The sequence below is a fragment of the Lethenteron reissneri genome, unplaced genomic scaffold (assembly GCF_015708825.2).
Source record: "Lethenteron reissneri isolate LAM-NWPU_2019-01 unplaced genomic scaffold, ASM1570882v1 scaffold_121, whole genome shotgun sequence".
Taxonomy (NCBI): domain Eukaryota; kingdom Metazoa; phylum Chordata; class Hyperoartia; order Petromyzontiformes; family Petromyzontidae; genus Lethenteron; species Lethenteron reissneri.
This window is the reverse complement of record NW_026890904.1, coordinates 183,212-310,549: the sequence shown is the minus strand read 5'-3', so window position 1 is coordinate 310,549 and position 127,338 is coordinate 183,212. Positions and strand designations below refer to the sequence as shown.

Here is a 127,338-nt window from a genome sequence, read left to right as displayed (position 1 = left end):
AGGGATCATAGGCCAGCGCGGGGTCATGGGTTATGTGGTGGTGATTGGCTGTATGTTGGTGACGCGCGCTGACAGGGAGTGATCGTGTGGCAGCGCGGCGTGATTGGTTGTGTGGTGGTAACACGTGCTGGGGGGAAACGGATCGTACGGCAGCGCGTCGTGATTGGTCGACTAAGGTGGGTGCTCACATCGCGGTCCGCATAGTCTCCGTCTCCTCGGGAGCGGAGGGCTATATAAGGCGGTGCGCGCGGGCGCTCGGGGAGTTGGTGACCAGTGAAGACGGAAGACGGAGGAGGAGGAGATAGGGCCCTGAGACCCCTAGTCCCGCCAGTCCTTGTAAGGACCGGGACTCTGTGTGGCTCAGAGGCGGGACCTTGGGACCCGGGGCTGGACGTCCGTGTGAGGGCCGGGCCACGGGACCCAGTGGTCGTGACCCATACCCAAGCTGGGGTGGGTCTGTAGGTTCCCCTGGAAGCTACGGGGCTGGAGAGCCCGTGTGTGTGTAGCCGGGTGGAACGGGGGAACAGTGAGCTGTAGTGACCACACGTGTTAGTGTGGCAGGAACAGTGAGCTGTAGTGACTACACGTGTTAGTGTGGCAGGAACAGTGAGCTGTAGTGACCACGTGTTATTGTGGCAGGAACAGTGAGCTGTAGTGACCACACGTGTTATTGTGGAAAGAACAAGTTATAATAAAGTGTGCTACCCGTCAAGTGGTCTCCCGCCGTAGGTTATTATACTACACTGACACCAGAGGTGTCGCCTTGGAGACATGCTGTAAGGAGTGATTGATGGCCTGACAGGTGCCAGCCTGTCGGGCCCTAAAGAGACACAAGGGAGCAGCTGGATAATTGGGAGGAGGGATATAAGGGGGTGTGTGAGGGCGGAGCGGGATTCGGGTTCTGGAACTAAAGTGAAGACATCTCGCCGCTGCCGCTCAAGCTTGGGACAGCCTCAACCCTCACGAATCGACGGGCGGGTGATGGTTGATCCCCCCCGCCCGGATCAGACGAGTGAGTGGGTCTGAGGAAACGTATGCGAGGCCAGCGGCGCAGAGGGAGAATAGCTGCGTCCAAGATCTGAGCGAAGCTTCTGTGAGAGCGATGCCTCTGTGTGAGCTCTGCTGTGTTCAAGGTCTGTGAGCACGACTGTGTGCAAGCTGTGTGAGCTGCTGTGTGTGTGGAGCTGCTGAGAGGAAGAGCTGCTGCTGGCAGGTCAGCGAGGTGTAAAGTAGATAGGGGAAGTTGGTAAACAAAGTGACCGTATAGACAGATAGGAGTGCCTATAACTGGTACGAGAGAGAGTAATATAGTGTAAGCAGGTGACTTGGAACGTGTCCGACTGAGTGATTCTACACGACACTACATTAATTTGGGAAGAGGCATATAAGCATTCATTCCACTGTCATATTAATATTTGCATTTATTTGGTTCTTGCTTAATTGCTTCAGCAACTCGGTTTTGTTTCATATATCATCACAAACACTCGAAGAGCACCCCCAAGTGGCAGCTGCCTATGTGTGGCATAAGGTGACCCTGCTCGAGCCTGCATGTGGGCATGAGTCTGTCATTAGCGGGCGATAATTGATGTGTTATCTCCGTTGTGTAATTTCCGGATAATGTTTGGAATTATCCAAATATTGACCATGACCCCAACATGCAATGACCTATGCGTTTTGAATGACAATAGTATGTTTTACATCCACTGTTAAGCAGACGGTGCATATTTTGTTTAATGTTACTGGAGTAGCCAGGGGTGCCTGTGTGGGGGCCGTCGGCCCCCGGGGTCCCTCCCGCCTGCATCCCCTATTCCGTTTACGTTACCCCACCTCCCTATTACCCGCTACAGTTTCGCCGGCATTCGAACGCGACGCCCCTACTGTTACAGCCTCGCGCCGCGCTCCCACGCTGCGAGCAAACGTGCGCACAGCATCATCAATCGAACGCCACACTCCCCCTCTTTACACCGCTATGTACAGCTCTCGCACACTGCGAGCGTGTGCCCGTCTATAGCCCTGTGCGGCACGTTACCAATGCGCATCCGTATCCAACACGTAACGAACGTATGCGCACTCCCACACACACGCCGCTCCGCGCACTCCAACTCAACTCACGTTATGATCGCGCACCTGTATCACACACGGGGTGAACACACGCGACACCCACTCTCGCGCCGCTCTGCGCAGCGCTCCCCCGAGGCGAGCCGCAGCACTACACTCACCCCTGACTACTCACGTTATGATCGCGCACCTGTATCGCACCCGGGGTGGACGCACGCACACACACGCAGCTCCCCACGCGACACTCTGCACGACAAGATCACGCGAGACCACGCTTCGCTATTAATGATTTATTATCCGCTTCCTGGTAATTAATGTTAAATCAGTGAGTCGACGAGGCTGGCCTATCCCACTAAACCTGTACCTATTCCCTATTCATCGGCTATTATCCTACTTCACCTCCCCACTCACCGTCAAGTGTCCACGGCGGTCCGCTGATCCTTGTGCTAACAGCGTACCTCGGTGCGTCGCACGGACGTCCGGGTCGCTGGCTGGAGCTGCGTCTGGTTCCCTGGCGCTGGAGAGAAGAGCGCCATTTCCCCTCTCCGCCCCTCTATTTATCCTCCCTACCTCAAAAGGGGATGCTGCGCTGAACAATGGGCTCGCGCACCCCGAGCCCGCGCACGGCGGTTCCCGGGTGCTGTTGATATGCTAATCAGTGAGCGACGTTGGCGGCGTACATCCTAATTAACCCCTTACCCTCCCTAACAATGGGGCCTGCGCGCTCAAGCGCAATTATCCCAACCCTCCATGACTATGCGCAACAGCCCCTGTGATCCCGCTATTCATGCTGTCCCGTGCCTCCCCTGCTTGCCCCGTCGACTCGTGGGGGTGTGTGTGGGGGGAAATGCGCCTCAACCGCGGTGGCCGAATGCCCCACGCCGCGACCACACCATATTAAGGCCGGCCGCAGCGCCGCGGTGCCACGTAGCACGGGGGAGGTCATCCAATTCCCTGATCGCCGGAAACCGTGAGAATTAATCCCGATAAGGGTCTCTCGGATAAAAACCGGTCGGCCAGGCGACCTCCCCTCGGAGCTCTATGGGGGGGGGGGGAAATGAGTGCGGGTGTGTTCATGTGAGGTGAGGTGAGGGGGACGCGGGGTCGGCTCCGTTGCTTGGTGGTGGCAAGGTCGGGGATTTGGGCGCCTGCCGAACGGCTTCGTGGCGGCGGCATCACATAGCCCCCCGAGGTGCCAGTCCCCGTCCCGGGTTGACTGGAGCACCTCGCTTGGGCCGCGCCCACGAGGAAACGTTGCGCTGTCCGGGGGATCCGTCCGGACCTGGTGGCTGGCCTCGGGGCGGGTGGTTCCGTCCTCTGTAGCTCCTGCGGCGGTCTCCTCCTCCACTCCAGCGGCTCTCCCCGTCCTCCGGCACCTGTGGGCTGGGGCACAAACTCAGCAGCGGAAGGGTTTAGTGGCCGTCGTCCGCGCCGTCTCCGGACTGGATCGGGGCGTCTCGGGGGTCCGGCGGGGCCCATGTAGTCTGCGAGGCCCCCCAACACGAGGGGTGCGGGTACTCCGGGATTTTGGGGCCTTCGGGTGACGGGGTTCTCTCTCGCCGGGGCCGCTTTCCATGGTTTTAAGCGGCGGACATTGACCACCGTCTCTCGATCCCTCTCCCCGCCATAAATTAGTACCGTCCAGGGGGAGATCTATCGCACCACGGTCCAGGGTCCCCGCCAGTAGGTCGTCAGTTTCCCCACCTGCCCGGCCCCGACGCGAGGGGTGTGTAGCCACACCTTAGCGCCTGTCAGGAATAAGGGGGGTTCCATGCGGGGTCGGGTGCTCTGTTCCTGCCGCCGATGCGCGGCTTCCCCTTGCGGGTATGCTCGGCCTCGGGCTTCTCGCAGGGTCTCCAACAGGTGTTCCACGGGGCGGCTTCCCTCCTCCGGCTGGGGGGAAGGGACGCCGAATAGCAGATCTGCGGGTAAACGAGACTCGCGGCCGAACATCATTAAAAACGGGGTTTGTCCCGTCGACGTGTGTACGGTGGTGGCGTAGGCGAAAAGGGCGTAGGGGAGGTGTTCATCCCAATCCCGTTGATTTGCGGCCGCCATACGTTTGAGTTTCCCCGCTAAGGTCTGATTCATTCGCTCCACCATACCGTTCGCCTGGGGGTGGTACGCTGTGGTTCAGTCCTTCTGGATTCCGAACTCTCGGCACAGTGCCTGGAACAACTCGGCCTCGAACTCGCTACCCTGGTCGGTGAGGACCCGTTCTGGGATCCCGTGCTTAAGTACGTAGTGTTCCACAAATGCCCGGGCCACCACCAAGGCAGTTTTATCAGGGATGGCCACTGCCACGGGGTAGCGGGTGAAATACTCTACTGCGACTAGGATATATCGGTTGCCTCGATGGGATCGCGGGAATGGCCCCTGTAGGTCGATCCCGACCAGCTGATTCGTGCGGCTGACGCAGAACGGCCTTAGGGGTACCTGGTATCGTGCCGGTTTCGGCCCGCACTGCTGACAGGCGCGGCAGCCCTGTACCCAGGCCGCCACGTCTTGTGCCAATTTGGGCCAGAGATACTGGCGACGCAGGGTCTCTCGAGTACGTCGTTCCCCATCGTGGCCCCCGAGTGGGTGGTCATGCACCAGCCGTAGCAGCTGGGGTCGCACCTGGGTAGGAACACAGATGCACCCCGGCTGGCCGGCCTCGGTTAACTCCCGTACCACTCCGTTCTGCACACACAACCGGGCATACAAACCGCTCCAGGGTCCTGGTAGGGCGCTCTTTTCCTCCCGCAGTGCCGCCTCCACTGCCGCCAGCTCCGGATCTCGCTGCTGGGTCTGTCTCAGCTGCTCGTCGTTTAGGCCCGGGAAGGCGCAGCCGACGTCTTCCTGGATCCGTCCGATCGGGTCCCGAGCCGCGGGTCCCGCGCTTGCCGGGCGGTCGACGGGATCCTCAGTGCCACCTGTGAGGGTCTCTGTGGCGCACACTGCACTCTCTCTCGCTGGGGGGGGGGGTCAGTGGCCGCGGCCTCTCGGGGGTCCGTTGCCTGCCGGCAGCGTCCCCCCGTGAAACACGGGCAGGCCTCCTCCGCCCTCGTCTCGGCGTACACTGTGGGTCGCCTCGACAAGGCGTCCGCGTTTGCATGCGTCCGGCCAGCCCGATACTCGATTTGCAGGTTGTACTCCTGCAACTGCGCCAACCACCGGGCCATCTGCCCCCGCGGCTCCTTGAATGTAAGAAGAAACTGCAGAGCATAATGGTCAGTGCGTACGCGACATCTCCTGCCGTACAAATACGGCCGGAACTGTTTGCATGCGAAAATCACGGCGTACAACTCTTGGCGGGTCACGCAATAGTTCAGCTCGGCCCCACTCAAGGTCCGGCTGGCGTACGCGATGACTCGTTCCGTCCCATCCTGTACCTGTGACAACACCGCGCCCAGCCCGCTGCTGCAGGCGTCGGTGTCCAAAATAAAATCGGTGGTAAAATCGGGGAAAGCGAGGGTGGGGGCGTGGGTGAGGTGATCTTTGAGAGTGGTGAAGGCCGTCTGGCAGGCCCCCGTCCACTGGTAGGGGTGCTTAGGGGAGGTGAGTTGGGTGAGAGGGCGTGCAATCTCGCTGAATCCCTTTACAAAGCGACGATAATAGGTGGCGAGCCCCAAAAATGATCTGATCTCCGTCAGATTCCTTGGCTGTGGCCACTCCACTACGGCGCGTACCTTCTCCGGATCGGTGCGCACGCCTGCCTCGCTGACGCGATGCCCGAGGTACCCCACCTCGCGTTGTGCGATGTAATACTTACGTGGCTTGAGCTTGAGATGAGCCGCTCGCAGTCGCTGGAACACCTCTCGTAGCCTGGACCAATGCTCAGACAAAGATCTACTGAACACGATCACATCGTCCAAGTAAATCAGGCACTGTTCCCATTGCAAACCCCGCATCACCAACTCCATCAGCCGCTGGAACGTCGCGGGTGCATTGGTGAGTCCGAACGGGAGTACTCGAAACTCGAATAGTCCCATCGGGGTGGTGAATGCGGTTTTCGGCCGATCCTCCTCCGCCATCTCCACCTGCCAGTACCCGGACGCGAGATCGAGGGTGGAAAAATATCGCGCTCCGGCGAGGCTGTCAAAAGTGTCGTCGATGCGGGGTATGGGGAAGGCGTCGCCGAGCGTGACTGCGTTCAGTTTACGATAATCGACGCAGAACCGGGTTGACCCATCCTTTTTCGTTACTAGTACCACCGGGGCTGACCAGGGGCTCGTCGAGGGCTGAATTATGTTATCGCGTAGCATGTCCCCAACCGCCTCTTTGATCTGGGTGCGTTCGGGTGCGCCCACTCGGTACGCAGGGAGTTTGATGGGTCGGGCTGCACCGGTGTCAATTTGGTGCTTAACAAGGTCGGTCCGACCCACGTCCGAGTCGTGTTCGCTGAACACGTCGGCATACTCCCGCAGTAACTCGCGCAGCCGATCGGCCTCTCCCCTAGGTAAATCCGCCCATGGTACATGTAACGCGTCGAGCAGGGGAACGACCTCGGCTCGGGGAGTCGGGCCGACTCGCCAGGCCAGGTCCTGCTCACCCTCAGGACGACCGGGGTCCTCAGCCCAGAGTGCGAACACCGAGTCGTTAGAGTGGCGTGTGTGCAGGGGGTGTACTGTGGCTATCGGGGTGCGCCGTCGCAGTATCGCTGGGGTATTGTGGGGGTTAAACATCCGTATAAACAATCGGTCCCTATCTGCGTGTACCAACGTGGCGGATCCCACAACCCCATACCGTTTTGCCAACTCCGGGTGAGGAGTTAGCATTACCTCCCCTGATGGTCAGAGCGCGGGGTCGGTGGGGGATGTTGCCACCGGCACCAGCATCTCGGTGAGCGGCCCGATGGTGACTGCCGTCGCCAGGATAGCGGCCACAGGTGCAAAGCGGAGGCGCGTTGGTTCTCGTCCCAGGAACGGTATCCGCTCGCCATTGCTCTCCATGGTGGCGCATCGCTGGCGGGGTTGCACGTTGAGTCCCAGCCGTTCTAGGAGGTCGGTACCTGCGATACACTCGTGACACAGCGCACTCGACACGTAGAACTCCTGGGTGCACACCTGGCTGCCTATGCGGACCTCTAGGGTGGCTCTCCCCAGCAGCCCCATTCCGGCTCCGCTCGCCGTGTGCAGCGCACGGTCCGGGGCCTGCAGGTGACGCACGTCGACCCCGATTGCGCTGCAGTGCGCTGCGCTCACGAGCGAGGCCACCGCCCCCGTGTCCAGCAGGATGCGGGTACGCACTCCGTTTACCTCCCCTTCCACCAGCGACGTGGCCCCCGTGATCCCCGCCACCAGCTCCCGCAGCCAGTCGCCAGGAGTCACCGTTTCTGTGGGCGTTGTTGCTGGAACCTGGGTGGAGATCCCTCGCTCGCCATTATTCTCACAGCTTGTTTGTGTCGGGGCTACGTCGATTTCACCCCCCGGTGTTCCCCTCTCTAGGGGGGCCTTAGTGTTCGACCTTAGCTCTTGTCTAGCTCGGGCGACCTGAGGACAGTCCCTCCTGAGATGCCCTCGCCGATCGCACACATAACACGTCAGGGGAGGGGTGGCGGCTCCGTAGTGGGTCCCCTGCCCGCTCCCTCTCCCTGTACGCAGTTGTTCCAACTCGGACTCTAATTGGGATATTTTCCCGGTCAGCCCCCCTACTGTGGAGTGTAGTTCCCCCATCTCAGACTGTAAGGCTTTCACATTTTTATTCGCTTCCTCGCGTACCTGGGTTACCCTCTCACCTACGTGGGTTACCGTCTCTCCTACTTGGGTTACCTTACCGTCCATTCGGTCTACTCGGCCAGCAATATCTCCCATGCCGGTCTGTAACCCAGCTACCCAACCCGGGGTTGTCTCGCGGGGTTTCTGGGCCTCTCTTGCCCGTCTCCCTATGGGGCTGGCGGGCTCATCCTCATCCTCCTCCTCGTCAGGGATCAGGCTCGCCACGGTGTACTCCTGTCCCGACCCTCGGAGCTGCGCGCGTTCGCTGGAGAGCTCCTCACACTCCAGCGCTTGCTCGACTAGGTTATCGAAAGGGAGGCCTGCGCTACTCTTTTTGGGCTGCCACCACGCGGTGCGAGCTAGGTACCTGAGTAGCTTGTCTGCAGCTAGTGCGTCAATGACCTCCTTCGAGAACTCTGGACGGGCGATCCGGGTTAGTGATCGCACGTCCTCAGCGTAGTCTCGGAAGTCCTCGCCAGTTTGGCGTCGGCGCGCCTCTAAGGCGGTCTTCGCCCGTATCGCGTTGCGCGTGCCGAACCGCAGGTCTAATCTACGCATTAGTTATTTTAGTTGGGTTTGCGCGCTTTCGGGTAGTGCCTCTACAAAGTCGGCTGCCCGCCCATCTAAGTTTAACGTAAGATGTCGCAACGCCTGCGCGTCCGACCAGCCATTAAGCTCTTTAGCCCCTATGATATTACGGGAAAACGCTTTCCATGTAGGGGTCCCCTGGCCGGTGAACACATGCCTTACCTTTGCGTGGAGTAGCGCGCCACCTTCCCGTGAAGATGTGAGGGTTCGTACGACTTCTGACACCAATATGTGGGGGCCGTCGGCCCCCGGGGTCCCTCCCGCCTGCATCCCCTATTCCGTTTACGTTACCCCACCTCCCTATTACCCGCTACAGTTTCGCCGGCATTCGAACGCGACGCCCCTACTGTTACAGCCTCGCGCCGCGCTCCCACGCTGCGAGCAAACGTGCGCACAGCATCATCAATCGAACGCCACACTCCCCCTCTTTACACCGCTATGTACAGCTCTCGCACACTGCGAGCGTGCGCCCGTCTATAGCCCTGTGAGGCACGTTACCAATGCGCATCCGTATCCAACACGTAACGAACGTATGCGCACTCCCACACACACGCCGCTCCGCGCACTCCAACTCAACTCACGTTATGATCGCGCACCTGTATCACACACGGGGTGAACACACGCGACACCCACTCTCGCGCCGCTCTGCGCAGCGCTCCCCCGAGGCGAGCCGCAGCACTACACTCACCCCTGACTACTCACGTTATGATCGCGCACCTGTATCGCACCCGGGGTGGACGCACGCACACACACGCAGCTCCCCACGCGACACTCTGCACGACAAGATCACGCGAGACCACGCTTCGCTATTAATGATTTATTATCTGCTTCCTGGTAATTAATGTTAAATCAGTGAGTCGACGAGGCTGGCCTATCCCACTAAACCTGTACCTATTCCCTATCCATCGGCTATTATCCTACTTCACCTCCCCACTCACCGTCAAGTGTCCACGGCGGTCCGCTGATCCTTGTGCTAACAGCGTACCTCGGTGCGTCGCACGGACGTCCGGGTCGCTGGCTGGAGCTGCGTCTGGTTCCCTGGCGCTGGAGAGAAGAGCGCCATTTCCCCTCTCCGCCCCTCTATTTATCCTCCCTACCTCAAAAGGGGATGCTGCGCTGAACAATGGGCTCGCGCACCCCGAGTCCGCGCACGGCAGTTCCCGGGCGCTGTTGATATGCTAATCAGTGAGCGACGTTGGCGGCGTACATCCTAATTAACCCCTTACCCTCCCTAACAATGGGGCCTGCGCGCTCAAGCGCAATTATCCCAACCCTCCATGACTATGCGCAACAGCCCCTGTGATCCCGCTATTCATGCTGTCCCGTGCCTCCCCTGCTTGCCCCGTCGACTCGTGGGGGTGTGTGTGGGGGGAAATGCGCCTCAACCGCGGTGGCCGAATGCCCCACGCCGCGACCACACCATATTAAGGCCGGCCGCAGCGCCGCGGTGCCACGTAGCACGGGGGAGGTCATCCAATTCCCTGATCGCCGGAAACCGTGAGAATTAATCCCGATAAGGGTCTCTCGGATAAAAACCGGTCGGCCAGGCGACCTTCCCTCGGAGCTCTATGGGGGGGGGAAATGAGTGCGGGTGTGTTCATGTGAGGTGAGGTGAGGGGGACGCGGGGTCGGCTCCGTTGCTTGGTGGTGGCAAGGTCGGGGATTTGGGCGCCTGCCGAACGGCTTCGTGGCGGCGGCATCACACCTGTCGGATTTGAACCTTGAACCTCTGTAATAAATAGAGAATGTGCTACCACGTGGCTTCCCTTAATCTGAGTGTAGGCATGACAGCTTGAATGTTTCGAACCGGAGCAGATGTTCAATTTAGAGGGGTCCACGTTTCACATGCCTACAGAAGGGAGGCCATTACTGTGGCCGAGAAGAACCGAAGCTTCATGCGGAGCGACAGACCAGGTAGCTTCCACACAGCATAGTGCAACCGGTGAAATGATAATGCCGCCCGACTGATCCGGACCACCCACACAGTGTACACACACAGTGTACCCGCACAGTATACAAACAGCCTGTACACACAGTAACAAAAACAACAACCGCCATTCGTCACTAAGTGCTAATGAGCCCGGTACATTATCATAATTTATTCATATTCTTGGTTCTTTCGGTAAAGTCACTTAGAAGGGAAATAATAAAATAATACAAGTAACATTCTCGACGTTTCGGCCACAACACAAGCAGCCGTCCTCAGGTGAAGAAGAGAGCTGTCGGAAATAACAGCGTCTCAATGAACGCTGCTAAGCTTGGCAGCCTCTTTCCAGCTGGGTGAGAGGAGCAGAGCGCCTTGACAAAGCAGTTTTGGTAGTCATATAGTGTAGTGGATACCCAGTTACTTAATGTTAATAGCTCAGCTTATTGGATAGTATATTGAGTACATTGATTATATTGATGTAGTTTATATTTAGTTGTTTTCACGTCGGCTTATTGTATGGTAGTCGGGTAGTTGCAGTTCTTTAGCGTTACTATGCTAAATTCCTCTTGATATGTAAACTCCTTTGTCAAGGCACTCTGCTCCTCCCACCCAGGTGAAAAGACGGTGCCAAGCTTAGCAGCGTTCATTGAGACGCTGTTTTTCCGACAGCTCTCTTCTTCATCTGAGGACGGCTGCTTGTGTTGTGGCCGAAACGTCGAGAATTTAGTATTTATTATTTTATTTTTCCCCTTTTACGTGATTTTACCGAAAGAACCAAGAATATGAATCCCTGCAGTAACGAAAGCTTTAAATCGAAATATAATTTATTCAGTTACACTGCTGCTCGCTCGGGGAGGGGATTGTGTGAACCTCGCAAGTGACGTCATGTCACCTGCTGCCGCATGACGTCACGACATACCAGGAAGCTTCTGCTCCGCGCACGGTCGCGCACGGAGATCCGTTGTGAGAAGTTTACATCGTGGTGGTTGTTGTGGTTGTTTTTGTTGTGAACCCAGGTAGAGCCTGGCTCCTTCTCTCTCTCGTAGGGATATCAATTGAGTAGCAGCGAGTATGGAATCGATGTCCAGGATGAAACATTACAACGCGGGGCCTAGCCATGCGGGGCCTTGCCTCCTGCCCTCGTCTGATTGCATTTACTTTAATTCTCAGCTTAAGTTGAATTTGTCTTCAACTGGCTCACTACTTTGAAACTTTTTTTTACTTTAAATATTTCTATGTTTTTTTTATTTCACCAGGCATAGCCCACTTGAGCTACACCGCTCTTTTTCAGAAGCGACCTGCCCACAACGCAGTGGGCTTTTCAACGTGTGGAAATGTTTATCGGTCAAATACTCTAAACGCGTGGTGATGTTGACTCTAAATGTGCAGGGAAAACCGCAGGATCCGGAGGAAAATCCACGCGACCACGGAGAGAGGACACGCAAACTCCAAATATACAGCCATAATACATCGCATAAATGAATAAATATGCCGTTAACCCCGCCACCACCCGACACAGCCAATTAGTCAGGGTTTATCACGTAAACAGAACGTGGCCAATGCGTCACTAGTACAACACTAGTGTGTAGTGTAGTGTATAGTGGAGTGTATAGTAGTGTGTGTACTAGTACAGCATATCGGTGTGTTGGAGAGCCAAGCCACAACAATTACAATCTGAGTACAACGTTTTGACAGTAATTACAACCAGCTTCATCAGACAGCCAAATGTTGCGGCTTGGCTCTGTGGGAATATAAATCGGCTCACTGGGTTCATAGTGCAGCACGCTAACCGTTGCACTACCGCTCCCCACTCACGCACACACTTTATCGGAAGTATAGTATCTAGTAATAACTAAGTTTCCCGGCTTAGCTCAGGTCTCAGTAATCAAACATTAAGAGTAATGTCTTGCCATGCTGGCTTTATTACAATTATTGAATTCTGCAAATGAAGTCTGTAAATGTGCGTATATTGTCACGGTTTTGTGGTTGTGTTATACATTAGCACGGCTTGTTTGTTTCATAATGAGGACAGCTTTTAAATACGTTACCCTTGGAGAGCTTCAGGATAGACAATGTTGGATGTTTTGCCATCTGGTAGTGTTGGCACAATTTGGTTCCCAAAAAAGTTAACATGCACAAAGTTTGCTTCATATAGATTTTCCCATGTTTTGTCTTGGAAGTGTTTTTGTGTATGGTTTCTCAATGGTAATTTCAATTGTTTAGTTTTTTTTATTTTCCTTTTACCTCATGCCATTATTTAGGTAAGGCTTAAGTATTGAATATCGCACTTTTGGCTTTGCGAGGCACTTTCCCAGATCGTAACCTCTGATATTCAAGGGGCTGAGGAGTGCCGATTTTCAGCAAAAACTAGATCTCTGCTTTATAGATGTAATTAAGGCATATAGTACCATATAGAGGCTTGGGGCTTTGGGTTCTTTGTTTTTTACGTCTCTGCCTCTGTTCACATTCTTTGATGATTTTTATGATTTTGGGAAAGCCCGTCTCGAGTTGTGTGACCAGGAGTCTGAGTCATTTCCTGTTCAACTTGGCTTGTGACAGAAATTCACTTTGGCCCCATGCATTACATTACAGAGCATCTTCATATAATTGTCGTTTGAGAAGCTCTCAATGGCTCTAGAAATAAATAGCATTTGTTACGGTTAAAATTATAAGCGCATCGATGCTTGGTTATAGTTAAGGGATCGTTCCCTGGTCAACCATGTTATATCTGCTGATGATCTGGTAATGGCTGCTCAATGAGATGGGGTTGGAGAATCTTGTTCTGTGGCTGGATAATTCCATCATGAAATGGGGCCTTTCGTATGTTCCACAAAATAAATCACCTGCCTGGGAATTTGATTTCATACAACACTTTTTCCTGCTCAACTCTCCATGAGTAATCAGACAGTTCTACAAGTGGTGGAGGAGCTCCCATACCTGGTTAATGTGTTTTCACGACCAGCTTTGGTTTGGCAGCCAAAGTCTCACTTAAAATTAGTCGAGCAGCATTCTTTCATTAGACTGTACTGTGTAACACTGTGTGGAAGCTGCCTGGACTTTTGCACCATACAAAGCTGTGAGTGTCCATCATCAAGGTCTAGTCTGTCTGAGACCATCCCTCTCCCTGCCATACTGGCATCGCACCTGCCTCTCACTCTTCGTACTGTGGATGGTGGGCGCACAGGACGGTGCCATGTAGCCATTCCAGGCTGGGTCCAAATGGGTTACGTGGGTCACCAAGCCACCAGGCCTCATTCCACGAGTGATATCAATATACAATATATGTAACGAGGCCCCCCAATAGACTGCCCCTGGAACTGTATCGGGCACCTCTCACTGAGGGAAGTCCCCGGGGCCCGGGCCAGGACATTCTGGTGGGATTGTCTCTTGGCTGGCTTTGGAACGCCTGGGAATTCCCCAGGAAGATCCAGAGTCTGTCACCAGGGAAACGAAGGTCTGGAGTGCCCTACTGAATGTGCTGCCGCCACAACGCTCACCAAGACAAGAGGATTTAGAAATAAACGAACGAACAAAGCTGTGAGTCTTCTTGGCCACAGATATTACTCCTTTCTCTGTGGATGCAAAATATTAACTTACTTAAAGGACTGTCTGTTCTGGCTTATAATTAAGACTGGCCAGCCTATGATCCCCTCTTTTGAACCAAAGAAGATTGTATTAGAACCTTACAGATCCCTAAAATATCAGTACAGAACATAATCAGCGAGTTTCTTTGGCAGGCCAAGCTGCATTGGTTGGGTCATGAATCCCGCATAAACAGACAGCATGCTCAAGCATCTTCTGTTAGTCCAGGTGTTACGAGCTAAACACACATGGCATTGGCTTGAAAAGAGATTGGAGGATGTGGAGGTGATCAGACCTGCTGATGACTGGTACCAGGAGTGTCATGATCGGCCTCTGTGGAGGAGGCCCGTGATATATGCTGCAGGGCAGTTGGAGATATTTGCTCTGCAACAACAGTGAGGTCGGAGGAGCAATGCTCACTTGAATGGGTGGAACGCTGGGTGCCTAAAATGCAGCAAGACAGGGGGAAGCACAGCTGGTGCATCTGTCAATCATCTCAGTCATTCATCCCTTGACACCTGGATCATTGCCATTACCTGCTGACAAGTGATCCACACTTACATGGCATTCATGTGAAATGTATGTGTTGTGAGTTCAACTGAGTCGCAGACGCACACTTGGAGGCAACACATTTATTTAACACCAACACACGGTGTTACTGCCCCTTAGCAGAATAACAACCTGTGGTGGTAACCACCAGGCTAACTGCACTAATTACAACGTAACGAGCTACGGACCGGGACCACGGCTCGGGTCCAGTTCCACGTGTTGTAGACTTGGTGGAACTTAGACGAAGGTTTTTTCAGGTTGAACAACAACGCCGGTCCCTCTGGGGGACCCGGCTTATATTCTCTGCGGTGTGGCTGGCTCCGCCCTTGGCCACGACCACCTTCCAGAATCCTCGAGCAGGATCTGGACCCCGACCACGTGACCACCCCGAGCGCCCACTTTGGGCCCCTTTGTGCCCTCTCGGGTCAACCAGAGTGCCATCGCCTGTCGTAACCTCATTCCTACAACCGGCACTCCCACACCCTATCCTGTAGGGCCAGCACTGCATGCCAAGCGTGGTGCCATCCTGCGCTATCAGTCAGCGCTCACCGATCCCCTCTAGGGCCGGTACTACACCCACCATCGTGGTATCCGCGATGTCGTTACACCGCACGCCATATTTCTCTAGGGCCGGCACTACACAGTGACATCCCGCGATGTCACTACATCTGTAAGAGTTTATTTATGTGGGGAGCGGTGGCGCAGTTATTACACTGTGTAACAAAAAAACATTTTGTTCCTGTATTATGAAATCAATAATTAGAGTTTGATTATCTCCGACAACAAACGTAATTGATAAGTTAAAACGTAACTTCTTGTGGGTCTCGGCTATGTTGATTTATCCTCCATTGGTGAAGTGAGTGAAGCATTAATACTGAGCAGATTAAGGTGGCCAGGCATGGTTCTGGACACACCACCATCTTTTTACCATGCCAGTGTGTGACAGTGTAAAGTATATTAACTCTTTTGAACACGGAGGTTAAATCAAAATAATAGTTTATTTTTGTTTTCCCCTGGAACTTTTTATAAGAATGGAAACAGGAAATTAACACGGCACATATGCAGCTGAAATCTGAGCCTGGCTTCACACCTCTAAGTTGCGATTGAACATTAATTTATGCTTTTCTGCATAATTCAAACAGTATTATTTTCAACACTCTTTGCTTTGTTAGCCGAATTTAGCTTTCATAAATATTCATTTTCTAGCCAGACAACCGAAATTGTGTGCTTGGAGTTTTGGGTTAACATTCATTTTGAAGATACTCGGGCTTCCAGGCATATTTATGACCATTTGCCCTCTCAGTGTTTGTCATAACAGCCCGTGTGATGAATTTGCTAATATTTTTCACTATATCATGAACATATGAATAAGTATAGACGTGTCAGTCATGTGTAACTGTGTATATATGTATTCCTCTGTGCCTCGATACTTACGTAGATGGTGTGGATATTCTCTTTTTTCTGTCTGCAGCTGACGCTTCCTCTGCAGAATTGGTCTGATGGAGCAAAGGCGCTCAGCGCAGCGCGGTACAAAAAGGCAACAATGCGACCAGTGTGCATACAGCACGGATCGTCCTGGCTATTTGACACAGCACCAGAGAACTCACACAGGAGAGAAAATCGTTAGGTGCACTGTGTGACAAGTCATTTGCATGGTCAGCAAGTCTTAAAAAACATCAGAGAATACACACAGGAGAGAAACCCTTCAAGTGCAGTGTGTGTGGGAAGGCGTTTTCACAGTCATATAATCTTGTATCACACCAGAGAACACACACGGTAGAGAAACCCTTCAGGTGCACTTTGTGCGGGAAGGCATTTGCAGACTTATCAAATGTTAAACAACACCAGAGAACACACACGGAAGAGAAACCTTTCAAGTGCACTGTCTGTGAGAAGGCATTTTCATGTCCATCAGGTCTTAATTGCCACCAGAGAACACACACGGGAGAGAAACCCTTCAGGTGCACTCTGTGCGGGAAGGCGTTTGCACAGTCATCAAATCTTAAAAGACACCTGAGGACATACAATCATCAGAAGATCCCCAAGGAGTGGAGTCTGAAATCGGCTTGTGAAAGTCAAAGTGCTGCAATCAGCCCATCCCTCATGAAACCAGAACTAAATCCCAGCTTGGACACTTTTAAAGGTATCAAGGTGAAATGTGAAGAAGTGATGAGCAAAGAAATGAAATGTGAAGTGATGGTGAAGAGCGAAAAAGTGATGGTAAACTGTGAAGATGAAGAGTCAACTCCGAAATTGGACCTTCACATCGAGGGTGGCAACGTGAAGCAGGAGGAGATTTCTGACTGTGAGGCAGAGGGAGGCAACTCCCAGCAGTTTGTGGAAGTGGAGGTGTGGGTGGACTTCTTAGACAATACAAAGTCAAATGGAGACCCGGTAGATGTGTAAGCTTGGGACAATGAAGCTCCAATAGATTCACCTTTGTCACAGGCCTTTAATGAAAAGAACGTGAAGTCGAACACTCAATTCCTGGGTTTAACTTGCAGAGTAAGAGCGACCAGTATTTGTGGACCTGTGGGTTGGGTAGATGATTAACCATGAGCAAGAGCCAATAAGCTCCCAAGTGTTGTATATATTAGGTCTTGAAAAATAATGAAAATTTAATGAAAACTGAAAATGCGTAATGTTTCGAAATTATGCTAATTATGTATTTATGCTCTATCTTGGGGTATTACCAATCGTGATAATATTATGAAGGTGTAATTGTGTAATAAACGTCGTGGAAGCGACTTCTGGAATCCGGTCTTTATTTGTCTTTCATTCACAACACTCCTATCTTACTCCTTCACGCTGCTGACAGCGTGAGAGAGAGACACTTGCAGCCACGTGGCAGCCTGGACCCCGCTCCAGCGTGGCCTCACCCTCCGTTCCAGATCTGACCACGTGTTGTCTGTCTCCACCCCTTTTAATACCCGGGTCACGTGGTACCTTTTCACCAATCCTGGTTAACCTCTATGGAATCTTCTCGACTCCATCGTACGTTCCCAGGACCGCGCCCCTGACTTGTCCCCCCATTGGCTGTGGCTAAAGCCAGCAGATCCAATCCTCTTCTTACAGATGTCACCTTCCCATTACGTCAGGGCCACGCCCTTAGACTTCCCCCCATTGGCTATGGGCCAGGACCGGTCGAGCCAATCATCATAACGAGGTGTGATCCATCAGCAACCCGGATATATCCTCACATTACATCACCCCCCCCCCGCCCCCCCCCCCCCCCCGTGTAAAAAGTCAGCCGTCTCGGATGGGAAATGAGTGACAGCCCGAATCCCTTTGAATAACATCTTAGGGCGTCCATGATGCATTAACAAGGTAAGGGGAATAGGCGCCAACGCGCAGAGGAATTAAAACAACCGACATACATTAGGGGGCGCCCCTGTTGCGCAGTAACACCGGGGCGACAGACCGCAAGGACAACAGTATTAGCAAATTGGGAGAGACTTCGACCGCGTACGCGACGCCGGACCCTCTCTTCCCCTCGCGCATGGTTGCCTCGCCGACTGTTCAGCAGGTGGTGGTTGCAGTGGAGAAGAAGAATTTTCGGTTTCTGTTGTGTCTGGGACAGGCCCCGTTGGAGGTGGAACGTCCGAGGTCTCGTCGTCCTTCAAAACCTGTGTGTTTGCGGGGGGTAGAACACAGCCCCGCTGGAGATCAATTGGCGAGACAAGTGGCACATTTGGCACGCCAGACCCCGGCAGGTCCACAAGTAGGGATGAAGGGCCAGCACGCGGGTCAACATAGGGCTTGAGCCGCGACGAATGAACATACCAACGACGTTGGCCGTACTGGATGCGAACACTGGGGATTCCGAATGTCCACCAGCCTCACAGGCCCCCGCCAAGGCCTGTGCAGTTTAGGGGACGTACCCACTGGCACCTGAGGGCAATGGAGCCATGCCATATCGCCCACCGACCAAGGCATGTCAGTTCGCGATTGACACGCACACACATCTCGTTCCTTGCCTGCGTATGGGCCGTCGCACATCTGGCGGCCTCTCGCGCCTCCGTAACCCGTTTAAGCGAGTCCCGCACGTGGTCAGGCAAGGAAGGGGACGGTTGTTTCCCCACTGCACCAAGTTGCACATCAATCGGTGGTACATTCTCACGGCCATACATCAGGAAAAATGGCGAATATCCTGTGGACGTGTGCGGAACCATGCGGTATGCCACCAGGATGCCCGGTATGTGCAAGTCCCAATCGGTTTGTTTTTCACTCACTGTGTGGCAAAACATGGCCGAAAGGGTGCGGTTAAATCGTTCCACCATGCCATCCGTTTGCGGATGGTAAGGGGAAGTGTGGATTTTCTTTGTACCCAAGGCAGAGCACACGCCTTTGAGCAATTCAGATGAGAAGTTACGTCCTTGTTCTGTGAGCAGCCCTTCAGGTGCTCCCTTATCCATGACGTACCCATTCAAGAAAGCCTCGGTGATGGATGAGGCCGTTTGGTCAGGTAGAGGCCAGGCCATAGGCCAGCGAGAAAAGTATTCGACCCCGACAAAAAGGTATTTATTTCCCCTAGTCGATGGAGGGAACGGACCCAGGATATCCAGAGCAACCAGCTCATTAATACGGGACACCTCGATCGATCGTAGGGGCGGGACATAATTTTGACGTGGTGGTTTCCGCTTCGCACAATCATGGCCAAAAGAAATCCTGCTGCATCGCGGCCAATGTTTTCTGCACGCCAAGGTGCATCAGCTTGTCGGCGTGCAGCGCGCGGATCAGATCGTGGCGAAGGGACGTCGGCACAACCAGGAGTGAACGGACCGACAACCCATCCGTACACATTAGTAATCCCGCCTGGCCCCAAAACAACTGCCATTTCCATCCTGCCAAATGAGATCTAGGTTTCCCGACCAATTCCCGCAGTGGAGCCAAAGAGGCGTCAGCCTCTTGCTCGCGTAGCCACACCGAGTGCGGAAAATGCAGCGTATTGTCCGTGCCAAAGGGGTACATCCTGGCCTTCATCCTTTGACATCGCCCCCATGACCGGACAGGGCGGGGTAGGCAGCGCCGAACAGCGGTGCGTACCCATCAGACAGGCGCAGGGAGGAGTCGCGGAAAACCTAGAGAGAGCGTTCGCGTTGCCATGGCAAGTACCCTTGCGGTACGTGATATTGAAGGAAAACTCCTGCAGCGATTCTAACCACCGAGCCAATTGACCGGACGGTTGTTCCAATTTCAAAGAATATTGCAAGGCAGCATGGTCAGTGCGCACGAGGAATTTCCTTCCATACAGGTACGGCCGGTACTGGCGAACAAAATGGGCGATTACCAGCAATTCCCATCGCGTCACGCAATAGCGCGTCTCGGCAGGAGACAACCCTGCTGCCGTATGCCACCACTCGCTCGACCCCGTCTTTCCGTTGCGACAAAACGGCCCCTATGCCGATGTCGTTAGCATCCGTGTCAAGGATGAATGGCTGGGAAAAGTCTGGGTAGTCGAGTGTCGGAGCGGTGGCCAGGCGATCCCGGAGAGATTGAAAAAAGCACTCCTCTCCCGGGCCCCATTAAAATCTATGATTCTTCTTTGGTTCTTTCGGTAAAGTCACGTATAAAGATAAAATAATAAATTAAATTACATACTAGCATACGACGTTTCGATTGCAACACAAGCAATCATCATCAGGTATAAATTAAATAGAAAACACAAATCTAGTATACTTAGAAATGTAATGTAATACAACAGAGAGTCGGATAACATAACAGTCAACACCCTATCTGGTTGATTACGTTCTTCCTGAGAATGCTAAATTTGAGAGATAGATTAAACACAGAACCAGCAACATAGACAGACATATAAGCAGACAGATATCACAGAGATACATAGAGAGAGAGCAAACATAGGCACAAAGAGAAACTAAGCCTCTGTGTCGAGGCCTTAAATAGAGAAATGGGGGGCGGGGGTGGGGAGAGAGGGAGGGGTTAGAGAAATTAGCATGTCCATGAGTGGAAACGGTGAGTGGCAAGGTGTAAAAAGCTTGAGAGTGTGACATCGACCCAGGTGACCCACAATTCCCTTCAGGAGTGCAAACATGGGTGCGAGTGGATGTGTGATGTGTCAAGACCTGCCGGGTGTGCGATATGTACCAACTTGCCCGAGGGTGCCGTGGATCTGTGTCCGGTGGAGGAGATGGAAGTCGGCCCGACGGGAGCTGAGGAGGTTGAAGTCGCAGCGGCAATCCCGGGCGAAATGGCCTCGTCGGCCACACTTAAAACATGTGGCTGCCGCCGCCCGGCGATCGGTCCCCGCTCGTGGACGTCCGGCCCTGTCACGCTGCTCGCGCGGCCAGCGTTTCGGGACCCAGCGAGGAACAGCTGCCATCACCTCGTCGTCGTTGGAGTCGTTGGAGCCGTGGACGACACGACGTGGAGCCCATCCCAACAGTGGCCCGTATATCTCAGGATCTCTCGTCCATGCAGCCATCTGGTCCCAGCGTTTGAGGTTGAACTTGGCGTCCAAACAGCGCGCCGCCCATCGAGACATTAGCGGTTCGTGGCCGCACACCGGTAATGATATGTTAAGTTCCTGGGACAACTCAATCATTCTAGAAAGGATGAGAGGATCCAGGAGATCGGCTGACCATGGCAAGCGCCAACAGCGCCCCTCGGTAGGCCAAGGGCGATTCATCCGCTCCTCGACGCCACTGCATGAATTTCCTGGTAGCCGCCATCGGCGGCTCGTAGAACTCCGCCATTTCCGCGAAGCGTCACGCAGCGTCTTTTTCTTACTCGCCGAGATGGAGCGGAAGACTGCCAAGGAGACGTCGTCCAATAGCGTGGGCAGAGCCTCCAGCGCTTCTGCCTCCGTCCATCGCACCGACCGAAAGGCTGACTCGAACCGCCACGTGAACGCGCATCAGTCGCCCCCGGTGACAAATTCTTTAATTTGAGGAAGGCGATGGCCGCGGTGAATATCCGAGGCCTTGGGCGTGTCAGATCCCGCTCCCCGCGCAGCACGCGGCTCCGTCAAGATGGCGTCCGGTGGCCGCGTGGCAGCAGCCCCGCCCAAAATGGAGGCCTCTCACTCCGCGGCAGGAGTAATGGCGGACGGCGTTTCCCGCTGAAGATCTTGGTCATCGGCCCTTGGGTGAGTTCCACATGGCCGACCGAGGGCCGCTGATGACGCGACCGCCATTGAAAGATTTAGCAGGATCGCACGGAGCGACTCTATCTGCTCCGCCACCCGACGTCACCCCTCGTCCACAGCCAGAGACGTCGCCTCGCCGGCCTGTCGTCGATGCGTGGTGTCGGGGAGAGCGGCAGACGGCGGTAGAGGACTCGTGGCTCCCAGCAGCTCGTCCTCATCCGCCTCGACATCTTCATCCGATGGAGGATCCGGTGGGTTTCTTTTCTTGAGGTGCTTGATCTCAAGAAGCACTTCTGTCACCAATGTAATAAAGGTCGTGGAAGCGACTTCTGGAATCCGGTCTTTATTTGTCTTTTGTTCACAACACTCCTATCTTACTCCTTCACGCTGCTGACAGACAGCGTGAGAGGGAAAGAGAGAGAGAGAGACACGCGCGGCCACGTGGCAGCCTGGACCCCGCTCCAGCGTGGCCTCACCCTCCGTTCCAGATCTGACCACGTGTTGTCCATCTCCACCCCTTTTAATACCCAGGTCACGTGGTACCTTTCCACCAATCCTGGTTAACCTCTATGGAATCTTCTAGACTCCATCGTACGTTCCCAGGACCGCGCCCCTGACTCGTCCCCCCATTGGCTGTGGCTAAAGCCAGCAGATCCAATCCTTTACTTACAGATGTCACCTTCCCATTACGTCAGGGCCACGCCCCTAGACTTCCCCCCATCGGCTATGGGCCAGGACCGGTAGAGCCAATCATCGTAACGAGGTGTGATCCATCAGCAACCCGGATATATCCTCACATTGCAATTGTATGAAGTTATGCAAGTGTATATAATTATGCGAATTAGGCTCTGCTGCGTTGTCTTGGGGTGTATTACCAATCGTGATAATACATTGATTGATTTAAAGCTTTTGTGACTGCAGGAATTCATATTCTTTGGATCTTTCGGTGAAGTCACGTAGATAGGTTTTTGTTATTTTCTTTGAACCTATCAACGTGACTTTACCGAAAGACCTAAAGAATATAATACAGTCTTTCTCGCTTGAACGTTTACCGATTATGTTTTAGTGTGTTTATGTCAGATCTCAAAATTCAGATCTCACCGCAGGATACAGTTCTTATAATTATGATTATTACGCATGAACTTAGGAAGGGACACTCAGACTCTTCTACGTTAAGTAACTTTAATATCTTAAAACAAAACACTCTAATATGCAAACTCTTATGCTAAGAATTGTCATTCCAGTACTCCTGGAAATGTCCTACTCATTGATCCGTACAATCAGAGGCGTAGCTAGGGGGGGTACATGTGTCCCTGGGCGCCAAGGTAAAGGGGCGCCAAAATGAGGCTTACAACATTACATTATACCTTATTGCGGCGGGCGCGGCAGCCTGAAACTACAGCACAAATCAACACCTCAACCTAAAAGTTTATATATCCCGCCACACACAGCCTACATGTCATGTAATTACATTTTGGTACGCGCGCCTATTAAGAACTTACATGGAAGAACGTCCCAAACAACAGACAGGCGCAGTCTTTCAGCCTTAGTCACTGGCCTGTTTTTTGGTGGCGGAAACTACGACGGCCTGAAACACGCTGGAGTGCACGATCACAAGCTGTTAAAGCTATCTATGAAGGACTGGATGAACTAGTAGGGCTGCTAGACAAATTATCGGAGGACGTAACTATGACGCCTGAAACCAGAAGTGATGCAGAACAGTTGCAGGCATGCGTATTCAATTTTTACTTCATAGTTTTATTACATTTCTGGAATGTCATTCTTGGAAAAAAAATTCGTGTTCAGAAGCGCTTACAGGATCCTACTATGAATTTTAAGCAAGCAGCAACTGATCTTGAATCTTTGGAGCATGAATTTGTCAAGCTTCGTGATGATTTGAGCCAAGTTGCTGTAGAAAACGCCAAAACAAGATGCACAGCCTGGGGGATCGATGTGGACAGAAGAATTAGGCGACGTCGGAAGATGCCAGGAGAACTGGCAAGAGATGCAGGACTTTCAGCAGAAGAAGAAATTGTGCGCGTTATGAAGAGCGTATTTTATCGACTTCAACAGGAGATGTCAACACGGTTTTTACGACTAAAAGACCTGCACACAAAATTTGGATTTCTGCTGGACGTCAAAACTCTTCTATCCGACACAGATGTCGATGCAATTCGTCGAAATTGCACAGATTTTGGAAATTTCTATGACACCGACATCAATGGCTACGAACTTTTCACAGAAATTGGAGATTGCAAAATGCTGCTCAGTAACCGGAATGAAGTTCTACCAGTAACTCCTTTGGATCTTCTTGGTTTTATTGTGTTTTATGGAGACGACATATTTCCGAATTTGCAAATTTCACTGCAAATTTTATTAACAATAGCAGTTTCAATTGCAAGCTGTGAGCGGTCGTTCAGCAAATTGAAACTTATTTTGTCGTATTGGCGTGCTTCAATGGGACAAGATCGTCTCAGCGATCTTGCTCTTCTTAGCGTTGAAAGAGAAACATTGGAAAAAACAGATGTTGATTACGTGATTGACCAGTTTGCGACAGTGAAATCAAGAAAAAATAATCTTTTGTAGACTGTCAACCAGTCTACGACAGTGACTGAGTGAGCCATGTAATATAATTTCTATAAATTTGCTTCTTTAAATACAATGTTTCATTAAAATTTAAATTGTTATTCCTTATTCGATGTAATAGGAAAATGTGATTAAATGGGGGGGGGGGGCGCCAATTTTATAGTTCGTCCCCGGGCGCAAAATATCCTAGCTACGCCTCTGCGTACAATTAGCCCTCAATGGTTACGTTTATTAACTGGATAACAGAACAATCGGCTAATTCCTCAGAGTAAAGCGACCATACACGCTGATAGAAAAAAGTCCTTAAGAATCTGTTTCAGTATTCATACGAACAGTAGTAAAGAAACATGTGCCCAAGGCCAAAGTAGTTTTCAATGAATTCATTGGTAAGATGATGCAATTGATCGAAATGCCCTGGAACAATAGTGTGCGGCAGTGTGCCTGTTTGCCTTATATATGCTTATCAATTGGCTAATGGGCTTGAATTGATCCGTGGGCAAGATTCCGTGATCAAAAGAAATAAATCTCAACACAATAGTATTCCTGTGAGTGTGTAGATTCATAACATCGATGCTAATAAATGTTTAGCGTCAATTAATGTATTGCTAAAGCTATGCAATTAACGAACCGATTGACTAAAATACTTCTATACGACCATATTCAAGCAGCTCAATGGACCGAACAATGTTTTCCATGATCAGCTAATAGTTAACGCACCACCTTAGAATGGCCCTTTTCGAAACAAAGATCACTTTTGGAGCAATATTATTAGTCCCGATTTGTGTGTTGTGTGTGTGGGTGTATTGTCTTCGTGCTCAACTCTTTGAGTGAAGCCCGCGCCGAGGTGGGGCTTTCCTTGTGTAATGCGGGCATAAACGACCTCCCGGAAGTGACGTCATGGGGGGAGGAGTTACGTCACGTGGGAGAGGGGGTTCAGGGCTATAAGGGGAGAAACCGGAAGAGGAGGGGGAGTGATCGGAGACTAGGAAAGGGTGAGGCCACGCAAGGCGGAGGTGAGAGAGAGAGTGGCGAGATCGCCACATACCCGGACCACGAGGTTCGGTTCCGTCGGCCAACGGTGACCGACCCCGGAGCAGCAGGAGCAGCGAGGAGGCTGCAGAGAGCAGCGGGTCTGCAAAAGGGGAGTTGAGCAGCGAAGGTCTGCACGAGGAGTTCAGCAGCGGGGCTGCTAGGAGGGAAAGTGGGCTATGTGAGCGACAGCAACCTGGGGCTGCCGAACGAAGAGTATCTAGGGGAGTGCCGTGAGGGAAAAGCATAAGAACCCAAATAAAGGACACGGAGACAGAGAGAGCGTCCGAGTTCTTTATTACACTGGTGTCAAAAGTGTAACGGCATGGCAAAACAACTGAGAAAAAAGAATATTCCGTCTCCAGCATCTGCTTCATCTTCCGACGACGATGGCCTTCCTCCAACGGTGGACCTGACTCCGATGGAGGACGAGATCCGTGCTGGGACGAGTGCGGGTCCGGGGGTCCAAGATGTCGCCGCGTCGGCGGACCCGTCTGCACCGAAGGACGCGGATTTAAGATGGAGTCAGATGGCGGAGCAACTTGAAACACTCAAGAACGTACTTGCACAGTTGTGTGAGCTCGTTACGCCGAGGACGGCGTCGGAAGGAGACGTTGGTGGTCCGCAGGAGCCCGCTTTGCCTTCACTGTCAACGCCATCGGCCACGCGGCACGAAGACGCCATCTTGGGCGTGGCAGGCGAAGAAAGGCGGGAAGCCGCCATCTTGTCTACACCACGTTGCGACGCCATGTTGAACATGCCACCAGATGAGTCATCGGCTGGAGAGAGCGCGCCAAGAAGTCGCAGTCGTCACCTAACAACTGTCAAAGAATTCTCCATCGGGGGCGATTGGAGTGCGTTCGCCTGCAGATTTTTGGCGGCGGTGCGCTTGGCAAGGTGGACTGACGCGGAGGCATTAGAAGTTCTGCCGACTCTTCTCGATGACGCGTCTGTTAGATTCTTTCGCTCTATAAAGGCCGCGAAGAAGAAAACGTTGAGAGGTGTGTTCGACGAAATGGCAGACGCTTACGAGCCACCGGATGATGCTCATCGCCGGTTTGTTCAACGACAACGAGCACCCGAGGAGTCTCCGGTGGCATATAGGGGCGCGGTACTGGAGCTGGCTATGGCCGCATACCCGGAGACGGAGCCTGACCTGCTGGAACCTCTCATCCTGGGGAAGATGCTGGAGCTGTGCATTCCTATGCCGGTATGCGGTCACGAAAAGCTCACATCCCGGGCTGCGGCTAAATGTCTGGATGCCCAGTTTAACCTGCGCTGGTGGAAACAAGTTACGGCGTGGACGGGGGGGCCCATCGTCGAAGGGGGAGCCTTGGGTTGGGACCCCAAGAAGGCAGTTTATGTGCCTGACGAGAGGAGCCCGCAGGAGCTGTCAGCCGCCGCTGCTCCGTGGCCGGGCCGCGGTGGGCCGGGACCGCAGGCTGCGCCGCCGATACGGCCGCGTCAGGACGGGGTGCCCGCCGCGCGGCGCAACGACATCGAATGTTTCCGCTGCGGGCGTAAGGGCCATTACGCCAGGGACTGCTGGGCCCGCGTCCCTGGTTCGCCCCAGCAGGAGGCCTCGGCAGCGGCCGCTCCAAGGAAGGATTCTCCAGCACAGGCAAGTCGGTGCGCACCAGACACCCGGCAAGGCTTGACACCTCACTCATCACCGTTGTCATGCGATCCGGGTGTTGTTAATAACGGGAGGCCATTGACTGCGCCTTGTCGCTCGGTAACGCAGTGGCGCAAGTTGGCCCGGCGGGTCGTCGCGGCCGCTACCGGTTCGTCCACCGTACCTGGGTCGATACAAGGGGTGGACGTACGTATTTTGGTGGATTCCGGAGCGTCCACGACCATTATTTCGGATGTAATATTCCATCTCTTGAACATCCCACCTGAGGCCGTGAGTCCGGCTTATGCTTCCTGCGTCGCTGCGAATGGGGGTAGCATGGGCATTGTGGGCCAGGTGGACGCTAACATAGCTATCGGGGGTGTGTCGGCCTTGGGAATTGTATTAATTTCGAGGTCTCTTGCGGTTCCTTGTTTGTTGGGGACCGATTTTCTGGCCAAAATTCCCATTCTAATTACAATTAATGAAAACTGCATTGAATTACCGGAAGGCCGTAAAATTGCATTTTTGCCGTCGCCTTGGGGGCGACCTGCTCCTGTCGCCCAAGTGCAGGCGTTGTCCGAAGAATCTGTTGATATTCCACCTGGCTCACAGATGCTCATTCCTTTGCGTTATCGGAAGCCTGTACCTGCTCGCCAGGGAGCTATTGGGGTTTTGTTGTCGCCGTCCGCCACCATCACGGGTGGATCGGCGCTAGTTGGGGCACAAACTATTGTCCGGCCAGACCAGCAGCCGTTTTTGCAGGTGCTTAACGCGAGTACCGAAAGCGTGTGTGTGCCGGCCGGTACTGTTGTGGCACATGCCACTACTGCGTTTACAGCTCATGATGATCTGTCCAGCCGGGGTGTTGTTGGGGGTGTTTCAGGGCCCGGAGCTGCAGATAATCGCTGGATCGCTGAATTGTGTGGGGAGAATTCAGCCCTTTCCGGGGAACAACGTTGTGCGATTCGGAAATTATTATTGAGTTATTCTGATGTGTTTAGCTCCGACGATTTGGATTTGGGACGCACCTCGTTGCTTTACCATCATATTGACACAGGGGACGCTGCCCCTATTCGGTTAAACTCGCATCGGATGAGTCCGGCTGAGCGAGAGCATGTTCGAGGGGCAGTGGATGACATGTTGGCTGCGGACATAATATCTCCGTCTAACAGCCCGTGGGGCGCGCCTGTTGTTTTGGTTAAGAAGAAAGATGGCAAATTGCGATTTTGTGTAGATTTTCGCAAGTTAAATAAAGTGTCGGTGGCAGATGCATACCCCCTGCCGCGTATGGACGACTCTCTCGATGCCTTGTCGGGGGCGAAGTTTTTTTCAACGCTAGATCTCTCTTCGGGCTTCTGGCAGCTCCCCCTTGACGAGTCCTCGCGGGAGAAGACTGCTTTCCGTACGCCGCAGGGGTTATTCCAATTTAACTGTCTTCCGATGGGGTTGAATGCGGCCCCTGCCACTTTTCAGAGGTTGATGGAGTTGGTATTAACGGGGTTGCAGTGGGAGACATGTCTGATATATCTAGACGATATTATCGTCTTCAGCCGCACATTTGACGAGCATTTATCGCGGTTGAAGGCTGTGTTCACCAGGATGCGTTCTGCTAATTTGAAATTTAAGCCTAAGAAATGTCACCTACTGCAACACTCCGTGCGTTACTTGGGGCACATCGTTAGTGCGGACGGGGTGGCCACGGATCCGGACAAAACTGCGTGCGTCCGTGACTGGCCAACCCCTGCCACGGTGGGGGATGTGCGTCGGTTTTTGGGGTTCGCCTCATATTATCGGAGGTTTGTTCAAAATTTTGCTACGATCGCGAGGCCTTTGCATCTCCTTACGGGAAAAGGACACAAATTTGCTTGGGGACCGCCAGAGGAGGCGGCGTTTCGAAGCCTGCGCGATCTATTGGCTACGGCGCCGACGTTGGATTATCCTGATTTTGAACATCCCTTCATTCTGGATACGGACGCGAGTGACACGGGCATTGGGGCGGTGTTGTCTCAGTCCAAAGGTGGTGTGGAACGCGTGGTGGCGTATGGTAGCCGGGTTTTGTCTCCCGCTGAAACCCGCTACTGCGTCACTCGCAGGGAACTTTTGGCTATTGTTTTTTTTCTCCGCCAATTTCGACCGTATCTGTACGGTCGTTCATTTATTGTTCGCATGGATCATGCGGCCTTGCAGTATGCTCTTAAGATGGACCAACCATCCGGCCAGCTGGCGCGGTGGTTGGACACGCTGCAAGAATTTTCCTTCCAAATTCACCATCGGAAGGGAGTGCGTCACGCTAATGCGGACGCACTTTCCAGGTTGCCGCAGCGATCCCCTTGCGCGTGTGCGTTGGGGACGCATAGGTGTGGCCCGATTCAGCGCCCCCCTCAGCCTGTCGCGCTGGCAGTCGAAGTGCCTGAAGCTCCGCTTGAGCCGGGGCCGGCTGATGGGGGACCGGCTGATGGGATTTTGCATCTCCTGAGGTCTGTGTGGATTCGGGAACAAATGTTGGATGATTCTTTGGTAACGTTACGTAAGCGGCCTGTGAAGGGGACTGGGGGACTCGGTACGGGGGGTGTGCCGGAAACCGCTCTCCGTGATGGGCTGCTGATGTGGAGGGAAGGGATACAGGAACGCTGGCGTCTTGTTGTACCGGTATCATTGCGGTACGAATTGATTAGAACTCTGCATTGTGACACGCTTTTACATCTGGGGGTGCAGAAGACCCTATTGACGCTGCAGCGAGATTACTATTGGCACGGCATGACGACGGATGTCGTCGGGCACGTCCGCGCGTGTCCCGATTGCGCCCGCCGGAAGCCACCTAAACATCCATACGTGCCGCCGATACAATCTATTCAGGTATCTCGAGTTAATGAATTGGTGGCGGTAGATATTTTGGGACCCTTTCCGCCATCCGCTAGGGGCAATAAATATTTGCTAGTAGGGGTGGAGTACCTCTCCCGCTGGCCGATGGCCTGGCCTTTGCCTGACCAGTCAGCGGCGTCTATCACAGACGCCTTTCTATTTGGGTATGTTATGGACAAGGGGGCGCCGGAGAGGCTCCTTACAGACCAAGGCCGGAATTTTTCGTCTAAATTGTTGGGGGAGGTGTGTGCGGCTCTTGGAACTAAAAAGATACGGACATCTCCCTACCACCCGCAAACGGATGGTATGGTTGAACGGCTAAATCGGACCCTGTCCGCCATGTTGTGTCACACGGTTAGTGAAAAACAATCAGATTGGGATTTGCATATCCCTGGGGTGCTTTCAGCGTACCGGATGACGCCGCATGCGGCTACAGGATATTCGCCGTTTTTTCTTATGTACGGTCGTGAACACGTGCCGCCGATGAATGTGCAGTTGGGAACCGGAGCGAGGGGACCTCCTAAGCCTCTTCCTGATTATATTCAGGACACCGTTCGCCGTGTCACTGTGGCGCGGGAAGGGGCCCGCATGGCTACGGCCAAAGCCCAGGCCCGGAACGAGCGGTGTGCTCGACGTTCAAAGGGGGAATGCCCCTGGAAAACGGGGGACCTGGCCTGGCTCCATTGCCCACAGGTGCGGCCAGGTACCTCTCCTAAGTTACATAAACCATGGCAAGGGCCGGTTCGCCTCATCGAGGTTCCCAACCCACAGTCGGCGCGTGTTCGGTTTGGATCTCGGCGTTGGTTCGTCCACACATCTCGGTTGAAACCATACGTGGCCCCTCGATCTGATGCGTCATCTCCTGAGGTTGCCTTGCCGGGGTCTGTTGCTGCCGACTCACCCTTGCCTGTGCCCGCTGACCTTGCAAGAGCGCCTGTCGTGCCTTTTACAGACAAGCCGGCCGTGACGCCGCAGGAGAAGGGAGACTCGGCTCGGGGTGCGCCTACCATGGCTGCGGAAAGTCTGAGACCCGCAGCCCTTCCAACCCCGCCGCGAACGCGATTGCGGGACACCTCTGACGCTGGGCCTTCGAGAATAGGGGACCGTGACGTTGGCAGGCCTCCAATAGCGACAGACGAACTTCAGCCTGTCGCTCTTAAAACCCTGTCATGTTCCCGCTCGGCGGGAGGGCCGCCGACCATCCGGGACGGCCCGGCGACCCGCACCCGCTCAAAATCCCTCACATTTCGTTAACTGTTGTGTTGTGTTCTTGTTCTTTCGGTATAGTATTGTATGCTTCGTGTCCTTTTTCGTATTCGGTCGTGTTCGCCCGCATTGCTTGTTGAAGTTGTGTTCAGCCGAGGTCGGCTGGATTTTCTCTACGGGGGAGGGTGGTGTAATGCGGGCGTAAACGACCTCCCGGAAGTGACGTCATGGGGGGAGGAGTTACGTCACGTAGGGGAGGAGGTTCAGGGCTATAAGGGGAGAAACCGGAAGAGGAGGGGGAGTGATCGGAGACTAGGAAAGGGTGAGGCCATGCAAGGCGGAGGTGAGAGAGAGAGTGGCGAGATCGCCACATACCCGGACCACGAGGTTCGGCTCCGTCGGCCAACGGTGACCGACCCCGGAGCAGCAGGAGCAGCGAGGAGACTGCAGAGAGCAGCGGGTCTGCAAAAGGGGAGTTGAGCAGCGGGGGTCTGCACGAGGAGTTCAGCAGCGGGGCTGCTAGGAGGGAAAGTGGGCAATGTGAGCGACAGCAGTCTGGGGCTGCCGAACGAAGAGTATCTAGGGGAGTGCCGTGAGGGAAAAGCATAAGAACCCAAATAAAGGACACGGAGACAGAGAGAGCGTCCGAGTTCTTTATTACACTTGTACCGAAAATACCTCGGTTTGCTTGCCTCCTGGGCGATGAGTCGTGTGTGTGTGTGTGGGCGTGTCATACACACGGCGCTCTCTCTTGATAGCAGCTCCAAGCTTCTCCACTGCTGGATGATTGTTGCGGTGCCCGATATCGCTCGCAGCTCGTCCGCTGGTCGCCAGCGCTGACACTTAGGGGTTAATTTTCGAAGGCCGTAAACAAAAAGTTAATGCATTTGGGTGTGCATAAAACATTGGCGACGTTGAAAAAGGACTTTTACAGGCCCGGGATGTAGAGTGATGTCCTCCTGATTAGAGGTTGTGTCGATTGTGCGCGTCGGAAATCTCCTGCCACGCGACCGCAGATTCCGTCACAGTCCATTGTTGTGTCACGGCTGAATGAATTTGTGGCCCTGGACAATTTGGGTCCCTTCCCGGTCTCCCAGAGATGGCACAAGTACCTCCTCGTGGGGGTCGAATATTTGACTTGTTGGCCTATGGCCTGGCCCTTGGTTGACCAGTCAACTGCGTCTATAGCCGACGCCTTTGTGAATGGCTATATCCTGGATAAGGGGGCCCCGGAGCAACTGCTCACGGATCAGGGTATGAATTTCTCCTTCAAATTGCTCCAGGATGTATGTGAGTCTTTGGGCAGGCGGAAAATACGCACCTCACCGTATCATCCGCAGAGTGATGGGATGGTTGAGCGGTTGCATAGAACCCTCACCGCTATACCAGCAAGTGACTGGCGGACAGGGGTCCTTGCTGCATACAGACTTGCTCCCCATGCCTCGACAGGTTTCTCACCGTTTTATTTGATGTATGGGAGGGAACCCGAACCCCTTGTGCAAGTTGAGTTGGGATTGAGCCCCCTGCGGAAAGGTTCAGAAGTGCTTGACCCCATATTGAAAACACTGGAGCAGCTGCGGTTGGGCTGTGAAGCCGCTCGGGTCAACTTGGCCCGCAGACAGGCCTGTAACGAGCGGCTGAAGGGTCATGAAGGGCCCGGAATACCGTGGCAAGTGGGGGACAAGGCTTGGCGTCATTGCCTCCAGGTGCCTGTGGGCACATCCCCGAAACTGTACCGTCCCTGTCATGGGTCGGTCGAGGTCATTGAGGTTTGGCGGTCACAGTGTGTGTGTATACGTTTGGGCCGGCGGCACTGGTTTGTGCATCCTTTACGGTTAAAAACATACGTTCTGTCCGGTCCGGTCGATTCATCCCCACATCTGATCGCACTGCGATCTGTGAACAAAACTGCAGGTGTAATTAACTTTTTAATGGCACCCGCACCAGTGTGAGCTTGGGGTAAAAGCGGAGTTCCCCCAATCAGACTGCATTGATGGACAATGCATTCTGTATGTCTCTGTGTGGGCAAAGTTATTGCTGGTATATTGTTTTTGTAGCGCTGTATATATATATTGGTATTTTACTAATAGCAATTTTGACTCCCTAGGAAACAATGATGTCAAGAAAGAGAAAAATTGACTCGGAGTGTAGGATATTTAAAAAACAGTGGACTTTTTCATGCAGTACAAGGAAAGAGCTGTGTGTCTGATATGCCAGAATATAGTGTCTGTGTTCAAAGAATACAATTTACGTCGACACTATGAAACTCAATATAAAGATAAATATGATTGTTTGGTCGGAGAAGTAAAGAAAAGATAAAATATTAAAACTGAAAAATACATTAACACCTCAGAAAAATACTTTTGTGAAGCAGAAGCAGCTAAATATTTCATCACTGAGAGCAAGTTTTCAAGTTGCCAAGCTAATAGCGTGCACTGGCAGACCATTCGTGGAGAAAGAATTTGTTAAAGAATTCCTTCTTTCTGTTGCCAAAGAGATGTGTCCAGAGAAGGCCGATTTATTTAGTACAGTGAGTCTTTCAGGACCTACAATTACACGGAGGATTGAAGAAATGGGAGACAATTTGCATCAGCATTTGCAAAACTCCACAAAAAAACTTTCCTATTTTTCCTTGGCACTCGACGAAAGCAATGATGTTCGTGATTCTGCACAACTTCTAATTTTTATTCGTGGGACGAATGACTATTTCGAAGTCACAGAAGAGCTTGCTGCACTGCAAAGCATCAAAGGAACAACTACTGGAGAGGACATCTATGAAAAGGTTTGCCAAACTGTGAATGGTTTGGAGCTGAACTGGGCTAAACTAGCCAGTGTGACAACTGATGGTGCTCCTAGCATGGTGGGGTCTAAGAAAGGAGTAATTGCTCGCATTAACCAAGAGATGGACAAACATAACCATTATCATCCAATAGCCATACACTGCCTCATCCACCAACAAGCGCTGTGTAGTAAATAACTGAAGTGGGACTCTGTTATGAAAATTGTGGTATCTTGTGTTAACTTCATTAGAGCTCATGCACTAAACCACAGACAATTTCAGGAATTTCTGTCTGAGCTAAATGTTGACTATGAATATGTTCTGTACCACACAGAAGTCCGTTGGCTGAGTCGAGGGAGAGTTTTGAAACGTTTTTATGACTTACTTCCACAGATTACAGCTTTTCTGCTTTCAAAAAACAAAGAAGTACCAGAGCTCAATGATGCAGAATGGAAATGGCACCTTGCCTTTCTGACAGATGTAACAGAGCTACTCAACAATTTCAATGTGCAACTTCAAGGAAAGGGGAAGCTCATCTGTGATATGCAATCACATGTCAAAGCATTTGAAGTAAAATTAGGCCTCCTCGTCAAACAAGTGAAGGAGGAAAACTTCTGCCATCTCCCCACAACTCAAAATCTGTTAGCGGAAAAACCATTGGTGGCATTCCCAAACAAAACATGTGTGGATTCACTGGAAAAATTGCAAAAGGAGTTCCAATTTAGATTTAAAGAGCTTCATCTTCATGAACAGGACATACAGCTTTTCCGTAACCCATTTTCTATCGACATTGAAAATGTGGATACAATTTACCAAATGGAACTGGCTGAACTGCAGAATTGTGACTCTCTGAAAGACGCATTCAAGTCAAGCAGCCTTCATAATTTTTATGCATCTCTCCCCTCTGAGACATATCCTAATCTCAGGAACCATGCACTCAAAATGGCAACCATCTTTGGCAGCACTTATGTCTGTGAACAGACTTTTTCCACAATGAAACATTTGAAATCTCCAACCAGATCTAGACTAACGGATGCACACTTGCATCACTTGTTACGACTAGCAGTGACAAATATGAAACCGGACATTGACCATCTCATTAGCCAAAAGTAGGCCCATAGTTCCCATTGAAATACTGGCAAGTTTGTTGATTTAACTTTACTTGTTCTTCATTTTAAATATTGTATTTGTTCCCGTTTTGTTTCTTCACTTCAAAATAAGATACATGCAGTGTGCATAGGAATTTGTTCATAGTTTTTTTTTAACTATAGTCCGGCTCTCCAACGGTCTGAGGGACAGTGAACTGGACCACTGTTTAAAAAGTTTGAGGACCCCTGGTATAGACAGAGATAGGAGTGCCTATAACTGGTACGAGAGAGAGTAAAATAGTGTAAGCAGGTGACTTGGAACAACGTGTCCGACTGAGTGATTCTACACGACACTACATTAATTTGTAAAGAGGCATATAAGCATTCATTCCACTGTTATATTAATATTTGCATTTATGTGGTTCTTGCTTAATTGCCTCAGCAACTCAGTTTTGTTTCATATATCATCACAAACACTCGAAGAGCACCCCCAAGTGGCAGCTGCCTATGTGTGGCATAAGGTGACCCTGCTCGAGCCTGCATGTGGGCATGAGTCTGTCATTAGCGGGCGATAATTGATGTGTTATCTCCGTTGTGTAATTTCCGGATAATGTTTAGAATTATCCAAATATTGACCATGACCCCAACATGCAATGACCTATGCGTTTTGAATGACACAATAGTATGTTTTACATCCACTCTTAAGCAGACGGTGCATATTTTGTTTAATGTTACTGGAGTAGCCAGGGGTGCCTGTCGGATTTGAACCTTGAACCTCTGTAATAAATAGAGAATGTGCTACCACTTGGCTTCCCTTAATCTGAGTGTAGACATACTAGCCTGAATGTTTCTACTGGAGCAGATGTTCAATTTAGAGGGGTCCACGTTTCACATGCCTACAGAAGGGAGGCCATTACTGTGGCCGAGAAGAACCGAAGCTTCATGCGGAGTGACAGACCAGGTAGCTTCCACACAGCATAGCGCAGCCGATGAAATGATAATGCCGCCCGACTGATTCGGACCACCCACACAGTGTACACACGCAGTGTAACCCACAAGGTGTACACACACAGTGTACCCGCACAGTATACAAACAGCCTGTACACACACAGTAACAAAAACAACAACCGCCATTCGTCACTAAGTGTTAATGAGCCCGGCACATTATCATAATTTATTCATATTATTGGTTCTTTCGGTGAAGTCACGTAGAAGGGAAATAATAAAATAATACAAGTAACATTCTCGACGTTTCGGCCACAACACGAGCAGCCGCCCTCAGGTGAAGAAGAGAGCTGTCGGAAATAACAGCGTCTCAATGAACGCTGCGAAGCTTGGCAGCCTCTTTCCAGCTGGGTGAAAGGAGCAGAGCACCTTGACAAAGCAGTTTTGGTAGTCATTATATAGTGTAGTGGATACCCAGTTACTTAATGTTAATAGCTCAGCTTATTGGATAGTATATTGAGTACATTGATTATATTGATGTAGTTTATATTTAGTTGTTTTCACGTCGGTTTATTGTATGGTAGTCGGGTAGTTGCAGTTCTTTAGCGTCAATATGCTAAATTCCTCTGTTGATATGTAACGCCTTTGTCAAGGCACTCTGCTCCTCCCACCCAGGTGAAAAGACGGTGCCAAGCTTAGCAGCGTTCATTGAGACGCTGTTTTTCCGACAGCTCTCTTCTTCACCTGAGGACGGCTGCTTGTGTTGTGGCCGAAACGTCGAGAATTAAATATTTATTATTTTATTATTTCCCTTTTACGTGATTTTACCGAAAGAACCAAGAATATGAATCCCTTTAGTCACGATAGCTTTGAATCGAAATATAATTTATTTAGTTACACTGCTGCTCGCTCGGGGAGGGGATTGTGTGAACCCCGCAAGTGACGTCATGTCACCTCCTGCTGGAGCATGACGTCACGACATACCAGGAAGCTTATGCTCTGCGCACGCTCCGCGCACGGAGATCCGTTGTGAGAAGTTTACATCGTGGAGGTTGTTGTGGTTGTTTTTGTTGTGAACCCAGGTAGAGCCTGGCTCATTCTCCCTCTCGTAGTGATATCAATTGAGTAGCAGCGAGTATGGAATCGATGTCCAGGTTGGAACATTACAACGGTTGGCCTAGCCATGCGGGGCTTTGCTTCCTGCCCTCGCCTGATTGCATTTGCTTTTATTCTCTGCTTAAGTTTAATTTGTCTTCACCTGGCTCACTACTTTGAAACTTTGTTTTTTAATTTTACCAGGCATAGACCACTTGAGCTACACCGCTCGTTTTCAGAAGCGACCTGCCCACAACACATGGGGGGACTTTTCAACGTGTGGAAATGTTTATCGGTCAAATACTCTTAACGCGTGGTAATGTTGACTCTAAATGTGCAGGGAAAACCGCAGGATCCGGAGGAAAGTCCACGTGACCACGGAGAGAGAGAGATACGCAAACTCCAAATATACAGCCATAATACAGGTTTGTTTGGGCTACATCGCCTAAATGAATAAATGTGCCGTTAACCCCGCCACCATCCGACACAGCCAATTAGTAAGGGTTTATCACGTAAACAGAACGTGGCCAATGCGTCACTAGTACAGCACTAGTGTGTAGTGTATTGTATAGTAGTGTATAATAGTGTAGTGTACTAGTACAGCATATCGGTGTGTTGAAGAGCCAAGCCACAACATTTACCATCTGAGTACAACGTTTTGACAGTAATTACAACCAGCTTCATCAGACAGCCAAATGTTGTGGCTTGGCTCTGTGGGAATATAAATCGGCTCGTTGGGTTAATAGCGCAGCACGCTAACCGTTGCACTACCGCTCCCCACTCACGCACAAACTTTATCGGAAGTATAGTATCCAGTAATAACTAAGTTTCCCGGCTTAGCTCAGGTCTCAGTAATCAAACATTAAGAGTAATGTCTTGCCATGCTGGCTTTATTATAATTATTTAATTCTGCCAATGAAGTCGGTAAATGTGCGTATATTGTCACGGTTTTGTGGTTGTGTTATACAATAGCAGGGCTTGTTTGTTTCATAATGAGGACAACTTTTAAATATGTTGCCCTTGGAGAGCTTCAGGATAGACAATGTTGGATGTTTTGCCATCTGGTGGTGTTTGTACAATTTGGTTCCCAAAAAAACGTTCACATGCACAAAGTTTGCTTCATATAGATTTTCCCATATTTTGTTTTGCAAGTTTTTTTGTGTATGGTTTCTCAATGTTCATTTCAATTGTTTAGTTTTTTTTTATTTTCCTTTTACCTCATGCCATTATTTAGGTAAGGCTTAAGTATTGAATATCGCACTTTTGGCTTTGCGAGGCACTTTCCCAGATCGTAACCTCTATATTCAAGGGGCTGAGGAGTGCCGATTTTCAGCAGAAACTAGATATCTGCTTTATTGATGTAATTAAGGCATATAGTACCATATAGAGGCTTGGGGCTTTGGGTTCTTTGTTTTTTATGTCTCTGCCTCTGCTCACATTCTTTGATGATTTTTATGATTTTGGGAAAGCTCATCTCAAGCTGCGTGACCAGGAGTCATTTCCTGTTCAACTTGACTTGTGACAGAAATTCACTCCGGCCCCATGCATTACATTACAGAGCATCTTCAATAATTGTCGTTTGAGAAGCTCTCAATGGCCATATAAATAAATAGCATTTGTTACGGTTAAAATTATACGCGCATCGATGCCTGGTTATAGTTAAGGGATCGTTCCCTGGTCAACCATGTTATATCTGCTGATGGTCTGGTAATGGCTACTCAATGAGATGGGGTTAGAGAATCTTGTTCTGTGGCTGGATAATTCCATCATGAAATGGGGCCTTTCGTATGTTCCACAAAAATAAATCATCTGCCTGGGAATTTGATTTCATACAACACTGTACCTGCTCAACTCTTCATGAGTAATCAGGCAGTTCTAAAAGTGGTGGAGGAGTTCCCATACCTGGTTAATGTGTTCACGACCAGCTCTGGTTTGGCAGCCAAAGTCTCACTTAAAATTAGTCGAGCAGCATTCTTTCATTAGACTGTGTAACACTGCGTGGAAGCTGCCTGGACTTTTGCACCAAACAAAGCTGTGAGTGTCCATCACCAAGGACTAGTCTGAGACCATCCTTCTCCCTTGCATACTGGCATCGCACCTGCCTCTCACTCTTCGTACTGTGGATGGTGGGCGCACAGGACGGTGCCACGCAGCCATTCCAGGCTGGGTCCAAATGGGTTACGTGGGTCACCGAGCCACCAGGCCTCATTCCACGAGTGATATCAATATATAATATCTGTAACGAGGCCCCCCAATAGACTGCCCCTGGAACTCTATCGGGCACGTCCCACTGAGGGACGTCCCCGGGGCCCGGGCCAGGACCAGGACATGCTGGTGGGAATATGTTTCTTGGCTTGCTTGGGAATGCCTGGGAATTCCCCAGGAAGATCCAGAGTCTGTCGCCAGGGAAAGGGAGGTCTGGACTGCCCTACTCAATGTGCTGCCGCCACAACCCTCACCAAGACAAAGAGGATTTAGAAATAAACGAACGAACAAAGCTGTGAGTCTTCTTGGCCACAGATATTACTCCTTTATCTGTGGATGCAAAATATTAACTTATTTAAAGGACTGTCTGTTCTGGCTTATAATTAAGACTGGCCAGCCTATGATCCCCTCTATTGAACCAAACAAGATTGTATTAGAACCTTATAGATCCCTAAAATATCAGTACAGAATATAATCAGCGAGTCTCTTTGGCAGGCCAAGCTGCATTGGTTGGGTCATTAATCCCGCATAAACAGACAGCATGCTCAAGGATCTTCTGTTAGTCCAGGTGTTATGAGCTAAACAAGCATGGTATTGGCTTGAGAAGAGATTGGAGGATGTGGAGGTGATCAGACCTGCTGATGACTGGTACCAGGAGTCATGATCGGCCTCTGTGGAGGAGGCCCGTGATATATGCTGCGGGGCAGTTGGAGATATTTGCTCTGCAACAACAGTGAGTTCGGAGGAGCAATGCTCACTTGAATGGGTGGAATGCTGGGTGTCTAAAATGCAGCAAGACAGTGGGAAGCACAGCTGGTGCATCTGTCAATCATCTCAGTCATTCATCCCTTGACACCTGGATCATTCCCATGACCTGCTGACAAGTGATCCACACTTACATGGCATCCATGTGAAATGTATGTGTCGTGAGTTCAACTGAGTCGCAGATGTACACTTGGAGGCAACACATTTATTTAACACCAACACACGGGGTAACTGCCCCTTAACAGAATAACAACCTGTGGTGGTGACCACCAGGCTAACTGCACTAATTACAACGTAACGAGCTACTACGGACGGGACCATGGCTCGGGTCCAGTTCCACGTGTTGTAGACTTGGTGGAACTTAGACGAAGGTTTCTTCAGATTGAACAACAACGCCGGTCCCTCTGGGGGACCCGGCTTATATTCTCTGCGGTGTGGCTGGCTCCGCCTTTGGCCACGACCACCTTCCAGTATCCTCGAGCAGGATCTGGACCCCGACCACGTGACCACCCCAAACCCCCACTTTGGTCCCCTTTGTGCCCTTTCGGGTCAACCAGAGTGCCATGGCCTTTTGTAACCTCATTCCTACGGCCGGCATTCCCACACCCTATCCTGTAGGGCCGGCACTGCATGCCAAGCGTGGTGCCATCCTGCGCTAGCAGTCAGCGCTCACCGAGCCAGTCTAGGGCCAGTACTACACCCACCATCGTGGTATCCGCGATGTCGTTACACCGCACGCCGTGTTTCTCTAGGGCCGGCACTACACAGTGACATCCCGCTATGTCACTACATCTGTAAGAGTTCATTTATGTGGGGAGCGGTGGCGTAGTTATTACACTGTGTAACAAAAAAATGTGTTGTTCCTGGGTAGTTATTTCCTAATTGCCTATGCCTCAAAAGTACAGAAAATGCTATTCCCCACAAACTTTGCTTTTGTGACTAGGACAGTGATATTTAGAAATGTACCTATTTTCAATGATAAAACGGGCGAATTTGTGTCTTTTCGTTCACGTAAAGTCCTGGTCACAAAAGCAAAGTTTGTGGGGGATAATAGCGATTTTCTATACTTTTTAGGCATAAGCAATAAAAAAAAAACACTTTGTACGCAGGAACAAAAATTGTGTTACATAGTATTATGATTGTATTATGAAATCAATAATTAGAGTTTGATTATTTCAGACAACAAACCTAATTGATAAGTTAAAACGTAACTTCTTGTGGGTCTCGGCTATGTTGATTTATCCTCAATTAATTAATTGGTGAAGTGAGAGAAACATTAATACTGAGCAGATGAAGGTGGCCAGGCATGGTTCTGGACACACCACCATCTTTTTACCATGCCAGTGTGTGACAGTATAAAGTTTGTATTTGCAGTAAAGTATATTAACTCTTCTTCATGGTTCTTTCGGTAAAGTCACGTAGAATGGAAATAATAAAATTATAAAAATAAAACATAAAATTATTGTCACGACGTTTCGGCCACAACGCAAGCAGCCGTCCTCAGATGAAGAACAGGTCTGTCGATAAGACAGTCTGAATGACACGTCCTAGGTTTGGAGCGTCTATTTAAGCTGGGAGGGAGGAAGAAGACCACCTTGACAAAATAATTTGCATATCAAGAGGAATTTTTTGCATATTCATGGGAAATGCAGATATGCGACTAGTACTACTTGTGAAATGCGTAGGAGGTTTGGCAGGGGGTTAAAGTCAAGTTTTGCCCGTGCAATATGCAGGACCAGCAGCATCAAAGGGAGGGGATAGGGGGGAGCATTAATAAAGGGAAGGAATGTTAACAGTATGTAGCTGCAGGAACCAAACCACCAATTAAACAACCAAAGTATAAACTACATAGTATCAATATACTAAAAATACTCTCCAATAAGCTGAGCTACCAACAGTAAGTAATACACCACAATTCTATGTCGCAAAAAATATAACACGCCTCAAGCCAAACTTTATTCTCCCACATCACACGGGTCTACCCCGTACTACATACTGCCACAGACAAACCCAACATTAAACCACATACTGTATTACTATACACCACCCTTATACATTGTAATATTACACTGTATTATTCTACCCACCCTACTGCACACCACACTGCTGCATATTCACCAGCTTATTGGAGAGTATTTTTAGTATACTGATGATACTATGTAGTTTATATTTTGGTTGTTTACGTGGTGGTTTGGTTGCTGCAGCTACATAGTGTTAACATTCCTTCCCTTTATTAATGCTTCCCCCTATCCCCTCCCTTTGATGCTGCTGGTCCTGTATAATGCACGGGCAAAACATGACTTTAAATCCCCCGCCAAACCTACGCATTTCACAAGTAGTACTAGTCACATATCTGCATTTCCCATAAATATGCTAAAAGTTCCTCTTGATATGCAAATTATTTTGTCAAGGCGCTCTTCCTCCTCCCTCCCAGCTTAAATAGACGCTCCAAGCCTAGGACGTGTCATTCAGACTCTGTCTTATCGACAGACCTGTTCTTCACCTGAGGATGGCTGCTTGCGTTGTGGCCAAAACATTCGTGAGAATTATTTTATTCTGTTTTATTTTTCTAATTTTATTATTTCCATTCTACGTGACTTTACCGAAAGAACCAAGAAGATGAATCCCTGCAGTCACGAAAGCTTTAAATCGAAATATATTAACTCTTTTGAACACGGAGGTTAAATCAAAATAATAGTTTATTTTAGTTTTCCTCTGCAACTTTTTCTAAGAATGCAAACAGGAAATTAACACGGCACATATGCAGCTGAAATTTGAGACTGGCTTCACACCTCTAAGTTGCTATTGAACATTAATTTATGCATTTCTGCATAATACAAACAGTTTTATTTTCAACACCCTTTGCTTTGTTAGCCGAATTTAGCTTTTATAAATATTTATTTTCTAGCCAGACAACCGAAATTGTGTGCTTGGAGTTTTGGGTTAACATTCATTTTGAAGAGACTAGGGCTTCCAGGCATATTTATGACCATTTGCCCACTCAGTGTTTGTCATAACAGCCCGTGTAATGAATTTGGGAATATTTTTCACTATTTCATGAACATATGAATAAGTATAGACGTGTAAGTCATGTGTAACTGTGTATATATGTATTCCTCTGTGCCTCGATACTTACGTAGATGGTGTGGATATTCTCTTTTTTCTGTCTGCAGCTGACGCTTCCTCTGCAGATTTGGTCTGATGGAGCAAAGGTGCTCAGCACAGCTCGGTACAAAAAGGCACCAATGCGACCAGTGTGCATACAGCACGGATCGTCCTGGCCATTTGACACAGCACCAGAGAACTCACACAGGAGAGAAACTCTTCAGGTGCACTCTTTGTGACAAGGCATTTGCATGGTCATCATGTCTTCAAAAACATCAGAGAATACACACAGGAGAGAAACCCTTCAAGTGCAGTGTGTGTGGGAAGGCGTTTTCACAGTCATCTAATCTTGTATCACACCAGAGAACACACACAGGAGAGAAACCCTTCAGGTGCACTTTGTGCGGGAAGGCTTTTGCAGACTTATCAAATTTTAAACAACACCAGAGAACACACACGGAAGAGAAACCTTTCCAATGCACTTTGTGTGAGAAGGCATTTGCATGTCCATCAGGTCTTAATTGCCACCAGAGAACACACACAGGAGAGAAACCCTTCAGGTGCACTCTGTGTGGGAAGGCGTTTGCACGGTCATCAAATCTTAAAAGACACCGGAGGACATACAATCATCAGAAGATCCCCAAGGAGTGGAGTCTGAAATCGGCTTGTGAAAGTCAAAGTGCTGCAATCAGCCCATCCCTCATGAAACCAGAACTAAATCCCAGCTTGGACACTTTTAAAGGTATCAAGGTGAAATGTGAAGAGGCGAAGGTGAAATGTGAAGAGGCGAAGGTGAAATGTGAAAAAGTGATGAAGAGCGAAGAAGTGAAGATGAAATGTGTAGAATTGATGGTGAAGAGCAAAGAAGTGATGGTCAACTGTGAAGATGAAGATTCAACCCCAAAATCGGACCTTCACATCGATGGAGGCAACGTGAAGCAGGAGGAGATTTCTGACTGTAAGGCAGAGGGAGGCAACTCCCAGCAGTTTGTGGAAGTGGAGGTGTGGGTGGACTTCTTAGACAATACAAAGTCAAATAGAGACCCGGTCGATGTGTAAGCTTGAGACAATGAAGCTCCAATAGATGCACCTTTGTCACAGGCCTTTAATGAAAAGAACGTGAAGTCGAACACTCAATTCCTGGGTTCAACCTGCAGAGTAAGAGCGACCAGTATTTGTGGACCTGTGGGTTGGGTAGATGAATAATCAGGAGCAAGAGCCAATAAGCTCCCAAGTATTCCACTGTTATATTCATATTTGCATTGATATGGTGCTTGCTTAATTGCTTCAGCAACTCGGTTGTTTCATATCTCATCACAGACACTCGAAGAGCACCCCCAAGTGGCAGCTACCTCTGTGTCATAAGGTGACCCTGCTCTATCCTGCATGTGGACATGAGTCTGTCAGTAGGGGGTGATGATTGATGTGTAATCTCCGTTATGTAATTTCTGGATAATGTTTGGAATTGCCCAAATATTGACCATGACACCAACATGCAATGACCTATGCGTTTTGAATGACAATAGTATGTTTTACATCCACTGTTAAGCAGACGGTGCATATTTGGTTTAATGTTGCTGGAGTAGCCAGGCGTGCCTGTGGGATTTGAACCTTGAACCTCTGCAATAAATAGAGAATGTGCTACCACTTGGCTTCCCTCAATCTGAGTGTAGGCATGACAGCCTCAATGTTTTTAACTGGCGCAGATGTTCCATTTAGAGGGGTCCACGTTTCACATGCCTACAGAAGGGAGGGCATGACTGGCCGAGAAGAACCGGAGCGACAGACCAGGACGCTTCAACACAGCATAGCGCAGTCGTTGAAAATATAATGCCGCCCGACTGATTCGGACCGCCCACACAGTGTACACACGCAGTGTACCCACAAGGTCTACACACACCATGTACACAGCGTACACAAAGTTTACCTATACAGTATACAAACAGTCTGTACACGCACAGTGTATACACAGTAACAACCGCCATTCGCCACAAAGTGGTGGTGACGTCACCACGACGCTTGTGCCAGGCTATGTGCACGTGGCAGACCCAGGTGTCATGGGTCGACTGAGATGACTGGCCAATGCACCACCTGTGCCCCCGACTGCGCCAACAAACAGTGTACACACACAATGTTCACGCACACAATAATGTTCACGTTGTTTTTGTTGAGCTCACGCACCCAAGGGGTCTCTGTTCAAGAGAGGGAGCCATCGAAATGGAATCTAAATAAACTTGAACTCTAACCCTGATCTCGCTCTCTGACGTCACCACTCATTAACTCGGCGCGAGGGGGAGGTGTCCCCTACTAGTGACGTCATGTCACCGAGGTATTTACCCCGCCCATCCCCCTCCACCCGGATTTTGAGCGTGACGTCACATCTGCCGATTTCCGTTCCAGTAAAATGCTTATTTGGGACGGTTTCAGCAGCCAAGCACCATCACCTGACATGGGCCCCTCTCATTAACATAATATATTCAGTTACCCTGCTGCTTGTTGGGGGAGGGGATTGTGTGAACCCCGCAAGTGACGTCATGTCACCTGCTGCCGCATGACGTCACGAGTTACCAGGTAGCTGCTGCTCCGCGCACGCTCACTGAGATCCGAGGTGAGAAGTTAACGTCGTGGTGGTTGTGGTGGTTTTTGTGGTGGTGGTTGTTTTGGTTGTTGTGAACCCAGGTAGAGCCTCGCTCCTCCTTCGTAGGGATATCAATTGAGTAGCAGCGAGTATGGAATCGATGTCCAGGTTGGAACATTACAACGCAGGGCCTAGCCATGCGGGGCCTTGCCTCCTGCCCTCGCCTGATTGCATTTGCTTTAATTCTCTGCTTAAATTTAATTTGTCTTCACCTGGCTCACAACTTTGAAACTTTGTTTTACTTTTATTTTACCAGGCATAGCCCACTTGAGCTCCACCGCTCGTTTTCAGGGAAGCAAGAGTGTCTGATAGAAAACGGGCTAGTGTGATGCCGCCGCCGCGGAGCCGCTCGGCGGGCGCCCCATCTACGACCTCGCCACCACCAAGCGACGGGGCCGACCCCGCTTCCCCCTCACCACCCCCCACATAAACACATCCTCACACATTTTCCCACATAGAGCGCCAAGGGGAGGTCTCCTGGCCGGCAGGTTTTTACCCGAAAGCCCTCATAGGGATAATCTTCACGGTTTCCTGCGGCCAGGGAATTGGGCGACCTCCCCCGATGCTGGTTCGCACCGCGGCGCTGTGACCCGAGTTGAGATTGCATGGTCATGGTGGGGGCTGTCCAGCCACCACGGTTGAAACGCACCCCCCCACACACACGTATCGACAAGGCCGGCAGGGGGCCACAGCCACGAAAGAAGGGAAAGCCAAGGAGGGGGGGTACGGCTGATTAGCGTGGCAGGTGTGCGCGAGGACTGCCGCCACGCAGCAGCCGCGGCGAGCCTTTGTTACGGAAACCGCGGCTGATTGGCATAACAAAGGCGCCCATGGATCACCGCCGGCGCCGCAATCGGCGGGGGACCCATTGTTAGAGAAACCGGAATGCGGCTGAACGGGCGTGGCGACCTGATTGGCCGAAAAGGCGCTCGGGTCGGCGTTCTTTGATGTAGGTTGAGGATAAAAAGAGGGCGCAGAGAGGTAAAATGCTCTCTTACTCCAAAAAGTCAGCGTTCAGGACGGCTTCCAGCTCGGCCACTCGAACGTCCGTGGGACGCGTCGAGGTGAGCGGCGAGGACGAGACCAACGGAATGCCATGCGCATCTAACCGTGAGTAAGAGGGAAAGGAGTATTGGGATTGAGGCTAGAAAAACCAAAACCGCTTAGAGCCCATCAAATTAGATATATCGGGTACAGACCCTTGGGCGATAGTGTAGGCCTGCCTTGTCGATCCTTACTGACTTAACAGTGAATCATAGTCGGCCGGTAATAAATCATTAATAACTAAGCGCAACCTCGTGTGGTTTCGACGAGAGTGTGAGCGCGCGCGGTGCTGTGTGTACGTACGCTCACAGCGTGTGAGTGCTGCGCGGGGCTGTATGAGGGGAGGTGTCGCGTTTTATTGAAGGAGAGGCAACGCAGTAATAACTAATCGTAGCCTCAAGTGGTTTCGACGAGAGTGTGAACGCGCGCGGGGCTGTGTGTACGTACGCTCACAGCGTGTGTAGTCAGTGCTCCACGGGGGTGCGCTCATAACGTGGGTGGTCAGTGTTGAGACGCGTGCTGCGTGAGGGCTCACACCCACCGCAAACACCTGTTCCACGGCCCCTTTAGACGAGCGTTATCACCCGCTCACGGCGGCGCGCGTGTGCGAGCAATGCCACGGCCCTCCGACCTCCGACCCCCAGCTGCCATGCGATTTCTAGAGCGTGCACGGAGTTGAATAGTAGTGTGCGGGTAGTTATTACCAATGTTTGAGGGAAGGCACGAGGAGGGTGTTTGAATGAACAAGGTGGCTAAGGGATCAGCCAAGAGTTAGGTCTCACAGAGAGGAATCGATGGAGCAGTAGCTCCTACACTAGTTTGTAGGTAGGAAAGTTGATCGTGGACACGATGGGTCGTAGCGGGGTGCCTTCTTTATGGATCTTGGTAAGGCCATAGAGTCTGGGAGGTCTTGCAGCCGAGGGTTTTAGAGTTGGACGTTTGGTTGGTTCGATTAGGGAAGTCGAACTCGTGATGATATTGTTAGTTTTTTTCGTTAGGCTGTTAGTAGGATCGCTTTTAATTTTGTAGAAACTCCCATCATTAAGTAGGTCCAGGATTTTGTTGTTGTATAATTCGTTATCCATGATGACCGTGGCATTGCCCTTGTCTGTCGAGAGGATGACTATATCATCTCTCTTTTTTAGGTTCGCGAGTTCAGAGTGTTCGTTTTTGCTAATGTTGCTTCCCTTCTCTGGCAAGACCTCTTCAACAGTACTTAACTCAACCCAATTGGTCTCTATGGTCAAGGACATGACACTATCTCCTGACTATATCCTCGTCAGTTTTGATGTGGTATCTCTGTTTACCAAAGTCCCAGTACCTGACACCCTAACAATATCTTCTTGGTTCTTTCGGTAAAGTCACGTAGAATGGAAATAATAAAATAATAAAAATAAAACATAATAAAATAATTATCACGATGTTTCGGCCACAACGCAAGCAGACGTCCTCAGGTGAAGAACAGGTCTGTCGATAAAACAGAGTCTGAATGACACGTCCTGGGCTTAGAGCAGGGGTCCTCAAACTACGGCCCGCGGGCCACATGCGGCCCGCCGAGGACATTTATCCGGCCCATGGTCACTAATTGGGCTGCGCTGGTGAGCACTAATTGGGCTGCGCTGGTGAGCACTAATTGGGCTGCGCTGGTGAGCACTCATTGAGCTGCGGTGGTGGGCACTGATTGGGCTGCGGTGGCGAGCACTGATTTGGCTGCGCTGGTGAGCACTGATTGAGCTGCGGCGGTGGCCACTGATTGAGCTGCGGCGGTGGGCACTCATTGGGCTGCGCTGGTGAATGGTTTAATGGGCCAATTGACTGGACTTGCCCCCCAGGCCTAAGGCTGCCAGCCCTCCCCTGGCTGCGCTTGACTGGCTCTCTCTCCCTCAGCTCCCTCACTTGCCCCTCGGCTCCACTCCCAGTGATATTCCTGTGTGCTGGGGATGTAGATCCCCAGCACACGCACCGCTGAGTAAATGATAGAGGGATAATAACAGAGTGATCTCTGATATCTGGAGGAGCTGCCTGCTGTTTTCCCGTGCTGGTCAGTGACAGACAGCCGAGGAGTAGGAAACCCAATTTAAATGACAGTAAGTGCATTTATATTCTGATTGCTATTCAGTTGTATGAGGTTATATGTTGTATGTTGTGTAAGCCCCGGTTCATACTGTTGCAATCTCTGAGCAGTGCGAGTTCAGCCATATGCTTGTATGGCTGAACTTGCATTAGATTCGGAAGAAAAAAGGCACATGTGCCTTCTTTTTTCCTGCAGTGGAATCGGATCGCTTGGGTCTTCTCCCCCATGCGATCAGATTCCTATGCGAGTTCGCAGATCGCACTGCGATCTGTGAACAAAACTGCAGGTGTAATTAACTTTATAATGGCACCCGCACCAGTGTGAGCCTGGGGTTAAAGCGGAGTTCCCCCAATCAGACTGTTTTGATGGGCAGTGTAGTCTGTATGTCTCTGTGTGGGCAAAGTTATAGCTGGTATATTGTTTTTGTAGCGCTGTATATATATATTGGTATTTTACTAATAGCAATTTTGACTCCCTAGGAAACAAAGATGTCAAGAAAGAGAAAAATTTACTCGGAGTGTAGGATATTCAAAGAACAGTGGACTTATGATTACTTTTTCATGCAGTACAAGGAAAGAGCTGTGTGTCTGATATGCCAGAATATAGTGTCTGTGTTCAAAGAATACAATTTACGTCGACACTATGAAACTCAACATAAAGATAAATATGATTGTTTGGTCGGAGAAGTGAGAAAAGATAAAATATTAAAACTGAAAAATACATTAACAACTCCGCAAAATACTTTTGTGAAGCAGAAGCAGCTAAATATTTCATCACTGCGAGCAAGTTTTCAAGTTGCCAAGCTAATAGCGTGCACTGGCAGACCATTCGTGGAGGGAGAATTTGTTAAAGAATGCCTTCTTTCTGTTGCCAAAGAGATGTGTCCAGAGAAGGCCGATTTATTTAGTACAGTGAGTCTTTCAGAACCTACAATTACACGGAGGATTGAAGAAATGGGAGACAATTTGCATCAGCATTTGCAAAACTCTACAAAAAAACTTTCCTATTTTTCCTTGGCACTCGACGAAAGAAATGATGTTCGTGATTCTGCACAACTTCTAATTTTTATTCGTGGGACGAATGACTATTTCGAAGTCACAGAAGAGCTTGCTGCACTGCAAAGCATCAAAGGAACAACTACTGGAGAGGACATCTATGAAAAGGTTTGCCAAACTGTGAATGGTTTGGAGCTGAACTGGGCTAAACTAGCCAGTGTGACAACTGATGGTGCTCCTAGCATGGTGGGGTCTAAGAAAGGAGTAATTGCTCGCATTAACCAAGAGATGGACAAACATAACCATTATCATCCAATAGCCATACACTGCCTCATCCACCAACAAGCGCTGTGTAGTAAATCACTGAAGTGGGACTCTGTTATGAAAATTGTGGTATCTTGTGTTAACTTCATTAGAGCTCATGCACTAAACCACAGACAATTTCAGGAATTTCTGCCTGAGCTAAATGTTGACTATGAAGATGTTCTGTACCACACAGAAGTCCGTTGGCTGAGTCGAGGGAGAGTTTTGAAACGTTTCTATGACTTACTTCCACAGATTACAGCTTTTCTGCTTTCAAAAAACAAAGAAGTACCAGAGCTCAATGATGCAGAATGGAAATGGCACCTTGCCTTTCTGACAGATGTAACAGAGCTACTCAACAGTTTCAATGTGCAACTTCAAGGAAAGGGGAAGCTCATCTGTGATATGCAATCACATGTCAAAGCATTTGAAGTAAAATTAGGCCTCCTCATCAAACAAGTGAAGGAGGAAAACTTCTGCCATCTCCCCACAACTCAAAATCTGTTAGCGGAAAAACCATTGGTTGCATTCCCAAACAAAACATGTGTGGATTCACTGGAAAAATTGCAAAAGGAGTTCCAATTTAGATTTAAAGAGCTTCATCTCCATGAACAGGACATACAGCTTTTCCATAACCCATTTTCTATCGACATTGAAAATGTGGATACAATTTACCAAATGGAACTGGCTGAACTGCAGAATTGTGACTCTCTGAAAAACGCATTCAAGTCAAGCAGCCTTCATAATTTCTATGCATCTCTCCCCTCTGAGACATATCCTCATCTCTGGAACCATGCACTCAAAATGGCAACCATCTTTGGCAGCACTTATGTCTGTGAACAGACTTTTTCCAGAATGAAACATTTGAAATCTCCAACCAGATGTAGACTAACGGATGCACACTTGCATCACTTGTTACGACTAGCAGTGACAAATATGGAACCGGACATTGACCATCTCATTAGCCAAAAGCAGGCCCATAGTTCCCATTGAAATACTGGCAAGTTTGTTGATTTAACTTTACTTGTTCTTCATTTTAAATATTGTATTTGTTCCCGTTTTGTTTCTTCACTTCAAAATAAGATATATGCAGTGTGCATAGGAATTTGTTCATAGTTTTTTTTAACTATAGTCCGGCCCTTCGACGGTCTGAGGGACAGTGAACTGGCCCCCTGTTTAAAAAGTTTGAGGACCCCTGGCTTAGAGCGTCTATTTAAGCTGGGAGGGAGGAGGAAGAGCGCCTTGACAAAATAATTTGCATATCAAGAGGAATTTTTGCATATTTAGGTAATATTACACTATGTATTATTCTACCCACCCTACTGCACACCACACTGCTGCATATTCACCATACAACTACGAATTTTGGCATATTTATGGGAAATGCAGATATGCGACTAGTACTACTTGTGATTACTATACACCACCTTATAATATTACACTATGTATTATTCTACCCACCCTACTACACACCACACTGCTGCATATTCATCATACAACTACGACAACATGTATTACCTTGTACATTGTATTAAATGTAACAATTTTATACTATTTATAAAGCAGACTTGAAACACGGTAGGACAAACACCTCAGCCGTGGCAGATCACTGTTACAATTCAGTGGGCTCACATGACATTGACTTCTCCAAGACAGAGGTTCTCTGCAAGCCATCTGGCTACCATGAGAGATTCGTTCATGAGGCGATCCACATATACAAACACAGAGACAATTTTAACCGAGAAGATGGATTCTGGCTCAGTAATCATTGGAAGGACGTAATAAACCATTTCGGATCTTAACTGATTGTGTTCACGTTTACAGTGACTTTCAGACCGCGTTCCACTCACTGGCATTGACTATATATCTTGTATTCTCCGCAGGGAATGGATTCTTTGCTCCGCTGCAAGTCTCCAACCACCACTCTCCCATTGACATATTTGGCTGCTTCCTCTTAGTATCTTTCACGCGACGGTCAATGGTATAGTGTATAGCGGATTGTATAATAATAAATAGTATAAAATTGTAATGTTTAATACAATGTACAAGGTAATACATGGTGTCGTAGTTGTATGGTGAATATGCAGCAGTGTGGTGTGCAGTAGGGTGGGTAGAATAATACATAGTGTAATATTACATAAATATGCTAAAATTCCTCTTGATATGCAAATTATTTTGTCAAGGCGCTCTTCCTCCTCCCTCCCAGCTTAAATAGACGTTCCAAGCCCAGGACGTGTCATTCAGACTCTGTCTTATCGACAGACCTGTTCTTCACTTGAGGACGTCTGCTTGCGTTGTGGCCGAAATGTCGTGAGAATTTTATTATGTTTTATTTTTATTATTTTATTATTTCCATTCTACGTGACTTTACCGAAAGAACCAAGAAGATGAATCCCTGCAGTCACGAAAGCTTTAAATCGAAACCCTAACAATAATTGAAGACCTGGTCCAACATGGATTGAATTCTGATGTACCTGCACTGGTTAGGCATTGCCTCACCAACACTTATATTACCTGGATTGGCACCTTCTACAAACAGAATGAGGGTACCCCTATGGGCTCCCCCTCGTCACCAGTGATAGCCAATATGTTCATGGAAAAGTTTGAATCAGACGCCATCCAGACATCCACCCTGTGTCCTTCCCTGTGGAAGAGGTATGTGGATGACACTTTCGTCATTTGGCCACATGGCCTCCCAGCATTGAACCACTTCTTGGACCACATCAATTCCAGACACCCATCCATCAGATTCACCATGGAAGTGAAGAAAGATGGCAAATTACCATTCTTAGATATTCTGTTTGAGAGGAGACCTGAGTTTGAGAGGAGACCGCATCCTTGGTACATTCTGTCTACAGGAAAGCCACCCACACAGATTCCTACTTGAAACCTGATTCCCACCACCACCCATCTCAAAAGAATTCTCTCATCAAAACGCTATACCACAGAGCTCATGGCATTGCTGACGAACACCACCTGGCCAGTGAGTTAAGACATGTACATCGGGCCCTCAGGATGAACGGATACTCTGACCGCACCATCCACCAAGCTGTTTCTCCCACCATACAGAAACAGCCACTTGAAACTCTGATCAAAACTATCACGTTGCCATACATAGCAGGCGTGACCAAAAAGATCTCCAAAATTCTTAACAAACATAAGATCCAAGTCCGATTCAGTACAATACATAAAATCCGTAATCTAATTCCATCTGTGAAGGATGGCATTCCTGACTTGCAATACCCTGGAGTCTATAAACTGAGTTGCAGCTGTGGTTATTGTTACATTGGGGAAACGAAACGTCATGTCTCTGATCTTTTTTCTCTCTCTCTGGCTTTTTTGTTTTCTCTCTCTGCCTGTGTCCTCTCTTTGGAATTTTCACACTTAAATTCTAACTTAGCAATCTTTGAAATACATAATCAACCGGGCTATGCGTTAATTGTGTGTTGACCGACTCTCTGTGTTGCATTACATTACATTTCGATATTTTACTAGGTTATTTAATTTTAGTGTGTCTTTCTCCTAATTTTCAAGCTTGCGTACCGTACCACGTCGTCGTCTTGCTTACCGTACCACGTCGTCGTCCACTCATTGACATGCTAATTTTTTCTCTGCCCCCTCCCTCTCTCCGCCCCCGCCCCCTCTCTATATTTAAGGCCTCGTCACAGAAACGACCTCTCTCTTTGTGCTGATACGTGTTCTCTCTCTCTGTGTGTCTTTGTGATGTCTGTCTGCTTGTATGTCTGTCTATAGTTTTCTGGTTAGATTTTTGTTGCTATTTCTTTTATACCTGATGAAGATTGCTTGTGTTGCAATCGAAACGTCGTAGTATGCTATAATTTAATTTATTATTTTATCTTTATACGTGACTTTACCGAAAGAACCAAAGAATATTCTTTGGTTTTTTCGGTTAAGTCACGTAAGTAAAACATCAAAATAAAAATAAAATAAAAATCACGACGTTTCGGAGGCAACACAAGTCTCCGTCATCAGGTGGGACCGTCACAGCCGAATTAGCTGCATCAAGTGAAGCAATGATTCAAGATGTAATCCCTTATAAGCAAGTTGAAGGGAGGTGACGGTCCCACCTGATGACGGAGACTTGTGTTGCCTCTGAAACGTCGTGATTTTTATTTTTATTTTATTTTTATTTTGATGTTTTACTTACGTGACTTAACAAAAAAAAACCTAAGAATATGAATCTTTGCAGTCACGAAAGCTTCAAATCTAGAACCAAAGAATAGTCTCTGATCGTGTCCGCGAGCACAATTCAGATCTGAAACATGGCAAAATTGAGTCTTCGCCATTGCCGATCATTGCTACAACGCTGTTGGCTCTCATCTTTTCCGAGACAAAGGTGCTCTGCAAACCTTCTGGTTACCATCAAAGGGTTGTACACGAAGCCATCCAGATATACAAACAGACATAATTTCAACCGTGATGATGGGCACAAACTGAGTAATCATTGGAAAGATGTTATTAACCATGCAAAAAAGATTTAACTACACAATTTTGGACCATCTTATTTGACAGGTACTATTCTACTTTACCGAGTGTTGACATCCCCAGCATTTAACAGTACTCTCCTTTCTGTATTTGGATTGTAAACCAACACTGGGTAAAACAACAACATGTGCACCTGTCGTTCTTTTCTAGCATGTGCACCTGTCATTCTCTTAGAGCATGTGCACCTGTTGTTCTCTTTTAGCCCCCCCCCCAAATCGTTCCATTCATTGGCTACCACATTCAGATAAGCCCCTCCCCCCCTCCTCCCCCCTTAACTTGTATTTAAGAACTTGTATCTTGGAATTTTTGCCTCACTTGATACAGTAAATCTAGTTGTGACGGTCCCACCTGATGATGGAGACTTGTGTTGCCTCCGAAACGTGATTTATTATTTTATTTCTATTATTACTTCTATGAATTTAATTATTTTATCCTATTGCAGCCGGATCGGCTGGATTTTTCATCAGGGAGGGGGGTCATGTAATGCGAACGTAAATGGGGTTGCTGCTGGACTCTGGCCCAATCACACAGCCCGGTGTATTGGGGGCGGAGCCCGGTATGGGGGGCGTGTGGGAGGTGCCGCCGTTCACCTCGGCTCCAATGGGAAGCGAGGTGAATGGAGGTGGAGCCAGAAGGGCAGTATGGGAAGGCCGGATCTGACGATCCGGAAGGGGAGGAATCAAGGTCACGTGGGAGAGAGGATATAGAGGGGAGCCCGGGAGAGATCGGGGGAGTTGTTGGAGTGAAGAAGCGGGACCACGTTGGGTGGCCGCCGCGCCATCAGCCACGTGGCTGATGGGGCTTCAACACACCGTCGGCCAGCAGTGTGCGGAGCGGGGAGAAGCGGAGCGATTGACGGGAGAGCGCGTGCGGGGCACGCGCGAGAAGGAGCTGACGGGAGAGCGTGTGTGGGGCGCGCGCGAGGAGGAGCTAACGGAGGAGCATGCGGGGCACGCAAGAGGAGCGTGCGCGGCACGCGAGAGGAGCGTGCGCGGCACGCGAGAGGAGCGTGCGGGGCACGCGAGAGGAGCGTGCGTGGCACGCGAGAGGAGCGTGCGTGGCACGCGAGAGGAGACGCTGGTCCCTTGTCAGGACCAGCGGGGTGTGAGGAAGAGTGGAGGTGCTGAGGAGAAGCACTGCGGGGCGTGCGCGAGACGACGCTGGTCCGCGGAGGAGACCAGTGGGGTTCAGAGAAAGAACTTGAATAAAAGACAAACGGAGACCAGCAGTGCCTGACGGAGTCTTTTATTACACCTACGAGTATGTATAGAATATTTGTAAGGAGTCCCCCAATAGACTGTCCCTGGAACTCTACCAGGCACGTCTCACTGGGGGACATCCCAGGGGCCTGGCCCAGGACATTCTGGTGGGATTGTCGCTTGACTGGCTTTGGGAACGCCTGGGAATTCCCCAGGAAGAGCTAGAGTCTGTCGCCAGGGAAAGGGAGGTCTGGACTGCCCTACTGCATGTGCTGCCACCACAAACCTCACCAAGACAAGAGGATTTTGAAATAAATGAACGAATAGAGCTGTAATTCTTCTTGGCCACAGATATTACTCCTTTCTCTGTGGATGCAAAATATGAACTTATTTTAAGGCCTGTCTGTTCTGGCTTTTAATTAAGGCTGGCCTGGCGATGATCCCCTCTATTGAACCAAACAAAATTGTATTAAAACCTTACAGAGCCCTAAAATATCAGTACTGAATATAATCTGAGACTTTGGCAGGCGAGGCTGCATTGGTTGGGTCATTAATTCCGCATAAACAGACAATGCTCAAGCATCTTCTGTTAGCCCAGATGTTACGAGCTAAACGGGCATGGCATTGGTTAGAGAAGAGATTGGAGAATGTGGAGTTGATCAGACCTGCTGTCAAGATCGGTCTCTAGAAAAGGCCCGTGACGTATGCTGCAGGGCAGTTGGAGGTATTTGCTCTGCAACAACAATGAGGTTGGAGTAGCAACGCTCACATGAATGGGTGGAACGCTGGGTGCCTGAAATGTCGCAAGACAGGAGGAAGCACAGCTGGTGCATCTGTTAATCATCTCAGTCAGTCATCCCTTGACACCTGGATCATTCCCTTGACACCTGGATCATTCCCATGACCTGCTGACAAGTGATCCACACTTACATGGCATTCATGTGAAATATATGTGTATGTAAGAGTTTATCTATGTGGGGAGCGGTGGAGCAGTTATTCCACTGTGTAACAAAAAAAAAATTTGTTCCTGGGTAGTTTGTGTTATTTCCTAATTGCTTTTGCCTCCAAAGTAAAAAAATGGCTATTATTCCCCACAAACTTTGCTTTTGTGACCAGGACAGTGATATTTAGAAATTTACCTCTTTTCAATGAGAAAACAGGTTAATTCGTTTTTTTAGTTCTTATATAATTCTGGTCACAAAAGCAATGTTTGTGGGGAATAAGCCATTTTCTAGACTTTTAGGCATAAGCAATAAAAAAAATTAACACTTAGTACCCAGGAACAAAAATTGTGTTATATAGTGTTATCACAATTAAAGTTTGATTATCGCCGACAACAAACGTGATTGATTCGTGAAAACATAACTTATTGTGGGGAAGCATTATTACGGAGCATATGAAGGTGGCCAGGCATGGTTCTGAACACACCACCATTTTTTTACCATGCCAGTGTGTGTTACAGTGTCAAGTTTGTATTTGACGTAAAGTATATTAACTCGATTGAACACGGAGGTTAAATCAAAACAATAGTTTATTTTTGTTTTCCTTTGGAACTTTTTACGAGAATGGAAACAGGAAATTAACACTGAACATATGCAGCTGAAGTTAGATCTGTTCATCCCAGCATTCAAGGATATCTGAGCCTGGCTTCACACCTTTAAGTTGTGATTGAACATTAATTTATGCATTTATGCAAAATACAAATAGTATTATTTTCAACACCCTTTGCTGTGTTAGCTGAATTTTGCTTTCATAAATATTCCTTTTGTAGCCAGACAACCGAAATTGTGTGCTTGGAGTTTTAGGTTAACATTCATTTTGAAGATACTAGGGCTTCCAGGCTGATCATTTGCCCTCTCATTGTGTGCCCGTGTGATGAATTTGGGAATCCTTTTCACTCTATCATGAATATATGAATGAGTATAGACGTGCAAGTCATGTGTGACTGTGTATATATGCATTCCTTTGTGCCTCGATACTGACGTAGATGGTCTGGATATTCTTTTTTTCTGTCTGCAGCTGACGCTTCCTCTGACACTTTCTCTGCAAAATTGGTTTGATGGAGCAAAGGCACTCAGTGCAGCTCGGTAGAAAAAGGCAACAATGCAACCAGTGTGCATATAGCACGGATCATGTTGGACATCTGACACAGCACCAGAGAACTCACACAGGAGAGAAACCCTTCAAGTGCAGTGTGTGTAGGAGGGCCTTTGTCAATTTCATCAACTTTTAAAAAAACACTTTAGAACACACACAGGAGAGAGAAACCCTTCAAATGCCCTGTGTGTGACAAGGCATTTACACGGTCATCAGGTCTTTATAGACACCAGAGAACACACACAGGAGAGAAACTCTTCACGTGCACTGTGTGCTGGAAGGGGTTTTCACAGTCATCCGGTCTTGTATCACACCAAAGAACACACACGGGAGAGAAAGCCTTTAGGTGCACTCTGTGCGGGAAGGCGTATGCACAATTACAACATCTACAAAAACACCAGAGAACACACACGGGAGAGAAACCCTTCAATTGCACTCTGTGTGGGAAGGTGTTTGCACAATCACAACATCTACAAAATCACCAGAGAACACACACGGGAGAGAAACCCTTCAGGTGCACTGTGTGTGACAAGGCATTTTTAAATTCATCAGTTGTGAGGAAGCACCAGAGAACACACACGAGAGAGAAACCCTTCAGTTGCACTCTATGTGAGAAGGCGTTTGCACAGGCCTCTGCTCTTGTATTACATCAGAGAACTCACACGGGAGAGAAATCCTTCAGGTGCACTGTGTGTGACAAGGAATTTTTATATCCATCAGTTCTAAGGAACCACCAGAGAACACACACGGGAGAGAAACCCTTCAGTTGCACTCTGTGTGAGAAGGCGTTTGCACAGTCATCAAGACTTAAACATCACCAGAGGACACACAAGCATCAGAAGATCCCCAAGAAATGGAGTCTGAAATCGGCTTGTGAAAGTCAAAGTGCTGCAATGAGCCCATCCCTCATGAAACCAGAAGTAAATCCCAGCTTGGACACTTTTAAAGGTATCAAGGTGAAATGTGAAGAAGTGATGGTGAAGAGCGAAGAAGTGAAGGTAAAATGTGAAGATGAAGATTCAACTCCAAAATCGTACCTTCACATCTATGGAGGCAACATGAAGCAGGAGGAGAATTCTGACTGTGAGGCAGAGCGAGGCAACTCCCAGCAGTTTGTGGAAGTGGAGGTGTGGGTGGACTTCTTAGACAATATAAAGTCAAATGGAGACCCGGTAGATGGGTAGGCTTGAGACAATGAAGCTCCAATAGATTCACCTTTGTCACAGGCCTTTAATGAAAAGAACGTGAAGTTGAACACTCAATTCCTGGGTTCAACCTGCAGAGTAAGAGCGGCGAGTATTTGTTGACCTGTGGGTTGGGTAGATGAATAATCAGGATCAAGAGCCAATAAGCTCCCAAGAATTCCACTGTTATATTCATATTTGCATTGATATGGTGCTTGCTTAATTTCTTCAGCAACTCGGTTGTTTCATATCTCATCACAGACACTCGAAGAGCACCCCCAAGTGGCATGACTCTTGTGTAATAAGGTGACCCTGCTCTAGCCTGCATGTGGGCATGAGTCTGTCAGTAGGGGGTGATGATCGATGTGGAATCTCCATTATGTAATTTCTGGATAATGTTTGGAATTGCCCAAATATTGACCATGACACCAACATGCAATGACCTCTGTATTATGAATGACAATAGTATGTTTTACATCCACTGTTAAGCAGATTGTGCATATTTTGTTTAATGTTACTGGAGTAGCCAGACGTGCATGTCGGATTTGAACCTTGAACCTCTGCAATAAATAGAGAATGTGCTGCCACTTGGCTTCCCTCAATCTGAGTGTAGGCATGACACCCTGAATATTTCTAACTGGCGCAGATGTTCCATTTAGAGGGGTCCACGTTTCACATGCCTACAGAAGGGAGGGCATGACTGGCCGAGAAGAACCGAAGCTTCCACACAGCATAGCGCAGCCGATGGAATGATAATGCCGCCCGATTGATTCGGACCACCCACACACAGTGTACACACGCAGTGTACCCACAAGATCTACACACACCATGTACACAGCATACACACAGTTTACCCACAGTATACAAACAGTCTGTACACGCACAGTGTAAACACACAGTAACAACAACCGCCATTCGCCACTAAGTGGCGGTGACGTCACCACGGCGCTTGTGCCAGGCTATGTGCAAGGGGCAGATCCAGGTATCATGCGTCGACTGACTGAGATGACTGGCCAATGCACCACCTGTGCCCCCGACTGCGCCAACAAACAGTGTACACACACAATGTTGACGCACACAATAATGTTCACGTTGTTTTTGTTGAGCTCACGCACCCAATGGGTCTCTGTTCAAGAGAGGGAGCCATAGAAATGGAATCTAAATAAACTTAAACTCTAACCCTGATCTCGCTCTCTGACGTCACCACTCATTAACTCTGCGTGAGACGCGAGGGGGAGGTGTCACCCACTAGTGACGTCATGTCTTTTACCCCCCCAAATCCCCCTCCACCGGGATTTTGAGCGTGACGTCACGTCTGCCGATTTCCGTTCCAGTAAAGTGCTTATTTGGGACGGGGTCAGCAGCCAAGCACCATCACCTGACATGGGCCCCTCTCATTAACATAATTTATTCAGTTACCCTGCTGCTCGTTGGGTGAGGGAATTGTGTATACCCCGCAAATGACGTCATGTAACCTCATGCTGCTGCATGACGTCATGAGCTACCAGGTTGCTGCAACTGCGCGCACGCTCACTCACTGAGATCCGAGGTGAGAAGTTTACATCGTGGTGGTTGTTGTGGTGGTTGTTGTTGTTGTGAACCCAGGTAGAGCCTCGCTCCTACTCCCTCGTAGGGATATCAATTGAGTAGCAGCGAGTACGGAATCGATGTCCAGGATGAAACATTACAACGCGGGGCCTAGCCATACGGGGACTTGCCTCCTGCCCTCGCCTGATTATATTTGCATTAATTCTCTGCTTAAGTTTAATTTGTCTTCACCTGGCTCACTACTTTGAAACTTTGTTTTACTTGAAATATTTCTACGTTTTTATTTTACCAGGCATAGCCCACTTGAGCTACACCGCTCGTTTTCAGAAGCGACCTGCCCACAACACAGTGGGCTTATCAACTTGTGGAAATGTTTATCGGTCAAATTCTCTAAACGCGTGGTGATGTTGACTCTAAATGTGCAGGGAAAACCGCAGGATCCAGAGGAGAATCCACGCGACTACGGAGATAGAGGGACGCGCAAACTCCAAATATACAGCCATAATACAGGTTTGTTTGGGATTGATCGCGTAAATAAATAAATGTGCCGTTAACCCCGCCACCACCCGACAGCCAATTAGTAAGGGGTTTGTCACGTAAACAGAACGTGGCCAATGCGTCACCAGTACAGCACTAGTGTGTAGTGTGTAGTAATGTATAGTGTAGTGTATAGTGGTGTATAGTGTAGTGTACTAGTACAGCATATAGGACTCACCACTGTGATCTCTACATTGGGTCAAACTTAACATCTCTGAATGTTCGACGGCTTGTGCACCAGATCTTATTTATTCATGATGTACTTGCAAAAAAATCTGCAGATTACCTGCTGGATCTCGTCTCTGTTTCAAAGAACAAATTTGACCTAAGGTCTACACTCATTTACCAGCTTAATATTCCCTATTGCCGTACATATACTGGAGGAAGGGCCTTTGCTATTGATGCCCCCAGGGTCTGGAATGCTGTTGCAAATAAATTGAAACTTGAGTCACTACCTATGAGATCTTCACTCAAAACTGCTTTAGAGGAGTTGTACACCCCTAGCTGCCAGTGCTATTCAGTGACCTAAAATAAAATGTTTCGCTCCGGATGATCGCTACAAAGTATGACCTGTGTTTTGATTTAGTGTGCTGATCTTAAAGGTGCATTGAAAAATTACAATACTCCGATTGATGCTCCTGCTGTTGTGGAGTGACTCATGCAGCCAGCTATGGCTGCAGGGTTTTGGTAGTACATGTTGTTTATGCCATTTATTGTGAAAATTCCGTCAGTTCCTATGATTGCTTTTTCATTGCCTTCATGGCTTTATTTTGGTGATTTCGAAAAGTGTATTGGTTTAGCCATGTTTGTGTTGTTGTAGTACAGAGTTAGACTGATGGCCTTAATCTAAGTTGTCTTGTGGTTGTTGTTGTTGTTTGACTTGCATCCCACTGGGATTTTTGCACACAGCGTTGGTGTACGGTGTTTTTTCTGCAATATTTTTGCTGTCTTTTCTTGGATTTTCTGTTTGCACTTAGTCACATATTCACTTTAAGATGTTTTTTTGTTCATGTTTTTGTTTTTTGTTTGTTGCGGTTGCACCCGATTCAAGAGCTGAATGGCTCACAGGGCTATACCTAATAAATGAACTTGAACTTGTGTTGAAGAGCCAAGCCACAACATTTACAATCTGAGTACAACGTTTTGACACTAATTCCAACCAGCTTCATCAGACGACAGCCACATGTTGTGGCTTGGCTCTGTGGGAATAGAAATCGGCTCGCTGGGTTCATAGCGCAGCACGCTAACCATTGCACTACCGCTCCCCACTCACTCACAAACTTCATCAGAAGTATAGTATTTATCCAGCAGTAACTAAGTTACCCGGCTTAGCTCAGGTCTCAGTAATCAAACACTAAGAGTAATGTCTCTGCTTTTTTATGTAATTAAGGTATATCGTACCATATCGAGGCTTTGGGCTTTGGGTTGTTCTTTGTTTTTTATGTCTCTGCCTCTGCTTACATTCATTGACGATTTTTATGATTTTGGGCAAGCCCGTCTAAATCTGCGTGATTAGGAGTTGGAGCCATTTGCTGTTCATCTTGGCTTGTGACAGGAATTCACTCTGGCCCCATGCATTACATTACATAGCATCTTCATTAATTATGTAGTTTGAGAAGCTCACAATAGCCATATAAATAAATAGCATTCGTTACAGTTAAAATGATACGCGCATCGATGCCTGGTTATAGTTAAGGGATCGTTCCCTGGTCAACCATGTTATATCTGCTGATGATCTGGAAATGGCTACTCAAGGAGATGGGGTTAGATAATCTTGTTCTGTGCCTGGATAATTCCATCATGAAAGGTGGCCTTGCGTATGTTCCACCAAAATAAATCACCTGCCTGGGAATTTAATGTCATACAACACTGTACCTGCTCAACTCTCCATGAGTAATCAGGCAGTTCTACAAGTGGTGGAGGAGCTTCCATGCCTGGTTAATGTGTTCACGACCAGCTCTGGTTTGGCAGCCAAAGTCTCACTTTAAATTTGTCTAGCAGCATTCTTTCATTATACTGTGTAACACTGTGTGAAAGCTGCCTGGACTTTTGCTCCATACAAAGCTGTGAGTGTCCATCGCCAAGGTCTAGTCTGTCTGAGACCATCCCCTCTCCCTGTCATATTGGCATCGCACCCGCCTCTCACCCTTCGTCCTGTGGATGGTGGGCGCACAGGACGGTGCCACGCAGCCATTCCAGGTTGAGCCCAAATGGGTTTCGTGGGTCACCTAGCCACCAGGCATCGTTCCATGAGTGATATCAATATTTAATATCTGTAAGGAGTCCCCCCAATAGACTGTCCCTGGAACTCTACCAGGCACGTCTCACTGGGGGACATCCCAGGGGCCTGGCCCAGGACATTCTGGTGGGAATATGTCGCTTGGCTGGCTTTGGGAACGCCTGGGAATTCCCCAGGAAGAGCAAGAGTCTGTCGCCAGGGAAAGGGAGGTCTGGACTGCCCTACTGCATGTGCTGCTACCACAAACTTCACCAAGACAAGAGGATTTTGAAATAAATGAACGAATAGAGCTGTAATTCTTCTTGGCCACAGATATTACTCCTTTCTCTGTGGATGCAAAATATGAACTTATTTTAAGGCCTGTCTGTTCTGGCTTTTAATTAAGGCTGGCCTGGCGATGATCCCCTCTATTGAACCAAACAAGATTGTATTAACACCTTACAGAGCCCTAAAATATCAGTACTGAATATAATCTGAGACTTTGGCAGGCGAGGCTGCATTGGTTGGGTCATGAATTCCGCATAAACAGACAATGCTCAAGCATCTTCTGTTAGCCCAGATGTTACGAACTTAAACGGGCATGGCATTGGCTAGAGAAGAGATTGGAGGATGTGGAGTTGATCAGACCTGCTGTCAAGATCGGTCTCTAGAAAAGGCCCGTGACGTATGCTGCAGGGCAGTTGGAGGTATTTGCTCTGCAACAACAATGAGGTTGGAGTAGCAACGCTCACATGAATGGGTGGAACGCTGGGTTTCTGAAATGTAGCAAGACAGTAGGAAGCACAGCTGGTGCATCTGTTAATCATCTCCGTCAGTCATCCCTTGACACCTGGATCATTCCCATGACCTGCTGACAAGTGATCGACACTTAAATGGCATTCATGTGAAATATATGTGTATGTAAGAGTTTATACTGGTAGGAACGAAGTGGACCAGCCTACAATAGATTATATCGTCCGTCCGATGTCCGATTACGTGTAGCAACATCGCCCCCTACTGAAAACACTTGGCATAACCCTACAAAAACCTTTAGACTCTGTGAGGCTTTCCTGGCTAAACAAGTGTAACATTCCCTTATAATTCCCTCAGATAGCTTTTAATTAAACATTTAAATTAATGAGGCTTTCCTGGCTAAACACGTGTAACATTCCCTTATAATTCCCTGAGATAGCTTTTGATTAAAACTTTTTAATTAAATAAAAAACTCACAGCGCCCTAAACCCTACAGCTTGGCCTAAAGCCTAGAACTAGGCCTCAAAGTCTCCCTTCGTATCGTACCCCCGCGTGTGTGAAAGGGAGTTAATGTTTAACAATGTTACATTCCCTGATGTTTTAAAATAGAAACATTTACATTTCAATTTTTTACATTAATAATTAAAACATTTAAATTATACATTAATAATTAAAACATTTTAATTAAAAATTAACTCACAGCGCCTTAAAGCTTACAGCTAGACCTAAAGCCTAGAACTAGGCCTCAAATTCTCCCTTCGGATCGTCCGATTAGGTGTAGCAACATCGCCCCCTACTGCAAACACTTGGCAGGACCCTAGAAACACCTTTAGACTCAGTGGGGCTTTCCTAGCTAAACAAGTGTAATAATACATTATGTTTATATTCTTTGGTTATTCGTTCCTACCAGCCCACCCCGCAGGGTCCTGTTCTATGTGGGGAGCGGTGGCGCAGTTATTCCACTGTGTAACAAAAAACAAAATTAGTTCCTGGGTAGTTTGTGTTATTTCCTAATTGCTTTTGCCTCTAAAGTACAAACAATGGCTATTATTCCCCACAAACTTTGCTTTTGTGACCAGGACAGTGATATTTAGAAATTTACCTCTTTTCAATGAGAAAACAGGTTAATTTGTTTTTTTAGTTCTTGTATTATTCTGGTCACAAAAGCAATGTTTGTGGGGAATGAGCCATTTTCTAGACTTTTAGGCATAAGCAATAAAAAAATAACACTTAGTACCCAGGAACAAAAGTTGTGTTACATAGTGTTATCACAATTAAAGTTTGATTATCGCCAACAACAAACGTGATTGATTCGTGAAAACTTAACTTATTGTGGGGAAGCATTATTACGGAGCATATGAAGGTGGCCAGGCATGGTTCTGAACACACCACCACTTTTTTACCATGCCAGTGTCTGTTACAGTGTCAAGTTTGTATTTGCAGTAAAGGATATTAACTCGATTGAACACGGAGGTTAAATCAAAACAATAGTTTATTTTTGTTTTCCTTTGGAACTTTTTACGAGAATGGAAACAGGAAATTAACACTGAACATATGCAGCTGAAGTTAGATCTGTTCATCCCAGCATTCAAGGAAATCTGAGCCTGACTTCACACCTTTAAGTTTTGATTGAACATTAATTCATGCATTTATGCATAATACAAATAGTATTATTTTCAACACCCTTTGCTGTGTTAGCTGAATTTTGCTTTCATAAATATTCCTTTTGTAGCCAGACAACCGAAATTGTGTGCTTGGAGTTTTAGGTTAACATTCATTTTGAAGATACTAGGGCTTCCAGGCTGACCATTTGCCCTCTCATTGTGTGCCCGTGTGATGAATTTGGGAATCCTTTTCACTCTATCATGAATATATGAATGAGTATAGACGTGCAAGTCATGTGTGACTGTGTATATATGCATTCCTTTGTGCCTCGATACTGACGTAGATGGTCTGGATATTCTTTTTTTCTGTCTGCAGCTGACGCTTCCTCTGACACTTCCTCTGCAAAATTGGTTTGATGGAGCAAAGGCACTCAGCGCAGCTCGGTAGAAAAAGGCAACAATGCAACCAGTGTGCATACAGCACGGATCATGTTGGACATCTGACACAGCACCAGAGAACTCACACAGGAGAGAAACCCTTCAAGTGCAGTGTGTGTGGGAGGGCATTTACACGGTCATCAGGTCTTCATAGACACCAGAGAACACACACCGGAGAGAAACTCTTCACGTGCACTGTGTGCTGGAAGGCGTTTTCACAGTCATCTGGTCTTGTATCACACCAGAAAACACACACGGGAGAGAAACCCTTTAGTTGCATTCTGTGCGGGAAGGCGTATGCACAATTACAACATCTACAAAAACACCAGAGAACACACACGGGAGAGAAACCCTTCAGTTGCACTCTGTGTGGGAAGGCGTTTGCACAATCACAACATCTACAAAAACACCAGAGAACACACACGGGAGAGAAACCCTTCAGTTGCACTCTGTGTGGGAAGGTGTTTGCACAATCACAACATCTACAAAATCACCAGAGAACACACACGGGAGAGAAACCCTTCAGTTGCACTCTGTGTGGGAAGGCGTTTTCACAATTACCACATCTACAAATACACCAGAGAACACACACGGGAGAGAAACCCTTCAAGTGCACTGTGTGTGACAAGGCATTTTCATATTCATCAGTTCTAAAGAAGCACCAGAGAACACACACGAGAGAGAAACCCTTCAGTTGCACTCTGTGTGAGAAGGCGTTTGCACAGGCATCTGCTCTTGTATTACATCAGAGAACTCACACGGGAGAGAAATCCTTCAGGTGCACTGTGTGTGACAAGGAATTTTTATATCCATCAGTTCTAAGGAACCACCAGAGAACACACACGGGAGAGAAACCCTTCAGTTGCAGTCTGTGTGAGAAGGCGTTTGCACAGTCATCAAAACTTAAACATCACCAGAGGACACACAAGCATCCGAAGATCCCCAAGAAATGGAGTCTGAAATCGGCTTGTGAAAGTCAAAGTGCTGCAATGAGCCCATCCCTCATGAAACCAGAAGTGAATCCCAGCTTGGACACTTTTAAAGGTATCAAGGTGAAATGTGAAGAAGTGATGGTGAAGAGCGAAGAAGTGAAGGTAAAATGTGAAGATGAAGATTCAACTCCAAAATCGTACCTTCACATCGATGGAGACAACGTGAAGCAGGAGGAGAATTCTGACTGTGAGGCAGAGCGAGGCACCTCCCAGCAGTTGGTGGAAGTGGAGGTGTGGGTGGACTTCTTAGACAATATAAAGTCAAATGGAGACCCGGTAGATGTTTTAAGCTTGAGACAATGAAGCTGCAATAGATTCACCTTTGTCACAGGCCTTTAATGAAAAGAATGTGAAGTTGAACACTCAATTCCTGGGTTCAACCTGCAGAGTAAGAGCGGCGAGTATTTGTTGACCTGTGGGTTGGGTAGATGAATAATCAGGAGCAAGAGCCAATAAGCTCCCAAGTATTCCACTGTTATATTCATATTTGCATTGATATGGTGCTTGCTTAATTGCTTCAGCAACTCGGTTGTTTCATATCTCATCACAGACACTCGAAGAGCACCCCCAAGTGGCATGACTCTTGTGTAATAAGGTGACCCTGCTCTAGCCTGCATGTGGGCATGAGTCTGTCAGTAGGGGGTGATGATCGATGTGGAATCTCCATTATGTAATTTCTGGATAATGTTTGGAATTGCCCAAATATTGACCATGACACCAACATGCAATGACCTCTGTGTTATGAATGACAATAGTATGTTTTACATCCACTGTTAAGCAGATGGTGCATATTTTGTTTAATGTTACTGGAGTAGCCAGACGTGCATGTTGGATTTGAACCTTGAACCTCTGCAATAAATAGAGAATGTGCTGCCACTTGGCTTCCCTCAATCTGAGTGTAGGCATGACAGCCTGAATGTTTCTACCTGGTGCAGATGTTCCATTTAGAGCGGTCCACGTTTCACATGCCTACAGAAGGGAGGGCATGACTGGCCGATAAGAACCGAAGCTTCATGCGGAGCGACAGACCAGGTAGCTTCCACACAACATAGCGCAGCCGATGAAATGATAATGCCGCCCGACTGATTAGGACCACCCACACACAGTGTACACACGCCATGTACACAGCGTACACACAGTTTACCCACACCGTATACAAACAGTCTGTACACGCACAGTGTATATACAGTAACAACAACCGCCATTCGCCACTAAGTGGCGGTGACGTCACGACGGCGCTTGTGCCAGGCTATGTGCACGGGGCAGATCCAGGTGTAATGTGTCGACTCACTGAGATGAGTGGCCAATGCACCACCTGTGCCCCCCACTGCGCTAACAAACAGTGTACACACACAATGTTGACGCACACAATAATGTTCACGTTTTTGTTGAGCTCACGCACCCAATGGGTCTCTGTTCAAGAGAGGGAGCCATAGAAATGGAATCTAAATTAACTTAAACTCTAACCCTGATCTCGCTCTCTGACGTCACCACTTATTAACTCTGCTTGAGACGCGAGGGGGAGGTGTCCCCCACTAGTGACGTCATGTCACCGAGGTATATACCCCCCAAATCCCCCTCCACCGGGATTTTGAGCGTGACGTCACGTCTGCCCATTTCCGTTCCAGTAAAATGCTTATTTGGGACGGGGTCAGCAGCCAAGCACCATCACCTGACATGGGCCCCTCTCATTAACATAATATATTCAGTTACCCTGCTGCTCGTTGGAGCAGGGGATTGTGTGAACCTCGCAAATGACGTCATGTCACCTCATGCTGCCGCATGACGTCATGAGCTACCAGGTTGCTGCTGCTGCGCGCACGCTCGCTCACTGAGATCCGAGGTGAGAAGTTTACATCGTGGTGGTTGTTGTTGTTGTGGTGGTTGTTGTTGTTGTGAACCCAGGTAGAGCCTCGCTCCTACTCCCTCGTAGGGATATCAATTGATTAGCAGCGAGTACGGAATCGATGTCCAGATTGAAACATTACAACGCGGGGCCTAGCCATACGGGGACTTGCCTCCTGCCCTCGCCTGATTATATTTGCATTAATTCTCTGCTTAAGTTTAATTTGTCTTCACCTGGCTCACTACTTTGAAACTTTGTTTTACTTGAAATATTTCTACGTTTTTATTTTACCAGGCATAGCCCACTTGAGCTACACTGCTCGTTTTCAGAAGCGACCTGCCCACAACACAGTGGGCTGATCAACTTGTGGAAATGTTTATCGGTCAAATACTCTAAACGCGTGGTGATGTTGACTCTAAATGTGCAGGGAAAACCGCAGGATCCGGAGGAGAATCCACGCGACCACGGAGACAGAGGGACACGCAAACTCCAAATATACAGCCATAACACAGGTTTGTTTGGGATTGATCGCGTAAATAAATAAATGTGCCGTTAACCCCGCCACCACCCGACAGCCAATTAGTAAGGGTTTGTCACGTAAACAGAACGTGGCCAATGCGTCACAAGTACAGCACTAGTGTGTAGTGTATAGTAGTGTATAGTGTAGTGTATGATAGTGTATAGTGTGTGTACTAGTACAGCATATCGGTGTGTTGAAGAGCCAAGCCACAACATTTACAATCTGAGTACAACGTTGTGACACTAATTCCAACCAGCTTCATCAGACGACAGCCACATTTTGTGGCTTGGCTCTGTGGGAATAGAAATCGGCTCGCTGGGTTCATAGCGCAGCACGCTAACCGTTGCACTACCGCTCTCCACTCGCTCACAAACTTCATCGGAAGTATAGTATTTATCCAGCAGTAACTAAGTTGCCCAGCTTAGCTCAGGTCTCAGTAATCAAACACTAAGAGTAATGTCTCTGCTTTTTTATGTAATTAAGGTGTATCGTACCATATCGAGGCTTGGGGTTTTGGGTTGTGCTTTGTTTTTTATGTCTCTGCCTCTGCTTACATTTATTGACGATTTTTATGATTTTGGGCAAGCCCGTCTAAAGCTGCGTGACCAGGAGTTGGAGCCATTTGCTGTTCAACTTGGCTTGTGACAGAAATTCACTCTGGCCCCATGCATTACATGACATAGCATCTTCATTAATTAAGTAGTTTGAGAAGCTCACAATAGCCATATAAATAAATAGCATTAGTTACAGTTAAAATGATACAATCATCGATGCCTGGTTATAGTTAAGGGATCGTTCCCTGGTCAACCATGTTATATCTGCTGATGATCTGGAAATGGCTACTCAAGGAGATGGGGTTAGATAATCTTGTTCTGTGCCTGGATAATTCCATCATGAAAGGTGGCCTTGCGTATGTTCCACCAAAATAAATCACCTGCCTGGGAATTTCATGTCATACAACACTGTACCTGCTCAACTCTCCATGAGTAATCAGGCAGTTCTACAAGTGGTGGAGGAGCTTCCATGCCTGGTTAATGTGTTCATGACCAGCTCTGGTTTGGCAGCCAAAGTCTCACTTTAAATTTGTCTAGCAGCATTCTTTCATTATACTGTGTAACACTGTGTGAAAGCTGCCTGGACTTTTGCTCCATACAAAGCTGTGAGTGTCCATCGCCAAGGTCTAGTCTGTCTGAGACCATCCCCTCTCCCTGTCATTTTGGCATCGCACCCCCCTCTCACCCTTCGTCCTGTGGATGGTGGGCGCACAGGACGGTGCCACGCAGCCATTCCAGGTTGAGCCCAAATGGGTTTCGTGGGTCACCAAGCCACCAGGCATCGTTCCATGAGTGATATCAATATATAATATCTGTAAGGAGTCCCCCCAATAGACTGTCCCTGGAACTCTACCAGGCACGTCTCACTGGGGGACATCCCAGGGGCCTGGCCCAGGACATTCTGGTGGGAATATGTCGCTTGGCTGGCTTTGGGAACGCCTGGGAATTCCCCAGGAAGAGCTAGAGTCTGTCGCCAGGGAAAGTGAGGTCTGGACTGCCCTACTGCATGTGCTGCCACCACAAACCTCACCAAGACAAGAGGATTTTTAAATAAATGAACGAATAGAGCTGTAATTCTTCTTGGCCACAGATATTACTCCTTTCTCTGTGGATGCAAAATATGAACTTATTTTAAGGCCTGTCTGATCTGGCTTTTAATTAAGGCTGGCCTGGCGATGATCCCCTCTATTGAACCAAACAAGATTGTATTAAAACTTTACAGAGCCCTAAAATATCAGTGCTGAATATAATTTGAGACTTTGGCAGGCGAGGCTGCATTGGTTGGGTCATGAATTCCGCATAAACAGACAATGCTCAAGCATCTTCTGTTAGCCCAGATGTTACGAGCTTAATGGGCATGGCATTGGCTAGAGAAGAGATTGGAGGATGTGGAGTTGATCAGACCTTCTGTCAAGATCGGTCTCTAGAAAAGGCCCGTGACGTATGCTGCAGGGCAGTTGGAGGTATTTGCTCTGCAACAACAATGAGGTTGGAGTAGCAACGCTCACATGAATGGGTGGAACGCTGGGTGCCTGAAATGTAGCAAGACAGCAGGAAGCACAGCTGGTGCATCTGTTAATCATCTCCGTCAGTCATCCCTTGACACCTGGATCATTCCCATGACCTGCTGACAAGTGATCCACACTTACATGGCATTCATGTGAAATATATGTGTGTGTAAGAGTGTATCTATGTGGGGAGCGGTGGTGCAGTTATTCCACTGTGTAACTGGGTAGTTTGTGTTATTTCCTAATTGCTTTTGCCTCTAAAGTACAAAAAATGGCTATTATTCCCCACAAACTTTGCTTTTGTGACCAGGACAGTGATATTTAGAAATTTACCTCTTTTGAATGAGAAAACAGGTTAATTAGTTTTTTTAGTTCTTGTATAATTCTGGTCACAAAAGCAATGTTTGTGGGGAATGAGCCATTTTCTAGACTTTTAGGCATAAGCAATAAAAAAATAACACTTAGTACCCAGGAACAAAAGTTGTGTTACATAGTGTTATCACAATTAAAGTTTGATTATCGCCAACAACAAACGTGATTGATTCGTGAAAACTTAACTTATTGTGGGGAAGCATTATCACGGAGCATATGAAGGTGGCCAGGCATGGTTCTGAACACACCACCACTTTTTTACCATGCCAGTGTCTGTTACAGTGTCAAGTTTGTATTTGCACACGGAGGTTAAATCAAAACAATAGTTTATTTTAGTTTTCCTTTGGAACTTTTTACGAGAATGGAAACAGGAAATTAACACTGAACATATGCAGCTGAAGTTAGATCTGTTCATCCCAGCATTCAAGGAAATCTGAGCCTGGCTTCACACCTTTAAGTTGTGATTGAACATTAATTCATGCATATGCATAATACAAATAGTATTATTTTCAACACCCTTTGCTGTGTTAGCTGAATTTTGCTTTCATAAATATTCCTTTTGTAGCCAGACAACCGAAATTGTGTGCTTGGAGTTTTAGGTTAACATTCATTTTGAAGATACTAGGGCTTCCAGGCTGACCATTTGCCCTCTCATTGTGTGCCCGTGTGATGAATTTGGGAAGCCTTTTCACTCTATCATGAATATATGAATGAGTATAGACGTGCAAGTCATGATTGACTGTGTATATATGCATTCCTTTTTGCCTCGATACTGACGTAGATGGTCTGGATATTCTTTTTTTCTGTCTGCAGCTGACGCTTCCTCTGATAGTTCCTCTGCAAAATTGGTTTGGAGCAAAGACACTCAGCACAGCTCGGTAGAAAAATGCAACAATGCAACCAGTGTGCATACAGCACGGATCATGTTGGACATCTGACACAGCACCAGAGAACTCACACAGCAGAGAAACCCTTCAAGTGCAGTGTGTGTGGGAGGGCATTTTCAATTTCATCTACTCTTAAAAAACACTGGAGAACACACACAGGAGAGAAACCCTTCAAGTGCCCTGTGTGTGACAAGGCATTTACACGGTCATCTGGTCTTCATAGACACCAGAGAACACACACAGGAGAGAAACGCTTCACGTGCACTGTGTGCTGGAAGGCGTTTTCACAGTCATCCGGTCTTGTATCACACCAGAAAACACACACGGGAGAGAAACCCTTTAGTTGCACTCTGTGTGGGAAGGCGTTTGCACAATCACAACATCTACAAAATCACCAGAGATCACACAGGGGAGAGAAACCCTTCAGTTGCACTCTGTGTGGGAAGGCGTTTGCACAATCACAACATCTACAAAATCACCAGAGAACACACACGGGAGAGAAACCCTTCAGTTGCACTCTGTGTGGGAAGGTGTTTGCACAATCACAACATCTACAAAATCACCAGAGAACACACACGGGAGAGAAACCCTTCAGTTGCACTCTGTGTGGGAAGGTGTTTGCACAATCACAACATCTACAAAATCACCAGAGAACACACACGGGAGAGAAACCCTTCAGTTGCACTCTATGTGGGAAGGCGTTTTCACAATTGCCACATCTACAAATACACAACAGAACACACACGGGAGAGAAACCCTTCAGGTGCACTGTGTGTGACAAGGCATTTTCATATTCATCAGTTCTAAGGAAGCACCAGAGAACACACACGGGAGAGAAACCCTTCAGTTGCACTCTGTGTGAGAAGGCGTTTGCACAGTCATCAAGACTTAAACATCACCAGAGGACACACAAGCATCAGAAGATCCCGAAGAAATGGAGTCTGAAATCGGCTTGTGAAAGTCAAAGTGCTGCAATGAGCCCATCCCTCATGAAACCAGAAGTGAATCCCAGCTTGGACACTTTTAAAGGTATCAAGGTGAAATGTGAAGAAGTGATGGTGAAGAGCGAAGAAGTGAAGGTAAAATGTGAAGATGAAGATTCAACTCCAAAATCGTACCTTCACATCGATGGAGGCAACGTGAAGCAGGAGGAGAATTCTGACTGTGAGGCAGAGCGAGGCAACTCCCAGCAGTTTGTGGAAGTGGAGGTGTGGGTGGACTTCTTAGACAATACAAAGTCAAATGGAGACCCGGTAGATGTTTTAAGCTTCAGACAATGAAGCTCCAATAGATTCACCTTTGTCACAGGCCTTTAATGAAAAGAACGTGAAGTGGAACACTCAATTCCTGGGTTCAACCTGCAGAGTAAAAGCGGCGAGTATTTGTTGACCTGTGGGTTGGGTAGATGAATAATCAGGAGCAAGAGCCAATAAGCTCCCAAGTATTCCACTGTTATATTCATATTTGCATTGATATGGTGCTTGCTTAATTGCTTCAGCAACTCGGTTGTTTCATATCTCATCACAGACACTCGAAGAGCACCCCCAAGTTGCATGACTCTGTGTTATAAGGTGACCCTGCTCTAGCCTGCATGTGGGCATGAGTCTGTCAGTAGGGGGTGATGTTAAATGTGGAATCTCCATTATGTAATTTCTGGATAATGTTTGGAATTGCCCAAATATTGACCATGACACCAACATGCAATGACCTCTGTGTTTTGAATGACAATAGTATGTTTTACATCCACTGTTAAGCAGATGGTGCATATTTTGTTTAATGTTACTGGAGTAGCCAGACGTGCATGTCGGATTTGAACCTTGAACCTCTGCAATAAATAGAGAATGTGCTGCCACTTGGCTTCCCTCAATCTGAGTGTAGGCATGACAGCCTGAATATTTCTAACTGTCGCAGATGTTCCATTTAGAGTGGTCCACGTTTCACATGCCTACAGAAGGGAGGGCATAACTGGCCGAGAAGAACCGAAGCTTCATGCGGAGCGACAGACCAGGTAGCTTCCACACAGCATAGCGCAGCCGATGAAATGATAGTGCTGCCCGACTGATTCGGACCACCCACACACAGTGTACACACGCTGTGTACCCACAAGATCTACACACAGCATGTACACAGCGTACACACAGTTTACCCACACAGTATACAAACAGTCTGTACACGCACAGTGTATACACACAGTAACAACAACCGCCATTCGCCACTAAGTGGCGGTGACGTCACCACGGCGCTTGTGCCAGGCTATGCACGGGGCAGATCCAGGTGTCATGCGTCGACTGACTGAGATGACTGGCCAATGCACCATCTGTGCCCCCGACTGCGCCAACATACAGTGTACACACACAATGTTCACGCACACAATAATGTTCACGTTTTTGTTGAGCTCACGCACCCAATGGGTCTCTGTTCAAGAGAGGGAGCCATAGAAATGGAATCTAAAACAGGACCCTGCGGGGTGGGCTGGTAGGAACGAATAACCAAAGAATATAAACAATGTATTATTACACTTGTTTAGCCAGGAAAGCCCCACTGAGTCAAAAGGTTTTTGTAGGGTCCTGCCAAGTGTTTGCAGTAGGGGGCGATGTTGCTACACCTAATCGGACGATACGAAGGGAGAGAATGAGGCCTAGTTCTAGGCTTTAGGCCTAGCTGTAGGCTTTACGCCGCCGTGAGTTAATTTGTAATTGAAATGTTTTAATGATTTATGTAAAAGCTTTGAATTTAAATGTTTCTATTTAAAAACATGAGGGAATGTAACATTGTTTAACATTAACTCCCTTTCACACACGCGGGGGTACGATACGAAGGAAGAGTTTCAGGCCTAGTTCTAGGCTTTAGGCCTAGCTGTAGGCTTTAGGGCGCTGTGAGTTTTTTTAAATTTAATTTCAAAGTTTTAATTAAAAGCTATCTCAGGGAATTATAAGGGAATGTTACACGTGTTTAGCCAGGAAAGCCTCATTAATTTAAATGTTTAATTAAAAGCTATCTGAGGGAATTATAAGGGAATGTTACACTTTTTCTTGGTTCTTTCGGTAAAGTCACGTAGAAGGGAAGTAATAAAATAATAAAAATAAAACATAATAAAACAATTCTCACGACGTTTCGGCCACAACGCAAGCAGCCGTCCTCAGGTGAAAACAAGGTCCGTCGAGGCGACAGAGTCTGAATGAAACAGCACACGAGCTTGGAGCATATATATAAGCTGGGCGCATTGACAAAGGAATTTGCATATCAAAAGGAATTTAGCATATTTATGGGAAATGCAGGAATGTGATTAGTACTGCATATGCATGTGCATTATGCAGGATTAACAGCATCAAAGGGAGCTGCAGTCGCTGCTGCTGCTGCAGTCGCTGCTGCTGCTGCAGTCTCTGCTGCTGCTGCAGTTTCTGCTGCTGCTGCAGTTGCTGCTGCTGCTGCAGTTGCTGCTGCTGCTGCTGTTGCTGCTGCTGCACTTGCTGCTGCTGCTGCAGTTGCTGCCTTATCCATTTTAATATAACACTATGTATTATTCTACCCACCCTAATGTGTATCACACTGCTATATGTTTACTATACAATTACGACACCATACATTACTCTGCACACTGCACCATGCCAGTGAGTGGAACGCGGTCTGAAAGTCACCGTAAACGTGAACACAATCAGTTAAGATCCGAAATGGTTTATTACGTCCTTCCAATGATTGCTAAGCCAGAATCCATCTTCTCGGTTGAAATTGTCTCTGTGTTTGTATATGTGGATCGCCTCATGAACGAATCTCTCATGATAGCCAGATGGCTTGCAGAGAACCTCTGTCTTGGAGAAGTCAATGTCATGTGAGCCCACTGAATTGTAACAGTGATCTGCCACGGCTGAGGTGTTTGTCCTACCGTGTTTCAGGTCTGCCTTATGTTCACGGATGCGGTCCGAGACATGTCGTTTGGTTTCTCCAATGTAACTGCTACCACAGAGGCAACTTAGTTTGTAGACGCCAGGGTACTGTATGTCTGGAACCACATCTTTTACAGACGGGACCAGATCACGGATTTTATGTACTGTGTTGAATCGGACCTGGATCTTGTGTTTAATCAGGATTTTGGAGATCTTTTTTGTGACCCCAGCAATGTAGGGTAAGGTGATGGTCTAAGATGCCAGCTAGCAACATCAGCAAAGATGAGCGTTTTGAATTAGCTCAATTAAAAAAGAGGGATGACATTTTCATCCTCTCAGCCGACAAAGGCAATGCCACTGTCATCATGGACAAAATAGAATACAACAACAAAATTCAAGAACTACTCAACGATGGCAGCTATACAAAAATAAAAAGAGACCCCACCAACAGCCTCGTCTCCAAAACCAACAACATCATTTCTGCTTCAACCGCATTAATTGATCAGACCAAACAGTTCTCGTTGAAACCTTCTGCAGCCAGGCCACCAAGATTGTACGGCTTGCCAAAGATACATAAAGAAGATACACCTCTTCGTCCCATTGTTTCTACTATCAACTCCCCCACTTACAAACTGGCTCGTTTTTTGTCCGAAATCCTACGGCCTTTCACTGGAAAAACCACCTCTGCAGTACTAAACTCTACTGACCTGGTATCGACAATCAAGGGGATTGCCCTGTCCCCAGACGACCTGCTTGTCAGTTTTGATGTGGTTTCCTTGTTCACCAAGGTGCCTGTGCCTGACACCATCGCAATCATTGAAGACTTGGTTCATCAAGGACTGAATGCTGGGGTACCCCCCCTGGTGAGACGCTGCTTAACCAATACATACTTCACCTGGAATGGAACCTTCTACAAGCAAATTGAGGGCACCCCAATGGGCTCCCCCCTATCTCCGGTTGTAGCCAACATCTTCATGGAGAAATTTGAGACAGACACCATCCAGACTGCCACTCTACGCCCGACCTTATGGAAGAGGTACGTAGACGACACTTTTGTCATCTGGCCACATGGCCGGCCTGCTCTAGACCAATTTCTCGACCACATCAATTCCATACACCCAGCCATCAGATTCACCATGGAAGTCGAAAATGATGGCAAGCTACCCTTTTTGGATGTCCTAATCAAAAGGAGACCTGATGGTTCAATGAGCCACTCTGTCTACAGGAAAGCCACCCACACGGATGCTTATCTAAAACCGGATTCCCACCACCATCCATCCCAGAAGAATTCCCTCATCAAGACTCTATATCATAGAGCCCAATGCATCTCCGACCATGAACACATTTCCAGTGAACTCAAACACGTACGCCAAGCTCTTAAGGCTAATGGTTACTCCGACTACACAATCCGCAAAGCCATCACTCCAACCATCAAGAAGGATCCTGTTGAGGAGCCTTTCAAGACCATCACCTTACCCTACATTGCTGGGGTCACAAAAAAGATCTCCAAAATCCTGATTAAACACAAGATCCAGGTCCGATTCAACACAGTACATAAAATCCGTGATCTGGTCCCGTCTGTAAAAGATGTGGTTCCAGACATACAGTACCCTGGCGTCTACAAACTAAGTTGCCTCTGTGGTAGCAGTTACATTGGAGAAACCAAACGACATGTCTCGGACCGCATCCGTGAACATAAGGCAGACCTGAAACACGGTAGGACAAACACCTCAGCCGTGGCAGATCACTGTTACAATTCAGTGGGCTCACATGACATTGACTTCTCCAAGACAGAGGTTCTCTGCAAGCCATCTGGCTATCATGAGAGATTCGTTCATGAGGCGATCCACATATACAAACAAAGAGACAATTTCAACCGAGAAGATGGATTCTGGCTTAGCAATCATTGGAAGGACGTAATAAACCATTTCGGATCTTAACTGATTGTGTTCACGTTTACGGTGACTTTCAGACCGCGTTCCACTCACTGGCATGGTGCAGTGTGCAGAGTAATGTATGGTGTCGTAATTGTATAGTAAACATATAGCAGTGTGATACACATTAGGGTGGGTAGAATAATACATAGTGTTATATTAAAATGGATAAGGCAGCAACTGCAGCAGCAGCAAGTGCAGCAGCAGCAGCAACAGCAGCAGCAGCAGCAACTGCAGCAGCAACTGCAGCAGCAGCAGAAACTGCAGCAGCAGCAGAGACTGCAGCAGCAGCAGCGACTGCAGCAGCAGCAGCGACTGCAGCAGCAGCAGCGACTGCAGCTCCCTTTGATGCTGTTAATCCTGCATAATGCACATGCATATGCAGTACTAATCACATTCCTGCATTTCCCATAAATATGCTAAATTCCTTTTGATATGCAAATTCCTTTGTCAATGCGCCCAGCTTATATATATGCTCCAAGCTCGTGTGCTGTTTCATTCAGACTCTGTCGCCTCGACGGACCTGGTTTTCACCTGAGGACGGCTGCTTGCGTTGTGGCCGAAACGTCGTGAGAATTGTTTTATTATGTTTTATTTTTATTATTTTATTACTTCCCTTCTACGTGACTTTACCGAAAGAACCAAGAAGATGAATCCCTGCAGTCACGAAAGCTTTAAATCGAAATTTAATGTTACACTTGTTTAGCCAGGAAAGCCTCACAGAGTCTAAAGGTTTTTGTAGGGTCATGCCAAGTGTATTCAGTAGGGGGCGATGTTGCTACACGGATGGACGGACAAACGGACGGACGATATAATCTATTGGTGTCTGGTCCACTTCGTTCCTACCAGTATAAACTTAAACTCTAACCCTGATCTCGCTCTCTGACGTCACCACTCATTAACTCTGCGTGAGACGCGAGGGGGAGGTGTCCCCCACTAGTGACGTCATGTCACCGAGGTATATACCCCCCAAATCCCCCTCCACCGGGATTTTGAGCGTGACGTCACATCTGCCGATTTCCGTTCCAGTAAAGTGCTTATTTGGGACGGGGTCAGCAGCCAAGCACCATCACCTGACTTGGGCCCCTCTCATTAACATAATATATTCAGTTACCCTGCTGCTCGTTGGGGGAGGGGATTGTGTGAACCCTGAAAATGACGTCATGTCACCTCATGCTGCCGCATGACGTCATGAGCCACCAGGTTGCTACTGCTGCACGCACGCTCGCTCACCGAGATCCGAGGTGAGAAGTTTACATCGTGGTGGTTGTTGTGGTGGTTGTTGTTGTTGTGAACCCAGGTAGAGCCTCGCTCCTACTCCCTCGTAGGGATATCAATTGAGTAGCAGCGAGCATGGAATCGATGTCCAGATTGAAACATTACAACGCAGGGCCTAGCCATACGGGGACTTGCCTCTTGCCCTCGCCTGATGGCATTTGCTTTATTTCTCTGCTTAAGTTTGATTTGTCTTCACCTGGCTCACTACTTTGAAACTTTGTTTTACTTGAAATATTTCTACGTTTTTATTTTATTTTACCAGGCATATCCCACTTGAGCTACACCGCTCGTTTTCAGAAGCCACCTGCCCACAACACAGTGGGCTTATCAACGTGTGGAAATGTTTTTCGGTCAAATACTCTAAACGCGTGGTGATGTTGACTCTAAATGTGCAGGGAAAACCGCAGGATCCGGAGGAGAATCCACGCGACCACGGAGAGAGAGGGACACGCAAACTCCAAATATACAGCCATAATACAGGTTGGTTGGGATTGATCGCGTAAATAAATAAATGTGCCGTTAACCCCGCTACCACCCGACAGCCAATTAGTGAGGGTTTGTCACGTAAACAGAACGTGGCCAATGCGTCACAAGTACAGCACTAGTGTGTAGTGTAGTGTGTAGTAATGTATAGTGTAGTGTATAGTGAGGTATAGTGTAGTGTACTAGTACAGCATATCGGTGTGTTGAAGAGCCAAGCCACAACATTTACAATCTGAGTACAACGTTTTGACACTAATTCCAACCATCTTCATCAGACGACAGCCACATGTGGCTTGGCTCTGTGGGAATAGAAATCGGCTCGCTGGGTTCATAGCGCAGCACGCTAACCGTTGCACTACCGCTCCCCACTCACTCACAAACTTCATCGGAAGTATAGTATTTATCCAGCAGTAACTAAGTTACCCGGCTTAGCTCAGGTCTCAGTAATCAAACACTAAGAGTAATGTCTCTGTTTTTTTATGTAATTAAGGTGTATCGTACCATATCGAGGCTTGGGGCTTTGGGTTGTTATTTGTTTTTTATGTCTCTGCCTGTGCTCACATTCATTAACGATTTTTATGATTTTGGGCAAGCCCGTATAAAGCTGCGTGATCAGGAGTTGGAGCCATTTGCTGTTCAACTTGGCTTGTGACAGAAATTCACTCTGGCCCCATGCATTACATGACATAGCATCTTCATTAATTATGTAGTTTGAAAAGCTCACAATAGCCATATAAATAAATTGCATTCGTTACAGTTAAAATGATACGCGCATCGATGCCTGGTTATAGTTAAGGGATCGTTCCCTGGTCAACCATGTTATATCTGCTGATGATCTGGAAATGGCTACTCAAGGAGATGGGGTTAGATAATCTTGTTCTGTGCCTGGATAATTCCATCATGAAAGGTGGCCTTGCGTATGTTCCACCAAAATAACTCACCTGCCTGGGAATTTCATGTCATACAACACTGTACCTGCTCAACTTTCCATGAGTAATCAGGCAGTTCTACAAGTGGTGGAGGAGCTTCCATGCCTGGTTAATGTGTTCACGACCAGCTCTGGTTTGGCAGCCAAAGTCTCACTTTAAATTTGTCTAGCAGCATTCTTTCATTATACTGTGTAACACTGTGTGAAATGTGAAAGCTGCCTGGACTTTTGCTCCATACAAAGCTGTGAGTGTCCATCGCCAAGGTCTAGTCTGTCTGAGACCATCCCCTCTCCCTATCATATTGGCATCGCACCCACCTCTCACCCTTCGTCCTGTGGATGGTGGGCGCACAGTACGGTGCCACGCAGCCATTCCAGGTTGAGCCCAAATGGGTTTCGTGGGTCACCTAGCCACCAGGCATCGTTCCATGAGTGATATCAATATATAATATCTGTAAGGAGTCCCCCCAATAGACTGTCCCTGGAACTCTACCAGGCACGTCTCACTGGGGGACATCCCAGGGGCCTGGCCCAGGACATTCTGGTGGGAATATGTCGCTTGGCTGGCTTTGGGAACGCCTGGGAATTCCCCAGGAAGAGCTAGAGTCTGTCGCCAGGGAAAGGGAGGTCTGGACTGCCCTACTGCATGTGCTGCCACCACAAACCTCACCAAGACAAGAGGATATTTAAATAAATGAACGAATAGAGCTGCAATTCTTCTTGGCCACAGATATTACTCCTTTCTCTGTGGATGCAAAATATGAACTTATTTTAAGGCCTGTCTGTTCTGGCTTTTAATTAAGGCTGGCCTGGCGATGATCCCCTCTATTGAACCAAACAAGATTGTATTAAAACCTTACAGAGCCCTAAAATATCAGTACTGAATATAATCTGAGACTTTGGCAGGCGAGGCTGCATTGGTTGGGTCATGAATTCCGCATAAACAGACAATGCTCAAGCATCTTCTGTTAGCCCAGATGTTACGAGGTAAACAGGCATGGCATTGGCTAGAGAAGAGATTGGAGGATGTGGAGTTGATCAGACCTTCTGTCAAGATCGGTCTCAAGAAAAGGCCCGTGACGTATGCTGCAGGGCAGTTGGAGGTATTTGCTCTGCAACAACAATGAGGTTGGAGTAGCAACGCTCACATGAATGGGTGGAACGCTGGGTGCCTGAAATGTAGCAAGACAGCAGGAAGCACAGCTGGTGCATCTGTTAATCATCTCAGTCAGTCATCCCTTGACACCTGGATCATTCCCATGACCTGCTGACAAGTGATCCACACTTACATGGCATTCATGTGAAATATATGTGTATGTAAGAGTTTATCTATGTGGGGAGCAGTGGCGCAGTTATTCCACTGTGTAACAAAAAAAATTGTTCCTGGGTAGTTTGTGTTATTTCCTAATTGCTTTTGCCTCTAAAGTACAAAAAATGGCTATTATTCCCCACAAACTTTGCTATTGTGGCCAGGACTGTGATATTTAGAAATTGACCTATTTTCAATGAGAAAACAGGTTAATTTGTTTTTATAGTTCTTGTATAATTCTGGTCACAAAAGCAATGTTTGTGGGGAATAAGCCATTTTCTAGACTTTTAGGCATAAGCAATAAAAAATAACACTTAGTACCCAGGAACAAAAATTGTGTTACATAGTGTTATCACAATTAAAGTTTGATTATCGCCAACAACAAACGTGATTGATTCGTGAAAACTTAACTTATTGTGGGGAAGCATTATTACGGAGCATATGAAGGTGGCCAGGCATGGTTCTGAACACACCACCACTTTTTTACCATGCCAGTGTGTGTTACAGTGTCAAGTTTGTATTTTCAGTAAAGTATATTAACTCGATTGAACACGGAGGTTAAATCAAAACAATAGTTTATTTTTGTTTTCCTTTGGAACTTTTTACGAGAATGGAAACGGGAAATTAACACTGAACATATGCAGCTGAAGTTAGATCTGTTCATCCCAGCATTCAAGTAAATCTGAGCCTGGCTTCACACCTTTAAGTTGTGATTGAACATTAATTCATGCATTTATGCATAATACAAATAGTATTATTTTCAACACCCGTTGCTGTGTTAGCTGAATTTTGCTTTCATAAATATTCTTTTTGTAGCCAGACAACCGAAATTGTGTGCTTGGAGTTTTTGGTTAACATTCATTTTGAAGATACTAGGGCTTCCAGGCTGACCATTTGCCCTCTCATTGTGTGCCCGTGTGATGAATTTGGGAATCCTTTTCACTCTATCATGAATATATGAATGAGTATAGACGTGCAAGTCGTGTGTGACTGTGTATATATGCATTCCTTTGTGCCTTGATACTGACGTAGATGGTCTGGATATTCTTTTTTTCTGTCTGCAGCTGACGCTTTCTCTGACAGTTCCTCTGCAAAATTGGTTTGGAGCAAAGGCACTCAGCGCAGCTCGGTAGAAAAATGCAACAATGCAACCCATGTGCATACAGCACGGATCATGTTGGACATCTGACACAGCACCAGAGAACTCACACAGGAGAGAAACCCTTCAAGTGCAGTGTGTGTGGGAGGGCATTTTCAATTTCATCTACTCTTAAAACACACACACTGGAGAACACACACAGGAGAGAAACCCTTCAAGTGCCCTGTGTGTGACAAGGCATTTACACGGTCATCTGGTCTTCATAGACACCAGAGAACACACACAGGAGAGAAACGCTTCACGTGCACTGTGTGCTGTAAGGCGTTTTCACAGTCATCCGGTCTTGTATCACACCAGAAAACACACACGGGAGAGAAACCCTTTAGTTGCACTCTGTGTGGGAAGGTGTTTGCACAATCACAACATCTACAAAATCACCAGAGAACACACACGGGAGAGAAACCCTTCAGTTGCACTCTGTGTGGGAAGGCGTTTGCACAATCACAACATCTACAAAATCACCAGAGAACACACACGGGAGAGAAACCCTTCAGTTGCACTCTATGTGGGAAGGCGTTTTCACAATTACCACATCTACAAATACACAAGAGAACACACACGGGAGAGAAACCCTTTAGGTGCACTGTGTGTGACAAGGCATTTTCATATTCATCAGTTCTAAGGAGGCACCAGAGAACACACACGGGAGAGAAACCCTTCAGTTGCACTCTGTGTGAGAAGGCGTTTGCTCAGTCATCAAGACTTAAACATCACCAGAGGACACACAAGCATCAGAAGATCCCCAAGAAATGGAGTCTGAAATCAGCTTGTGAAAGTCAAAGTGCTGCAATGAGCCCATCCCTCAAGAAACCAGAAGTGAATCCCAGCTTGGACACTTTTAAAGGTATCAAGGTGAAATGTGAAGAAGTGATGGTGAAGAGCGAAGAAGTGAAGGTAAAATGTGAAGATGAAGATTCAACTCCAAAATCGTACCTTCACATCGATGGAGGCAACGTGAAGCAGGAGGAGAATTCTGACTGTGAGGCAGAGCGAGGCAACTCCCAGCAGTTTGTGGAAGTGGAAGTCTGGGTGGACTTCTTAGACAATACAAAGTCAAATGGAGACCCGGTAGATGTTTTAAACTTGAGACAATGAAGCTCCAATAGATTCACGTTTGTCACAGGCCTTTAATGAAAAGAACGTGAAGTTGAACACTCAATTCCTGGGTTCAACCTGCAGAGTAAGAGCGGCGAGTATTTCTTGACCTGTGGGTTGGGTAGATGAATAATCAGGAGCAAGAGCCAATAAGCTTCCAAGTATTCCACTGTTATATTCATATTTGCATTGATATGGTGCTTGCTTAATTGCTTCAGCAACTCGGTTGTTTCATATCTCATCACAGACACTCGAAGAGCACCCCCAAGTGGCATGACTGTGTTATAAGGTGACCCTGCTCTAGCCTGCATGTGGGCATGAGTCTGTCAGTAGGGGGTGATGATCGATGTGGAATCTCCATTATGTAATTTCTGGATAATGTTTTGAATTGCCCTAATATTGACCATGGCACCAACATGCAATGACCTCTGTGTTTTGAATGACAATAGTATGTTTTACATCCACTGTTAAGCAGATGGTGCATATTTTGTTTAATGTTACTGGAGTAGCCAGACGTGCATGTGGGATTTGAACCTTGAACCTCTGAAATTAATAGAGAATGTGCTGCCACTTGGCTTCCCTCAATCTGAGTGTAAGCATGACAGCCTGAATATTTCTAACTGGCGCAGATGTTCCATTTAGAGCGGTCCACGTTTCACGTGCCTACAGAAGGGAGGGCATGACTGGCCGAGAAGAACCGAAGCTTCATGCGGAGCGACAGACCAGGTAGCTTCCACACAGCATAGCGCAGCCGATGAAATGATAATGCCGCCCGACTGATTCGGGACCACCCACACACAGTGTACACACGCCATGTACACAGCGTACACACAGTTTACCCACACAGTATACAAACAGTCTGTACACGCACAGTGTAAACACAGTAACAACAACCGCCATTCGCCACTAAGTGGCGGTGACGTCACCACAGCGCTTGTGCCAGGCTATGTGCACGGGGCAGATCCAGGTGTCATACGTCGACTGACTGAGATGACTGGCCAATGCACCACCTGTGCCCCCGACTGCGCCAACAGTGTACACACACAATGTTCACGCACACAATAATGTTCACGTTGTTTTTGTTGAGCTCACGCACCCAATGGGTCTCTGTTCAAGAGAGGGAGCCATAGAAATGGAATCTAAATTAACTCAAACTCTAACCCTGATCTCGCTCTTTGACGTCACCACTCATTAACTCTGCGTGAGACGCGAGGGGGAGGTGTCCCCCACTAGTGACGTCATGTCACCGAGGTATATACCCCCCAAATTCCCCTCCACCGGGATTTTGAGCGTGACGTCACGTCTGCCGATTTCCGTTCCAGTAAAGTGCTTATTTGGGACGGGGTCAGTAGCCAAGCACCATCACCTGACATGGGCCCCTCTCATTAACATAATATATTCAGTTACCCTGCTGCTCGATGGGGGAGGGGATTGTGTGAACCCCGAAAATGACGTCATGTCACCTCATGCTGCCGCATGACGTCATGAGCTACCAGGTTGCTGCTGCTGCGCGCACGCTCGCTCACTGAGTTCCGAGGTGAGACGTTTACATCGTGGTGGTGGTTGTTGTGGTGGTTGTTGTTGTGAACCCATGTAGAGCCTCGCTCCTACTCTCTCGTAGGGATATCAATTGAGTAGCAGCGAGTATGGAATCGATGTCCAGATTGAAAAATTACAACGCGGGGCCTAGCCATACGGGGACTTGCCTCCTGCCCTCGCCTGATTATATTTGCATTAATTCTCTGCTTAAGTTTAATTTGTCTTCACCTGGCTCACTACTTTGAAACTTTGTTTTACTTGAAATATTTTGATATTTTATTTTACCAGGCATAGCCCACTTGAGCTACACCGCTCGTTTTCAGAAGCCACCTGCCCACAACACAGTGGGCTTATCAACTTGTGGAAATGTTTTTCGGTCAAATACTCTAAACGCGTGGTGATGTTGACTCTAAATGTGCAGGGAAAACCGCAGGATCCGGAGGAGAATCCACGCGACCACGGAGAGAGAGGGACACGCAAACTCCAAATATACAGCCATAACATAGGTTTGTTTGGGATTGATCGCGTAAATAAATAAATGTGCCGTTAACCCCGCCACCACCCGATAGCCAATTAGTGAGGGTTTGTCACGTAAACAGAACGTGGCCAATGCGTCACAAGTACAGCACTAGTGTGTAGTGTAGTGTGTAGTAATGTATAGTGTAGTGTATGGTAGTGTAGTGTATAGTGTAGTGTACTAGTACAGCATATCAGTGTGTTGAAGAGCCAAGCCACAACATTTACAATCTGATTACAACGTTTTGACACTAATTCCAACCAGCTTCATCAGACGACAGCCAAATGTTGTGGCTTGGCTCTGTGGGAATAGAAATCGGCTCGCTGGGTTCATAGCGCAGCATGCTAACCGTTGCACTACCGCTCCCCACTCACTCACAAACTTCATCGGAAGTATAGTATTTATCCAGCAGTAACTAAGTTACCCGGCTTAGCTCAGGTCTCAGTAATCAAACACTAAGAGTAATGTCTCTGCTTTTTTATGTAATTAAGGTGTATCGTACCATATCGAGGCTTGGGGCTTTGGGTTGTTATTTGTTTTTTATGTCTCTGCCTCTGCTCACATTCATTAACGATTTTTATGATTTTGGGCAAGCCCGTCTAAAGCTGCGTGATCAGGAGTTGGAGCCATTTGCTGTTCAACTTGGCTTGTGACAGAAATTCACTCTGGCCCCATGCATTACATTACATAGCATCTTAATTAATTATGTAGTTTGAAAAGCTCACAATAGCCATATAAATAAATTGCATTCGTTACAGTTAAAATGATACGCGCATCGATGCCTGGTTATAGTTAAGGGATCGTTCCCTGGTCAACCATGTTATATCTGCTGATGATCTGGAAATGGCTACTCAAGGAGATGGGGTTAGATAATCATGTTCTGTGCCTGGATAATTCCATCATGAAAGGTGGCCTTGCGTATGTTCCACCAAAATGAATCACCTGCCTGGGAATTTCATGTCATACAACACTGTACCTGCTCAACTCTCCATGAGTAATCAGGCAGTTCTACAAGTGGTGGAGGAGCTTCCATGCCTGGTTAATGTGTTCACGACCAGCTCTGGTTTGGCAGCCAAAGTCTCACTTTAAATTTGTCTAGCAGCATTCTTTCATTATACTGTGTAACACTGTGTGAAAGCTGCCTGGACTTTTGCTCCATACAAAGCTGTGAGTGTCCATCGCCAAGGTCTAGTCTGTCTGCGACCATCCCCTCTCCCTGTCATATTGGCATCGCACCCCCCTCTCACCCTTCGTCCTGTGGATGGTGGGCGCACAGGACGGTGCCACGCAGCCATTCCAGGTTGAGCCCAAATGGGTTTCGTGGGTCACCTAGCCACCAGGCATCGTTCCATGAGTGATATCAATATATAATATCTGTAAGGAGTCCCCCCAATAGACTGTCCCTGGAACTCCACCAGGCACGTCTCACTGGGGGACATCCCAGGGGCCTGGCCCAGGACATTCTGGTGGGAATATGTCGCTTGGCTGGCTTTGGGAACGCCTGGGAATTCCCCAGGAAGAGCTAGAGTCTGTCGCCAGGGAAAAGGAGGTCTGGACTGCCCTACTGCATGTGCTGCCACCACAAACCTCACCAAGACAAGAGGATATTTAAATACATGAACGAATAGAGCTGTAATTCTTCTTGGCCACAGATATTACTCCTTTCTCTGTGGATGCAAAATATGAACTTATTTTAAGGCCTGTCTGTTCTGGCTTTTAATTAAGGCTGGCCTGGCGATGATCCCCTCTATTGAACCAAACAAGATTGTATTAACACCTTACAGAGCCCTAAAATATCAGTACTGAATATAATCTGAGACTTTGGCAGGCGAGGCTGCATTGGTTGGGTCATGAATTCCGCATAAACAGACAATGCTCAAGCATCTTCTGTTAGCCCAGATGTTACGAACTTAAACGGGCATGGCATTGGCTAGAGAAGAGATTGGAGGATGTGGAGTTGATCAGACCTGCTGTCAAGATCGGTCTCTAGAAAAGGCCCGTGACGTATGCTGCAGGGCAGTTGGAGGTATTTGCTCTGCAACAACAATGAGGTTGGAGTAGCAACGCTCACATGAATGGGTGGAACGCTGGGTGCCTGAAATGTAGCAAGACAGCAGGAAGCACAGTTGGTGCATCTGTTAATCATCTCAGTCAGTCATCCCTTGACACCTGGATCATTCCCATGACCTGCTGACAAGTGATCCACACTTACATGGCATTCATGTGAAATATATGTGTATGTAAGAGTTTATCTATGTGGGGAGCGGTGACGCAGTTATTCCACTGTGTAACAAAAAAAAATTGTTCCTGGGTAGTTTGTGTTATTTCCTAATTCCTTTTGCCTCTAAAGTACAAAAAATGGCTATTATTCCCCACAAACTTTGCTTTTGTGACCAGGACAGTGATATTTAGAAATTGACCTATTTTCAATGAGAAAACAGGTTAATTTGTTTTTTTAGTTCTTGTATAATTCTGGTCACAAAAGCAATGTTTGTGGGGAATAAGCCATTTTCTAGACTTTTAGGCATAAGCAATAAAAAAATAACACTAAGTACCCAGGAACAAAAATTGTGTTACATAGTGTTATCACAATTAAAGTTTGATTATCGCCGACAACAAACGTGATTGAGTCGTGAAAACTTAACTTATTGTGGGGAAGCATTATTACGGAGCATATGAAGGTGGCCAGGCATGGTTCTGAACACACCACCACTTTTTTACCATGCCAGTGTGTGTTACAGTGTCAAGTTTGTATTTTCAGTAAAGTATATTAACTCGATTGAACACGGAGGTTAAATCAAAACAATAGTTTATTTTTGTTTTCCTTTGGAACTTTTTTACGAGAATGGAAACGGGAAATTAACACTGAACATATGCAGCTGAAGTTAGATCTGTTCATCCCAGCATTCAAGGAAATCTGAGCTTGGCTTCACACCTTTAAGTTGTGATTGAACATTAATTCATGCATTTATGCATAATACAAATAGTATTATTTTCAACACCCGTTGCTGTGTTAGCTGAATTTTGCTTTCATAAATATTCTTTTTGTAGCCAGACAACCGAAATTGTGTGCTTGGAGTTTTGGTTAACATACATTTTGAAGATACTAGGGCTTCCAGGCTGACCATTTGCCCTCTCATTGTGTGCCCGTGTGATGAATTTGGGAATCCTTTTCACTCTATCATGAATATATGAATTTGTATAGACGTGCAAGTCATGTGTGACTGTGTATATATGCATTCCTTTGTGCCTTGATACTGACGTAGATGGTCTGGATATTCTTTTTTTCTGTCTGCAGCTGACGCTTTCTCTGACAGTTCCTCTCCAAAATTGGTTTGGAGCAAAGGCACTCAGCGCAGCTCGGTAGAAAAATGCAACAATGCAACCCATGTGCATACAGCACGGATCATGTTGGACATCTGACACAGCACCAGAGAACTCACACAGGAGAGAAACCCTTCAAGTGCAGTGTGTGTGGGAGGGCATTTTCAATTTCATCTACTCTTAAACAACACTGGAGAACACACACAGGAGAGAAACCCTTCAATTGCCCTGTGTGTGACAAGGCATTTACACGGTCATCTGGTCTTCATAGACACCAGAGAACACACACAGGAGAGAAACGCTTCACGTGCACTGTGTGCTGTAAGGCGTTTTCACAGTCATCTGGTCTTGTATCACACCAGAAAACACACACGGGAGAGAAACCCTTTAGTTGCACTCTGTGTGGGAAGGTGTTTGCACAATCACAACATCTACAAAATCACCAGAGAACACACACGGGAGAGAAACCCTTCAGTTGCGCTCTTTGTGGGAAGGCGTTTGCACAATCACAACATCTACAAAATCACCAGAGAACACACACGGGAGAGAAACCCTTCAGTTGCACTCTGTGTGGGAAGGTGTTTGCACAATCACAACATCTACAAAATCACCAGAGAATACACACGGGAGAGAAACCCTTCAGTTGCACTCTATGTGGGAAGGCGTTTTCACAATTACCACATCTACAAATACACAAGAGAACACACACGGGAGAGAAACCCTTCAGGTGCACTGTGTGTGACAAGGCATTTTCATATTCATCAGTTCTAAGGAAGCACCACAGAACACACACGGGAGAGAAACCCTTCAGTTGCACTCTGTGTGAGAAGGTGTTTGCACAGTCATCAAGACTTAAACATCACCAGAGGACACACAAGCATCAGAAGATCCCCAAGAAATGGAGTCTGAAATCGGCTTGTGAAAGTCAAAGTGCTGCAATGAGCCCATCCCTCATGAAACCAGAAGTGAATCCCAGCTTGGACACTTTTAAAGGTATCAAGGTGAAATGTGAAGAAGTGATGGTGAAGAGCAAAGAAGTGAAGGTAAAATGTGAAGATGAAGATTCAACTCCAAAATCGTACCTTCACATCGATGGAGGCAACGTGAAGCAGGAGGAGAATTCTGACTGTGAGGCAGAGCGAGGCAACTCCCAGCAGTTTGTGGAAGTGGAGGTCTGGGTGGACTTCTTAGACAATACAAAGTCAAATGGAGACCCGGTAGATGTTTTAAACTTGAGACAATGAAGGTCCAATAGATTCACGTTTGTCACAGGCCTTTAATGAAAAGAATGTGAAGTTGAACACTCAATTCCTGGGTTCAACCTGCAGAGTAAGAGCAGCGAGTATTTGTTGACCTGTGGGTTGGGTAGATGAATCATCAGGAGCAAGAGCCAATAAGCTCCCAAGTATTTCACTGTTATATTCATATTTGCATTGATATGGTGCTTGCTTAATTGCTTCAGCAACTCGGTTGTTTCATATCTCATCACAGACACTCGAAGAGCACCCCCAAGTGGCATGACTCTGTGTTATAAGGTGACCCTGCTCTTGCCTGCATGTGGACATGAGTCTGTCAGTAGGGCGTGATGATCGATGTGGATTCTCCATTATGTAATTTCTGGATAATGTTTGGAATTGCCCTAATATTGACCATGACACCAACATGCAATGACCTCTGTGTTTTGAATGACAATAGTATGTTTTACATCCCCTGTTAAGCAGATGGTGCATATTTTGTTTAATGTTACTGGAGTAGCCAGACGTGCATGTCGGATTTTAACCTTGAACCTCTGCAATAAATAGAGAATGTGCTGCCACTTGGCTTCCCTCAATATGAGTGTAGACCATGACAGCCTGAATATTTCTAACTGGCGCAGATGTTCCATTTAGAGCGGTCCACGTTTCACATGCCTACAGAAGGGAGGGCATGACTGGCCGAGAAGAACCGAAGCTTCATGCGGAGCGACAGACCAGGTAGCTTCCACACAGCATAGCGCAGCCGATGAAATGATAATGCTGCCCGACTGATTCGGACCACCCACACACAGTGTACACACGCTGTGTACCCACAAGATCTACACGCACCGTGTACATAGCGTACACACAGTTTACCCACACAGTATACAAACAGTCTGTACACGCACCATGTACACAGCGTACACAGTTTACCCACAGAGTATACAAACAGTCTGTACACGCACAGTGTAAACACAGTAACAACAACCGCCATTCGCCACTAAGTGGTGGTGATGTCACCACGGCGCTTGTACCATGCTATGTGCACGGGGCAGATCCAGGTGTCATGCGTCGACTGACTGAGATGACTGGCCAATGCACCACCTGTGCCTCCGACTGCGCCAACAAACAGTGTACACACACAATGTTCACGCACACAATAATGTTCACGTTGTTTTTGTTGAGCTCACGCACCCAATGGGTCTCTGTTCAAGAGAGGGAGCCATAGAAATGGAATCTAAATAAACTTAAACTCGAACCCTGATCTCGCTCTCTGACGTCACCACTTATTAACTCTGCTTGAGACGCGAGGGGGAGTGTCCCCTACTAGTGACGTCATGTCACCGAGGTATATACCCCCCAAATTCCCCTCCACCGGGATTTTGAGCGTGACGTCACGTCTGCCGATTTCCGTTCCAGTAAAGTGCTTATTTGGGACGGGGTCAGTAGCCAAGCACCATCACCTGACATGGGCCCCTCTCATTAACATAATATATTCAGTTACCCTGCTGCTCGTTGGAGCAGGGGATTGTGTGAACCTCGCAAGTGACGTCATGTCACCTCATGCTGCCGCATGACGTCATGAGCTACCGGGTTGCTGCTGCGCGCACGCTCGTTCACTGAGATCCGAGGTGAGAAGTTTACATCGTGGTGGTGGTTGTTGTTGTGGTGGTGGTTGTTGTTGTGAACCCAGGTAGAGCCTCTCTCCTACTCTCTCGTAGGGATATCAATTGAGTAGCAGCGAGTATGGAATCGATGTCCAGATTGAAAAATTACAACGCGGGGCCTAGCCATACGGGGACTTGCCTCCTGCCCTCGCCTGATTATATTTGCATTAATTCTCTGCTTAAGTTTAATTTGTCTTCACCTGGCTCACTACTTTGAAACTTTGTTTTACCTGAAATATTTTGATATTTTATTTTACCAGGCATAGCCCACTTGAGCTACACCGCTCGTTTTCAGAAGCCACCTGCCCACAACACAGTGGGCTTATCAACTTGTGGAAATGTTTTTCGGTCAAATACTCTAAACGCGTGGTGATGTTGACTCTAAATGTGCAGGGAAAACCGCAGGATCCAGAGGAGAATCCACGCGACCACGGAGAGAGAGGGACACGCAAACTCCAAATATACAGCCATAATACAGGTTTGTTTGGGATTGATCGCGTAAATAAATAAATGTGCCTTTAACCCCGCCACCACCCGACACAGCCAATTAGTAAGGGGTTTGTCACGTAAACAGAACGTGGCCAATGCGTCACAAGTACAGCACTAGTGTGTAGTGTAGTGTATGGTAGTGTATAGTGTAGTGTATATTGGTGTATAGTGTAGTGTACTAGTACAGCATATCGGTGTGTTGAAGAGCCAAGCCACAACATTTACAATCTGAGTACAACGTTGTGACACTAATTCCAACCAGACGACAGCCAAATGTTGTGGCTTGGCTCTGTGGGAATAGAAATCGGCTCGCTGGGTTCATAGCGCAGCACGCTAACCGTTGCACTACCGCTCCCCACTCACTCACAAACTTCATCGGAAGTTTAGTATTTATCCAGCAGTAACTAAGTTACCCGGCTTAGCTCAGGTCTCAGTAATCAAACACTAAGAGTAATGTCTCTGTTTTTTTATGTAATTAAGGTGTATCGTACCATATCGAGGCTTGGGGCTTTGGGCTGTTATTTGTTTTTTATGTCTCTGTCTGTGCTCACATTCATTAACGATTTTTATGATTTTGGGCAAGCCCGTATAAAGCTGCGTGATCAGGAGTTGGAGCCATTTGCTGTTCAACTTGGCTTGTGACAGAAATTCACTCTGGCCCCATGCATTACATGACATAGCATCTTCATTAATTATGTAGTTTGAAAAGTTCACAATAGCCATATAAATAATTGCATTCGTTACAGTTAAAATGATACGCGCATCGATGCCTGGTTATAGTTAAGGGATCGTTCCCTGGTCAACCATGTTATATCTGCTGATGATCTGGAAATGGCTACTCAAGGAGATGGGGTTAGATAATCTTGTTCTGTGCCTGGATAATTCCATCATGAAAGGTGGCCTTGCGTATGTTCCACCAAAATAAATCACCTGCCTGGGAATTTCATGTCATACAACACTGTACCTGCTCAACTCTCCATGAGTAATCAGGCAGTTCTACCAGTGGTGGAGGAGCTTCCATGCCTGGTTAATATGTTCACGACCAGCTCTGGTTTGGCAGCCAAAGTCTCACTTTAAATTTGTCTAGCAGCATTCTTTCATTATACTGTGTAACACTGTGTGAAATGTGAAAGCTGCCTGGACTTTTGCTCCATACAAAGCTGTGAGTGTCCATCGCCAAGGTCTAGTCTGTCTGAGACCATCCCCTCTCCCTGTCATATTGGCATCGCACCCGCCTCTCACCCTTCGTCCTGTGGATGGTGGGCGCACAGGACGGTGCCACGCAGCCATTCCAGGTTGAGCCCAAATGGGTTTCGTGGGTCACCTAGCCACCAGGCATCGTTCCATGAGTGATATCAATATATAATATCTGTAAGGAGTCCCCCCAATAGACTGTCCCTGGAACTCTACCAGGCACGTCTCACTGGGGGACATCCCAGGGGCCTGGCCCAGGACATTCTGGTGGGAATATGTCGCTTGGCTGGCTTTGGGAACGCCTGGGAATTCCCCAGGAAGAGCTAGAGTCTGTCGCCAGGGAAAGGGAGGTCTGGACTGCCCTACTGCATGTGCTGCCACCACAAACCTCACCAAGACAAGAGGATATTTAAATAAATGAACGAATAGAGCTGCAATTCTTCTTGGCCACAGATATTACTCCTTTCTCTGTGGATGCAAAATATGAACTTATTTTAAGGCCTGTCTGTTCTGGCTTTTAATTAAGGCTGGCCTGGCGATGATCCCCTCTATTGAACCAAACAAGATTGTATTAAAACCTTAGAGAGCCCTAAAATATCAGTACTGAATATAATCTGAGACTTTGGCAGGCGAGGCTGCATTGGTTGGGTCATGAATTCCGCATAAACAGACAATGCTCAAGCATCTTCTGTTCGCCCAGATGTTACGAGGTAAACGGGCATGGCATTGGCTAGAGAAGAGATTGGAGGATGTGGAGTTGATCAGACCTTCTGTCAAGATCGGTCTCAAGAAAAGGCCCGTGACGTATGCTGCAGGGCAGTTGGAGGTATTTGCTCTGCAACAACAATGAGGTTGGAGTAGCAACGCTCACATGAATGGGTGGAACGCTGGGTGCCTGAAATGTAGCAAGACAGCAGGAAGCACAGCTGGTGCATCTGTTAATCATCTCAGTCAGTCATCCCTTGACACCTGGATCATTCCCATGACCTGCTGACAAGTGATCCACACTTACATGGCATTCATGTGAAATATATGTGTATGTAAGAGTTTATCTATGTGGGGAGCAGTGGCGCAGTTATTCCACTGTGTAACAAAAAAAATTGTTCCTGGGTAGTTTGTGTTATTTCCTAATTGCTTTTGCCTCTAAAGTACAAAAAATGGCTATTATTCCCCACAAACTTTGCTTTTGTGACAAGGACAGTGATATTTAGAAATTGACCTATTTTCAATGAGAAAACAGGTTAATTAGTTTTTTTAGTTCTTGTATAATTCTGGTCACAAAAGTAATGTTTGTGGGGAATTAGCCATTTTCTAGACTTTTAGGCATAAGCAATAAAAAATAACACTTAGTACCCAGGAACAAAAATTGTGTTACATAGTGTTATCACAATTAAAGTTTGATTATCGCCAACAACAAACGTGATTGATTCGTGAAAACTTAACTTATTGTGGGGAAGCATTATTACGGAGCATATGAAGGTGGCCAGGCATGGTTCTGAACACACCACCACTTTTTTACCATGCCAGTGTGTGTTACAGTGTCAAGTTTGTATTTTCAGTAAAGTATATTAACTCGATTGAACACGGAGGTTAAATCAAAACAATAGTTTATTTTTGTTTTCCTTTGGAACTTTTTACGAGAATGGAAACGGGAAATTAACACTGAACATATGCAGCTGAAGTTAGATCTGTTCATCCCAGCATTCAAGTAAATCTGAGCCTGGCTTCACACCTTTAAGTTGTGATTGAACATTAATTCATGCATTTATGCATAATACAAATAGTATTATTTTCAACACCCGTTGCTGTGTTAGCTGAATTTTGCTTTCATAAATATTCTTTTTGTAGCCAGACAACCGAAATTGTGTGCTTGGAGTTTTGGTTAACATTCATTTTGAAGATACTAGGGCTTCCAGGCTGACCATTTGCCCTCTCATTGTGTGCCCGTGTGATGAATTTGGGAATCCTTTTCACTCTATCATGAATATATGAATTTGTATAGACGTGCAAGTCATGTGTGACTGTGTATATATGCATTCCTTTGTGCCTTGATACTGACGTAGATGGTCTGAATATTCTTTTTTTCTGTCTGCAGCTGACGCTTTCTCTGACAGTTCCTCTGCAAAATTGGTTTGGAGTAAAGGCACTCAGCGCAGCTCGGTAGAAAAATGCAACAATGCAACCCATGTGCATACGGCACGGATCATGTTGGACATCTGACACAGCACCAGAGAACTCACACAGGAGAGAAACCCTTCAAGTGCAGTGTGTGTGGGAGGGCATTTTCAATTTCATCTACTCTTAAACAACACTGGAGAACACACACAGGAGAGAAACCCTTCAATTGCCCTGTGTGTGACAAGGCATTTACACGGTCATCTGGTCTTCATAGACACCAGAGAACACACACAGGAGAGAAACGCTTCACGTGCACTGTGTGCTGTAAGGCGTTTTCACAGTCATCTGGTCTTGTATCACACCAGAAAACACACACGGGAGAGAAACCCTTTAGTTGCACTCTGTGTGGGAAGGTGTTTGCACAATCACAACATCTACAAAATCACCAGAGAACACACACGGGAGAGAAACCCTTCAGTTGCGCTCTGTATGGGAAGGCGTTTGCACAATCACAACATCTACAAAATCACCAGAGAACACACACGGGAGAGAAACCCTTCAGTTGCACTCTGTGTGGGAAGGTGTTTGCACAATCACAACATCTACAAAATCACCAGAGAATACACACGGGAGAGAAACCCTTCAGTTGCACTCTATGTGGGAAGGCGTTTTCACAATTACCACATCTACAAATACACAAGAGAACACACACGGGAGAGAAACCCTTCAGGTGCACTGTGTGTGACAAGGCATTTTCATATTCATCAGTTCTAAGGAAGCACCACAGAACACACACGGGAGAGAAACCCTTCAGTTGCACTCTGTGTGAGAAGGTGTTTGCACAGTCATCAAGACTTAAACATCACCAGAGGACACACAAGCATCAGAAGATCCCCAAGAAATGGAGTCTGAAATCGGCTTGTGAAAGTCAAAGTGCTGCAATGAGCCCATCCCTCATGAAACCAGAAGTGAATCCCAGCTTGGACACTTTTAAAGGTATCAAGGTGAAATGTGAAGAAGTGATGGTGAAGAGCAAAGAAGTGAAGGTAAAATGTGAAGATGAAGATTCAACTCCAAAATCGTACCTTCACATCGATGGAGGCAACGTGAAGCAGGAGGAGAATTCTGACTGTGAGGCAGAGCGAGGCAACTCCCAGCAGTTTGTGGAAGTGGAGGTCTGGGTGGACTTCTTAGACAATACAAAGTCAAATGGAGACCCGGTAGATGTTTTAAACTTGAGACAATGAAGGTCCAATAGATTCACGTTTGTCACAGGCCTTTAATGAAAAGAATGTGAAGTTGAACACTCAATTCCTGGGTTCAACCTGCAGAGTAAGAGCGGCGAGTATTTGTTGACCTGTGGGTTGGGTAGATGAATAATCAGGAGCAAGAGCCAATAAGCTCCCAAGTATTTCACTGTTATATTCATATTTGCATTGATATGGTGCTTGTTTAATTGCTTCAGCAACTCGGTTGTTTCATATCTCATCACAGACACTCGAAGAGCACCCCCAAGTGGCATGACTCTGTTATAAGGTGACCCTGCTCTTGCCTGCATGTGGACATGAGTCTGTCAGTAGGGCGTGATGATCGATGTGGATTCTCCATTATGTAATTTCTGGATAATGTTTGGAATTGCCCTAATATTGACCATGACACCAACATGCAATGACCTCTGTGTTTTGAATGACAATAGTATGTTTTACATCCCCTGTTAAGCAGATGGTGCATATTTTGTTTAATGTTACTGGAGTAGCCAGACGTGCATGTCGGATTTTAACCTTGAACCTCTGCAATAAATAGAGAATGTGCTGCCACTTGGCTTCCCTCAATATGAGTGTAGACCATGACAGCCTGAATATTTCTAACTGGCGCAGATGTTCCATTTAGAGCGGTCCACGTTTCACATGCCTACAGAAGGGAGGGCATGACTGGCCGAGAAGAACCGAAGCTTCATGCGGAGCGACAGACCAGGTAGCTTCCACACAGCATAGCGCAGCCGATGAAATGATAATGCTGCCCGACTGATTCGGACCACCCACACACAGTGTACACACGCTGTGTACCCACAAGATCTACACGCACCATGTACACAGCGTACACACAGTTTACCCACACAGTATACAGTCTGTACACGCACAGTGTATACACAGTAACAACAACCGCCATTTGCCACTAAGTGGTGGTGATGTCACCACGGCGCTTGTACCATGCTATGTGCACGGGGCAGATCCAGGTATGCGTCGACTGGCCAATGCACCACCTGTGCCTCCGACTGCGCCAACAAACAGTGTACACACACAATGTTCACGCACACAATAATGATCACGTTGTTTTTGTTGAGCTCACGCACCCAATGGGTCTCTGTTCAAGAGAGGGAGCCATAGAAATGGAATCTAAATAAACTTAAACTCGAACCTTGATCTCGCTCTCTGACGTCACCACTTATTAACTCTGCTTGAGACGCAAGGGGGAGGTGTCCCCCACTAGTGACGTCATGTCACCGAGGTATATACCCCCCAAATCCCCCTCCACCGGGATTTTGAGCGTGACGTCACGTCTGCCGATTTCCGTTCCACTAAATGCTTTTTTGGGACGGGGTCAGCAGCCAAGCACCATCACCTGACTTGGTCCCCTCTCATTAACATAATATGTTCAGTTACCCTGCTGCTCGTTGGAGCAGGGGATTGTGTGAACCTCGCAAGTGACGTCATGTCACCTCATGCTGCCGCATGACGTCATGAGCTACCGGGTTGCTGCTGCTGCGCGCACGCTCGTTCACTGAGATCCGAGGTGAGAAGTTTACATCGTGGTGGTTGTTGTTGTTGTGAACCCAGGTAGAGCCTCGCTCCTTCTCCCTCGTAGGGATATCAATTGAGTAGCAGCGAGTACGGAATCGATGTCCAGATTGAAACATTACAAAGCGGGGCCTAGCCATACGGGGACTTGCCTCCTGCCCTCGCCTGATTATATTTGCATTAATTCTCTGCTTAAGTTTAATTTGTCTTCACCTGGCTCACTACTTTGAAACTTTGTTTTACTTGAAATATTTCTACTATTTTATTTTACCAGGCATAGCCCACTTGAGCTACACTGCTCGTTTTCAGAAGCGACCTGCCCACAACACAGTGGGCTGATCAACTTGTAGAAATGTTTATCGGTCAAATACTCTAAACGCGTGGTGATGTTGACTCTAAATGTGCAGGGAAAACCGCAGGATCCGGAGGAGAATCCACGCGACCACGGAGACAGAGGGACACGCAAACTCCAAATATACAGCCATAACACAGGTTTGTTTGGGATTGATCGCGTAAATAAATAAATGTGCCGTTAACCCCGCCACCACCCGACAGCCAATTAGTAAGGGTTTGTCACGTAAACAGAACGTGGCCAATGCGTCACAAGTACAGCACTAGTGTGTAGTGTATAGTAGTGTATAGTGTAGTGTATGATGGTGTATAGTGTGTGTACTAGTACAGCATATCGGTGTGTTGAAGAGCCAAGCCACAACATTTACAATCTGAGTACAACGTTGTGACATTAATTCCAACCAGACGACAGCCAAATGTTGTGGCTTGGCTCTGTGGGAATAGAAATCGGCTCGCTGGGTTCATAGCGCAGCACGCTAACCGTTGCACTACCGCTCCCCACTCGCTCACAAACTTCATCGGAAGTATAGTATTTATCCAGCAGTAACTAAGTTACCCGGCTTAGCTCAGGTCTCAGTAATCAAACACTAAGAGTAATGTCTCTGCTTTTTTATGTAATTAAGGTGTATCGTACCATATCGAGGCTTGGGGCTTTGGGTTGTGCTTTGTTTTTTATGTCTCTGCCTCTGCTCACATTTATTGACGATTTTTATGATTTTGGGCAAGCCCGTCTAAAGCTGCGTGACCAGGAGTTGGAGCCATTTGCTGTTCAACTTGGCTTGTGACAGAAATTCACTCTGGCCCCATGCATTACATGACATAGCATCTTCATTAATTAAGTAGTTTGAGAAGCTCACAATAGCCATATAAATAAATAGCATTCGTTACAGTTAAAATGATACACGCATCGATGCCTGGTTATAGTTAAGGGATCGTTCTCTGGTCAACCATGTTATATCTGCTGATGATCTGGAAATGGCTACTCAAGGAGATGGGGTTAGATAATCTTGTTCTGTGCCTGGATAATTCCATCATGAAAGGTGGCCTTGCGTATGTTCCACTAAAATAAATCACCTGCCTGGGAATTTCATGTCATACAACACTGTACCTGCTCAACTCTCCATGAGTAATCAGGCAGTTCTACAAGTGGTGGAGGAGCTTCCATGCCTGGTTAATGTGTTCACGACCAGCTCTGGTTTGGCAGCCAAAGTCTCACTTTAAATTTGTCTAGCAGCATTCTTTCATTATACTGTGTAACACTGTGTGAAAGCTGCCTGGACTTTTGCTCCATACAAAGCTGTGAGTGTCCATCGCCAAGGTCTAGTCTGTCTGAGACCATCCCCTCTCCCTGTCATTGGCATCGCACCCGCCTCTCACCCTTCGTCCTGTGGATGGTGGGCGCACAGGACGGTGCCACGCAGCCATTCCAGGTTGAGCCCAAATGGGTTTCGTGGGTCACCTAGCCACCAGGCATCATTCCATGAGTGATATCAATATATAATATCTGTAAGGAGTCCCCCCAATAGACTGTCCCTGGAACTCTACCAGGCACGTCTCACTGGGGGACATCCCAGGGGCCTGGCCCAGGACATTCTGGTGGGAATATGTCGCTTGGCTGGCTTTGGGAACGCCTGGGAATTCCCTAGGAAGAGCTAGAGTCTGTCACCAGGGAAAGGGAGGTCTGGACTGCCCTACTGCATGTGCTGCCACCACAAACCTCACCAAGACAAGAGGATTTTGAAATAAATGAACGAATAGAGCTGTAATTCTTCTTGGCCACAGATATTACTCCTTTCTCTGTGGATGCAAAATATGAACTTATTTTAAGGCCTGTCTGTTCTGGCTTTTAATTAAGACTGGCCTGGCGATGATCCCCTCTATTGCACCAAACAAGATTGTATTAAAACCTTACAGAGCCCTAAAATATCAGTACTGAATATAATCTGAGACTTTAGCAGGCGAGGCTGCATTGGTTGGGTCATGAATTCCGCATAAACAGACAATGCTCAAGCATCTTCTGTTAGCCCAGATGTTACGAGCTAAACGGGCATGGCATTGGCTAGAGAAGAGATTGGAGGATGTGGAGTTGATCAGACCTGCTGTCAAGATCGGTCTCTAGAAAAGGCCCGTAACGTATGCTGCAGTGCAGTTGGAGGTATTTGCTCTGCAACAACAATGAGTTTGTAGTAGCAATGCTCACATGAATGGGTGGAACGCTGGGTGCCTGAAATGTAGCAAGACAGCAGGAAGCACAGCTGGTGCATCTGTTATTCATCTCAGTCAGTCATCCCTTGACACCTGGATCATTCCCATGACCTGCTGACAAGTGATCCACACTTACATTGCATTCATGTGAAATATATGTGTATGTAAGAGTTTATCTATGTGGGGAGCGGTGGTGAAGTTATTCCACTGAGTAACAAAAAAAAATTGTTCCCGGGTAGTTTGTGTCATTTCCTAATTGCTTTTGCCTCTAAAGTAAAAAAAAATGGCAATTATTCCCCAAAAACTTTGCTTTTGTGACCAGGACAGTGATATTTAGAAATTTACTTCCTTTCAATGAGAAAACAGGTTAATTAGTTTTTTTAGTTCTTGTATAATTCTGGTCACAAAACCAATGTTAGTGGGGAATTAGCCATTTTCTAGACTTTTAGGCATAAGCAATAAAAAATAACACTTAGTACCCAGGAACAAAAATTGTGTTACATAGTGTTATCACAATTAAAGTTTGATTATCGCCAACAACAAACGTGATTGATTCGTGAAAACTTAACTTATTGTGGGGAAGCATTATCACGGAGCATATGAAGGTGGCCAGGCATGGTTCTGAACACACCACCACTTTTTTACCATGCCAGTGTGTGTTGCAGTGTCAAGTTTGTATTTGCAGTAAAGTATATTAACTCGATTGAACACGGAGGTTAAATCAAAACAATAGTTTATTTTTGTTTTGCTTTGGAACTTTTTACGAGAATGGAAACAGGAAATTAACACTGAACATATGCAGCTGAAGTTAGATCTGTTCATCCCAGCATTCCAGGAAATCTGAGCCTGGCTTCACACCTTTAAGTTGTGATTGAACATTAATTCATGCATTTATGCATAATACAAATAGTATTATTTTCAACACCCTTTGCTGTGTTAGCTGAATTTTGCTTTTATAAATATTCCTTTCGTAGCCAGACAACCGAAATTGTGTGCTTGGAGTTTTAGGTTAACATTCATTTTGAAGATACTAGGGCTTCCAGGCTGACCATTTGCCCTCTCATTGTGTGCCCGTGTGATGATTTTGGGAATCCTTTTCACTCTATCATGAATATATGAATGAGTATAGACGTGCAAGTCATATGTGACTGTGTATATATGCATTCCTTTGTGCCTCGATACTGACGTAGATGGTCTGGATATTCTTTTTTTCTGTCTGCAGCTGACGCTTCCTCTGACACTTCCTCTGCAAAATTGGTTTGATGGAGCAAAAGCACTCAGCGCAGCTCGGTAGAAAAAGGCAACAATGCAACCAGTGTGCATACAGCACGGATCATGTTGGACATCTGACACAGCACCAGAGAACTCACACAGGAGAGAAACCCTTCAAGTGCAGTGTGTGTGGGAGGGCATTTTCAATGTCATCTACTCTTAAAAAACACTGGAGAACACACACAGGAGAGAAACCCTTCAAGTGCCCTGTGTGTGACAAGGCATTTACACGGTCATCAGGTCTTTATAGACACCAGAGAACACACACAGGAGAGAAACTCTTCACGTGCACTGTGTGCTGGAAGGCGTTTTCACAGTCATCCGGTCTTGTATCACACCAGAGAACACACACGGGAGAGAAACCCTTTAGTTGCACTCTGTGCGGGAAGGCGTATGCACAATTACAACATCTACAAAAACATCAGAGAACACACACGGGAGAGAAACCCTTCAGTTGCACTCTGTGTGGGAAGGTGTTTGCACAATCACAACATCTACAAAATCACCAGAGAACACACACGGGAGAGAAACCCTTCAGTTGCACTCTGTGTGGGAAGGCGTTTTCACAATTACCACATCTACAAATACACCAGAGAACACACACGGGAGAGAAACCCTTCAGGTGCACTGTGTGTGACAAGGCATTTTCAAATCAATCAGTTCTAAGGAAGCACCAGAGAACACACACGAGAGAGAAACCCTTCAGTTGCACTCTGTGTGAGAAGGCGTTTGCACAGGCATCTGCTCTGTTATTACATCAGAGAACTCACACGGGAGAGAAATCCTTCAGGTGCACTGTGTGTGACAAGGAATTTTTATATCCATCAGTTCTAAGGAACCACCAGAGAACACACACGGGAGAGAAACTCTTCAGTTGCACTCTGTGTGAGAAGGCGTTTGCACAGTCATCTAGTCTTAAACATCACCAGAGTACACACAAGCATCAGAAGATCCCCAAGAAATGGAGTCTGAAATCGGCTTGTGAAAGTCAAAGTGCTGCAATGAGCCCATCTCTCATGAAACCAGAAGTGAATCCCAGCTTGGACACTTTTAAAGGTATCGAGGTGAAATGTGAAGAAGTGATGAAGAGCGAAGAAGTGAAGGTGAAATGTGAAGAAGTGATGGTGAAGAGCGAAAAAGTGACGGTAAACTGTGAAGATGAAGATTATACTTCAAAATCGTACCTTCACATCGATGGAGGCAACATGAAGCGGGAGGAGAATTCTGGCTGTGAGGCAGAGCGAGGCAACTCCCAGCAGTTTGTGGAAGTGGAGGTGTGGGTGGACTTCTTAGACAATACAAAGTCAAATAGAGACCCGGTAGATGTGTAAGCTTGAGACAATGAAGCTCCAATAGATTCACCTTTGTCACGGGCCTTTAATGAAAAGAACGTGAAGTCGAACACTCTATTCCTGGGTTCAACCTGCAGAGTAAGAGCGACCAGTATTTGTGGACCTGTGGGTTGGGTAGATGAATTATCAGGAGCAAGAGCCAATAAGCTCCTAAGTATTCCACTGTTATATTCATATTTGCATTGATATGGTGCTTGGTTAATTGCCTCAGCAACTCAGTTTTGTTTCACATCTCATCACAGACACTCGAAGAGCACCTTCAAGTGGCAGCTGCCTCTGTGTCATAAGATGACCCTGCTGTCGCCTGCATGTGGGCATGAGTCTGTCAGTAGGGGGTGATGATTGATGTGTAATCTCCATTATGTAATTTCTGGATAATGTTTGGAATTGCCCAAATATTGACCATGACACCAACATGCAATGACCTACGTGTTTTTAATGACACAATAGTATGTTTTACATCCACTTAAGCAGACGGTGCATATTTGGTTTAATATTACTGGAGTTGTCAGGGGTGCCTGTGGGATTTTAACCTTGAACCTCTGCAATAAATAGAGAATGTGCTTCTACTTGGCTTCCCTCAATATGAGTAGGCATTACAGCCTGAATGTTTCTAACCAGCGCAGATGTTCCATTTAGGGGGGGGTCTACGTTTTACATGCCTGTTGAAAGGGCATTACTGTGGCCGAGAAGAACCGGAGCGACAGACCAGGTCGCTTCCACACAGCATAACGCAGCTGATGAAAAGATAATGCTGCCCGACTATTCGGACCACCCATACAGTGTACACTCACAGTGTACCCACACCATGTACACAGCGTACGCAGAGTTTACCCACAGTATACAGTCTGTCCACGCACAGTGTACACATACAGTAACAACAACAACCGCCATTCGTCACTAAGTGGCGGTGACGTCACCACGGCGCTTGTGCCAGGCTGTGTGTACGGGGCAGACCCAGGTGGCATGGGTTGACTGAGATGAGCCTCCTTGGGGGAGGGGATTGTGTGTTGAACCCCGTAATTGACATCACCGCCTGCTGCCGCATGACGTCACAAGATAAGAAAGCTGCTGCTCCACATTTACATCGTATTCTTTCGGTCTCTCGGTAAAGTCACGTAGAACAAAAACATTTACAAAAAACTACGTCGTTTTGATCGCAACACATGCAATCGTCATCAGGAGAATAAAGAGGGGGGAAGCTGCTGAGGCAGGCTGTTTTAAAGGTTTGAAATGGGTGTAGCCCAAGGGTCATAAACGGAGTGGGCGGGGCTAGTGATGTTAAAGTGATACATTTGCATGTAAATGTAAGATTGGAGAGCTACCTCCACAACGAGGGTGCAGAAAGTGAGAAATTGTATTGTGAGATTCGCTCATCTCTCAATACAATTTCTCACTTTAACATCACTAGCCCTGCCCACTTCGTTTATGACCCTTGGGCTACACCCATTTAAAACCTTTAAAACAGCCAGCATCAGCAGCTTTCCCCCTTTTTTTCTCATGATGATTGCTTGTGTTGTGATCGAAACGTCGTAGTTTTTTGTAAAAAAATATGTTCTACGTGACTACCGAAAGACCCAAAGAATATGAATTTCTGCAGTCACGAAAGCTTTAAGTCGAGATTTAAGTTTACATCTTGGTTGTTGTCGTGGTGGTGGTTGTTGCATTTGTGAACCCAGGTAGAGCCTCACTCCTTTTTTCTATCGTAGGGATACCAATTGAGTAGCAACGAGTATGGAATCGATGTCCTAGTTGAACATTACAACGCAGGGCCTAGCCGTGCGGGGACTTGCCTCCTGCCCTCGCCTGATTGCATTTGCTTAAATTTTCTGCTTAAGTTAAATTTGTCTTCACCTGGCTCACTACTTTTAAACTTTTTTCTATCTTAAATATTTCTACGTTTTATTTTTATTTTACCAGGCATAGCCTATTTGAGCTATACCGCTCTTTTTCAGAAGCAACCTGTCCAAAACAAAGTGGGCTTATCAACGTGTGGAAATATTTATCGGTCAAATACTATAAACGCGTGGTGATGTTGACTCTACATGTGCAGGGGAAAACCGCGGGATCCGGAGCAAAATCCACGCGACCATGGGTGAACGCAGGTTCAGCGCGGTGGCACAGCGTGCGGTGCGGGCTCCTGTTGAGAGAGCGTGAGAGTGTCAGCCAGCTAGGGTTACGTTGGGGGCATGATACTATGGCTGACCTGGGGACATGTGACCGGATGATACTGGAGGGGGGCCACCGGTGGAGGGGGCCAATTGGTGGTCACATGGTCCAAGAAGAACTCTAGAGAGCCTTCGGGCAAGGGGGTGAGAGAGACCGAGAAGGTGGGCGGGGAGAGAGGCGGAGCCAGCCCCAGCCCAGCCCGATACAGTAGAACCTCTGGTCACGAACGCTTCTGACCACGACCAAATCTGATTCCGACTAAAAAATTCACAACATTTTTTAATCTGGTCACGAACACATACTTGGGTGGTGATCAAACACGGTCGCGGCCGATTTCCCCTTCCGTGCAATTTATTTGTAAGCGCCAAATTTTCTGTTTGTTTACAAACAGCAGCGACCCACGTGTGGCGGCTTGCTCAGTCAGTCTCGCTTAGTAATCGGTCTCGGTCAGACGTGCGCTCATTCGCTGTGAACTCTGTGCCGTATTTTGTGTATTTTTGCATTAATTTTGCAATTACACAAAGCGTAACAGTTATGTATATAACTTTTGTTATATAAAATTCCTAGTAAGATATTAATTTTGTGAGTGTAGTCATACCCCTCCCCCCTCATTCAAGCCATAATTTAGAGAGCGAAAGCACTGAGTTAGTAAATCGCTAACATAAGAACCCGTTAATATCTTCTCGCATCATTCATATGATGATGCGGTGAAGTAAACGTTCATACGATATTATGGTGAATGCTTCCAAAAACAATACTGTACCCAAATATTAGTTAACTTACTTTCAATAGAAACATGAATTGCTCATACGAATATTCTTTCTCTCTCAGAATCGACCGACTGATGTAGCAGACGAAACAATCATCTTGTTGAACGATTCTAAACCTTGACGCGGCAATGTTAGTTTTCTCTGTTGTTTAAGGTTTTCTCAGTGTTATTCAATGTTTTTACACTTAGTTTACTATTACACTGTGAATTCTATGGCATAATTAACAATTTTTGTGCTTAAAAATCTTTCAAAAACAATATTTATATACAGTTCGTAGGAGTCTGGAACGGATTAATCGTATTTACATACAATCCAATGGGGAAATAAGGGTCGAGTCACGACCAAATCGGGTTGCGACCAAAGTTATGGAACGAATTATGGTCGTGACCAGTGGTTCTGCTGTATCAGGGGGGCCCTGAGAGGGGCTTGGGGTTCTTACTGTTGGAGAGGCCGAAGATCCATGTCAAGCTTGAAGCCTCCAGCCACGCGGTCCGGGACCCAGCTTGTGGTCCGGACCGGGATAGTGGAACCGCGTCTAGTTCCGCCGTAGCGTGGTTAGTTGGGTGGTCACCACTCGAGAGTGTGTTGTGTTAATAGCTTGGAGTATGTTGTGCTAAGAGTTGAATAAACGTGTTGCTCCCAAGACAACGTCTGCAACTCAGTGTGACTCACCACAAAGGTAACCGGATGGGTCTGCGCAAGCCTATTGTACATCCCGTTTGCTGGTTATGCATGCATATACCACGCGTGGTGTAGTTGTGGTTTATGGTGGTGTAAAGTATAGTGTTCGGTGAATTGTAGCGTGTGGTCAATTTTGTGATGTGTGGTGAAATATGTATGGCGTTGTGTATAGTGTGTACAGTGCATAGTGTAAGAAGCCTGTATGGGTTTATCCTGTTGTAATGTGAGGTTATACTGTTAGGAACGAAGTGGACCAGCCTACAATAGATTATATCGTCCGTCCGCCCGATGTCCGATTACGTGTAGCAACATCGCCCCCTACTGAAAACACTTGGCATGACCCTACAAAAACCTTTAGACTCTGTGAGGCTTTCCTGGCTAAACAAGTCTAACATTCCCTTATAATTCCCTGAGATAGCTTTTAATTAAAACATTGAAATTAAATAAAAAAAACTCACAGCGCCCTAAAGCCTACAGCTAGGCCTAAAGCCTAGAAGTAGGCCTCAAAGTCTACCTTCGTATCGTACCCCCGCGTGTGTGAAAGGGAGTTAATGTTTAACAATGTTACATTCCCTGATGTTTTAAAATAGAAACATTTACATTTAAAGCTTTTACATTAATAATTAAAACATTTAAATTATACATTAATAATTAAAACATTTAAATTAAAAATTAACTCACAGTGCCCTAAAGCCTACAGCTAGGACTAAAGCCTAGAACTAGGCCTCAAAATCTCCCTACGGATCGTCCGATTAGGTGTAGCAACATCGCCCCCTACTGCAAACACTTGGCAGGACCCTACAAAAACCTTTAGACTCAGTGAGGCTTTCCTGGCGAAACAAGTGTAATAATACATTATTTTTATATTCTTTGGTTATTCGTTCCTACCAGCCCACCCCGCAGGGTCCTGTTATCCGGGTCGTTGACGGATTACAACTCGTCACGATGATTGGCTCTGCCGGTCCTGGTCCATAGCCAATGGGGGGAAGCCTAGGGGCGTGGCCCTGACGTAATGGAAAGGTGACAGCTGTAAGTAGAGGATTGGTTCTGCTGGCTTTGGCCACAGCTAATGGGGAGATGAGTCAGGGGCGTGGTCCCGGGAGCCTACGAGGGAGCCTGGAAGATTCCATAGAGGCTAACCAGGATTGGTGGAAGCGTACCACGTGACCCGGGTATTAAATAGGGGTGGAGACGAACGACACGTGGTCAAAACGGAAACGGAGAAGGGGGCCACGCGTGAGCGGGGCTCCGGGTTGCCACGTGGCGGCGCGTCTCTCTCTCTATCCCTCTCACGCTGCCTGTCAGCAGCGTGAAGGAAAGCTGTAATGAAAAGTGAATAAAAGACCGGATTCCAGAAGTCGCCTCAACGATCTTTATTACACTGTGACAAATGACACGTACTCCTCAGGTGAAGAACAGGTCTGTTGCTGTCTTTCCGACAGACCTGTTCTTCACCTGAGGACGGCTGCTTGCGTTGTGGCCGAAACGTCGTGAAAATTGTATTTTATTATGTTGTATTTTTATTATTTTATTATTTCCCTTCTACGTGACTTTACCGAAAGAACCAAGAAGATGAATCCCTGCAGTCAGGAAAGCTTTAAATCGAAAATTTACAGTGGACGTTGTTGGAGGATACTCATATTTTTTATGATTTTTTACCCAAGTTAAAATCCAGTGAAGCCAATGCTATCATGAAATATTTTATACATTCAGTATAAAATCTTTTATACATTCAGTATAAAAGATGTCATGATAGTATTGTTATTAACCAAGCAAAGTCGTAACTTGCTGTGGTGCTTCTATCCTTCCTGCCGTTTGGCTGTTATCTCCGACTCTCTGAGTTGCATTGCCCTGTTAGGTGCCTCTGCATTAACGGGCTGGGGTCTCACTAACATGGCCACCATTGCTCCCTTAGTCTCGATGGCTCTGGCTGTGTGATGGGCTGTGTGTCTCACTGGCGTGACCACCATTACGGTGGTGCACTTGCGTGGATGCGCTGGACTCACAGCGCAGTTGGCAGCGCCGCAGCTTGTGTTACACATAGACATAACATTAACTTACTAATCCCCCTAATCTCCCTGCATAATCTTTCCCATCAACATAGTGCTAATCTCCCATTAACATTGCTGTTGTATGTGTAGGGACGGTACGCGCTGACAAGGGGGGATCGTGTGAGAGCGCGTCGGGTGTGGCTACATCGCGTGGTATAGTGGTGACGCGCGCTGACAGTGATGGATCGTGTGGCAGCGCGTGGTGAGTGGTTGTGTGCGCTGACACAAGCTAGGAAAAGGGATCGTGTGGCAGCGCGTGGTGATTGGTCAACTAGGGTGGGTGCTCACATCGAGGTCCGCATAGGCTCCGTCTCCCCGGGAGCGGAGGACTATAAAAGGCAATGCGCGCGGGCGCTCGAGGAGTTGGTAACCAGTGAAGATCGAAGACGGAGTCGGAAGAGATAGGGCCCTGAGACCCCTAGTCCCGCTGTCCTTGTAAGGGCCGGGACCCTGTGTGGCTCAGAGGCGAGACCGTGGGACCCGGGGCCTGACGTCCTTGTGAGGGCGAGGCTGTGGGACCCAGTGGTCGGGACCCATACCCCAGCCGGGGTGGGTTCCCTGGAAGCTACGGGGCGGGAGAGCCCGTGTGTGTGTAGCCGGGGGAACCGCGTAGCGTAGGCTGCAGTTGGCCACACGTGTTAGTGAAGTTGGTGTTAATAAAAGTGTACTACCCGTCAAGTCGTCTCCCGCCCAAATTCCTACATTACATATGCGGGGATGATACTCTTATGCGGCGATGGAAGCTCATTTCATGCGAATCTCTCTCTCCCTAATCACCCCCATTAACACAACTGACGTACTTGTGTCCGGGGATGGAATTCCTTTCCAGCTCAGACCCCGCTTGCTTGCCCATCGCCACATAAATAACCTCTTGTTGTAACAGCTCTCTCGCTGGTTCAGCAGTTCCACTGCTGGATTATTTTTTCCGCCTGAGGATGACCGCTTGTGTTGCGATTGAAACGTCGTGATTTCTTATTTTTTGTTTTATTTTATTTTTCTACCTACGTGACTTTACCGAAAGAACCAAAGAGTATGGATTCCTGCAGTCACGAACGCTTCAAATCAAGATAGGACAGCACCAATTCCAGTGTCGCTGGCATCCGTGTCCAACACAAAGGGCAAATAGAAATCTGGGAAGCCGAGGGAAGGCGGGCGTGTTGACGAGGCCATTGCGTAGCGCAACAAACGCGGCCTCTTCCCCGCACCGAAATCTCTGGCCCTTAGCAGTGAGCGCATCGAGCGGTTTTGCAATTGTCACGAAGTTGGGGACAAACCAGTGAAATGATGCAAACCTGAACAAAACTGCGAACTTCACCCACCAACTTAGGGGTTGGCCATGTGTGCACGCACACAGTTTTGTCAGGATCCGTGGCTATCCCGGACTCGCTAACAATTTAGCCCAATACCGCAATGTTTACAAGAGATGACAGTTTTGCGGTTTCAATTTGAGATTGACCACCCGCACGCACTTTGAAAAACATGGACCGGTAAAGTCGCTGCAAATGCTCCTGAAACGTGCGCCCGAATACAATTACGTCGTCCAGGTAAATGAGGCATTGGAGACCTGCCTAGACCAATTCTATAAGCTCGTGGAACATGGCAGGAATGGAATGCAGCGCCATATGGAAGAAACTAAATTGGAAGAAGCCTTGGAGTGTTGGGAACGCGATTTTAGGCCGAGATTCTTCATCCAAGGGCAGCTTACAAAATCCTGACAACAAATCGAGGGTCAAAAATAACCACGCCATAGAAATTTTGTTCAGCTTGCGGAAATCTATGCAAAAGCGCAGACTCCCATCCCGTTGTTTTTAAATCAAAACAATGGGAGCCCCCCACGGGCTGGTAGAGGGGGAAATGTCCGCAGCCAACATCTCGTCAACTGCCTGGCAAACGTGATCCTTCTCCCTGGGACTGAGCCTATACGAATTCTGCCTTGATTTGAAGCTTTCGTGAATGCAGGAATCCATACTCTTTGGTTCTTTCAGTAAAGTCACGTAGTTAGAAATAAAATAAATATATAAACATAGACATAACTTCAACCGAGATGGATACAAATTGAGAAATCATTGGAAGGATTATGAGACCTCCTTTACCAGTGGCAAAATATAGTAATAGGTTTTTACCCTTTCAACTGGTACAAAAACTGACACCTTTATACAAGGCATCATGTTTGCAATAACCACAACACAAGCAGTCAAAATGCAAACAAAAAGAAGCAACTCTGATGATAATATGCACTGTCCTTGAAGTTGATTGGTCCACACCCGAGACAGCATTTCTTAGAGCCTAGTCTCCATTGGTGTTGGACCAGACGACGCCAAAAGGCGTGCAACTCAAAGACAGCACACTATCTAGAGCAGGGGTCCTCAAACTTTTTAAACAGGGGGCCAGTTCACTGTCCCTCAGACCGTTGGAGGGCCGGACTATAGTTAAAAAAAACTATGAACAAATTCCTATGCACACTGCATATATCTTATTTTGAAGTGAAGAAACAAAACGGGAACAAATACAATATTTAAAATGAAGAACAAGTAAAGTTAAATCAACAAACTTTCCAGTATTTCAATGGGAACTATGGGCCTGCTTTTGGCTAACGAGATGGTCAATGTCCGGTTCCATATTTGTCACTGCTAGTCGTAACAAGTGATGCAAGTGTGCATCCGTTAGTCTAGATCTGGTTGGAGGTTTCAAATGTTTCATTCTGGAAAAAGTCTGTTCACAGACATAAGTGCTGCCAAAGATGGTTGCCATTTTGAGTGCATGGTTCCTGCTTGACTTGAATGCATCTTACAGAGTCACAATTCTGCAGTTCAGCCAGTTCCATTTGGTAAATTGTATCCACATTTCGATTTAAAGCTTTCGTGACTGCAGGGATTCATCTTCTTGGTTCTTTCGGTAAAGTCACGTAGAAGGGAAGTAATAAAATAATAAAAATAAAACATAATAAAACAATTCTCACGACGTTTCGGCCACAACGCAAGCAGCCGCCCTCAGGTGAAAACCAGGTCCGTCGAGGCGACAGAGTCTGAATGAAACAGCACACGAGCTTGGAGCATATATATAAGCTGGGCGCATTGACAAAGGAATTTGCATATCAAAAGGAATTTAGCATATTTATGGGAAATGCAGGAATGTGATTAGTACTGCATATGCATGTGCATTATGCAGGATTAACAGCATCAAAGGGAGCTGCAGTTACTGCTGCTGCAGCAGTTGCAGCAGCAGCAGCAGCAAGTGCAGCAGCAGCAGCAAGTGCAGCAGCAGCAGCAAGTGCAGCAGCAGCAGCAAGTGCAGCAGCAGCAGCAAGTGCAGCAGCAGCAACTGCAGCAGCAGCAGAAACTGCAGCAGCAGCAACTGCTGCAGCAGCAGTAACTGCAGCTCCCTTTGATGCTGTTAATCCTGCATAATGCACATGCATATGCAGTACTAATCACATTCCTGCATTTCCCATAAATATGCTAAATTCCTTTTGATATGCAAATTCCTTTGTCAATGCGCCCAGCTTATATATATGCTCCAAGCTCGTGTGCTGTTTCATTCAGACTCTGTCGCCTCGACGGACCTGGTTTTCACCTGAGGACGGCTGCTTGCGTTGTGGCCGAAACGTCGTGAGAATTGTTTTATTATGTTTTATTTTTATTATTTTATTACTTCCCTTCTACGTGACTTTACCGAAAGAACCAAGAAGATGTATCCACATTCTCAATGTCAATAGAAAATGGGTTACGGAAAAGCTGTATGTCCTGTTCATGGAGATGAAGCTCTTTAAATCTAAATTGGAACTCCTTTTGCAATTTTTGCAGTGAATCCACACATGTTTTGTTTGGGAATGCAACCAATGGTTTTTCCGCTAACAGATTTTGAGTTGTGGGGAGATGGCAGAAGTTTTCCTCCTTCACTTGTTTGATGAGGTCTAATTTTACTTCAAATGCTTTGACATATGATTGCATATCACAGATGAGCTTCCCCTTTCCTTGAAGTTGCACATTGAAACTGTTGAGTAGCTCTGTTACATCTGTCAGAAAGGCAAGGTGCCATTTCCATTCTGCATCATTGAGCTCTGGTACTTATTTGTTTTTTTTAAAACAGAAAAGCTGTAATCTGTGGAAGTAAGTCATAGAAACGTTTCAAAACTCTCCCTCGACTCAGCCAACAGACTTCTGTGTGGTACAGAACATCTTCATAGTCAACATTTAGCTCAGACAGAAATTCCTGAAATTGTCTGTGGTTTAGTGCATGAGCTCTAATGAAGTTAACAGAGTCCCACTTCAGTGATTTACTACACAGCGCTTGTTGGTGGATGAGGCAGTGTATGGCTATTGGATGAGAATGGTTATGTTTGTCCATCTCTTGGTTAATGCGAGCAATTACTCCTTTCTTAGACCCCACCATGCTAGGAGCACCATCAGTTGTCACACTGGCTAGTTTAGCCCAGTTCAGCTCCAAACCATTCACAGTTTGGCAAACCTTTTCATAGATATCCTCTCCTGTAGTTGTTCCTTTGATGCTTTGTAGTGCAGCAAGCTCTTCTGTGACTTCGAAATAGTCATTCGTCCCACGAATAAAAATTAGAAGTTGTGCAGAATCACGAACATCATTGCTTTCGTCGAGTGCCAAGGAAAAATAGGAAAGTTTTTTTTGTGGAGTTTTGCAAATGCTGATGGAAATTGTCTCCCATTTCTTCAATCCTCTGTGTAATTGTAGGTCCTGAAAGACTCACAGTACTAAATAAATCGGCCTTCTCTGGACACATCTCTTTGGCAACAGAAAGAAGGCATTCTTTAACAAATTCTCCCTCAACGAATGGTCTGCCAGTGCACACTATTAGCTTGGCAACTTGAAAACTTGCTCGCAGTGATGAAATATTTAGTTGCTTCTGCTTCACAAAAGTATTTTGCTGAGTTGTTAATGTATTTTTCAGTTTTAATATTTTATCTTTTCTCACTTCTCCGACCAAACAATCATATTTATCTTTATGTTGAGTTTCATAGTGTCGACGTAAATTGTATTCTTTGAACACATACACTATATTCTGGCATATCAGACACACAGCTCTTTCCTTGTACTGCATGAAAAAGTAATCATAAGTCCACTGTTTTTTGAATATCCTACACTCCAAGTCAATTTTTCTCTTTCTTGACATCATTGTTTCCTAGGGAGTCAAAATTGCTATTAGTAAAATACCAATATATATACAGCGCTACAAAAACAATATACCAGCAATAACTTTGCCCACACAGAGACATAAAGACTGCACTGCCCATCAATGCAGTCTGATTGGGGGAACTCCGCTTTTACCCCAGGCTCACACTGGTGCGGGTGCCATTAAAAAGTTAATTACACCTGCAGTTTTGTTCACAGATCGCAGTGCGATCTGCGAACTCACATAGGAATCTGATCGCATGGGGGAGAAGACCCATGCGATCCGATTCCACTGCAGGAAAAAAGAAGGCACATGTGCCTTTTTTCTTCCGAATCTAATGCAAGTTCAGCCATACAAGCATATGGCTGAACTCGCACTGCTCAGAGATCGCAACAGTATGAACCGGGGCTTACACAACATACAAAATATAACCTCATACAACTGAATAGCAATCAGAATATAAATGCACTTACTGTCATTTAAATTGGGTTTCCTACTCCTCGGCTGTCTGTCACTGACCAGCACGGGAAAACAGCAGGCAGCCCCTCCAGAGATCAGAGATCACTCTGTTATTACCCCTCTATCATTTACTCAGCACACAGGAATATCACTGGGAGTGGAGCCGAGGGGCAAGTGAGAGAGCTGAGGGAGGGAGAGCCAGTCAAGCGCAGCCAGGGAAGGGCTGGCAGCCTTAGGCCTGGGGGCAAGTCCAGTCAATTGGCCCATTGAACCATTCACCAGCGCAGCCCAATGAGTGCCCACCGCCGCAGCTCAATCATTGCCCACCGCCGCAGCTCAATCAGTGCTCACCAGCGCAGCCAAATCAGTGCTCGCCACCGCAGCCCAATCAGTGCCCAACACCGCAGCCCAATCAGTGCCCAACACCGCAGCCCAATGAGTGCTCACCAGCGCAGCCCAATTAGTGCTCACCAGCGCAGCCAAATTAGTGCTCACCACCGCAGCCCAATGAGTGCTCACCAGCGCAGCCCAATTAGTGCTCACCAGCGCAGCCCAATTAGTGCTCACCAGCGCAGCCAAATTAGTGCTCACCACCGCAGCCCAATGAGTGCTCACCAGCGCAGCCCAATTAGTGCTCACAAGCGCAGCCCAATTAGTGACCATGGGCCAGATAAATGGCCTCGGTGGGCCGCATGTGGCCCGCGGGCCGTAGTTTGAGGACCCCTGATCTAGAGTATTGATAGCTCGGGGTAAGCATTTACACTATGAGACCTCCTGTACCAGTGGCAAAATATAGTAATATGTGATCGGCTCTGCTGGCCTCAGCCCGCAGCCATTGGGACGTCGAGCCAGGGACGTAGCTCTGTGGCTGCAGCTCTGTGGCTGCATAGCAACATCTGGAAGGTTCCAGGGGTGAGGCTGAGGATTGGCTGCGTGGTATCACGTGGGCCAGGGGTTATAAGGGGTGGAGAGAGACAGCTCGAGGTCAGTGTAGAGAGGGGCTGAAGAGAGACCACGTCTGTGCCTCCGGCACGCCAGCGGCCACGTGGCAGACCGGAAACTGTCTCCCACATGCCGTCAGCCAGCAGTGTGAGGGAGCGAGAAAGCGAGCGAACGCCACGCTCAAGGAACGGGAGCAACAGGGAAAAAGGAACCCAGCGTGTGAGGGAGCTGTGTAATGAAGAACGAATAAAGAAAAGACAATCGTCCAGAGCGGATTTATTACACATGTGCATTTTTCTGAGATGGCATCAAGAGGCTGCAAGCATCCGGCAGACGCATTTTGCTATGTTTGCGGCCAATTTATCAAGACAAGAGCAAAAAAGTACTCTGTGGAAGCATCTGCTAAGATGTGTGAGGCCTACAAGGCATATTTCAGCATGCTTGTCGGGAATCAAGACAAACTATGGGCACCTCATTTCACCTGCGAGCAATGCAAAACAACTCTGGAAAGTAACATGGACAATTGTTGCTTGGAATTTTATTTTATAACATTTGTTAAAACATTTAAATTGTAAAAGTGTTACATTTCAAAATGTTTTACAATTTTGAATGTTATTGAAAATATATATCATATATGAAAAATGTTGCGAGAATCTCTTACACATTAGTAATGGGTGAAATAAATGTATTTTTGTAGAATGGTACAGAGGGGAAAAGAGAGCCATGGAGTTCGCAATCCCAAGCATTTGGCGGGAACCCACTGACCACTCAAGCAACTGCTACTTCTGCATGGTGGACCCTTCCAAACGTCGGACTGGCAAGAATGCAAATGCTATCACGCCCCGGTGCCACACTGCCATGAGCTCCCAGTACCCACTCCGCCGGAGAGAGAGCAACCATCTTTAGAAGAGCAGCAAGTCAGAGAGCAAGGAAGATGTTGTAGGTCCAGATGACAATTTCAAAGGTGGAGCTAAGGAGAGAAACCCATACTACCCCAACCAAAAAGACCTCAACGACTTTTGATGTCTAGTCTCAAGCAGTGGAACTTGTTGGATGAAAGTGTGCAAGTTGCAGATCAGAGGAAGCGTCATCAACCTTTTTGCAGCTTCTTCACCCGACAAGCCGGGCTCTGCTTCTGCCACAATGTAACCAGTCTGTTGGAGGCAATTGGAATCGCCTGTAACTAGAATGAGTGGCGCTTCTCAATTGACAGCTCATCCAGGAGCCTCAAAGCCGTGCTGCTCCATAATGGTAACAAGTACCCGTCTCTTCCCCTGGCTCACTCGGTGCACCTCAAAGAGGATTACAACAGCATCAAGACCTTGCTGGATCCTTGCCTTTGGGACAGCAAGGCGAACTACCACAGGTGGGACTGGCCACAGCGGACCGAGTTCTCTGTGGGGAGGAACGTCAAGTGGGAGCAACTGGTGGACCCCAGAAGGTGCCGATACCACCACTGCACATAAAATTTGACCTTATGAAACAATTTGTCAGAGCTGTAGATAAGGCATCAGCAGACTTCAAGTCCCTTCAAGACTTCTTCCCTAAGCTGTCTGAGACAAAGGTTAAAGCTGGTGTCTTCGTCGAACCACAGATAAAGAAGATCCTGGAGTGCAATGAATTCCCCAAAAAGATTACTAGTAAGGAGAAAGCGGCTTGGAACAGCTTTGTCGCAGTGGTTCGGGGTTTCCTGGGCAATCACAAGGTCGAAAACTATGTGGAGCTGGTTGAGAATCTGGTGAAGAACTACGGCACAATGGGCTGGATGTCCCTCAAAGTCCATATCCTTGATGCTCATCTTGATAAATTCAAGAACATGGGAGCGTACTTGGAGCAAGGCGAGTGCTTCCACCAGGATATATTGGACTTTGAACGCCGCTACCAAGGACAGTATAACGTGAACATGATGGGAGACATTTGGGGGCTGATTCGTGAAAGTGATTTACAGTATAATCATAAATCTAAAACTACTCACTTCTAAATCTTTTGTAGTAATTTTTGTATTACTTTAGTATAAATACATGTCAATTTTGATTAAGATTTTCTATACTTTTTAGGCATAAGCAATTACGAAATAACACTTACTACTCAAGAACAAAAATTGTGTTACATAGTGTAATTATCACCAGCACGAATCATCACCACCACCAATAATCATCACCACCACCCGCCCATCATACCCACCACCCATTACTCATCATCATTACCACCACCCATCACCATCATAAACCATCACCCATCACCCAACCATCATAACCACCATCACCACCCATAATAAGCATCAACACCCATAATCATCACCATTAACACCAATCAACCACCTATCAACACCACCATCATAATCACCACCCATCAACCATCATCACCAACCATTATTGCATTATCATCTTCACCACCCTTCATGATTACCACTCATCATCATCAATGTTGCAGAGTGGACGACCGGCGACCGTCCAAGCGCGGCTCGATGTCCGTGCAGAGTTCGAGCGACGTCTCAGTGCGGGGGATAGGAGGGGGGGGCCCAGGTCATGGCGAACGTGGACCCCGGGGGGCCTCCTGGCAACCCACGTCCGTGGGGCCCCGGTGCCCTCTCTCTAGAGAGCTCCAGGTCGATCAAACTCAAGGTGGTGGTGTGGTTTGTGTGGTATGCCGATGGTAGCCACGATCTGTCTTGGTGATGGTGGTGTAGTGAGTCTGCTGGTGGTAGCGGTGATCTTTGTCTTGGCGAGGTTGGTGGTGGTGTAATTGTGGGATGTTGGTGGTTGTGGTGATCTTTGTCTTGGTGAGGTTGGTGGTGGTGTGGCGAGTCTGTTGGTGGTAGCGGTGATCTTTGTCTTGGAGAGGTTGGTGGTGGTGTAATTGTGGTATGCTGGTGGTTGCGGTGATCTTCATCTTGGCAAGGTTGGTGGTGTGGTAATTGTGGTATGCTGGTGGTAGCCGTGATCTTTGTCTTGGTGAGGTTGGTGGTGAGTGGCGAGTATGCTGGTGGTAGCCGTGATCTTTGTCTTGGTGAGGTTGGTGGTGTGGGGTGCGGTAGTGGTCAGCGCTACGAACCCGGTAGAGGCCCGAGTTTGATTTCCGCTCACGGCCAACACCAATGACAATAATCTGAACTGGTCCTGGGCCTCCCCTAGGTCGACTCGGCCTCAAATGAGCACCTGGTGCGGTGTGTCGTAAACATCGCCACTGGGGGGAGACAAAGGCAGTCATGTGCCGTGCTAGACCTCATAGGCGCTACTCGCTAACAGCACCTGTCCCTTCAGTCTGTTAAGGCTATACGGGGGATCTTTGTCTAAGTGAGCTTGGTGGTGGCAATGGTTGACAGTGGTAGTGGTTTATGGTGGTAGTGGTGATGGTGACAGTGGTAGTGGTGAGGATGGCTGCTGGGAGCGGTGACGGTAAAGTTGGTAGTGGCACAACAAAGATCCCCCGTGTAGCCTGTAACAGGCTGTAGGGGCAAGTGCTATAGTTAGTACTGAGTAGCAGCGTCTATGAAGGCCGGCACTGGGGGCACACAGAGGACATGGGTGTCCAACACCAGGCGATGTTTACTACACTATCACCACCGCTGCCCCAGGTAACTCACTTAAGGCTGAGTCGACCTAGGGGAGGCTCGGCCGGTTCAGATAATCGTCGCTACCGGCGGTGGTGGCCGTGAGCGGGAGTCGAATTCAAGTCTGCGGGGTTTGTTGCGCAGCGTAGCGCCAAGCATGTTACCAGGTGTAAAGCCCCAACTGAGCTGCTACCTAGTTCTTTCAGAAGCGACCTGGCCACCACAACATGATAGCAGCTCAACCAAGTGACTGATAGAATAATCGCGTGGGAATTTATAACGCGTGGTGACGTCGATTCTCAATGTGGAGGGGAAAAACCGGAGGACCCAGAGAAAAATCCACGTGACCAAGGCGAGAGAGAGACGCAACTCCAAATATACAGCAGCAAGCAGGCATTGTCAGGGTCGAGATCAAACCCACGACCTCCTGCATACCAGGCGAGGTAGTTAACATCCCGCCACCGCGGCACCTACCACAACTACCACACACACTCACCACACAGTTACCATGCACTCACCACACTCACCAATCACTCAACAGTCGCACACAAGGAGAGAGAGGCTGAGGGGTTCCAACTGAAGATACGTTTATTGAAGAGGCCTCCCACTTTAGATGATGCCGATCTGTGATACGGGAGAGAGCAAGGGAGCGAGAGGAAAGAGAGGGGGAGGGAGAGAGTTATCCGTGCCCACGTCGCCGCCGCCACCACCACTAGTCAGCCCTTGCTCCTGAACAGCCCCCCGAGGTTACACACGGGGGGAGCTTTGTCTCTAGCGTGCGTCGTCTGTCATCAGCGGTTCCTTTGAGTTGCCACACTAGACGATTCAGAGCTGTCAGGTTTGCATCACGCAACAGAGAACGCACTGCCACCGATCCAGAGGTTCATCTCATTCCCCTCCACCTCTCAGGGCAGCGGTGAGCCACGCCTATACACATGTACATACAAAGATCCCCCATCTATAGCCTCCAACGGTGGAGGGGCAAGTGCTGTAGTTAGTAGCGAGTAGCAGCAGTGCCTGCGAAAGCCGGCACTGTGGCACACAGAGGGGGTAGGTGACCAGCACCATGCCCAGCCACCTTTGTCTCTCCAGTGGCTATGTTTACCACACACCAACACACACATACACAAACGGAGACCAACACGGAAGACACCGACACACCCAGACAACCACACACACGGACACAGACGGATACGCACACATGGACACACAGACACAATCACAGCGGCACAGACACACCCACCCAGACACACCCACACAAACACCCAGATGAGGGTGACCGCCCCCCGCCCACCCGGCGTTGGGCTTACTTTGTTGGCAACATCCAACGCGTCGAAGTCGGGCGTAAGCCTCACGTAGGCCTTTTTCTCCCCGTCAGGACTGCGGGGAGACAGACACACGGACAGAGACAAACGATATGTTATGATTCCACTCGTGAACCCAGGAGATTGTGGCTAAGGATGTGGCTAATGATGTGGCTAAGGCCCTGGCAAAGGCCCTGGCTAAGACACTGGCTAAGACACTGGCTAAGGCTCGAGGTGTGACCGTGCGCGTGTGACGGTTTACCGGATCAGCGTGTTGACCTTCATAACCCCGATGTTGTAGAGCTTCTTCACCGCCAGCTTGATCTGGTGCTTGTTGGCACGCACGTCTGTGATAAACACCAGCGTGTTGTTGTCCTCAATCTTCTTCATCGCTGCCTCCGTCGTCAACGGGAATTTGATGATAGCGTAGTGGTCCATCCTGCACGAGCACAAACGCACACACATGAGTACACACACACACACACGAGTACGCACAAACACAAGTGGTGTGTGTGTACTTGTGAGGCAGCCACTCACTTGTTGCGTGTGTGCACGGTTTATGCATGGCACGCACAGTGTGTTTGTATGACACGTGCACGACACTCGCGCGCGTGTACGAGGCTAGCGTGTGCATGATGCTGGCGCGTGTGCGGTGCCTGTCACTTGTAGCGTGTGTATGCACGGAGTACGACGCTAGCATGTGTGTACGACGCTAGCATGTGTGTACGACGCTAGGGTGTGCCGCGAGTGCGTGATGCTGGCGTGTCTGTGCGAGTACGACTAGTCTGTGTGTGTACGATGCTGTTGAGTGTCTGCAAGTATGATGCTAGTATATGTGCGTATGATGTATACACGATGTCAGCGTGTGCATATGATGCTGGCGGTTGTACGCCAGTGTATGTGATACTGGCGTGCGTGTACGCCAGTGTGCTGTGCCCCTCACTTGTTGCGCGTGGGCGCGCTCTTGCGCGGGTACTTGGGCTGCCGCCGCAGCCGCAGAGTGTGAGGCCTGCGGAACGTGGGGGAGGTGTGCACCTTGCGGCGACGCACCGCGTGCACCCCGCGCAGCACGGCCTTCTTGGCCTTCAGCGCCTTGGCCCTCGCCTCACCCTTGGGCCGCGCCTCGGCCCCGCGGGCCTTAGCGCCCTCGGCCCCGCGGGCCTTGGCGCCCTCGGCACGGGCCTTGCCACCCTCGCGGGTCTTGCCGCCCTCGGGACGCCCCTTGCCGCCCTCGGGACGGCCCTTGCCGCCCTTGCCTTTGGCCCCCTCGGGCTTGACCCCCTCGGGCTTGGCCGGAGCTGCGGCCGCTGCTGTCGTGGCGAGGGGGGTGAGGAGTGTGGGAAGGAGGGGGGATAGGGCGTAAACAGTCGTTAGGAGAAACTCCGCGTCGTGCTCACAGCAGAGGTCGCAATCGGGTACCCGATACCTGGCTACCCGTACCCTACCCGATACCCGGCTACCCGTACCCGATACCAGGCTACCCGGTCGGGTACCCGTTTGCGACCCTGGTGCGGCCGGGTACGGGTACACCGCGAGTTACTGATGAGTAACCATTTGTCACTCATTTCCTAACGTCTTGTCTCTTCTCACAATTCAAGTTCCTAGAAACAACCCACCCGCGCCTGCAACATGGCTTCATCCCCGAGGTCGCAATCAGGTACCCGTACCCTACCCGATACCCGGCCGGGTACGGATACCCGTTTGCGACCCTGGTGCAGCCGGGTACGGGTAAGGAATCAAAACCTGTTTGCGACCTCTTGCTCACAGCAGTGATGGTGGGCCTGGCGAACCGTCGAAGAAACATGGTCACCCAAATTGCACGCTGCTTTTAGATGCAATATACACTACACTACTATACACTACATACCGCACACTACTATACACCACACACTAGTATACACTACTACACACTACCTCCGATTAGCACGGTTGGCTATGTTGCCAGAAGTTCAACATACATATTACACTCTACACTACAGGTACACAATACACTCTAAACTACTACACACTACAGTACACACACTACTGAACAATATGATCCACTACACATACGCTATACACTACACTCTACGTACTACACTACACTTGTGTGCCGAAACCCCCTCGCGGTGGCCAGTAGACATGAGCGCGGTGAAGTATGGTGAAACTACACAAATTTTATTTTACCAGGAGTAAGGCCCCACCTAAGCTGCTCTGTAGCTCTTATTTAGAAGGGACCTGGCCATCAAATGACAGCAGCTCAACCAATTGGCCGGTATCACACGGAGATTTATAGCAGCCAAAAACCGCACTAGTCTATAGACTCAGAGACCTATAAAGACTCACATAAACCCAGAGATTCAGAGACCCGTTGAGACTGAGACCCATAGAGACCGAAAGAAACCCATGCAGTTCATAGAGACCGATAGACTCAAGAGACCAACAGAAACCCACAAACCCATAAAGACTCGTGGAGATCCATACAAAAACTAAACTATTATTAATTTACCGGTTGTAAAGCGACACTGGCTATCACAAATGATAGCTCAACAAAGTGGCTGATATCATCGTGTAAAAATGTATAGACTCAGACCCATAAAGATACATAGAAACCCATACAGAGACCCATAGAAACCGATGCAATTCAGACTTAAACAGACTCAGAGACCAACAGAGTCCCATACAAACTGAGATCCACAAAAACCCATAATACCCACAGACCCATACAGACACAGATACCCATAAGATCCATACTAAAACTAAACTATTTTTTATTGTACAAGGTGTAAGGCCCCACTGAGCTATGTAGCTCTGTTTCAGCGGCGAACCTGGCTACCACAAATGATAGCTCAACTAAGTGGCTGCTATCATCGCGGGCAAATTTATAGCGGCCAAATACTCTTAAAAGAGCTTCACAGCTCTTCGGATTGCTCCAGTATGAATAAACATTTTGATTCTGAAATGTGGAACGAAAAACCGGAGGACCCGGAGAAAAATCCACGTGGTGACCATAACGGGGAGAGAGACGCACTCCAAATATACAGCCACGGACATCGTCAGGATCGAACCCACGACCTCCTGCGTACCAGGCGAGGGAGAACATCTCAGCCACCGCGATAGCATCCGCTGAGTGCAGCAGAGGGCTTTCATCCAGCAGTGGAGTACGCGTGTATACAGCATATACTGCATACTGTTCTCTAACCCACGTGTTGTTGTCTCGCCATCATCACCATGGTCTATTTACTGCTGGATGAAGACCAATGTGGTGTCTATACCCTGCGTGTGCTCTAATCCACGTGGTCCTCTCTGTCTATAGGTGTAATCACCATCACCATGGACGAGCCACTGCTGGATCAAGGCCTCCATCCTCCCCCTCACCGCCAGCACCGCTGGTGCTGCCGCTAGATGTGCCCACACGACAACATCGGCCACTTTGTTTAACTATCGTTTGTGATGGGCCAGGCCAAGAGCCACCGAGACTCCCTTACTCCCTGGTAAAATAAATAAGTTTTAAAAACGTTTAAAGTCGATTGGTGAAGCCTCTCTCTAAAGGCCTTAACATCAGTGCCGTCACAGGCACGCTGCACAACACTAAACGTTACTCGAGACGCACGCACGTTACATTACAAGCGACTTGGACCTTGGTCGACGCTAACGCTTTATTGTAACTTTACAAAGTTTAATCTCCCCTCGCTGGGAGTTTAGAGACAAAGTTGACGAAGGGCCGAGGGCCTACTCGCACATTGCCGAGCCTGCCGCTCGCCTAGGCGCTTCAAACGACCCCACGCGCCGAGACTTCATTGCCCTCGCGGGACTGAGCGGCTTCATCGCGAACTCCGGCGCGCAGACATCGGCGGGGAAACTCCGAGAGGGTGAAGAGAGCGATGGAGACGCGGGAGAGAGGGGGGGAAACGGGAGCACGAACCTTCTTTGCGCGGCTTGGGCGCCATGATGCTGGAGAGAGAGAGCGAGGGGCGGGGTTTCCCGGGCTCAGAAGCAGGGAGCTACGGGGGCGGATCTAAAAAAAGGGGGCGGAGATAAAGGGGCTGATGGGCGGGGTTTCCCGGGCTCAAAAGCAGGGAGCTACGGGGGCGGAGCTTAAAAAAGGGGGCGGAGATAAAGAGGCTGATGGGCGGGGTTTCCCGGGCTCAGAAGCAGGGAGCTACGGGGGCGGAGCTTAAAAAAGGGGGCGGAGATAAAGGGGCTGATGGGCGGGGTTTCCCGGGCTCAGAAGCAGGGAGCTACGGGGGCGGAGCTTCAAAAGCGGGGTCGGTGCTGAGGGGGCGGGGATAGAGTGGGAGGGGCGGGGTTTCCCGGACTCAGAAGCAGGGATTCGAAAAGGGAGGAGCTTAAACAGGAGGCTGCGGGGATAGACAGCGAGTGGGCGGAGTTTGCTGGACTTGGGAGCAGGAGGCGGGGGAGGAGCTTGAGCATCAGGGGCGGGGCTCGAGGTGGTGGAAGGGCAATGCAATTGCCCTTGACGAATGTGATGAGAAACTAAAATAATGGCTCAGTGAGCTTTACCTGGTAAGATGTGTGAGAATAGCTTTAACCCTTTCTGGAAAGAATAGCTGGAAATAATAGTTCTAGATTTGAAGCTTTCGTGACTGCAAGGATTCATACTCTTAGTTCTTTCGGTAAAGTCACGTAGGTAAAAAATTAAATTTAAATTAAAAAAATAAAATAAAAATCACCCGGTCGGTCGCTCTCCAGCCGACCGGGTGATTTTTATTTTATTTTTATTAATTTTAATTATATTTTTTACCGACGTGACTTTACCGAAAGAACTAAGAGTAGGAAATAATAGCTTTTATCCTTTCTGGAAATAAAACAGGAGTTGTGTTCAGGGGCCGTCCATAAATGACGTCACGCACCCAAGGGGGGGGGGGGGTCATTCATTTGTGACGATGTGTGACGCAACTTTAAATAAATATAAACAACACGTTCTACTTAATTAAATAGAATTGTTATAACAACACAAATTTTGATAAATTTTCATTATTAACTATTTGATTATTTAAATTTACTAAGGTCACCTTTTATGTATTCCATGAAGGAGCATTTTGCTTCTGCATGGGATAATGGTGAAGCATCCTTTTTGTAAATTATTTGAATGATTGTTATTAAACATTTGGATTATAATAATTCTCCCAGGGCTTTTCATTTTGTGGAATGAATGTGATTGTTATAATTGTACTCGCCATTTTGCTTCGTTTGACTACAAAGTATCAAGTATTTTTTAGTTATAATTACTTTTCATATTTTACAATTATAAAATAATTTCAATATAATATTATGAACATCTGCAGTTTTAGTTAGACGTTGAATATTTTCAAGTGCATTTTATGCTAAATTTCAGCTTTCCAACGCCTCCTCTTTAATAAATGTTTTCTCCTACAAGATCAGAGTGCAGCGCCACATTAAATACGCATTACAATGACAATAGTTTAAAGTGCTTTGAAACATGTTTAATTTTCAAAATGGAAATATGGTTTGGGGGGGGGCAGAGCTTTGTGACGTCATATTTTAGGGGGGGTCTGACTTTTTGTGA

At 47.6% G+C, this 127,338-nt stretch overlaps 3 protein-coding genes and 1 pseudogene across 4 annotated transcripts; 3 read left to right on the top strand and 1 right to left on the bottom strand.

Moving 5' to 3' along the window:
• The first annotated feature begins 11,322 nt into the window (after positions 1-11,322).
• Positions 11,323-60,848, top strand: LOC133361727 (uncharacterized). Its single transcript, XM_061580730.1, is given in 10 exon segments — positions 11,323-16,036; positions 16,038-16,800; positions 20,552-20,787; positions 21,086-21,290; positions 21,628-21,759; positions 25,473-25,736; positions 26,391-26,744; positions 42,864-43,843; positions 57,805-58,610; positions 60,802-60,848. Coding segments are annotated over 10 exon segments (3,921 nt in total). The 5' UTR covers positions 11,323-15,902.
• On the top strand, positions 60,287-67,221 carry LOC133361730 (zinc finger protein OZF-like). Its single transcript, XM_061580732.1, has 3 exons — positions 60,287-60,377; positions 60,802-60,886; positions 65,865-67,221. The coding sequence occupies exon 3, from the start codon at positions 65,905-65,907 to the stop codon at positions 67,219-67,221; it is 1,317 nt and encodes a 438-aa protein (XP_061436716.1). The 5' UTR covers positions 60,287-60,377; positions 60,802-60,886; positions 65,865-65,904.
• Positions 67,222-67,801: 580 nt separating this feature from the next.
• On the top strand, positions 67,802-109,698 carry LOC133361726 (zinc finger protein 208-like; annotated as a pseudogene).
• An 11,376-nt stretch (positions 109,699-121,074) lies between these two features.
• RPL23A (ribosomal protein L23a) lies at positions 121,075-125,850 on the bottom strand. Of its 2 annotated transcripts, none has more exons than XM_061580721.1 (5): positions 125,713-125,850; positions 122,752-123,118; positions 122,071-122,247; positions 121,815-121,884; positions 121,075-121,128 (listed from the first exon to the last, which is right to left on the bottom strand). In XM_061580721.1, exons 1-5 carry the CDS (start codon positions 125,735-125,737, stop codon positions 121,114-121,116), a joined length of 654 nt encoding a protein of 217 aa, XP_061436705.1. In that variant the 5' UTR covers positions 125,738-125,850; the 3' UTR covers positions 121,075-121,113. The 2 variants fall into 2 exon arrangements, with proteins under 2 accessions (XP_061436705.1, XP_061436706.1); XM_061580722.1 differs by having other exon boundaries at positions 122,752-123,115; positions 125,713-125,815.
• Between the last annotated feature and the right edge of the window lie 1,488 nt (positions 125,851-127,338).

Bases quoted from the DNA above. Each gene is read 5' to 3' on its own strand.
- LOC133361730 (XM_061580732.1), top strand. From the start codon at position 65,905: ATGGAGCAAAGGCACTCAGCGCAGCTCGGTAGAAAAAGGCAACAATGC.
- RPL23A (XM_061580721.1), bottom strand. From the start codon at position 125,737: ATGGCGCCCAAGCCGCGCAAAGAAG. The intron at 122,248-122,751 runs GTGAGGGGCACA...GTGCTCGTGCAG, and splicing joins AGCGCGCCCACGCGCAACAA to GATGGACCACTACGCTATCA. The intron at 121,885-122,070 runs GTAAACCGTCAC...GTCTCCCCGCAG, and splicing joins AAGGTCAACACGCTGATCCG to TCCTGACGGGGAGAAAAAGG.